At 46.1% G+C, this 142,846-nt stretch overlaps 4 protein-coding genes and 2 pseudogenes across 7 annotated transcripts; 4 read left to right on the plus strand and 2 right to left on the minus strand.

The window, feature by feature from the left end:
- The first annotated feature begins 1,972 nt into the window (after positions 1-1,972).
- LOC132479276 (peroxiredoxin-1-like) lies at positions 1,973-2,594 on the plus strand (annotated as a pseudogene).
- Positions 2,595-9,110: 6,516 nt separating this feature from the next.
- Positions 9,111-18,061, plus strand: ERMAP (erythroblast membrane associated protein (Scianna blood group)). The gene is made up of 9 exons (XM_060089645.1): positions 9,111-9,195; positions 9,939-10,055; positions 10,916-10,948; positions 11,963-11,995; positions 13,793-13,813; positions 14,615-14,635; positions 14,728-14,754; positions 14,862-14,888; positions 17,337-18,061. The coding sequence occupies exons 1-9, from the start codon at positions 9,111-9,113 to the stop codon at positions 18,059-18,061; spliced, it is 1,089 nt and encodes a 362-aa protein (XP_059945628.1).
- A 3,564-nt stretch (positions 18,062-21,625) lies between these two features.
- ZNF691 (zinc finger protein 691) lies at positions 21,626-99,453 on the plus strand. 4 transcript variants are annotated; one of them, XR_009531124.1, is made up of 7 exons: positions 21,626-21,671; positions 26,136-27,269; positions 27,867-27,944; positions 56,255-56,314; positions 72,535-72,597; positions 73,310-73,507; positions 99,271-99,453. XR_009531124.1 is itself a non-coding variant. In XM_060089646.1 (2 exons), exon 2 carries the CDS (start codon positions 26,145-26,147, stop codon positions 27,000-27,002), a length of 858 nt encoding a protein of 285 aa, XP_059945629.1. In that variant the 5' UTR covers positions 21,626-21,671; positions 26,136-26,144; the 3' UTR covers positions 27,003-27,629. The 4 variants fall into 4 exon arrangements, 1 of the variants encoding a protein (XP_059945629.1); XR_009531123.1 differs by lacking the exon at positions 99,271-99,453 and adding an exon at positions 86,041-86,257; XR_009531125.1 differs by lacking the exons at positions 27,867-27,944; positions 99,271-99,453 and adding an exon at positions 86,041-86,255.
- LOC132479281 (transcription initiation factor IIA subunit 2-like) lies at positions 69,818-70,507 on the plus strand. Its single transcript, XM_060082845.1, has 3 exons — positions 69,818-70,003; positions 70,072-70,177; positions 70,467-70,507. The coding sequence occupies exons 1-3, from the start codon at positions 69,818-69,820 to the stop codon at positions 70,505-70,507; spliced, it is 333 nt and encodes a 110-aa protein (XP_059938828.1).
- LOC132483844 (protein BEX3-like) lies at positions 71,608-73,654 on the minus strand (annotated as a pseudogene).
- Positions 78,267-106,770, minus strand: SLC2A1 (solute carrier family 2 member 1). The gene is made up of 10 exons (XM_060089644.1): positions 106,503-106,770; positions 94,712-94,807; positions 82,714-82,874; positions 82,319-82,559; positions 81,476-81,638; positions 81,202-81,389; positions 80,870-80,974; positions 80,337-80,438; positions 78,933-79,136; positions 78,267-78,566 (listed from the first exon to the last, which is right to left on the minus strand). The coding sequence occupies exons 1-10, from the start codon at positions 106,518-106,520 to the stop codon at positions 78,366-78,368; spliced, it is 1,479 nt and encodes a 492-aa protein (XP_059945627.1). The 5' UTR covers positions 106,521-106,770; the 3' UTR covers positions 78,267-78,365.
- Positions 106,771-142,846: the final 36,076 nt, after the last annotated feature.

Genomic DNA, 142,846 nt, shown 5'->3' on the forward strand with positions numbered 1-142,846 from the left:
CCTAGAGATTATCATACTAAGTAAGTCAGACGGAGAAGACAAATATCATATGATATCACTTACATGTAGAATCTAAGAAGTGATACAAATGAACTTATTTACAAAACAGAAATAGACTCACAGACACAGAAAGCAAACTTATGGTCACCAAAGGGGATAGAGAGGGGGTGGGGAGAGATAAATTAGGAGTTTGAGATTAACTTACACACACTACTGTATATAAAATAGATAACTAATAAGGGCCTGCTGTATAGCACAGGGATCTCTACTCAATACTCTGTAATGGCCTATATGGGAAAATAATCTAAAAGAGAGTGGATATATGTATAACTGATTCATTTTGCTGTACACCTGAAACTAACACAACATTTTAGATCAACTATACTCCAATAAAAAAATTTTTTTAAAAGACTAGGGGAGGTAGTGAGAAGAGAGGGCTTTTAGTTCCTTGAAGTAGGATGGATACAAGAAAAAATCAAAATCTTATATATAGCAATGAAAAAATATATATTTATATATAACAATTTTGGGACCTAGTGTCCTACAGGTGACTTACAGCAAAGGTGGCATCTAGACAGCTGATGATGGAAAACTCTCACTCACCATCTGTTCACCCTTTTATTTTTTCAGTCTTTTTCTTCTACCCTGTTTCCCTTCTACCATCTTTTAGTTTCCTCTCCTGTTTTTTGGTTTCTTCTCCCCGCCTGGCTTGGAAACTTCCATTGAATACCATGGTTCTCCTTCACTGTTGTTCTGCCCATGGAAGGCACTCTCAGAAATAGAATCTGACTAATCCTCCTCTTAACTCAGTAATTTTGTCATCTGAAACATCAAGTTTCCAAATTAGGTTATTTCTAGTGGAGAACTGAAAGTTAGACAAACACTCTTGAAATGTTATTTTTCCTTTTCATGAAGCGGAATTATAGCATATTGGAGCTGGAAAGGAATTTAAAGCTTCAACTTGTCAAAATTCTTTAATTAAATAAATTTCATTGTTGCTAAATTTAGTTTCATGTTGCACATTTGTTCATCAATATATTACACTTTATCAGTAAGTTAGGAAATAGAGATGAGAAAAAATTGCCCATATTTCCAACCACCTTAATTATTAACAACTATTCATATTTTATAGGACTTACTTTTAGTTCCTTTCCTACACACTCTGTAATGTAGTTATAATCATTGTAAATGTATTATTTTGTATTTTGCTTTTAACACATCATTAGCTTTCATTTGAAACATAGGTTTGATGAACCATAATTTACTTAGTCATTTCCTTATCAATGTACCTATAGATGGTCCAGTTTCTCACTATTATACAAATACTACTGACATCATGTAAACTTTTGTATTTCAGATTCTTTCCTTAGAGTAGATTTCCAGACTATTTCTCACTGGATCAAAAGGCAAATACATTTCCTTACTTCTTGTTGTTTCCCAATTTACAAGGAACTCAGCAAATGTAAATGAATCTCTCAATTTAAAGATGGAAAATCAGGGCCTAAGAGTTTAAGTGACTTGCTCCAAGTTACAAAGTCACACAGATAGTAGGGACCAAGCCAAGACTAAAACCAAGCCATCTGACTCCAGTCCTCAATTCACTAGAGATATAAGCCTTTCTTTACCTTTTGGTTTTATTTAGCCTTAGATTTTGGGGAATGTTGCCACTAGCTTACTCTCTGCTCTTCTTGGATGAGATTATGAGGAAGGAAATTCACACCTTTAATAAAAAAGCTACGATCTCATATCACATTAGTCACACTCTACCCAACAACAGCAAAATACACATGAAACATTTACCAAACTAGACCATATGCTAGCACACAAAGCAAGTCAATAAATTTAAAAGGATTCAAGTCATACAAAGTATGTTTTCTGGCCGCAGAAGAATTAAATTAGAAATCAATAACAGAGGCCTGTCTTCTTCCTGACTGGTCCTGGTGGTTTCTGTCTGAGAACTGCTGATAGCAATATGTTTTCAGGAAATGCCAAAATTGGGCACCTTGCCCCCCAGTTCAAAGCAACATCTATTATGCCAGATGGTCAGTTAAAAGATATCAGCTTATCTGACTACAAAGGAAAATGTGTTGGGTTATTCTTTTACCCTCTTGATTTCACCTTTGTGTGCCCCATAAAGGTGATAGGGCAGATGGATTTAAGAAACTCAACTGCCAAGTGATGTGTGCTTCTGTGGATTTTCACTTCTGTTATCTGGCATGGATCAACACACCCAAGAAACAAGGAGGACTGGGACCCATGAACATTGCCTTGATATTAGACCCCAAACGCAATATTGCTCAGAACTATGGGGTATTAAAGGCCGACAAAGACATCTCATTCAGGGGCCTTTTTACTATTGATGATAAAGGTATCCTTTGACAGCTCACCATAAATGACCTTCCTGTCTGCCACTCTGTGGATGAGACACTGAGACTAGTTCAGGCCTTCCAGTTAACTGACAAACATGGGGAAGTGTGCCCAGGTGGCTGGAAGCCTGGCTGTGATACCATTAAGCCTGATGTCCAGAAGAGCAAAGAATATTTCTCTAAGCAGAAGTGAGCACTGGGCCATTTTAGGGCCAGGCTGTAGTAGGCGGCCATAAAACAAAACCTCTTTTGTACATTGTCATGCTTAAAATACAAGACCTTACACTCAGCCCAGATGTGGTGTGGGACAGGACAGGCCTTTCCTGCAGGTGTTGGGGAGGCCAGCCTTTCTTCCTCTGGGGGGAATGGTCTGAGCTGAAAACATGCAAACAATCAAAATGAATACATAATTTAAATGTGAACGTTATGATGAGAAGAATGGGAGATGAACATAAAGTTTTAAGTAGATGTCATGGAATAGTATTGTTGTTCTCCTGACATTTTATGTACTTCAGTGATTTTGAAAAGCAAACACCTGTTCCCTTTTTTGGTATTATTACTGCAGCTTAAGTATATCTGTAGCTCTACACTGTGTAATTCTGAAAGGAGAGTGAGAAAGAAAGAATCTGTCTCTTGTTGCCAAATTGCCTCATTAGTTTTAGTGAACAAAAATATGTACTTTTCTGATGTGAAATCGTTGTGATTAAAAAGTAGTAGCAAATAATGTTTATGATATTTCAGACATTATAATTTCCTATAGTAATTATAACATTCCTATTCTTTTGAAGTTGAAACTTCTGTGTACTGAACCACAGGTTTTCTAAGCTTCTAAATGTAGCCTTTCATTGCATATTTCAGTGGTCAGAACAGATGACCTCACACACACACACACACACACACACACACACATACACAAAGTTGTATTCAGTTGACAAATTTCTTGATTAACTACACAGCTAGGATGCAATCATGTTACTAATTTGCTTGCCCAGTGAAATATGCTTATAAATGTTATGGAAGTAGGATGGCAGATAAGTTTAAAATGGCACCCTTTTGCAAAGAGCTCAGACTTTTAATGAACTATTTTAAAATGGGTTGGAACTGGGAATTCCCTGGCAGTCCAGTGGTTAGGACTCCACGCTTCCACTCCAGGGGCACAGGTTCGATCCCTGGTCAGGGAACTAAGATCTTGTGAGCCGTGTGGCATGGCCAAAAAAGAAATAGGTTGGAACTCATTTTTCCCCTTTTAAAACAACTTGTGATCACGAATGCCGTTATCTCTCAGATATTTGACCTTTTTGTTTCAGCTTAGGCGTATATTGTATGAGTACGTTAATCTTTTCTATACCTCTATTCCAGCAAATAGCAGATAAGAGGATAATAATCCTTTTATATTTAATAATAATATAATTTCAGTATAATTTAATATTATTAAATATTATTTTATTTAATAAAAATCAGATAAAAGAATCAATTTAAAAACTGTTAATTTTGAAAACTTCTAAGAAGCCAAAACATTATGGCCTAAATCACCCAGAAGACATATATATTGTATTTTAGTTCCACGTTAACTTTTTATCGATACTTTAGTTCCACAGTCCTAAAAGCAAACACCTTTTACTTTAAAGTACTTTATCATATCATTTGATGCATGCAAGTCTGTGCTCTTTGACAAAATCAACATATAATGAAGACATGGCTTTGTTTACTGAGATTCAAACTTGATGCAATCTTTAAAATAAACTCAGTTCTTTCAGAAACATTAAAAAAATCATATGTATAAAATAAATAAGCTACAAGTATATATAGTACAACAAGGCAATATAGCCAATAGTTTAGAGTAACTATAAATGGAATATAACCTTTAAAATTTTTGAATCACTATGATGTACAACTGAAACTCATATAATATTGTACATCAACTATACTTCAATAAAAAAGGGGAAAATTGTGTGATCATCTCAATACATACAGACATATCAGTTGACAAAGTTAACATCCATTCTTGATAAAAACTCTCAGAAAACTAGAAATAGAAGGGAATTTCCTGACCTTGATAAAATATATCTATGAAAACCTTATGGCTATCATTATACCTAATGGTGAAAAAAGGAATGTTTTCCCTAGGATCAGGAACAAGGCAAGGAGCCAAGGCAACAAGGCAAGATAAGGAAATAAAAGACATTCAGATTAAAAAGGAAGAAGTAAGACTGTCTTTACTCATAGGTGATGTGATCTTCTATACAGAAAATCCTATGTAATCTACAGAAATGCTAGCATTAGTAAATGAGTTTAGCAAGGTCAGGGATATAAGATGAAATATACAAAAATCAATTGTATTTTTATATGTTAGTAATGAAAAATCAGAAATTAAAATTAATAACTTAATTTAAATATAATAACATCAAAATATTAAATACTTATGAATAAAGCTGACAAAAGATGTGCAATATCTATACACTGAAAACTATAAAATACTGCTGAAAGAAATTAAAGAAGACCTAAATTAGTAGAGAGATAAACTGTTCATTGGCCAGAACACTCAATATTGTTAAGATATCAATGGTCCCCAAATTGTGTCATGTACATTGAACTTTAGGAAGTGAAATTATGCTTTATATTTATTAGGGGAGCTTTCTTCATAAAGGAATTTCATGATAACCACACTGAGAAGTAAGGAAGTGATTTGCGCATTTTGTAACTCATGATACAAGGCTGTGCATTCATTCATTCACTCATCTATTTATCCATGTTTTACATTCTACCTACTTCCAGAAAGGATCCCATCAGTTTGCTTGCGTGACACCCTGATATGTGCAAGATTGCCTTGTTCTGAGTGTAAAATGAGGACAGTAATACTTATTTTTCAGGGTTGTTGTCAATAGCAAAGAAGTATATGTAGAGTACCTACAGGTGCAATAAATTGGAGCCATTATGGATATAGAACAATATAAATAACTCAAAAATATATTTATGATTTAGTATTAATTCAATCTTACAGTAGCATAATGTTGATTGTTATAATATTGATATATTATAATATAAATTAACTGAGGACATGATGGAAGAAGGCCATCCTGGCCAACCAGATCAGAAGAATAGATCTGGAGATCAGTACGGTGACCAGATAGAGGGTTATTACATCCATGTAAGAAAATAGGAAATAAAAGATTTGGCAGCACTTAATCTTCCACTCAAAGCTCTGAGAAGAGATGCTGTAAAGCAACTGTGGCTGTGGCTTCTGATTTTGGACCTCGGGAGGCACTTCCTGTTGTGCTTCTTTGCCTCCTGGACTGTGTGTGCCTTTGCCCAAAGTGGACTCTGTTTCTTCTCCTCTTTCTCCTTCCCTTCTTGGTCATCCTCCTCCTTTTTTCAATATATTTGCTTCCTGATAATCACAGTTATACATGTTCAAGGTAGAAAATTTAGAAGATACACAGGGAAAACCATAAAGATCACCTTCATTCCCCTCTCCCACCCTCAGAAATAACCACTGCTTAATATCTACATTTTTGCCTTTTTTCCAAGCATATTCTGCCTAACTTGTATCATCCTATGCATCGTTTTAAAAATTTATTGTTTGGGATATAGTGAAATTTTCCCAGTGCTATTAAAGATTGTTCTATCATGTGATTATGAAATACTGCATAGTATTTCATTGCAAGAATGTACCATAAATAATCATTCCCATTTTCGTGGACTTTTAGGTTGTCTTCAATTTTTTCTTTTCATAAATAACTTTGTGATGAGCATCCGCACCATCAAATCCTTATGCACATCCTTATTTATTTCTGTAGTATTCTTTTCTGGAGGTGAAATTACTGGATTGAAACTTTTGCCTAGGGCTTCCCTGGTGGCACAGTGGTTGAGAGTTTCCCTGGTGGCGCAGTGGTTGAGAGTCCGCCTGCCAATGCAGGGGACAGGGGTTCGTGCTCCGGTCCGGGAAGATCCCACATGCCGTGGAGCGGCTAAAAAACTCTTGCCTACATGTAAACCTTTTGATACTTATTGCTAAATTTTCCTTGTGAAAGTTGTTTAGCAATGGACAAGGGAGTCAGTTTGCCCACATGTGTGCTGACTCTGCGTATTTTCCCCCTGATATTTGATAATTTGAAGGAAGACAAAGCATATCTAACTGTGGTCTTGATTTGCATTTCTCTAATGACTGGAGAGTGAAAATCCTGTATCTGGTGTCATCCTTTCTAGCTCTCCTCCCGAAGCTACCTCAACTGCCCTCATACTCAGAGTGACAATTGGATGGAAGGACTTCATTTGCTTTTTTTTAAAAATAGAAATATATATTACATTTATTTGTATTTTAACAACCCACATTGTCAGTTTTTAATTATTCCTCATTTATTTCCAACTTTTTTTAAAAATTTTTTGGCTGTGTTGGGTCTTTGTTGCTGCGCATGGGCTTTCTCTAGTGGTGGCGAGTAGGGCTGGGGAGGGCTACTCTTCCTGGGGCGCACGGGCTTCTCATTGCGGTGGCTTCTCTTGTCTCAGAGTACAGGCTCTAGGTGCGCGGGTTTCAGTAGTTGTGGTGTGTGGGCTCAGTAGTTGTGGCTCGCAGGCTCTAGAGTGCAGGCTCAGTAGTTGTGGTGCACGGGCTTAGTTGCTCCGTGGCATGTGGGATCTTCCCACGGCTCGAACACATGTCCCCTGCATTGGCAGGTGGATTCTTAACCACTGCGCCACTAGGGAAGCCCTGCTTTTTTATTCTTAGTAACTGGTGCAGACCATTGCACCGCATGTTTTCTATGAATGCTCACTATAGCCCTATCTACGAGGTGGGTACTATTATTAACTCCACTTCATGTGTGAATGAGAGGAGACTTGAAGTAAACTAGCCTGTCCAAGGTCACACCAGGGAGGTGATGGCAGAACCAGGGCTTGAACCCAGGCTGACTCCAGAGTCCATCCTCTTAATCACTTAATGAACTATCTGAATCTAGGAAGATGGGGCCCTGGGGGTCTCCTCTTATTAAATTTCAGGCAGCCCTGGTTCACCTTGCAGCTCCACATCATTCTGGGCGTGGCTACCCAGGTTGTGTTTCAAAAATACCTTCTCATTGAGGGTTTGAGGATTGGGGTAATTCCAGGGCATCCAGGGCCCTGCCTACTTCCACCTTCAACCTTAATTGATAAGGTAGAGAGCCTTTCTCATTTACCTAACTTGTCTTGTTCACTTTCTGAGTAGCTGTTAACCTGCAGGAAAAGTGGGTGGGATCGAGGCAAAACAAACAAACAAACAAAAACAACAACAAACCCATCCTAACCGTATTCCTAACCTTACAATGTCCTAGTGTTATGTTGTCATTTGCAACATCAGGAGATTAGAGGGGTTGTTATATGCATGCATCATGATTTTAAAACAACAAACAAAGAAAACAACCCTAAAGCAGTGTGCTGTTTGCTGTGAGAAAAACAGAACTGGAAATGTGTTCAAAGCTGGAGTCCATCTTCAGTTTCCCCATCTTGCTTTGACTGCCCCAACTCCTCCAAGCCCCACTTCGCCATCTTCCAAGACCTGCAGAGATCTGGCCTTATGATTTCCATAAAACTCTCCTCTTTTTTTTTTGTCAGTGCCACGCGGCTTGTGGGATCTTAGTTCCCTGACCAGGGATTGAACCCAGCCCCTCTGCAGTGAAAGTGCTAAGTCCTAACCACTGGACTGCCAGGGAATTCCCAAAACCCTCTTCTTTGGAAAGGATTTGAAGTCTTGGAGAGAATGTAAGAGACAGTTTCTCTCTTCCTCGAGTATTTGCATTTGAACTTCAACCCCAGGGGTGGCATGAAAGATTTGTTTCCTGCTCAAGGAATTTCAGACAGTAGCAGGTAGGAGGGGAAAGAGTCGTACAGGAGGGGATCTCTTAGGGTCTCCCTGTGCTTAGTGCACACAGTGACCCACACATCCCAGGGACGATCGTCCTCCTTTAGTTTAGTAATAAGAACAATAGGCATATGTGGCAAGTGCTGTACATGCATCATGTCCTTGAACCCTCACATTTGCCTGTGAAGAAGGTTCCCCATCTATACATTAAGAACTGAAGACCCACAGATGTCAACTTTCCCAGGGACACAGAACTAGTACACGGGTGGAGCTAAGACTTGAACCCAGGTCTTTCTAACTCCAGACCCTGAACTTGTAGGATTAGTGCCTTCATAATGAAATGGAGGAACTTCACTGCCTTGGTTTCTTGTTTCTCAAGAGTCAAACTTGAAAAGCTGTCAGGGAAGAGCTCCAGGCTACATTGTGGGTCCACGATTGGCTTGCAATAGGCACTTCCCAAACCTGACCTGGGACACTAAATGCAAAAAGAAGCCAGTCCTCCCGTGTTTACCTGGCTAGTTCTGGGTATAGGTTCTCATTCTTCTAGACTCCTCCTCCCTGTGCCTTCTAAATCACACTCAGAGTGTCACCCTGCAGTGCTCACTCATGGCATTTATAGACTTAACCATGATGCCAGCCTCTGTGTTGAGCACTTACCTCCTTCAGTCCTCACAATGATTCTGCCAGGAGGCACAGTTATTACACCCGTTTCAAAGATGGAGAAACCGAGTCCCAGAGACTCAGGCCACATGGAGGTAAGCAGCAGAGCTAGGATTCAATACCTGGCCTGTGACTCCAGAGTGTACCCAATGCAGCCCCCATCTCTGCCCTACCTCCTGGGTGGTACCCTTTCTCCCATCAAGCTCGCCAACTCTTTCTGATGTCTCCCTGTGTCTGTCCTCCTAGTCTGGATGAAGATGGCAAGTTCCTCAGGCTCCTGGCTCTCCAGATCCTTCATCACACTCGTCTTCCTCCAGCTGCCTTTGCATGTGTCAGGTGAGAGTTTCTGTACCTCTTTCCCTGCCTGGGACATCTGACAAAAGGGGTTCCAAGAATAAGGAGGCCAGGCCCAAGGCCTTATTTCTTCTTGGGTGCATGTTCCAGAGGGCGGGCCGGGCTTGGCGAGCCTCAGTCTCTCTCTGGGGGTCATGCAGTGCTGAGTGAGAACTCACATCCAGTTTAGGCTCTTTGCCACTTGTCCTAGAGCCTCTCCTGCTGTTATTTTCTTCGTTAGTTCTTCTTTCCGCCCTTCTTTCTCCCCTGTCTAGACGTTCGGCTTGCTGCTGTGACACCAAAGAAATTGTTTTGCCCCTGCTGATAGGGCTCAGGCAAAGAGTTCGCTGACTGCTGTTCTATCTCAGAGTGAAGATTTGAAGGGGGAGCAGATGGGTGCTCATGAGAAAACTATAGCGGTTCCTGAGGAAGCACCTCCAGTTCTCCAAAGTCTCAGGCAGTCTCTGACCATTGAGATTGTGGTTGAGATGCTGAGTTTGACTCATTGTCTTCAGGCAGGACCATTGAAACCAATCCTGAGAGATAAACATCTCCCTTTAAAGTCATTCCTGGGTCATCTGGGGTTTGAGTCGCTGAGAGAAGCAGAGAGCCTCACCAATTTGGCTGGAGGTCTCTCTCAAGGTGATGGAGGCAGTTGGGATGTGCCTGAGTCACCTGCCATTTGAGGTGGGGCCCTTGCCATGGAGAAGCTCTCCGAGGGTGGTCACAGGTGGTTTCTGTTTCAGCCCCATCTCCAGGGAGGTTCTCCTCATCAGCAGTGGCTCTTGCTGTGATCGTGCCTGTCCTGGGGATTTTCATCATGGTGGGCATTTACATCATCTGGAAGCAAAGAAGGTCAAAAGGTAACTCAGTGATAAGGGAGCCCAGGCTGGCAGGAATTGGTACTGAAGCCTCTCTAGGAAAAGGCTGGGAGGAAGCAGACAGAGACCTAACAGTTATCCATAGGTTGTCCGGGAGAACACTGGTAGAGCTGTGTTCTGGGGACCCACATTGAAGAGAGGATCAAAGAAAGTGCAGAAAGCTCCCGGGCAGAGCTGTGAATTAATTAGAAGACTGGCATGATGTCAGTCTTCTAATTAATTAAGAAATCCAGGGCTTCCCTGGTGGTGCAGTGGTTGAGAATCTGCCTGCTAATGCAGGGGACATGGGTTCGAGCCCTGGTCTGGGAAGATCCCGCATGCCGCGGAGCAACTAGGCCCATGAGCCACAACTACTGAGCCTGTGCGTCTGGAGCCTGTGCTCCACAACAAGAGAGGCCACAATAGTGAGAGGCCTGCGCACCGCAATGAAGAGTGGCCCCCGCTTGCCACAACTAGAGAAAGCCCTTGCACAGAAACGAAGACCCAACACAGCAAAATAATAATAATAATAATAATTAATTAATAAACTCCTACCCCCAACATCTTAAAAAACAAAAAAAGAAAGAAATCCAATCATATCCATTGGATAAAACCCTCATTAATATGGTTGCATTTCATGGCTCGCAGGGTTGCCAAGGACCTTGAAAGTCACATAACTGAACACTCCTTTCCCTGTCTGATGGTTTGAAGACCCTCTAATCCTTTCTAATGGTCACACACCCACAGCGACAAGGAGCAAAGTCCTGCTCAGGCAGCTTGTGGTCCCTTGGACAGCTCTGCCTGTTAGAAAAGGCCCTTCCTTAAGCCGAGCTGACATCTCTCTCTCTCTCTCTCCCTTCCAGAGAGGCTTCTCTATGAACACGCAATGGAGGTAGGTGAGTGTCCTGGGTTGGGCAGGTATGTTTCTCTGTTCTGTTCTTTTTTGTGTCCCCAGGGCCCACTAATCTAAATTCCGGACCTGAAGATCCCAGCATCTGCTGGGTGGTGATGGTGGTGGTGGTGTCAAAACCTGTTGTTCCCAGTTTCTGCTGACTCTTCCTTGTAATAGCTTGCCTTCCAGTATGTTTGGTGATTTTGTCTCTGAGCTCACGGCTTGATCTTATCCTGGGGGAGTCATGTAGGTCTAAGGGAGGGGACCCGTTTAGTCATTCAACAAATAATTGATAATTCTCTGCTAAGTGGTGCAGACTATACCAGATGCTGGGGACACAACAGTGAGTGAAAGCGGACACGGTCTTTGCCTTCTTGCAACCTTCTGTCTAGTCAGGGAGGTATACGTGCATTAAATAATTACACAAATAAATGTGTACAGAAGCCACAAAAGGAAGTTCTGAAGGCTGGGAAGACGGTGACTGGGTGGAAGCAACCAAACTTCAGGGATGGCAAAGGAGTTTCCAGATGAGGTTCCCAGTGATGTTTGATCTGGAAGACGGACAGGCATGGGGGAAGAGGGAATAGGACACCACCCACAGCAGAACAGCTTGAGAAAGAAATATGGTGCAAAAGTGAGGGGAAAGGTGGCAGAAGGTGCTGCTGCAGAGTTAGGCGGGGACCAGCATGTGAGGCCTTGCAGATCCCATGAAGGGTTTTCGTCTTTCTCCTCAGAGCTGTGGAGAAGCTGCGAATGGGCTATCCTGACCAGAATTGTGCTTCCAGAAAGCTCTCTCTGGCTGCTCTGTTGAGAGGAGACCAGAGGGAGCAAAACAGAATTTGAGGGCAATTTGGGCCACTATTTCTGGCATCCAAATGAGAGAGATGAGGGCCTGGATCAGGGAGGTGGAGGTGGAGATAGAGGCGGACAGGTTCAAGAGCCCATAAACTCAATAGGAAGCAGGGACCCTCAAGGTAATGTCACAGAATCTCATTTTCTTTTACTTTCCTTCCTCTAGAAAATCTTCTCTCAGACCATGCAAAAGAAAAAGGTAATTATATATAGAGAATAAGGGGTAGGGAACAAATAACATTTTTTCTCCTACATAAATGCTGATGGTTGTTATACATACAATATATATGTGGTGTATGTGTACACACACACACACACCCCACATATATTCTCTGTTAATACCATTGGAATTTATTTTCTAATATCAAGGGGTTATAGGGTTGGTAGCAGTGGCCGAAGGGATGCCTGGGGTCAAAATTCATAGGTTCCTTCATTGGCTTTCCCACCAATAACCTAAAAAGAAGATTCATATACTATTTTAACATATATTAAAATGGTATTATAAGGAGGATCCATACAATCTTTGCATTGAGAGAGGTGGTGTGATACAGTGGAAGGGGCATAGGCTCTGGAGTCAGCAGCACCTGGCTCAGATCTGCCACTTACTGGCTGGGTTAAGTTGCTTTACTGCTCTGAGCTTTGGTTTCCTCATCTGTAAATTGGGGATAATAGATCTCTTCACCAGATTATTTTCAGGATTAAAAGAGACAACTTAAAAAAAAACCCACAAAACTCCTACTACAGTGCCTGAAACCTTTCCCTTATTGCCATTTTATCTTCATTAATTGAATGTTTGCTCTGGGCCACTGAGGGTAAAAGACAGACACCCCAGGTACCAAAAAGCAGGTGGGGCTCTGCCCTTTGAAAGTCTAGCTGGGAAGACAAGTCACTGGCTCAGAAATGGCTCCACCTGCAGTGATTTCGGCATCTCCTACCTTCCCCCCTCACATCTGCTCCAGGCTAGTTAAAGCATGCAGGTGCACACCTCAGGGACACAATGACCGTCATGTCCTAGAAGGGAAGGAACAGTGTGGTGTAGTGGGGAAGGCCTCCAACTAGGAATCAGGCAGACTTGGGTTTGAATCCTGCCTCCTTGGCCACTTACCAGCTGGATAATCTGGATAAATTTCCATGTCCCCTCTGAGCCTCAGACCACCAGTCTGTAAAATGGGAATAATAATTATATGCACCTCATATTGTTGAGTGGATTCAGGGCCTACATCATAAAAACAGGACACACTAAATGGAGGCTGTTGGTAGTGGGAATGGTAAAAATAAACTGTTATCTTGTTAGGGGCCATATCATATTCAGCTTCACTGCCCCAATGCCCAACACCTAACATATGCCCAGCCCTTAGCACAGGGCCTGGCAGTGAACTCAAATGTATAATTTCAACTCTGTGGCAGGGCCAGTGCTAAGGGGAAATGTGGGCAGATGACCCTTCCAGAGAGGCTGCAAGTACTCCCCCAAAGCACAGAAGCATATGCACATGTCCCAGACCTTCTGGGGTCTCCAAATTTGTGTTTCTCCACGTTACTTCAGCGGGGTGGGGGGAGGTTAGTGTAGAGAATAACAGCCCACATCAGTAAGCCAGTGGTAGGCCTTCAGCTAGTTTTACACCATAGATATTATAAACAGTTATAAAAGGGCGGCAAGGCATACACTCATGGACACTCAGTTACAAACATATTGGAAACACTCATATGAACAGCGGAAATGAAACCAGACAGACAAAAGGAAGGGAAGAGGAACCAAAGTCAGGGTAGTCCAGGTCATCTGGAAAGTAGCACCAGCACCGGTGAATTCCCCAGTCTGCCCTTAGGGGGATGTGACTGTATTGGGGGCTGATAGGATTGTCATCTTTCTTTCTGCGGGGGGTGGGGTTTGGGGGCTGGGGGGCATGGGGGGCATGGGGGTGGAGTGATGCAACTTCCTGGGCCCTGGGGATAAAGTGGCAGGATCTGCTCAGTCATGCCTCTTTCTCTGTTTTTTTAGGACGTCTCTATAAAGCCCTCAGTAAGTTCTGCTCCTCATCCGTGCCACAAACCTCCTTCTGCTGACATCTTTGCTTTATGATAAGAGTCTCAGATTCACCTCCTGGGGCAGAAGAGAGGGGGCAAGGATACTTCAAGCATGAGGGTTGGGAATTTCCTGGCTCCCTAAGGCCTCTTATTCCTCAAATATTCTGTGCTCCTCTTTCCTGCACGATTGTTATGTAGCCACTAAATGGGAAATGTTTTAGCAAGAAGAGAGATACCTTCCATAGGTGAAGACATCTGGGAGACACTTGTATCACTCAGGCATGACGTTCCCTTCGGTGGGATCCAAGGTAGATGGATCCTCATTCAACTGAATATGTGGAACAGGGCTTCTCCACCTGTTCATGTATGAGAACCTCTTCATAACAACAAGAACCCCAAATCCTCAGACATGATATGTCTATTTGATTTTACATTGAGAAAACATGCATAAGAAAATCTAATGGAAATTAGTAATAGTTTTAAATGAACTTATATTTTATTCTTCTCCCGCAACGTCTACATACGTTTATGTTGCCATCACTTACATGTGTGAGATGTGTTGTTGATTCAATCTGCAAGCCAGGTTTGGCTCCCATAGGGACTCACTGACCCTCTGCAGTATCTCTGGGGACCCCAGGACCATGGCTGGGAGCCATTGCTGTTGGAAACACTGTCATGGGGAAAGTTCAGGGTATTACTAGTGGGAATCTGCTCTGGGAATGTGGTTGGGATGGGACTGGAGCATCATAGGCCTGTACAAGCCCTCATTCTGATTTGTCAAATTGTTATTCTTTAGAGAAACTCCGGCGTGAACTGAGTAAGTTCCCCTGTTCTTATAACTTCTATACCAACTTATGTTGATTCTATGTTTCCAGTGAAAGCTCACTCCCCTTGTTTCTTCTTTTGTAGAGTTAAAGAGAGCTGCAGCAGACTCAGGTGAGGTGCACTCTCCCTGTCCCCCCACTCTACCTGCCCCCACTCCACCTGCACCAGGAGGTCTCCATTTCTCCATCACTTTAACAATCCCTTTTTCTGTCTTTCAGGCTGGAGAAGGGCCCGGCTACACTTTGGTAAGTTGCACCAGTTTAATGGATCCACATTTCAGAGTCCATTGCCCTGTTCCTTTGGAAGGCAGACTGTAATTAAAAAAAAAAATTTAGGGGCCTCCCTGGTGGCGCAAGTGGTTGAGAGTCCGCCTGCCGATGCAGGGGATACAGGTTCGTGCCCCGGTCTGGGAGGATCCCATATGCCGCGGAGCGGCTGGGCCCGTGAGCCATGGCCGCTGAGCCTGCGCGTCCGGAGCCTGAGCGTCCGGAGCCTGTGCTCCGCAACGGGGGAGGCCACAGCGGTGAGAGGCCCGCATACCGCAAAAAAAAAAAAAAAAAAAAAATTTAGGGGCTTCCCTGGTGGCGCAGTGGTTGAGAGTCCGCCTGCCGATGCAGGGGACACGGGTTTGTGCCCCGGTCCGGGAAGATCCCACATGCCGCGGAGCGGCTGGGCCCATAAACCATGGCCGCTGAGCCTGCGCGTCCGGAGCCTGTGCTCCGCAGTGGGAGGAACCACAACGGTGAGAGGACCGCGTACCGCAAAAAAAAAAAAAAAAAAAAAAATTAAGTCAAATCTGTTTTTCTGCTTATCAAATTTTAAAAATCTTTGATTCAGAAAGTCTCCCTTCTTTTAGAACACTGATAAATATTTGGTTTACTCTTCTTATGGGTTTTCTATGATTTTTGAGATTTTTCTTAAGTTCATTGGTTGCTTGTATTTTATCTTTTTGGCTTGTCTGCACCTGTCCTATTCTGGCTACTTTTCGATTTGTGGGGACTTTTTCTATATTAACTCTTGGTCCTATTTTTCACAAAATATTTTTCTGAGTTTTTCATTTGCATGTTAATTTCCTCATTGTATTTTTTTTTTTTGGATGCATGAGTGTTTTATTTTTCTTTTCCTGTGTAGTCTTTTCTGTGCTTTCAGGTTGGGAAGTCCTTCCTTTCCCGCTGTTGGATAGATAGATAGATAGCCAGTGCTCCTATCTCTTCTTTCTATGCATCTGCCACATCCTTCTTTCTCTGAAGATCAGTTTCCTTGGTGGGTGGTGATTCTCAGAGAAGAGAGTGAGTTGGGCAGATGCCTCAACAATGTAGACTAAGAAAAGTTTTCATAGTTTTATTCAAAAAGACTTGCACATCTCTTTTCAATTGTTTCCTAGTTTGCATGTTTTGCTGCTGTTTGAACGAGACCTGTTATTTTCACTGCTTTGCAGTCCTCCATTTTGCAAGCTGCTCATCCCCCTTCTGTCCACAGGGTCTTCCTTCAGGCAGGAAAAATATAATCCATGAGTTGGCCACTTGAGAAAACACCGGGTCACCTTGGTTGGAATTCTGGGAACATAAATACTTTTCACTCTCACAGTCTGACTCATTCCCACTACTTTGACTGAGTACACATTTCATGTATTTAACTCTCCAAGAAGAGCCTGTTTTCCATACTTGGGGAAGGAGGGAGACTCATTGTGACCCTCATAATCCACAATTTTAAGGAAGAATCCATCTCTCTATTTTAACATTTTTAATTTTATTTATTTTTGGCTGCGTTGGGTCTTTGTTGCTGCATGCAGGCTTTCTCTAGTTGCAGCGAGCAGGGGTTACTCTTCATTGCGGTGTGTGGGCTTCTCATTGTGGTGGCTTCTCTTGTTGTGGAGCACGGGCTCTAGGGCACACAGGCTTCAGTAGTTGTGGCATGCAGCCTCAGTAGTTGTAGCACACAGGCTCAGTAATTGTGGCTTGTGGGTTCTAGAGCGCAGGCTCAGTAGTTGTGGCACACGGGCTTAGCTGCTCCGTGGCATGTGGGATCTTCCTGGACCAGGGATTGAACCATGCCCCCTGCATTGGCAGGCGGATTCTTAACCATTGTGCCACCAGGGAAGTCTCTCTATATTACCATGTTAAAATGATAATTATAAGCAATAATTTTAGCTAAGAAAATGAGCGTCACACACTCACTGTGTGAACAAGGCACTATCTCATGCATTAGCTCATCAAATCTGCACAACAGCTCTCCAGCATATTATTCAGTGCTGCTATTATTCCCACTTTACAGATGAAGAAACTAAGGTTTGGAGATGCATAACAAGCCCAGGGTCACATAACTAGCTTGTGCAGAGCTGGGACTCAAAACATGCTATCTAGCTACAGGGTCTAACATCAAAGCCTGTTTATTATCATGCATTAGATTCCTTTGGACCAGCAAAGACAAAGGCAGTATTTCCTAAGGATTAAGGCAGCTTCACAGATGGGTGAGAAATGTTTCCTCTTTTACTTAGTAGACCACCAGCAGATCTAGGAGACTGGAAGACAGTTTTCTTTAGTTCCAGGACATGTGAAGGTGAGGGCACCATAAACTAAAATGGGCCGATGACAGTGGTTGCAGACCTAGGGATGATTATTCCCTCCAGAGCTATTCAAAGATCCCTTGAGACCTAGCCGTCTCAAACGTCACCTCTCTGTGACTCTCTGCAGTGATGGTGACCCTGGACCCAGACACAGCACATCCCAAACTCATCCTGTCTGAGGACCGCAAGTGTGTGAAGCTTGGAGACACAAGGCAGCCTGTGCCCAACAACCCTCAGCGATTTGACTTCGTAGTCAGTGTCCTGGGCTCTGAGTACTTCACAGCTGGCTGTCACTACTGGGAGGTGTCTGTGGCAGACAAGACCAAATGGGCCCTGGGGGTGTGTAGTGAGTCAGTGAGCAGGAAGGGGAAGGTCACCGCCTCACCCGCCAATGGACACTGGCTTCTGCGACAGAATCGCGGGAATGAGTACGAGGCCCTAACATCCCCGCAGACCTCCTTCCGCCTGAAAGAGCCCCCGCGGTGTGTGGGGATTTTTCTGGACTATGAAGCAGGAATCATTTCCTTCTACAACGTGACCAACCAGTCCCACATCTTTACTTTCACCCACAGTTTCTTTGGCCCCCTTCGCCCTTTCTTTGAACCTTGCCTTCATGATGGAGGGAAGAACGTGGCACCTCTAATCATCTGTTCGAAACTCCAAAAACCGGAAGAATCAACTGTCCCCAAGCCAGAAGAAAAAGGCCTTCCTAATGGAGACGTGGCCCTGCAGGTGGACCCTCTTCTGCTCCCCGCTCAGGCACCAGAGCTCCTCCCACTCACAGATATGATCCTGTCCTGGCCCACTGACATTGGCCCAGCCCTGCAGGGGCTCAAGGTTCCTTCTTTTTAGGGATGAGCCTCATCACCTGCTCCCCGGACCCTCCAGCCCAGTGCCCGGGATTTCAGTCTCTTGGCCTAACCACCTGATTCTGGACCGTCTCTCCTCCTTTCCCCCAGGCCCCTTTGTGGTTTCTCTTGTACCAACTTTTTCCCAGGGCTCAGTTCTAAACCATGTCTTCCTTCTGGGGACTTGAAGTTTGCATTGCCCCGGAAGAATGCTTGAAAACCAAATGATGGGAATTCCCTGGCGGTCCAGTGGTGAGGACTCCGTGCTTTCACTGCTGAGGGCCCAGGTTCAATCCCTGGTTGGGGAACTAAGATCCCACAAGCTGTGTGGTGCGAGCAAAAAAAAAAAAAAAAAAAAAACGGGAGGAAAACCAAATGAACAATCAAGATTAGGTTTAGGTGGTGGTGTTGAATGTGTGTCACTGAGATACAGGGGCTCTTTACTTGAGGGGCTGTTTAAAAGCACTTCATCCTGCCTCATCCTGCACTCAGGCTTGTAGTCATGAAGTTATGATGACCAGTACTGACTTCTTACTTATCCCGTCAAGAACTGCTTTTCTCCTTTTCTCTGTTCAGGCCTCTAGCCCCCATAGCCAGCTTTTTAATAGTAAATATGTTTTGGATCACACACTCTTCCTTCTTTCTTTTGGAATATAGGGCAGAAGGCCAGAGGAATTAAAAAAAAAAAAGCCACCCTTTTCTATTTCCTTGATGCTGTTTACAGCATAGTTTGGTGACATTCAGTGCTAACGTACATGTTTTCAAAGCTAACTTGGTGATAACCAGGTATGGGGACTTTAAATGTGGTAGCCGTAATCCTGAAAAACCTCAGGAGCGCAATCAGGAAGCTGGGAGGTATGGCTTCAAACAGAGCAGATCAGCTGTGTGTGGCCTTGAAAAGGCAGCAGTGGGTTAGGCCATCTGTTGCACTGGCCTTTTTGAATCCCCTCTGGGATTCAGAGAGGCCCAGCTAGAAAAAGTGGCAGTTTTAACCACCAGTGTAGAAGCTTTTGTTCTATAAGACCATAATATTGGAAAACTTGACTATTTGTGAAGCAAACAGCCTCTTAGATCAGAGAGTATAGATCTCACATAGGAAGTTGGTAGACCAGGTGTGAGGATAAAATAATGAACTTGCTTTTTTGGTGTGGGTTTCAGAAAGGACCCTAATCACTCTCAAGCCACACCACATATGTGATCTGACCTCTTTGTGGTGATGTTGGCTATCAGTTTGCAGATGGGTACACAGTTCTGCCCAACAGAAAGTGGCTCTATGTGTCTGTCAGAAATTCTCTTAATGCCTGTATTAAGGTTCTCCAGAGAAAGAGAATATATATTTTATGTGTGTGTATACAGACACACACACACACACACACACACACACACACACACCAGGAAGAATATATAGATTTATTTATTATAAGGAATTTGCTCACACCATTATGGAGGCTGGCAAGTCCCAAGATCTGCAGGGTTAGTCAGCAAGTTGGAGGCCCAGCTGAGCCAATGGTTTAGTTCCCATCCAAGTCTGAAGGCCCAAGACCCAGGAGATCCCATGGTAAAATTCCAGTTTAAAGGCTGACAGGCTTAAGACCCAGGAAAAACCAATATTTCAGTTTGAGTCTAAAGTAGGAAAAACGTTGATAACTCAGCCTGAAGGCTGCCAGGCAGGAAGAATTCTTTCTTACTTGGGGGGTGGTCAGCTATTTGGTTCCATTAGTCCTTCAACTGATTGGATCAGGCCCACCCACATTAGGGAGAGCAATTTGCTTTATTCAATCTACCGATTTAAATGTTAATCTCATCTAAAAACCCCTAAAGAAATACTCAGAATAATGTTTGACCAAATATCTGGGCACACTATGGCCCAGTAAAATTAACTATCACAGCTCCTGAGTGGAATTTTTTGTTTGCTTTTGTACAGTCCTTAAATAAAAGTTTGTTATCCATTGTTTGGCATGCTCTTATTTTCATTGTGAATGAGAAGTTGTGGGGAAAGGCTTTGGGCTGGTAAGAGAAGAGCACATTATGGGATTGGTTTTGAACAGCCTGATTCCACCCATGCAAGCTTTAACCACAGTTAAAAATAAAGCCATGGTTTTACTTCTGCATCTGCCTTCTCAGTAGTTCATTTATATCAGTTTATAAAGTAATAGTGTGTATGGGGTATTTACATTTCACTCATCCATATTAAATTTCAAACATACCTTTGTGAATATCCCAGTCTTAAAACTAATTCACATTATTCACATTGGTTGCACCCAAGGAAACTTACCGGCAGGAAAGAGACATTTATGGAGGCAGAAGCATTACATATGTTAACTCTTTTTTCTTCTTCTTCTTCTTTTTTTGGGGGGGCTACAGTGCACTCCATACAGGCCAGACCAGGGATCGAACCCATGCCTCCTGCTGTTGAAGCATGGAGTCTTAACCACTGGACCAGCAGGGAAGTCCTCGCTCATTTAATCCTTACAATAAGGAAATAATGCTCTAAATGGCTAGGTAGTAGAACTGGGAGTATAAATCTAGCGTATCGAGCTCTGAAGACAATACCGTTTTCTCTTTGCACTGAAATACCTTGAAGATATGAGAGGCGTGTAGAATTTTGGCATACATATTTGATTAGACTTTTTTTTTTTTAAGTTAAACCTGAAAAAAAAATCCTAATCCTGGATATGCCTTAGTGGTCTTGTTGTGTCTGAACTGATGAACAACAGTCAGGTTTAATTAAACAGCACTCAGAAAACACCCTGCGCAGGGGCTTTGGGAAACCGGAGGTGGTTCCTTGGACAGAGAACGTTTAGCTTCTCTGTCAAATGTATTGGATTAGTTGATCTTTGAACTCCCTTCCAGGGGGAGGGACAAATTAGGAGTATGGGATTAACAGATACAAACTAGTATCCAAAAAATAGATAAGCAACAGGGATTTACTGTATCATACGGGGAATTATACACAATATCTTGTAATAACCTATATAATGGAATATAATCTGCAAACAACTACCCCAGATCACTATGCTGTACACCTGAAACTAACACAATATTGTAAATCAACTATACATCAGTATAAATAAATAGACTCCCTTCCAGTTCCACAATCCTTTGGCTTTAAATTACCTCCAGTGAGGCGCGGGACTCTGGCTTTGCGGGAGGTCTACAGGACCATCAAGGGTCGCCAACTCAGAGTAAAGAAGCAGCTCTGAATTCATAACTCCTTGGAGGTCATGTAGGTTAGTTAGCTCTACATATTCTACAACTTCCCAGACCGGTGACCCTGAACGCTGGGCTTTTAACGCCAGAGCGCAGAAGGAAATCCAACGGCCTTAGAGGGAATCCAGTCTCCACCACTAAATTCTAAACTCAAATTTCTTCTCTGCGGCTACTATCTTCCACAGGACTACAACTCCCAGCAGGCCACGCACGAGGCCAAAGGTTACTGGCGGCCCTGCCCGAGTTTCTTGCCTTGTGGCAGCCAGCATAGCCAATAGCAAGGAAGGGCAAACCTCAGGAACCAGTCCTGGAGAGGCAGGGCGGATCCTTTCAGGGTTCCGGTTCCGACTCCTTCCCCCGGCCCCCCGAGGCGGTGCTGTCCCTGACCGTACGGCTGGAGCTAGGTTGGTCGGCGTCGGGCCCGGGGTAGCGGTTGCGGGTGGGCGCGCATGGCGTCGCGGGGAACTCTAAACGTGGCCCCTTCCCTCTCATCGGGCAGTTGGGGCTGTGGCTTTGCTCCCCGGACCCAGTGGGGAGCAAACGGGTCCCTGTGGTCCCTCCGCCCTAACTCCTGACCCCTTCCCCCGGCCTGCACGACCGGGGTGCTGGCCCCAAACCCCTACCTTACCGCCCTTCTGTTGGCCTTTGAGTAGTCCAGCCCCTCTTCCACTGACCATACCTTTGGGGTCAGCTTCTCCTTTTCTCCCACCGCTCCGGCCCCAAGCCCGCCGGCAAGTCTGAACCCAGCTCCTGTGCTCTAGAACGCTCGTGCCCTCAGACTCAGACTCAGACTCAGACTCCGCCCCGCTGCACACGACGCAGCCTCTTGGGCCGGATCCCCTGACCAGTCTCCTCGGACCCTCTGACTCTTTTGGTCCTTCTCTATCTCTCACCCCTTATCCACCTCCCCTGTACAATTCCCAGTTCTTTAACACAGTTTCCCTGATCTTTCCAGGCTCCTCTCTCCCCTTCCTCCCCCGCCAGCTCTCGACTTGATCCTAAAGACCCCGAACTTCGGCCCTTCAGACCGCTTTCCAGCTTGGCCTCGTCCTTCTAACCCAGGCCTTTGGCCTTCAGCATCAGTAATCAACAACCCCACCTTCTTGGCGCTAACTTCTTAGACCTGGCTCCTTTTCCACTGCCTCAGTCCCTTCCACCTTTGGTCCTCCTGTACCTCTGAGCCTCCTGGGAAGACAAGCCCCATGGGCCCCTTTCTCCTCTGAAATCTCTGAAATATAAGAGCCTCTTTACTTTACCTGCCACTGTCTTCTCAGTAGATGGTGGGCTCCCCATCTCGGTAAGTCCCAGTGTTGCTCACCCATCCTGCAAGTCCTAGCTCAAAGACCGCCTTTTCCGTCAAGCTGCTCATCTCTGATCTCTTCAGGGAGATACGCCTGTGTCATCAGAACTACCGTGGCACTGTTCCTTCTTTCCTTTCTTCCTTCCCTCTTTCTCTCCTCTTCCTCCGATACTGGTGTAGTGCTTAAAAGCACTGGCTTTGGAGTGATGGGCATGGCCCCCAGTTCTGCCAGTAACTTGCTGTGTGCCCTTGGGCAAATTACAATTTCCCTGCTTCCACTGGAACTTAACCTTCTACACTGTATGAGTTTCTGGAGTTCATGGCCTATTTCACTGCACTGTACCATAAACTCTTTTAGGGTGGTGACTATAATCGTAAATCTTTTTGCTCTTTTTTGACCCAGCATTCAGCCCTGGGTAGAGACACAGCTTGGTATATTGTGGGTTCTCAGGATAGCAGGATTGGTAGTGAGTGGAGGCCATGTAGCTCATTGCATAAAGACAGATGTTGGAGCCCTAGGTGGGATGGGCAATGGTAGGAAGTAAATTAGATCATATCCATTCACTTGTACTTAAAAAAAGTTTTGAGCACCAGGCCTTGTGCTGGAGAGATTACCAGAATGACCCAGTCCCTGCCCTCAAGTTGCTTATAAACTGGTAGTGGAAATAGACATGTAAACAGATAATTGCAAATCACTGTAAAAGCAAGTACAAGATTCTGTGGGTGCATAAAGGAGGAAGTGGGCAGGAATTAGGAGATTGCTAAGGAATAGTGGGTGAGAATAGACACAAGTAGGCATGAAATGGGTTCTGGAGACAGGCCCGGCCTTCATTCAGTTCATTCAGCAAATATTTATTAAGGATCTACTAGGTATGACTGCCACTGCTGTAGGAGTTGGGGTTATATTAATGAATAAAGCAAAGAACCTGGCCGTCATGGGACTTATGTTTTGCAGGGGGAGGCCGATACTAAATAATAGACATAAAAAACAGATTGGAGTTGAGAAGTGCTGTGGGGCAGGGGGGACTGAGTGAAGGGGAAGGGGTCGTAATTTTTAAATTTATTTTTTTGGAGGGGTTGTAATTTTTAAAAGGATGGTCAGGAGACAGTGAATAAGTATCGGAATAAATTGTTTCTGATTTTTTTTTTTGCATTTTTGAAAGTGAAGCAAGCCTATTATTTTTCACATCACTTATCTAGATTCTTGAAAAAGCACTCTCTAATGGAGATTGGTAAATTATACTTCACCTCTTGTTTTTTTTTTTTAATAGATCTTTATTGGAGTATAATTGCTTCACAATGCTGTGTTAGTTTCTGCTGTACACCGAAGTGAATCAGCCATATGCATACATATGTCCTCATATCCCCTCCCTCTTGAGCCTCCCTCCCACCCATCTAGGTCATCGCAAAGCACCGAGCTGATCTCCCTGTGCTATGCAGCTGCTTCCCACTAGCTAACTATTTTCCATTTGGTAGTGTATATATATCAAAGCTACTCTCACTTCACCCCAGCTTCGCCCTCCCATCCCGTGTCCTCAAGTCCATTCTCTATGTCTACATCTTTATCCCTGCCCTGCTTTTAAATAAAGTTTTATGAAAACAGACACACCCAATCACTTACAGATTTTCTATGGCTGCTTTTATGATACAATGGCAGAGTTGAGTAGCTGCAACAGAGATCCTATGGCCCCCCAAATTTACTAAACATATACTCTGGTCCTTTACAGAAAGTTTGCTGACCCTCCCACTCCTTAAAGATTTAAGGTACTGTACGTATTTCACATTTTAGATTATATGTACTGTACCTTTTTTTTTTTTTTTTTTTTTGTGGTATGCGAGCTTCTCACTGTTGTGGCCTCTCCCGTTGCGGAGCACAGGCTCCGGACGCGCAGGCTCAGCGGCCATGGCTCATGGGCCGAGCCGCTCCGTGGCATGTGGGATCCTCCCAGACCGGGGCACGAACCCATGTCCCCTGCATCAGCAGGCGGACTGTCAACCACTGCGCCACCAGGGAAGCCCCGACTGTACCATTTTTTAATTGAGTTTTTTTCTTTCCTAACAAGATCATGTAAGGGATCTTTTTCATTCTTGCCTTCTTCACAGGGCTAGCATGTAGCATCTTCAACAACTGTAGTAGCAGCTGTCATGTACTGAATGACCAGTACTGCCACACTTTACACTGAGCATATTACAGGCACTTTCTCTAACAAAGTCCTGCTGTGTCTGTTGGTATCACAATTTTAGTGATGTGGAAGTTGAGGCTCAGAGTGGTTGAGTAATTTGCGGAGTTGTAAAGACAGTCTGTGTCACTATAGGGATCCAACCCTAACTTTAGTCAGTGTCCCTTCCATTACCGGACCCCACCTGGAGCAATTATGAAGCTTTCATTTTCTATCATCAATGCCCCATCATAGTCTGTGCTTCCCTCCCTCATCCCTTTGTTCATGTCACTCTGTACAGTATCTCCACCAGCCCACTCTGCCTTTTGAAATGCTGTTATTTCTTCAAGGTTCAGAGGAAATACCACTCTCCTCTTATCAGTACTTTCTTCCCCTCATTCCCTGTCCTTGGCTGTCAGAACTCAAAGGAGTCTGTGCAGCTTAGCAAGCATTTGCTGATGTTTGCATAAGTAGGCCCTGTGTTGGGCACTGTGTGTGGGAGGGGGGCAGGGAATGTGTGTCTGGGAGACTGTGTGTGGTGTGTGAGTATAGCTGGATGTGTGTATGGTGTGTAATTGTATGGCCTCCAATGTGGCTCTGTGTGGGAGGGGTGTGTGTGGTATGTACGTGTGTGACTGTGTATGTGTGACTGCGTGATATGTATGTGTGTTGTGAGTGTGGCTGAGTGTGTTTGGTACGTGAGTATGGCTGTGTGTGGTGTGAGTCTATGTGTGAGACTATCTGTGTATGCACTGCTGTGTGTGGTGTTTGAGTGGAAGTGGGTACTGACCAATCAGAACAGACACAGCCCAGGCCCTCAGTGGGTCTTGGAGGACCCAGATGTTGAGCCTTTATTTGCTAGACTATGGTGAGGTCTGGGGAAGGGAAGGAGTGCACACTTAAGAGGATTCAGAGCTGGGCCTTGTAAACGAGTAGGAGAGCCTCAAGAATTAGAGATTCTGTTATCTTCATTTTGAAAGCAGGCAAGTAGGTGGATACTTTTAAGGAAGGCTTTTCAAAAAAGATTTAACTTAACAGTTAGGCAGAAAAATTGAACTCATCCCCAAATGGAAGCTCCTTTACTTGTAGGTGAATTAGAGTCTAGACTGTCATTGTTTAGTGGTATTAAGAAAAGTGACCTTATGCAAATCATACAGATATCTTTTGGGGGTGGACAAAGCTGGGGCCTTCTTTTTGCTCTGGTGGGTAGCTTTAAATATCTGTGGAAGTTTGTCACTTGAAAGTAAGTAAAGGCATTCTATCCAAGTATTCCAGTTAATTGAGGTTATTTCTCACGGATGGTTCCATAGGGATGGTGTATATCCACCCCTTCCACCAGGACGAAAGATCCCCTGGGGTCTGGCCTGACCCAAGGAATAAAGGTGTTGGCCATTTGTGTTCCTTCTCAGGGTCCAGAGATGGGCAGTGAGAAGGAGCAGAGCCCAGAACAGCACCTGCCCGAGGACGGGGAACGGGGTCATAAGCCACGGAGAGTGGACGACTCGGAGGGTCCTTGGATCCCAGGTGGGGAGAAAGAGCGTGGGCAAGCAAGCCTGTCGGAGGGGCCACAAGGGCTCTATCCAGAGAAGCCACCGCAGGACGTCCCTGTCCCCGCTGGAGAGCCAGAGGACCTCTCTGCTCATCCGAGGCCCGAGGCTGATGAGAAGCCCTTTATCTGTGCCCAGTGTGGCAAAACCTTCAATAACACCTCCAACCTGAGAACACACCAGCGGATCCACACAGGCGAGAAACCCTACAAGTGTTCTGAGTGTGGCAAGAGCTTCTCGAGAAGCTCCAACCGCATCCGGCACGAGCGCATCCACCTGGAGGAGAAGCACTTTAAGTGTCCCAACTGCGAGGAGAGCTTCCGCCGGCACTCGGACCTCACCACGCACCAGCAGGATCACCTGGGCAGGCAGCCCTTCCGCTGCGACATCTGCGGCAAGAGCTTCAGCCAGAGCTCGGCGCTGGCCGTGCACTACCGGACCCACCTGGAGCCGGCGCCCTACATCTGCTGCGAGTGCGGGAAGAGCTTCAGCAACAGCTCCAGCTTCGGCGTGCACCACCGCACCCACACGGGCGAGCGGCCCTATGAGTGCGCCGAGTGCGGGCGGACCTTCAGCGACATCTCCAACTTTGGGGCGCACCAGAGGACCCACAGGGGCGAGAAGCCCTACCGGTGCACGCTGTGCGGGAAGCACTTCTCCCGCAGCTCCAATCTCATCCGCCACCAGAAAACTCACCGGGGAGAGCAGGCTGGGAAAGATTCCAGCTGAAGAGGGCGAGGAAGAGAGAGAGCAGAGCGTGGGACCCCAACCTAGTGCAGAAAGATCTTTAGGATCTCCTGCTGCCCCCTTGACCTCAAGCCCTTCCCCCCACTTTGGAGAATGGTTTTCTGTTGCCTCTGAAGCCAGGATCTCCAGGAAGTCCTGAGAAGGGACTCTGAGTAAAAATCTTCACTTCTTTTCCAGGCCGATTTCTTGTGGTAGAAAGTCAGAGGACCCCGTCTTGGCCTCACCTCCTTGGGGTGAAAGAGAAATAAGGTAGGCTTAGGACATGCTCATATCATTTGGGCAACCGTCCCCTGGCCTTTGAGGAAGTACCTGTGAGGTGGACATCACTGTCTGGAGGTCCTTTGTATAGTATGTGGACCGCTTAGGGCACACTGCAGTGGTCCACTCGTTCCCACCTGCTGTGCCTCAGGTGGGCTGGGAGGAGCAGGGGAGAAAGGGGCCCCCGCGGCCCAGAGAAGAGGTCTGAGGTCCTACTTTCGGAATGAAAGGGAAGCCCTCAAGGAGCCATGATCCAGGGACCCTCACACTCCCTCCTGTTTGTGACTTGTCACCCCCGCCCCAACGCGCATCTGTTTCCCCAGGGTTAGCAGTAAAACCCTTTAATGAAAAGGACCCGTGTACTTATTTGGGGGCATCGAAGAAGTGGGGAGGTGGTTGCACCACAGCCACTCTGGAAGGGAGTTGAATTCCAAGAAAGAATGGGTGGCTGCTCTGAAAAGCAAAAGGAAGCAGCTGACTCTGAGGTCTGTGAGGAGGAAGGGGAAAGGGAAGGAAGTAATATTAACTGAGCATCCACTCGATGCCCTGGATTCTGCAGGTCACTTTCACATTCTTTATCTCATTCAGTTGTCGCAGCAACCGCAAGGGAGTAAGATGAGACAAGTGAGAAAAGGTGAAGTCACTCGCTGTGAAGTCGCACAGCAGGTATGTGGCGGAGCCAGAGTTCAGACCTGGGCCTCCCTTGATTCTGAGCTGATGCTCTTTCACTGCATTCACCTTGCTGGCTTCTGAAGGAGGAGCCACTTAGGGGGCTGGCCTGGGACCAAGTGATTCCCTGTAAGTGGGAGTTAGCGTGGCCTCTTGATACAGCCCTGGACCCTTTGCCCTGTGGGATGTCAGTGCCAAGCATGAGAACCTTTTCAACTTTAGATTGATTATTGATTGACACTTAGTCGGTGCCTAGGAAAAATGACAGTGACAGGGAATAGGGGGTGAAGGGTGGGACCAGATGAACCTAAGGTCTGCCCTTAGTAGCAGTAGTTCAATTCCTAACTGAACTACTTGTTAGGGATATAGCTTGTTAGGGATCAGGCCTGGCTTTCTGCCCTTCTGAAGGCTCCACATGGCAGTTTTCAGTGTTTTCCGCATGGAGCTTTAGTGTTCATCCAAATTGCCTCCAACAAATACAAAAGACCCCTCTCTATCTCTCTTGCCAATCTGGAGCCCTGCTCTTCCAGAGTGAGGGGCCCTCCTCATTTGTAGCCAGTTGGCAGAATGTGACTCTAGCACTGCTGATGACCTGACCTGTCGCACGGGGTCTTGCCGCCTACCCAGGAAGGGATATGCCAGTCATCATCCTATTCTCACAACAACCCTGTGAAGAGTTACCCACATTTGACAGATGGAGAAACAGGCTTACATGGCAAGTCAGTGGCAGGGTCAGGAACCTAACCTACTTCCACCCAAACCCAAAGCCTGTATTTTTTCTAACCATAAAAGACGACTTCCCAAACAATTTCCTGACATTTTGTAGGATCCTTTTCAGTTTACGAAGCTGATCCAGTTTATTTCATATACATTTTCCTGCTCCTTGAAAATCTCCATACAAAATATTTTAAACATATAGCCACCCAACTTGCATGTAGGAATTGCTCCCTTATAATAGAAGTTGCCAGGGACTTCCCTGGAGGTCCAGTGGTTAAGACTCCATGCTTCCACTGCAGGGGGCACAGGTTCGATCCCTGGTTGAAGAACTAAGATCCCGCATGCCATGTTGCCAAAATAAATAAATAAATAAAACTTTGAAAAGAAGTTGCCATCTGACACCTACTGAATGCCAGTTATTATACACCATTATTTCTGATCTCCATGACTTGTCTGCAAAGTAGTAGTATCCCCATTGTCAAGATAAGGAAATTCTGAGGGGTTAAATGGCCTGACCTAATGGCTGAGCTGGGATTCCAATCAGGTGTGTCTGATTCCAAGGGCAGCTCTTCATTTTGCTCATTACCAAGCTAGGTCTGCTGTTCTCCTCTCAGTCTGGGGAGCTTGGTAATCCTTCCAGACCCAGAGCCTTAGTGACAACTGCTGTGATTCTTTCGGAGTCTGCTGCCAGTGAGGCCCAGGACCTGCTTTGATCTTGGGACATAACTTGCTGGCCGATCTCATTTGCCCTTTTTTGACCAAGTTCATAGGCTAGGTTTTCTGTGTTGGTCCAGGCTATTGAGTCCCGACTAGTCCATTTATTCACTCTCTGACTTCCTTTTTTGCTAGCTTCCTTTATTTTCTCCTTCATTCCCTTTTCCTCTTCCCTTTCTCCTCCCTTTCCTCTCCCCTTCTTTCTTCCCTCCCCACTTCCTTCCTCTCTGTCTTCCTCCTAGTTACTAGGAATACTGACAGTGAAGATGTGGCTCCTGTGTTCTCTGATGTGGGGTGGCTGTCAGGTTTCAACAGCAGGCAAACCTAGAAGGGTGGGGCCCTCATCAACTCCCGGCACTTGATCCTGGTGTGGTGACCACCCGCAGGCTCCCTGCCCCTGGCCTGAATTCACATGAAGCCCTTTCCCTCCCATCAACCTTATGGCCTTCATGCAATTCAGTTCCATCCACCAACATTTATCAAGCGGCTATTATGTGTCAGGAAGCAGGGGGTTCTCCCCGCCTCAACTAAGGGAGTTTTAACTGGATGCCCGACAGGGTCCAGAACAGGGAAGGGAGGTTGGGGGTAGGCAGGGAGAAGGGAAAAGCTGTGCACACTTAGCCTATGTTCAGGCCCTCTTTCTTTCCTCAGCACTGGAGGAACTTGACCCCTGAACTCTCTCCCCCGTGATAGGAAAGGTACAAGGGACATCAGTACAGCCATAGGCAGAGCCCCTGGACCCCAACTTCTGTTGGAACAGGCAGTCATGCCTGGTCTCTTTCTGCTCTGAAAGTTCTGGGTTCCTTCTGCTATGAGATCCCAGATGAAAGGAGAGACCCACGTGCACCTTTACCCACAGGCCTTGCTGCCTACCATCCACTACTCACTCCTTGGAATCAAGGCATTTCCCCAGAGTCTCTAGTCAACAGGGAGACATTAACCCATTACTGTCTGGGTAACATAACTTCTTTCCCATTCACTATCACAATACAGTAGTGCAGGCAAATTACAGGATTGCTTTTGTCAGAGCCTGGAAGAGAGGCCTGGAGCCAATCCTACACACATCTGGGTGTTGGAAAATAGTGATTATAACAGCATTTACTATTGGGCCTAATTTCTAAATCTTCACAATTCTGCAAGGTAATTATTGTTTCCATTTTGCAGATGATGAAATTGAGGTTCAGTTAGATCAAGTGACTTGCTCATTTAAGGTCACATGGCTACTAGGCGGCTCACCTGGGATTGTAACCAACCCAGGCCTCATACTGATGCCTTCTTAATGGCCGTATGGTCGTTAAGCCTTGCTCCCTGGAGCCCCGCTCCCTGTCAGTTCCCGCCACCCCTTAGAGTGGCCCCATCCCAGAAGGAGGTAGTTCTGTCACATCTCTCTCATGGTTGTTTGGCTGGGCCTAGGAGTTGATGCTCCTGGGAAAGGTGGGCTGTACAGAGCCAAGGCAAAGCTGCTGAGGGTAAGGTCTGCTGGGGAGAAGTCTGGACAAGGACAGAGGGATCAGCTGGAGCCCCGTGAAGCGCCTTCTTGTTCTCCCTCTCCATAGGGCATCTCCAGGGCAGTGCAGTGTCCTGCTCTTGTCCCCAGGGTGTTTCGGGACCTGAGGACAAGCGGGGGCTTGCTCTTCTTTCTCCTCATCTGACTGAGAAGCTGCAGGACTTTCTCTTCCCCCTGCTCTAGGACACTGTCCAGGGCCTCAGCCTACTGGCCTGAGGCTCCCACCCTGGGTTTAATTTCCACCAATAATGCTCTCAAGTCCTGGGTTGCGACACCAGACCAGGGTACAGCCCACAGAGCTCCTTCACCTGCAGTAGCGGGCTAGTGACAGGTGGAAGAAGGGGGAGCCTCTCGGTCCCAGGTAGCTGTCCCCCTTGTAGGGGGTGAAAAATAACTGTCCCTTTACCCTTCAGAGTTCTTGGCTGAGACCCCTGTAACAAGAGACAGATTAACAAGAGAAAAACAAGGTTATTCATGTGTATACCTCACGTATACCTGGGAGACACCCAGGGAAAATGAGCTAACTTGCCCAGGTGGCCTAAACCATCTTTAGCCAAATATGAAATAAAGAAAGGTGAGGGCGGGAGAGGAAGCCAGTTATGGGAAGTTACCAGGAAAAGCAGGGTAAACAAAGGTAAAGGTTTGTTATGCAGATTAAGTCTCTGCCTTCTCCATTGGTAACATTCTCTTATGATTTAGTCATCTCCTTCAAGTGCAGCGAGGTAGACACCCTTAACAAATGGAGATTTCCTTTATAAGTATAAATTTCCCTCTCAAAAAAGTAATTTCTACTCTGTTTTCCCAAGTTTCTCCCTTTGAGTGCAGGAGATTGGCACTGAAACCCAGAGTTCCAAGGCAGGATGATAGGTGTCATTACAGTTGTGCCCTGGGGGCTGTGGGAGCCCCGGAGAGGGCCCTAACCTGGCCTGTACTAGTCATTGGGCCCCAAAAGTGAGTAAGACACAGTCCTTCCTGCAAGGAACTCGGAGGAAGAGAAACTCCCTTCTGAACAAGGTGTTGGGGGAACACAGGTGGGATGGCTAACTCTGCAGGGGAGGAGAAGGCTGAGAGAGGGATTGAATTTGGTCTTGGAGAATGAGTAAGTGTTTACTAGGTAAAAAGAAGAGGAAGTCTATTTCCGATGGAAGGGAAGCCTTAGTGTTTTAGGGAACGGTGAAACATTTGAGGTAGTGAAGATTGTCCCGTGTGAGGAGGAGATGAGGCTTGTTAGGTAGTTGGAGGCCAAGTCATGAAGGGTGTTGGATGCCAGGATAAAGAATTTCAGATTGTGGACAGTAGAGAATTTTAAAGCCGAGGGATGGCATGATTGCATTCACCCTCTAGGAAGAACACCAGGCTAGTGTGGAGTATGAACCAAAGGGGGCAAGTAAGTCGGGAACGTGTATATAGAAGCCAGGTGCCAGCTGGGGCCTCCCAACCCACAGAGAGCTCTCTGATTGCCTCAGAGCCTTGCCAAAGCCACAGCACGGGAGAGTCTAAACCCGCCACAATTTCTGCAGATTCCTGGCCCTTATGCTCTCACGGTCTCTTGCCTGAGGTTCCTGTGGTCTGTGCAGTCCTCTGTGTTGACAAAAAGTTAATCAGTCGATCTAAGAAAGAAATGGAAAATTTTATTAGAGCCAAACTGGGTATTATGACCCGGGAACAGCCTCTCAGAAAGCTCTGGGAACTGTTCCACCCGTTAGAGGTCAAAGCTCAGTTATATATAAGTTTCTGGGACAGAGGACTGTGTATTAAGTGACGTATTGTTGACAGTTTACACAATCCAGATCTACGTGTACAAAGCAAGTAGTGGGTCATGGGTCTTCATGGGCCCTTACAAGATTAAGAAGGAAGGTTATCTCCCAAGGAGTTATGACCCTTGATGAGATTAAGAAGGAATGTTACCTCCTAATGAGGTCTGGTTAGTGCAGGTGCACAACACACACTAAAGGGGAGGGAGGAGGAAAAAAGAAAAATGTTATTTTAATTTTTCTTGTCTTACCATAAAATATGAATTTTATTTTATCATCTGTTTTGTCCCCATTTGCCTTATCACAGAACTAAGCACCTTCATGGGTTCCCTGAGAAGTTCTGTCATACCAAGCATTTTGTGCATTTAGAATCCCTTGAAGAAATTGGGAATCTTGGGGAGAGGTCACATCATGGTGTGTGACTAACTTGCTCTTCTTTTTTTATTTTAAAAAAATTTATTTATTTATTTTGGCTGTGCTGGGTCTTCGTTGCGGCATGCGCAGGCATGAGAACTCATAGTTGCGACATACAGACTCGTAGTTGCAGCATGCAGGATCTAGTTCCCTGACCAGGGATTGAACCCGGGTCCCATGCATTGGGAGTCCAGAGTCTTACCCACTGGACCACAAGGGAAGTCCCTGCTCTTCTTTCTTCCCATTGCTGTCCTTACCCCTTCTCCTCCAGATTGCCATGGAAATTCCAGGTTGTTTTACTCTATTATAAAAAGCTGTTTAGCTTTCCTCAGCCTCTGATACTAATTTGTATACAAAAACACATCAAGGGGCTCAGCAGAACAAGGTCTCACCACTTAACGGTGGTACACCCACCCCAAAAAAAGCAGCTGTAGAAAACCCAAACAAATAAATACCCTTGAAGATTTGCAAAGCATGTAAACATATTAAAGTTCAAGACAGTAGTGTGAGCACAAGTGATTGTTTCCCCTTCCTTTTGAGACCTTCATTAAAATGACAGAATAGGAATATAAACACATAACAGCAAAGAGAATGGCAGGGAAGAGGGGTGGCAAGTGTAGAGACTTCAACAAATTTCTAGAAGTAAATGACAGTACACTGGTTGCTCAACAGAGTGGAGGAAGCCATAGCCCGGAAGGTAGGCAATGGGAGTGAGAGCCAGTCTTCCTGGCAAGATTCCAGAGAGGCTCTGAACTCATAACCAGCAAGTGCTGAGACAGACATGAAAAGTGGACCTAAAAACAAGGGCATTTGTAGAAGGTCTGTCTATGCAGAAGCTTGTACCAGTCACCCCCTAACCCCTTTACCTTCAAAATGGAGAGTGATTGGCACTTACTTCCAGACAAGCAAAACACACATACACACACACACAGCAAAACCAAGAAGGCTCATTCTATAGAAATACAGTAAGTCCCCAGGAGAAATCTAGGGTGTTTAATGTGTTGACAGCCCAGAATAAAACTTTTGTTATTGTGACATTTATAAACCCTCCCCCCACCCTTTCCCCCAACAATCACCCACACACTCACCCTACAGTAATGCCTGCCAGAAAACCCTACTGCCAAAAGTCCTTCATGTTCTGTCTCAGGGAAACAGAGGAAATATACAGCAACAGAAGACACCAGCTCAGTTACTAAGATTGTTGGTCTGTTATTTCATAAACACGCAACCAGGAGGACCAGAATTATAAAGACAACTAAAAGCATAAGAGAGAGACAAGATAAACAGAATAAGTGACTCTGGACAACAGAAAGTTGTAGTGGCACAGTAGAATCTTTTTTTTTTAATTGAGGTATAGTTGATTATAATATTATATGAGTTTCTGGTGTACAACATAGTGATTCAGAATTTTTATAGATTATACTTCATTTAAGTTATTATAAAACATTAGTTATATTCTCTGTGCTGTACAATATATCCTTGTAGCTTATTTACTTTATACGTAGTAGTTAGTAACTTAATCCCCTATCCCTATCTTGCCCCTCCCTCTTCCCTCTCCCCACTGGTAACCGCTAGTTTGTTTTCTGTATCTGTGAGTCTGCTTCTGTTTTGTTATATTCATTCATTTGTGTTATTTTTTTAGATTTCACATATAAGGGATAACATACAGTATTTGATTTATTTCAGTAAGTATAATACCCTCTGAGTCCATCCATGTTGCTGCAAATGGCAAAATTTCATTCTTTATGGCTAATATTCCATTGTATATATATACCACATCTTCTTTATCTATTCATCTGTTGATGGACACTTAACTTGTTTCCACACCTTGGCCATTGTAAATAATGCTGCTACAAACATTGAGGTACATGTATCTTTTTGAATTAGTGGGATTTTGTTTTGGTTTTTTTGTTTTTTCAGCTATATATCCAGGAGTGCAATTGCTGAGTCATATGGTAGTTCTATTTTTAGTTTTTTTGAGAAACCTCCATATTGTTTTCCACAGTGGCTGCACGAATTTACATGCCCACCAACAGTGTACAGGGTTCCCTGTTCTCCATGTCCTTGCCAACATTTGTTATTTGTAGTCTTTTTGATGATAGCCTTTCTGACAGGTGTGAGGTGATATCTCATTGTGTTTTAATTTCTTTGATGAGTAATGATGTTGAACATCTTTTCATGTGCCTGTTGGCCATCTGTATATCTTCTTTGGAAAAATGTCTGTTTAGGTCTTCTGGCCATTTTGAAATTGGGTTGTTCTTTTGATATTGAGTTGTATGAGCTGTTTATATATTTTGTATGTTAACCCCTTATTGGTCATATCATTTGCAAATGTATTCTCCCATTCAGTAGGTTGTCTTTTAATTTTGTTGAGGTTCCCTTTGCTGTGCAAAAGCTTTTAAGTTTCATTAGGTCCCATTTGTTTATTTTTGCTTTTGTTTCCTTTGCCTTAGGAGATCCAAAAAAATATTGCTATGATTTATATCAAAGAGTGTTCTACTTATGTTTTCTTCTAGTAGTTTTATGGTTTCTAGCCTTACATATAGGTCTTTAATCCATTTTGAGTTTATTTTTGTATATGGTGTGAGAGAATGTTCTAATTTCATTCTTTTACATGTAGCTGTCCAGTTCTCCAGCACCACCTATTGAAGAGACTGTCTTTTCGCCATTGTATATTCTCATCTCCTTCATTGTAGATTAATTGACCATAAAGGTGTGGGTTTATTTCTGGGCTCTCTGGCACAGTAGAGTCTTTAAAAACTCTAATGATATCCTCAGGAAGATCTGGGAAGAAACTACCTCCATAGAACAAGAAAGGTTGCTAGTGGAAAGAGACCAACTGGAAAATTAGAAATAACTTTTGGATATTAAGTATATGATAGCTAAAATAAGATATTCAAGAAACCACTTGGGAGATAACATCAAGAAAAGCCCCTAAAATATAAGGCAAAATACAGAGATAGGGAAAGAAGAAATAAAGGACACAGAAGATCAGCTTCTTATGATGAAGACTGCTGGTTGTCCTCCAAAATCTGTTCACCTTTTTTATTGGGGGCACTTAACTAACTAACATTTCCTAGTCTCCTTTGTAGTTAGGTATAATCCTATAATTTAAGTTCTTGCCAATGGAAAATGAGCAGAAATGGTATATGACATTCCTGGGCCTAGACCCTCAAGAAAGCAGGCATGCCTTCACATCATTTTCTTTCCCCTTTTTACCAGCTGTAACCTGCAGGAGCCCAGCTTTGATGGTTGCGGACTATACAATGTCCTAGTGTAGACTTGCCAGATAAAACACAAGGCACCCGGTTAAATTTGAATTTCAGATAAACAATGAATCATTTTTAGTATAAGTATGTCCCAGATATTGTATCTTAGTGGATGGCAGAGCAACAGGATAAAAAGAAGTGGGTTTTTGAATTTAGCATGTAGCAGTCCTACCCCATTCACTTGGATACACATTTAAAAACTGTTAGTGAGAGAGAAACACACTTTTTTTGTACTCCAAGCCACTGTGTTGTTTGGTCTCTTTATTACAGCACCCTAATCTTTCATTCTAATACTTAGAGGTGAATTTCTGCCATAACAAGACTGGGGCTCATCTTACTATGTATGATGTCTTACTCTTGCCATTGGTCATTTTTCCTCCACATTTTAACATCTCCAAAATTAGATGCTGTTTTAGATAAAATAAAATACCATATTACAAGAAAGAGATAGGGCAGTGATTTCAGCAAGATAGTGGAATAGGAAGTCCCAAATGTCAGTCCTCAACAGAGACACCAGCTTAACAACAATGTATGGACCAAAATATCTTTTTGAGAACTCCAGAAACCCACAAGCAGGCACAGCTCAACTTGGGTTGTTTTTCAAGGGGTTGGGGTGAGGGTGGGAAGAAGAGTGGAATATGCATTCAACGTTCTGGCTTTTCAGAGGGTTGCCCGAGGGACTGGTTTCTGTCTCTCTTGATTTGCAGTACTGATGGGGAGCCAAAGTACTTCGGATGCCCCTAAGCACAACATAGTTTGGGATGCTGCTGAGTGAGGTGGTTTGACGCTGTAGCACCAGAGAACTTTCAGTACCACAGACAGACACCAGAGGGAGCAAGAGATTATGAAAAAGAAACCTGAAAAAGAAACCAGCAGACCTCTCTAATTGGAAAATTAGCTGCACAAGCTCAGAGAAGTCGTCTCCACCAAAAAAGTTTTCAGAGATTCCCCAGAATCTCTAGTCAGGTTAATTATTAAAGGTCTTCCCCTCACAGAAGCCCATCCAAATGAGGATATCAACAAAGAGACAGAAACTATAAAAAAGAACCAAATTCTGGAGCTGCAGAATACAATAAGTGAATTGAAAACTTATTCGAGGGGTTCAGCAGCATACTTGATCAAACAGAAGAAAGAATCAGCAAACCCAAAGAAGGTCACTTGAAATTATTTAGAGTCATAGGAACAAAAATAAAAAAGAATGAAGAAAAGTGAAGAAAGCCTAAGGGACTTATGGGACACCATAAGAGTACACCAATATATGCATTATGGGAGTTCCAGAAAGAGAAAAGAGAGAGAACAGGAAAGAAAGCATATTTGAAGAAATAATGGTCAAAAATCTCCCCAAACCGAGGAAGGAATTAGACATCGAATATGCTCAAAGGACTCCAAGTATGATGACTCCAAAGGGGCTCACACCAAGACACATTATAATCAAACTGTCAAAAGTCAAAGATAGAGAATCTTGAAAGCAGCAATAGAAAAGCAACTTGTTACATACAAGGTAGCTCCCATAAGATTACTGATGTATTTCTAGGAGAAACTGTACAAACCAGAAGTGAGTGGAATAATACATTCAAGGTGCTGAAAGAAAAAAAGAAACCTGCCAACCAATAATACTGTATCTGGAAAAACTGTCTTTCAGAATGAAAGACAAAGACTTTCTTAGATAAACAAAAGCTGTGGAAATTCATCACCACTAGACCTGCCTTATAAGAAAAGCTAAAGGGAGTCTGCAAGTTGAAACAAAAAAGCATATAAAAATATACAGCTTGTTGGTAAAGATAAAAATATAGACAAATAGAAAATACTATAATACTGTAGTGGTGTTATGAAAAGCACTTTTAATTCAGTATAGAATTTAAAAGACAAAAGCATAAAAATAACTATAAAACTATGTTAATGGATACAATTTATATACAGATATAATTTGACATCAGTATAAAGTAGGGGTGGGGAGATGCAAAGGAGTTTTTTTTTGAATTTTTATTTTTTATACAGCAGGCTCTTTTTAGTTATCTATTCTATACATATTACTGTATATATGTCAATCCCAATCTCCCAATTCATCCCACCACCACCGCCCCCCCACTTTCCCCCTAGGTGTCCATATGCATGTTCTCTACATCTGTGTCTCTATTCCTGCCTTGCAAACTGGTTCATCTGTACCATTTTTCTAGATTCCACATAATATGCGTTAATATTCCATATTTGTTTTTCTCTTTCTGACTTACTACACTCCATATGACAGTCTCTAGGTCCATCCACGTCTCTACAAATGACCCAATTTCGTTCCTTTTTATGGCTGAGTAATATTCCATTGTATATATGTACCACATCTTCTTTATCCATTTGTCTGTCAATGGGCATTTAGGTTGCTTCCATGACCTGGCTATTGTAAATAGTGCTGCAATGAACATTGGGGTGCATGTGTCTTTTTGAATTATGGTTTTCTCTGGATGTATATGCCCAGTAGTGGGATTGCTGGGTCATATGGTAATTCTATTTTTAGTTTTTTAAGGAACCTCCATACTGTTCTCCATAGTGGCTGGAATTTACATTCCCACCAACAGTGCAAGAGGGTTCCCTTTCCTCCACACCCTCTGCAGCATTTGATGTTTGTAGATTTTCTGATGATGCCCATTCTAACTGGTGTGAGGTGATACCACATTGTAGTTGGTTTTTTTTTGAAGATGTTGGGGGTAGGAGTTTATTAATTAACTTATTATTTATTTTTGCTGTGTTGGGTCTTTGTTTCTGTGTGAGGGCTTTCTCTTTTTGTGGCAAACGGGGGCCACTCTTCATCGCGGTGCATGGGCCTCTCACTATTGTGGCCTCTCTTGTTGTGGAGCACAGGCTCCAGACGTGCAGGCTCAGTAGTTGTGGCTCACGGGCCTAGTTGCTCCGCGGCATGTGGGATCCTCCCAGACTAGGGCTCGAACCTGTGTCCCCTTGCATTAGCAGGCAGATTCTCAACCACTGTGCCACCAGGGAAGCCCCACATTGTAGTTTTGATTTGCATTTCTCTAAAAATTAGTGATGTTGAGCAGCTTTTCATCTGTATGTCTTCTTTGGAGAAATGTCTATTTAGGTCTTCTGCCCATTTTTTTATTGGATTGTTTGTTTTTTTTAATATTGAGCTGCATGAGCTATTTATAAATTTTGGAGATTAATCCTTTGTCTGTTGATTCGTTTGCAAATATCTCCTCTCATTCTGAGGGTTGTCTTTTCGTCTTGTTTATAGTTTCCTTTGCTGTGCAAAAGATTTTAAGTTTCATTAGGTCTCATTTCTTTATATTTGTTTTTATTTCCATTACCCTAGTAGGTGGGTCAAAAAAGATCTTGCTGTGATTTATGTCAAAGAGTGTTCTTCCTGTGTTTTCCTCTAAGAGTTTTATTGTGTCTGGTCTTATATTTAGGTCTTTAATCCATTTTGAGTTTATTTTTGTGTATGGTGTTAGGGAGTGTTCTAATTTCATTCTTTTACATGTAGCTGTCCAGTTTTCCTAGCACCACTTACTGAAGAGACTGTCTTTTCTCCACTGTATATGCTTGCCTCCTTTGTCATAGATTAGTTGATAGGTCCGTGGGTTTATCTGTGGGCTTTCTATCCTGTTCCATTGATCTATATTTTTGTTTTTGTGCCAGTACCATATTGCCTTGATTACTGTAGCTTTGTAGTATAGTCTGAAGTTAGGGAGTCTGATTCCGCCAGCTCCGTTTTATTCCCCTCAAGATTGCTTTAGCTATTACGGGTCTTTTGTGTCTCCATACAAATTTAAGCTCTTTTGTTCTAGTTCTGTAAAAAATGCCATTCGTAATTTGATAGGGATTGCACTGAATCTGTAGATTGCTTTGGGTAGTAGAGTCATTTTCACAATATTCATTCTTCCAATCCAAGAACATGGTATATCTCTCCACCTGTTTGTGTCATCTTTGATTTCTTTCATCAGTGTCTTATAGTTTTCTGAGTACAGGTCTTTTACCTCCTTAGGAAGGCTTATTCCTAGGTATTTTATTGTTTTAGTTGCAGTGGTGAATGGGATTGTTTCCTTAATTTCTCTTTCTGATCTTTTGTTGTTAGTGTATAGGAACACAAGAGATTTCTGTGCATTAATTTTGTATCCTGCAACTTTACAATTAACTTTATTGATTAGCTCTAGTTGTTTACTGGTGGCATCTCTAGGATTGTCTATGTATAGTATGTCATCTGCAAACAGTGACAGTTTTACTTCTTTTCCTATTTGTATTCCTTTTATTTCTTTTCCTTCTCTGATTGCCATGGCTAGGACTTCCAAAAATATGTTGAATAATAGTGGTGAGAGTGGATATTCTTGTCTTGTTCCTGATCTTAGAGGAAATGCTTTCAGTTTTTCACCATTGAGAATTATGTTTGCTGTGGGTTTGTTGTATATGGCCCTTATTATGTTGAGGTAGGTTCCCTCTGCCCACTTTCTGGAGAGTTTTTATCATAAATGGGGGTTGAATTTTCTCAAAAGCTTTTGTGCATCTATTGAGATGATCATATGGTTTTTATTCTTCAATTTGTTAATATGGTGTATCACATTGATTGATTTGCATATATTGAAGAATCCTTGCATCCCTGGGATAAATCCCACTTGATGATGGTGTATGATCCTTTTAATATGTTGTTGGATTCTGTTTGCTACTATTCTGTTGAGTATTTTTGCATGCGTATTAATCAGTGATACTAGTCTGTAATTTTCTTTTTTTGTAGTATCTTTGTCTGGTTTTAGTATCAGGGTGATGGTGGCCTTGTAGAATGAGTTTGGGAGTGTTCCGTCCTCTGCAATTTTTTGAAGAGTTTGAAAAGGATGGGTGTTAGCTCTTCTCTAAATGTTGATAGGACTCACCTGTGAGGCCATCTGGTCCTGGATGTCTGTTTGTTGGAAGATTTTTAATCACAGTTTCAATTTCATTACTTGTAATTGGTCTGTTCATATTTTCTGTATTTTCCTGGTTCAGACTTGGAAAGTTATATCTTTCTAAGAATTTGTCAATTTCTTCCAGGTTGTCCATTTTAATGGCATAGAGTTGCTTGTAGTAGTCTCTTATGATGCTTTGTATTACTATGGTCCATTGCAACTTCTTCTTTTTCATTTCTAATTTTATTGATTTGAGCCCTCTCCCTCTATTTCTTGATGAGTCTGGCTAAAGTTTTATCAATTTTGACTTCTCAAAGAACCAGCTTTTAGTTTTATTGATCTTTGCTATTGTTTTCTTTGTTTCTGTTTCATTTATTTCTGCTCTGATCTTTATGATTTCTTTCCTCTACTAACTTTGGGTTTTGTTTGTTCTTCTTTCTCTCATTCCTTTAGGTGCAAGGTTAGATTGTTTATTTGAGATTTTTCTTGTTTCTTGAGGTAGGATTGTATTGCAATAAACTTCCCTCTTAGAACTGCTTTTGCTGCATCCCATTGGTTTTGGATCGTCATGTTTTTGTTTCGTCGTCATTAGTCTCTGGGTATTTTTTATTTCCTCTTTGATTTCTTCAGTGATCTCTTGGTTATTTAGTAACGTATCGTTTAGCCTCCATGTGTTTGTGTTTTTTACATTTTCTTTCCCTGTAATTGATATTTAATCTCATAGAGTTGTGGTCGGAAAAGATGCTTGACATGATTTCAATTTTCTTAAATTTATTGAGGCTTGATTTGTGACCCAAGATGTGATCTATCCTGGAGAATGTTCCATGTGCACTTGAGAAGAAAGTGTAATCCGCTGTTTTTGGATGGAATATCCTATAAGTATCAATTAAATCTCTCTGGTCTGTTGTGTCATTTAAAGCTTGTGTTTCCTTATTAATTTTCTGTCTAGATGATCTTTCCATAGATGTAAGTGAGGTGTTAAAGTCCCCCACTATTATTGTGTTACTGTCAATTTCCTCTTTTATAGCTGTTAGCATTTGCCTTATGTATAGAGGTGCTCCTACGTTGGGTGTATATATATTTATAATTGTTATATCTTCTTCTTGGATTGATCCCTTGATCACTATGTAGTATCCTTCCTTGTCTCTTGTAACATTCTTTATTTTAAAGTGTATTTTATCTGATATGAGCATTGCTACTCCAGCTTTCTTTTGATTTCCATTTGCATGGAATATCTTTTTCCATCCCCTCACTTTCAGTCTGTATGTGTCCCTAGGTCTGAAGTGGGTCTCTTGCAGACAGCATATAGATGGGTCTTGCCTTTGTATCCATTCAGGGAGATTGTGTCTTCTGGTTGGAGCATTTAATCCATTCACATTTAAGGCAATTATCGATATGTATGTTCCTATTACTATTTTCTTAATTGTTTTAGGTTTGTTTTTGTAGGTCCTTTTCTTCTCTTGTGTTTCCCACTTAGAGAAGTTCCTTTAGCATTTGTTGTAGGGCTGGTTTGGTGGTGGTGAATCCTTTAGCTTTTGCTTGTCTGTAAAGCTTTTGATTTCTCTGTTGAATCTGAATGAGATCCTTGCTGGGTAGAGTAATCTTGGTTGTAGGTTCTTCCCTTTCATCACTTTAAATATATTATGCCACTCCCTTCTGGCTTTTAGAGCTTCTGCTGAGAAATCAGCTGTTAACCTTATGGGAGTTCCCTTGTATGTTATTTGTCATTTTTCCCTTGTTTCTTTTAATAATTTTTCTTTGTCTTTAATTTTTGTCAATTTGATTACTATGTGTCTTGGCATGTTTCTCCTCATGTTTATCCTGCCTGGAACTCTGTGCTTCCTGGACTTGGGTGGCTATTTCCTTTACCATGTTAGCGAAGTTTTCGACTATAATCTCTTCAAATATTTTCTTGGGTCCTTTCTCTCTCTCTTCTCCTTCTGGGACCCCTATAATGCGAATGTTGGTGCATTTAATGTTGTCCCAGAGGTCTCTTAGGCTGTCTTCATTTCTTTTCATTCTTTTTTCTTTATTCTGTTCCATGGCAGTGATTTCCACCATCTGTCTTCCAGGTCACTTATCCATTCTTCTGCCTCAGTTATTCTCCTGTTGATCCCTTCTAGTGTATTTTTCATTTCAGTTATTGTATTGTTCATCTCTGTTTGTTTGTTCTTTAATTCTTCTAGGTCTTTGTTAAACATTTCTTTCATCTTCTTGATCTTTGCCTCCATTCTTTTTCTGAGGTCCTGGATCATCTTCAGTATCATTATTCTGAATCCTTTTTGTGGAAGGTTGCCTAACTCCACTTCATTTAGTTGTTTTTCTGCGGTTTTATCTTGTTCCTTCATCTGATACAAAGTCCTCTGCCTTTTCATTTTGTCTGTATTTCTGTGAATGTGCTTTTAGTTCCACAGGCTGCAGGACTGTAGTTCTTCTTGCTTCTGCTGTCTGCCCTCTGGTGGATGAAGTTATCTAAGCGGATTGTGCAAGCTTCCTGATGGGAGGGACTGGTGGTGGGTAGAGCTGGGTGTTGCTCTGGTGGGCAGAGCTCAGTAAAACTTTAATCCGCTTGTCTGCTGATGGGTGGGGCTGAGTTCCCTCCCTGTTGGTTGTTTGGCCTGAGGCGACCCAGCACTGGAGGCTACAGGCTCTTTGGTGGGGCTAATGGCAGACTCTGGGAGGGTTCCTGCCAAGGAGTACTTCCCAGAACTTCTGCTGCCAGTGTCCTTGTCCCCTCGGTGAGCCACAGCCACACCCTGCCTCTGCAGGAGACCCTCCAACACTAGCAGGTAGGTCTGGTTCAGTCTCCTATGGGGTCACTGCTCCTTACCCCTGGGTCTTGATGTGCACACTACTTTGCATGTGCCCTCTAAGAGTGGAGTCTCTGTTTCTCCCAGTCCTGTCGAAGTCCTGCAGTCAAATCTGTTAGCCTTCAAAGTCTGATCCTCTGGTAATTCCTCCTCTCGTTGCCAGACTCCTGGGTTGGGAAGCCTGATATGGGGCTCAGAACCTTCACTCCAGTGGGTGGACTTCCGTGGTATAATTGTTTTCCAGTTTGTGAGTCACCCACCCAGCGGTTATGGGATTTGATTTTATTGTGATTGCGCCCCTCCTACCATCCCATTGCGGCTTCTCCTTTGTCTTTGGATGTGGGGTATCTTTTTTGGTGAGTTCCAGTGTCTTCCTGTTGATGATTGTTCAGCAGTTAGTTGTGCTTCCGGTGCTCTCACAAGAGGGAGTGAGCACACGTCCTTCTACTCCACCATCTTGATCCAATCTCAAAAGAGTTTATATATACTATTAAAGTTAAATTGTTATCAGCTTAAAACAGATTATTATTAACAGATTATTATAAGATGTTTTGTGTAAGCCCAATGGTAACCACACACACACAAAATACCTATGGAAGATACACAAAAGAAAATAAGAAAGGAATCAAAGAATGTCAATGCAAAAAGTCAACAACACAAGAAAGGCAGAAAGAGAGTAAAAGAGGACAAAATAGTCACAAGACAGGCAGAAAACAATGAACAATAGTAAGTCCTTTCCTTTTAGTAATTACTTTAAATGTAAATGGAGGGACTTCTCTGGTTGTGCAGTGGTTAAGAATCCACCTGCCAATGCAGGGGACACAGGTTCAATCCCTGGTCTGGGAAGATCCCATATGCTGTGGAGCAACTCAGCCCATGTGCCACAACTACTGAGCCTGTGCTCTAGAGCCCATGAGCCACAACTACTGAGCCCTGCGCTGCAACTACTGAGCCCGCGTGCTGCGACTACTGAAGCCTGCACACCTAAAGCCCATGCTCCACAGAAGCCACCTCAATGAGAAGCCCATGCACTGCAACAAAGAGTAGACCCCCTGCTCATCGCAACTAGAGAAAGCCCACGCGCAGCAACGAAGACCCAATGCAGCCAAGTAAATAAATAAATGTAAATGGATCAACTCCCTAATCAAAAGACATGGAGTGGCTGGATGGATTAAAAAAAAAAAACCCTGTACTCATTGTATGCTGTCTACAAGAGATTCATCTTATGTGTAAAGATACACATAGGCTGAAAGTGAAAAGAAGGGAAAATATTCCATGCAAATAGAAACCCAATGAGAGTAGAAGTGGCCATATTATATCAGACAGAATAGACTTTAGTTAAAAACTGTCACAAGAGACAAAGAAGGACATTATATAATGATAAAAGGGTCCATTCACCAGGAAGATGTAACAATTATAAATATACACACAGTTAACATTAGAGCCCTGAAATATATGAACTAAACATTGGCAGATCTGAGGAGAAAAATAGTAACACAATGATAGTAGGATATTTCAGTACCCCACTTTTGATAATGGATAGAACAATCAGAAGATCAATAAGAAAATAGAAGACCTGATCAACACAATAAACCAAACAGACCTAACAGGTGTAAACAGAATATTCTATCATGTTCTATCTATTCAACATCAGCAGAATACACATTCTTCTCAAGTACACATGGAACATTCTCCAGTATAGATCATGTTAGGCCACAAAACAATCATACCAAGTATCTTTTCTGATTACAATAAAATAAAACTAGAAATCAGGAACAGAAGGAAAATTGGAAAATTCACAAATATGTGGAAATTAAACAAACCACTCTTGAGCAACAAATGGGTCAAGGAAGAAATCATAAGGGAAACCAGAAAATATCTTGAGACAAAATGAAAACACAACATACCAAAATTCATGGGATGAAGAAAAGCAGTACTAAGAGGGAAGTTTATAGCAAGACGTGTATACTAAACAAGAAGAAAGAGCTCAAATCAGCAACCTAAATTTATACTCTAAGGAACTAAAAAAAAAAAAAATTAAACCCAAACTTATCAGAAGGAAGGAACTAATAAAGATTAGAGCAGAAATAAATGAAATAGAGATTAGAAAACAATAGAAAAAAATCAACAAAACTAAGAGTTTTTTATAATATTTATTTATTTAGTTGTGCTGGGTCTTAGTTGTGGCAGGTGGGCTCCTTAGTTGCAGCACATGGGCTCCTTAGTTGTGGCTCACTGGCTTCTTAGTTGCAGCTCACGTGCTACTTAGTTGCAGCTTGCTGGCTCCTTAGTTGCAGCACGCAGGCCTTTTAGTTGTGGCATGCGAACCCTTAGTTGCGGCATGCATGTGGGATCTAGTTCCCTGACCAGGGATCGAACTCTGGTCCCCTGTATTGGGAGCGTGGAGTCTCAACCACTGTGCCACTCAGGGGAAGTCCCTAAGAGTTGATTTTTGAAAAGAGCAACAAAATTTACAAAACCTTAGCTAGACTAAGTAAGAAAAAAAGAGAGGACACAGATAATAAAAATCAGAAACGAAAGAGGAGACACTGCAACTTCTGCCACAGAAATAAGACTCATACGAGACTTTGTGAACAATTATATGCCAACAAATTGGATAACCTAAAAGAAATGGATAAATTCTTGGAAACATAAAATGTACCAAGAGTGAATCATGAAGAAACAGAAAATCTGAACAGACCAATACTACTAAGGAGATTAAATCTGTAATCAAAATGCTCCCAACAATAAAAGGTCCAAGACCAGATAGCTTCAAAGAAGAATTCTACCAAATATTTAAAGAAAAATTAACACCAGTCTTTCTCAAATTCTTCAAAAACTTGAAGAGGGAGGGACACATCCAAACTCATTTTATGAGGCCAGCATTACCCTGATACCAAAGCCAGACAGGCACTACAAGAAAACTATAGACCAATATCCCTCATGAATTTGATGCAAAAATACTCAACAAAATACTAGGAAACTGAATTCAACATCATATCAAAAGTATTATACATCATGACCAAGTGGGATTTATCCCCAGGATACATGATGGTTGAATATATGAAAATCAATAAATGTATATACCACTAATAGACAAAGGACAAGAATCACATGAGCATCTCAATGCAGAAAAAGCATGTGACAAAATTCTACATCCTATCATGATAAAAACACTCAAAAAACCAGGTATAGAAGGAATGTACCTCAACATATTAAAGGCCATATATGAAAAGCCCACAGGGAACATCACACTCAGTGATGAAAAACTAAAGCTTTTCCTCTAAGATTAGGAACAAGGCAAGGATGCCCACTCTGAACACTTTTATTCAACATATACTTGAAGTCCTAGCCAGAGAAACTGGATAGATAGATATATCAATAGATAGATAGACAGATATATATAGATAAAAGGCATCCATGGGAAAGGAAGAAGTAAATTTATCTCTGTTTACAAATGAACTGATCTTATATGTAGAAAACCCTGAAGACCATGAAAAAACTGTTAGAAGTAATAAATTCAGTACAGCTGCAGAATTTAAAAATCAGCATATAAAAACCAGTTGCATTTCTAGAATAATGAACTGAAAAGAAAATTAAGAAAACAATCCCATTTACAATAGCATCAAAAAGAATGAAATACTTAGGAATAAGTTTGACCAAGGAGGCAAAAGACTTATACACTGAAAAAAACAAAACATCACTGAAAGAAATTAGATGCAAATATTGATAAATGAAAGACATCCCATGTTCATATTGGGGAGGATAATATTTTAAAGATGTCTATACTACCCAAAGTTATACACAGATTCAGTGCTTTCCCCATCAAAGTCCTGATATTTTAAATAGAAATGAAAAAAAAATCCTAAAATTCACATGGAACCACAAAAGATCCCCAAAAGCCAAAGCAATCTTGAGAAAGAAAAACAGAGCTGGAAGCATCACACTTTCTGATTTCAAAATATATTATAAAGCTACACTAATCAAATAGTAAGGTGTTGGTATAAAGACAGACACATGGAACAATGGAACATAATAAAGAGCCTAGAAATAAACCCACACACATACAGTCACCTGATCTTTGACAAGAGAGCCAATAATACCCACAGCCAACATCATACTCAATGGTGAGAAGCCAAAAGCATTCCCTCTAAGATCAGAAACAAGACAAGGATGCCCACTCTCACCAATTTTATTTGACAGTTTTGGAAGTCTTAGCCACAGCAATTAGAGGTGAAAATAAAAGGAATCCAAATTGGAAAAGAAGTAAAACTATCGCTCTTTGCAGATGACATGATACTATACATAGAAAATCCTAAATGCAACTAGAGATTATCATACTAAGTGAAGTAAGTCAGAAAGAGAAAGTCAAATACCATATGATACCACTTACATGTGGAATCTAAAATATGGCACAAATGAACCTACTTGCAAAACAGAAATAGACATAGAGAACAGACTTGTGGTTTCCAAGGGGGAGGGAGGGAGGGAGAGGGATGGACTGGGAGTTTAGGGTTGGTACATGCAAACTATTACATTTAGAATGGATAAACAGCAAGGTCCTAATGTATATATAGCACAGGGAACTATATTCAATATCCTGTGATAAACCATAATGGAAAAGAATATATAAAAAGCACGTCTCTATGTGTATAACTGAGTCACTTTGCTGTGCAGCAGAGATTTGCACAACATTGTAACTCAACTGTACTTCAATTAAAAAAAAAGGAAAGAAAAGAAAATCCTAAAGATGCCATCAGAAAACTGCTAGAACTCATCAGTGAATTTGGTAAAGTTGTCAGATACAAAATTAACATACAGAAATCTGTTGCATTTCTATACACTAACAATGAAATATCAGAAAGAGAAATTAAGCAAACAAATCCAGTTACCACTGTGTCAGAAAGAAATACCCAGGAATAAACCTACCTAAGTGGGCAAAAGACCTGTACTCCAAAAACTATAAGACACTGATGAAAGAAATTGAAGACAACACAAACAGATGGAAAGACATACTGGGTTCTTGGATTGGAAGAAACAATATTGTTAAAATGACCATACTACCCAGGGCAATCTAAGGTTCAATGCAATCCTATCAAATTACCAATGGCATTTTCACATAACTAGAACAAATAATTTAAAATTTGTATGGAAACATGAAAGACTCCAAATAGCCAAAACAATCTTGAGAAAGAAGAACAGAGCTGGAGGAATCACTCTCCCTGACTTCTCCCCTATTACAAAACTACAGAAATCAAAACAGTATGGTACTGGCACAAAAACAGACATATAGATCAACAGAACAGGATAGAAAGCCCAGAAATAAACCCACACACTTATGGTCAATTAACCTATGACAAAGGAAGCAAGAATATCCATTTGAGAAAAGACAGTCTCTTCAGTAAGTGGTGCTGGGAAAACTGGACAGCTACATTAAAAGAATGAAATTAGAACATGCTCTAACACTATATACAAAAATAAACTAAAAATGGATGAAAGACATAAATATGACTGGATACTATAAAACTCCTAGAGGAAAACATAAGCAGAACACTCTTTGACGTAAACCACAGCAGTACTTTTTTGAATCTGTCTCCTAGAGTAATGGAAATAAAAGCAAAAATAAACAAATGGGACCTTATTAAACTGAATAGGTTTTGCATAGCAAAGGAAACTATAAACAAAACGAAAAGACAACCCTCAGAATGGGAGAAAGTATTTGCAAATGATGCAGTCGACAAGGAATTAATTTCTAAAATATATAGACAGCTTATATAGCTCAATATCAAAAAACCAAACAATTCAATCAAAAAGTGGGCAGAAGGGACTTCCCTGGTGGTGCAGTGGTTAAGAATCCACATGCCACAGTGGTTAAGAATCTGCCTGCCAGTGCAGGGGACGTGGGTTCGAGCCCAGGTCTGGGAAGATCCCACATGCCGTGAAGCAACTAAGCCTGTGCACCACAACTACTGAGCCTGCGCTCTAGAGCCCACGAGCCACAACTGCTGAGCCTGCGTGCCACAACTACTGAAGCCTACGTGCCTAGAGCCTGTGCTCCGCAACAAGAGAAGCCACCACAATGAGAAGCCTGCACACTGCAACGAAGAGTAGCCCCCGTGCAGTGCAACTAGAGAAAGCCTGCGTGCAGCAACGAAGACCCAACACAGCCAAAACTAAATACATAAATAAAAATTTAAAAAATAAATTGGGGGCTTCCCTGGTGGCACAGTGGTTGAGAGTCCGCCTGCCGATGCAGGGGACACGGGTTCGTGCCCCGGTCCGGGAAGATCCCACATGCCGCGGAGTGGCTGGGCCCATGAGCCATGGCCGCTGAGCTTGCGCGTCCAGAGCCTGTGCTCTGCAACGGGAGAGGCCACGACAGTGAGAGGCCCGCATACTGCAAAAATAAATAAATAAATAAATAAATAAATAAATGGGCAGAAGACCTAAATAGACGTTTCTCCAAAGAAGACATACAGATGGCCAATGGGCACATGAAAAGATGCTCAACGTTGCTAATTACTAGAGAAATGCAAATCAAAGCTACAATGAGGTATCACCTCACACAAGTCAGAATGGCCATCATCAAAAAGGCTACAAATAATAACTGCTGGAGAGGGTGTGGAGAAAAGGGAACCCTTCTACACTGTTGGTGGGAATGTAAATTGGTGCAGCCACTATGGAAAATAGTATGGAGGTTCCTCAAAAAACTAAAAGTAAAGATATCATATGATCTGGCAATCCCACTCCTGGGCATATATCTGGAAAAGACAAAAACTCCAGTTCAAAAAGATACATGCACCCCAGTGCTCATAGCAGTACTATTTATAATAGCCAAGACATGGGAGCAACCTAAATGGCCATCAACAGATGAATGGACAGAGAAGATGTGGTATATATACATTGGAATATTACTCAGCCATAAAAAGAATGAAATAAGGCCATTGCAGCAATATAGGTGGACCTAGAGATTATCATACCAAGTGAAGTCAGACAAAGACAAATATCATGTGATATCACTTATATCTGGAATCTAAAAGAATGATACAAATGAACTTATTTACAAAACAGAAATAGACTCACAGACATAGAAAACAAATTTATGGTTACCAAAGGGGGCAGAGCGGAGGAGGGAGGGATGAATTGGGAGTTTGAGATTAACAGTTATATACTACTATATATAAAATAGATAAACAACAAGGACTTACTGTATAGCACAGGAAACTATGTACAATATCTTGTAATATCCTATAATGGGAAAAATCTGAAAAAATATATATGATATGACTCAATGCAGTCAAAAATAAATAAATAAAATAATTTATTTTAAAAAAAGTGAGAATGTGGAGAAATTGGAACCCCTGTACACTGTTGGAATATAAAAATGGTGCAGCCACTATGGAAAATAGTACAAAGATTCCTCAAAAAATTAAAAATTGAACTATCATATGATCTAGCACTCCCATTTCTGGGCATAAAGCTAAAATAATAGAAAGATCTCAAAGAGATATCTACACTCCTATGTTCACTACAGCATTTTTCACAATAGCCAAGATGCAGAAACCACTTAAATTAATTAATGTAGCCTAGATAAAGAAAATGCAGTATATAATACAGTGAAATATTGATCAGCCTTAAAAAAGAAGAAAATTCTGCCATGTGCAATAATATGGATGAACCTTGAGGACATTATGCTTGGTGAAATAAGCCAGTCACAGTAGGACAAATACTGCATGATTCCATTTATCTAAAAGTCAGGCTCATAGAAACAGAGTAGAATGGTGGTTACTAGGTGCAAAGGAAATAGGAGGTATTGTTCAATGGGTATAAAGTTTCAATCATGCAAGATGAACAAGTTCTAAAGACAAATATAGTGCCTTACCTTAGTAACAGCAGTACAACATAGTACCTGTACAACACAGTGCCTATGGTAACAATACTATTTGTAAGCTTAAAATTTAAGAGGGTAAATCTCATGTTAAATGGTCTTACCACAATAAAAAATAAATAAATAAGATGTATGGATACAGAAAGATCGAAAGTAAAGGAATTTAAAAAGATATCCCAGGCAATTACTTACCAAAAGTAAGCCAGTGAGTGTGTAGCTACATTAATATGAGAAATCACAGACTATAAGGGAAAAAGTATTATTAGGGTTAAAAAGGACCACATAATGATGAATTATAATTCATCAGAAACATATAATGATCCTGATGCTATGAGAACCTAGTAAAGCCTCAAAAGTTAGGTGTGGCCTTGTTACTTCTGGGTGGAAGCTCTAAGAATTAGTAGGTACTTTGCCGCATGCCCTTGTTTTCCTCCACCATGGCAATCAGGACTGTCCAGATGGTACCTTCTCCATCAGCCTGGGTCCTAGAGTGAGGATAATGAAAATACTACTAGCAATCATGATGCACATGGAGCATGAGTAAGAAATAAATCTTTAATGGGCTGCTTGTTTTTGACAGCTTTATTGAGGTAAAATCAGCACGCAATGAACTACACATATTTAAAGTCTTCAGTTTGTTAAGTTTTGGCACACATATGCACCTGTAAGGCCATCACCACAATCAAGATAATAAACACATCCAATATCCCCCAAATTTCTTCATGTCCTTTGTGATCCTCCCTCTCATCTTCACCCTCTGCTTGGTTCCACGTGACCACTGGATCTGCTGTGGTCATTGTAGATCACTTGCATTTTCTGTAATTTTATATACATGGAATCATACAGTATGTACTCTTGTTTGTCTTTCAATCAGCGCAATTATTTTGAGATTCATGCATGCTGTAGGGTTCATAAATAGTTCATCCATACTTATTGAGTTGTATTCTGTCATATAGCTGTACATTTATGTATTTATCCATTCACCCAGTGATGGACATTTTGATTGTTTCCAGTTTTTGGCTATTACAAATAAAGCTACTATGAATATTCCTGTAGAACATTCCTGTAGAAGTCTTTGTGTGTACATATGCTTTCATTTCTCTTGGGAAAATACCTAGGAATGGCTGGATCAGATAGTAGGTGTGTATTTACCTTTTAAAGAAACTGCCAAACTGTTTTACAGAAGTGTACAATGGTGGTTTTAATTTTCATTTCCACAATGACTAATAACATTGAAAACCTTTTTATGAGCTTATTTGTCCATCACCCATATATCATCTTTGGTGAAGTGTCTGTTTGAATATTTGCCCATTTTTAATTGGGTTGTTTGTTTTCTTTTTCAACTCAAAACTTCTGACCTTTGGAAGACACTGTTAAGAGAATAAAAACACCATTGAGGACAGGTTGTGTGTGTAACTATAAACAGTAGAACAAGGGAGATCTTTGTGGTAGGTTTGTATCTTGATTGTGGTGGTGGTTACACAAATATGTACATGTGATAACTAAAACATACATAGTATCAATGTTAATATTCCTGGTTTTGATATTATATCATAATTATGTAAGATATAACTGTGAGATAATAGGAAATATATATATTGGTCTCTGCCCGTGGTTCCTGGCCCAGAACTCCTAAAACCCTTGTGATTTCCTAAGTGATAAGAGCATTAGGAACATCTTTTGTTCCAATATTTGGTCTTTGGCCCCATCCCTGATATAGGGTGCTAAATCCCTTGGAATTTCCTGCATGATAGGAGGGTCTTTTGTTCTAATGAAATGATTCTGGGTGGACTCCCGGATGGCTCTTAGATGGGGGCTGGTCACCAGAAAGACCAAGCCATGATTAGAAGCTTGGGATCCGGCCCCCCACCCCTGCACCCCCCCTCCCCTGCCACAGAGGCTGAAAATGGAGTTAATAATTGATCATGCCTGCATGAGGAGGCCTCCATAAAAATCTCAACAGAAGGGGTTCGTGGAGCTTCCAGGTTGGTGAACACATCCACATTCTGGGAGGGTGATGCAACCCAACTCCACAGGGTCAGAAGCTCCTGTGCTTGGGACCCTCCCAGACCTCGCCCTATGTATCTGTCTGTTCATCTGGCTATTCATTTGTGTCCTTTATCATATCTTTTAATAAACTGGTAAACATTAAGTCAGTGTTTCCCTGAATTCTGTGAGCTGTTCTAGCAAATAACTGAATCCAAGGGGGAGGAAGTCATGGGAACCTCCGATTTGTAGCTAAGGTGGACAGAGTTGTGGCTAATCTGGGGTCCTACTATTTGCCATTGGCCTCTAAAGCATGTGTGTGTGTGGGGAAGACTCATGGGAATGAGCCCTTAACCTGTGGGATTTGATGCATCTCCACGTTGATTGTGTCATAATGGAGTTAAGCTGTAGGACAACCAGCTGGTGTTGCAGAGAATTGCTTGTGAAGAACCTATCCCCCCGCCACATGCACACATCTGGTGTCAGAAGTGTTGTGAGTGTGGTAGTGGTGTGAAAGTAAAGGAGAAACACAGGAGGAAGACTGGGTTTTTCTAACTCAATAACCACTGAGGGAAATTGGGTGAAGGGTATACAGGGCCTCTACCATTTTTGCAACTAGCCGTGAATCTAAAATTATTTCAAAAAAAAATTAAAAAGAAAATAAACAACCCCCAGACTTTCTAAAATAAATGGTGTTTGGACAACTGATTATATATTAGGGAGAAAATAAAATTGGATCCCTATCTTACAATATACATAAAAGTCAATCCCTAGAGTATTAAAGACTTTAACATGAATAGAAAATTATTAGAGAAGACAGTATGGAAATTGTCTTTGTGACTGCAAGATAGGAAAATATTTCTTAATGTTCAAAAAAGAACACACCAAAAGGAAGAAAATCAATAAACTTGACTACATTTATATTAAGCATTTTGATTCACATAAAGAGAGTGAAAAGATAAGCTACAAACTGAGAGAATAATTGCAACACATAAAACTGAGTAAGATTTAATATGTAGGCTATATAAGTTACTTCTATACATCCATAAGAAAAGACAATTCAATTAGCAAACTGGACAAAGAAATGAGTGGTATTTTCACTTAGGAGAAAGCATAAATAATCCATAAACATTTGAAAAAATTTTCTAGTTCATCTGAAATCAGGGAAATGAAAGTTGAAATCATAATAAAACCCAATTACACAGCCACCAAATGCAAAAGTTAGATAATAGTGAATGTTAGCTAGAATATGGACTAAAGGGAACTTTCACGTGTTGCTGATATTGGTGTAAACTGGAAAAGTTCCCTAGGAAAATAGTATGTCGTTACCTTAATAAGTTGAACAATGCATACACTCTACAAGCTAGGAATTCTACTATGAGGTATATTTCCTAGAGAAACTCTTGCACTTGGGCAGCAAGAGACATGTAGAAGAATGTTTATAGCTGAATTGCCTATAATAGCAAAACATACAAACAAAAAAAATAACAAAAATGATGGCTTCATCATTTTGAGATTTATCTATGTTATTGCATGAAGCTGCATTTGATTTTCACCACTCTATTGTATGAATACTGTTGTACTGGGGGAATGCCACAACTTATTTACCTATTCTTTTCATTAAAAGCACTAAAGCCAGACTGTTTTACTGGTGAATCTTTACTAAACTTTCAAAGGAACAGATAATTCTTGTCTTATACATGTTATTCCAAAGGGGAGAAATTATCCAACTCATTTTTCAGAGGTTAATATAATACTGATACCAAGACCACTTAAGGGCAGTAGAATGGACAACCTCATTTGTGAACATGGAGCGAAAATTCTGAATACAATATTAAAATTTAAACCCGGTAGTAAATTTAAAAATAATGTATTACATACAACCAGAGTACAGCTTATTCTAGGAATGTAAGGATTTTTGAAAATTAAAAACTATTGGTGCTTTTGGCTTCCTAACCTAGCCCCACTACTTCTTTGTAGGCAATAAATAGCACAGGCAAGGAGAACAATCCAAGCAGTAAGCCACTACAATTACTGTGATCCAGGCCAAATTATATGGAGGACCAGGGAATGAATGTTTGGGGTTCATTCATATAGCAAGGCTAATGATTTCAACATACAGATAAAACAGATGTGCAACTGCATGATTTATTAACTTTAACTAGGTTGAAGCTGACAGGAAAAACACCTGTCTTATTTATGGATCCAGAACCCAGAAGCTCTCCTGGGTGTAAAGGCTCAAGATAATGTTTTTCTTTCAGGACATCATGTCTTTGTCTTCTGCATAAATCCCTTGTAGGTGCCTCCCCAGATCTTCCCCCAAGGTAGAGTTAACATCTCTAACTTCCACTTATTTCATTTGCAGGTGGTGTTTTTGCCTTAGAAGATCACAATTTTACAACCATCATGTAATGAATAGATTCAGGTAAGGATCATCAATGTATACTAAAACTGTTGGGTGAAAGATTGTTGCAGAACAGGAAATTTACATGGTTTCAAAGTATCATTCCATAGGTTAATTGATTAACTATAAAGAGGAAGAGGTAACTTTAAAGTAGAATTCTGATGGATACCACCTGAAACAAATGATCAAATTTACCATCACCAATAACAAGGCAAACTGACATTATGTGCCTCTTGATGTGATGTGATGGGAAGTACACATCATCACACATATAGTATTTTTGCCAAAAATGATTAACCTAAATCTAATTGTTGGGGGGAAGGTGACCAAATCCAGACTGTGGGACATTCTAAAAGACAACTTCCCTGGACTCTTCAAAAACAGTAGAGTCATGAAAGACCACCTATGTGTGTGTGCATTGCATACATGCACGTGTATGTGTACTGTTCTAGATTAAAGATAAAGATGAAAGGATACGAAAAAGGCTTGACAACCAAATGCACTGAGGGATCCTTAATTGGATCGTAGATCAAATAAGAAAAAAGTTATAAAGGAAATTGGTGATAATTGATGAAATTTTACTGTTATTGTATATTAAATATATTAATGTTAAATTCCTTGGATGTAATAATGGTATTGCAGATATTTAGGAGGATGTTCTTGTTAAAGAGTTACATGCTGAGGTGTTCAGGCATAAAGTATCGTCATGTCTGGAACTTTCAAATGGTTCAGCAAAAAGAGAAAAAAGTACATAGATGGATACCCAGGTAAATAAAATGTGGCCAAACATTAACAACTGGTGAATCTAGGTAATGGATAAACTATTAATTCATTATACCATAAGTTCACCTTTTCTGGGGATTATTTTTCAAAATAATAAGTTGGGGGAAAAAGAAAAAACTAAAAAAAAAATGCACCTACTACAGTTGGCAAAAGGCAAGGGCAGCAAGGGAGAAAGGATATGCAGTGCAAAATTACAGAAACTTTAATCTTACTTGGCTAATCACCCACTGTGTTCTTGAAACCCTCACTTTTGTGGTCACAAAAATGGAAACATTCCATACTTTTTGTTTTTCTCCTCTCTCTTCATAAGGTCTGACTCATCTGAATAGCTTCTCCTGAATTTACTTAGTGAATTTATTTCTTGGTAGTTAACCTTGATGCTTTTCCCACCTGCTGTATAATAAACTCCCCTTCTCAATTCCCCCCCATTGATCAATGCTGTCCGTTCAACAAGTGAAATTCACCTTAATAGCTTAAAGGAGGAAAACTATATGATTGTTGTCCTCAGTGCAAGGAAAGCACACAATAAAATTCAGTGCCTCTTAAAAAGTGAGAAAATAATTTCCTTAATATGAAAAGGAGCATCTGTAGCAAAACCTCCATCAAACCTCATACATTAAAGTACAAGTATGCTTATGAGCCTTAGAAGTATTTCCTTTAATAGTGGTAATGAAGTAGGCCAATAGGATGCAGGGTACTTCTATCACCACTAATGTTCAGTGTGATATTGGAGATCCTGACCAATACAATAAGACCAGAAAATGAAAGAGTAATTCTAAGGATTGGAAAGGAAGAGATTTATTTGCAGATTATATGATCATTTGCATAAAAATAATCATAATAAGAATAGCTAATGTGTATTGAGTACTTAATATATGCAGGAGCTGTTCAGTAAGCATTACATGTATAAATGCCACTTAATTCTACTTTAAAACAACCCTAGGAGATAGGTATAACTATTATCCCCATCTTACAGATAGTGACACTAAGGCACAGAGAAGGTAAGAAACTTGCTCAAGATCAACCAAAGCAGTCTAATTCTAGGCCCTTAAGTTTTAATCACTCTTCTATAACTTTACTGTCATCAACACAACTTGCGACAAAGAGAGGCATGAGAGGTAGTCAAGAGCCAATGCAATAAAATTAGTATGTCTTTAGAGCTAGAGGAGAAGGCGTAACAGTGGTTCTCAATATTGGCTGCATACTGGAATCACTTGGAGAGCTTTGAAAAATCCTGATGCCCAGCCTGCACCCAGACCAATTACATCTGAATCTTGGAAGAAGGGTGGAAAGGCCTCAGTAGTTTTTAAAGAACAATTGCATTAAAATGTCTTAAGAGAACTCAAGAATCCATTCAAATTGTGGTGTAAGTTTCCTTTCTTGCAAGGTGGGTGAGGTTGCACACTCTGAGCAGATGAATTACAGAAGGGTGTTATTTGAAGGGTGTTATCCTCCTGGGAGAAGGATAGGGACTAGAAGTCCCACATTGTGGTGGAGACTGTAATAAGGTCTCAGTGTATCCACATTTGGCTCAGATAGAGTCATCCTGAAGCCTGCAAAGCTCAGGTGTCAAATCTCTGACTGATAATGACTTATTGTGCTAATAAATTGTCAACGCAATAGCCTCGACTTGTTTAAGGTGTCAATCTCAGCCTTCCTAAGAAGGTAACTATATCACAGCCAGGAACTGTTAAGCTGGTTACCTCAATGTGGCCCCTCCCTAGATGGTAACTCTATCATGACTGCGAATTGTTGACCCAGTAATCTGAAATCCCTGGAGATGGTAGAACTTCTTTCTCAGTGCATAAGTGGATTTTCAAGTCTGAAAAGGCTTAGAATTAAATATAGAAATGGGGACTTCCCTGGTGGTCCAATGGCTAAGACTCCGTGCTCCCAATGCAGGGGGCCCAGGTTTAATCCCTGGTCAGGGAACTAGATCCCACATACTGCAAGTAAGAGTTCGCATGCTGCAACTAAAGATCCCACATGCCACAAGTAAGACCCAGCGCAGCCAAATAAAGAAAGAAAGAAAGAAAGAAAGAAAGAAATGATAAATAAATCAAACCTATCACATAAATACTTTTGTGTTTAAAATAATTGTGTGTATGTGTTTGGTACTTAAAATGTAATTTTGAAATAATATGGCATATTGAAGAATCTAAGAGATTAGCCTAGTTTGGTAGATTAGACCTATGAAATGTAAGGAAATATAATTGTTTGTAAATAATAATATTATTTAAAAAAATTTTTTTTTTGGCCATGACGTGCAGCTTGTGGGATCTTAGCTCCCCAACCAGGGATTGAACCCAGGCCCTTGGTGATGAGATTGCAGAATCCTAACCACTGGACCGCCAGGGAGTTCCCATGTAAATAATATTAGAATACTAGATCTACTAGATCTATATGTTATTTATTTATTTATTTATTTACTTGTGGCTGCTTTGGGTCTTCGTTCCTGCGTGCAGGCTTTCTCTAGCTGCAGTGAGTGGGGGTTACTCCTCGTTGCGATGTGCGGGCTTCTCATTGCCGTGGCTTCTCTTGTTGTGGAGCATGGGCTCTAGGCGCACGGGCTTCAGTAGTTGCAGCACATGGGCTCAGTAGTTGTGGCTCACGGGCTCTAGAGTGCAGGCTCAGTAGTTGTGGCACATGGGCTTAGTTGCTCTGTAGCATGTGGGATCTTCCCGGACCAGGGCTTGAACCTGTGTTTCCTGCATTGGCAGGAGGATTCTTAACCACTGCGCCACCAGAGAAATCCTGATCTATATGTTATTTATATATATGTAACAAATTTTTGTTAAGTACTTGGGAAGAATTTGCTTACTAGAGATGAAACTTGATTGAGCAGGCATATGATGGGTGTAAAATGAAAAGAGAATACGTGAAGTTTATATTCAGTTTACAATGTTTAATGAAATTACATTTTATAAATTTAAAAATGGGATTGTTTAACAGAGTTTAATTGTTCTGCCTGAGTTACCCGAACAATAATAAAAGATCTCCTTAAGCCTAATCATTATTTTTCTATAAATATAATCAATTTATAAATAGAATAATATATTTGTAAGTTGAACTTTTAAATAAAGCCAAGGTTTTGAGTTTGTAGATGAAAAAATTTAATATTAATTTAGAACTTAAAATTCTGTAGTCTTTTGTGCTCACAAAATCTGCCCTCAGACATGAAAAAAAATCACATCAACACTATTATTATCTGCATTTAACTGATGAAGAAATGGAAGCTCAGAAAGGTTAAGAAAACAGGAATCAACTCCATGCGTGTGTGGCTTTAAAGCCTGTGCTCTTAACCAGTGTGCATGTGGTTTCCCTGATGGATCAACCTCCTGAAAAGTCAAATGACTTTGGAATAATTAAGTAAACTATTTTGAAGTGACTTAATCAGTGTCTGCTCATATGCATTATAGGTTGACTTCACAGCTAAGTGGTCAATTTCAGCTCAAGGAAAGAGACTTTACTGGCTCATATGACAGAAAATTCTGGCTTCAGGCAGGGTTGCTACAGACTCAAACTCTGCTTCTCTCTGTCCATCTGTCTGTGTTGACTCCATTCAGACACAGGCTTTCTTGTGGTGCAAGATGACTGGTGCTATCCCTCTGGGCTCAAGGACAGCTAGAAAATGTGGCTGCCTCTCTCCCAGTGTTCCCACAAAGGAATCACTGCATCTCACTGACTCTCATTAGCTCATGGGTCTATTCTGGAACTAATTACTGTGACCGAGAAAATGTGATGTTTTAAATGGCCATGCCTGGGGTCTCAGGTTGACCCCTAGAGTTGGAGGTGGAGTCAAATCCACCACAAACACGTGGGCTGAGAGTAGGGAGGGAGCAGTCCTAGAGAAGGGTGATTGGATGACAGGCAGCAAAAACAGATGTCCATTACAGTGGGCAAACTTCTCTCTTACTTAAGTACCTCACTATATCATTCACATGTACTGCTGACATAGTCTCTTCCTTTTGGCCAGGAATCACGATACAACACTATAACTTAACTGTGTATCCTTTATTTTTCCCATTATTGCATTTTGAGAGCAGGGATATCTGTCTTTCCTTTCATCAGTGACCAAAATAAAAGCTGTTCAGGCATTTATCTAAATGAATGAAACCCAGATTACAGGAGCCTGGGTTTGTTACCTCAGAAGAGAAGTAAGGAAGATGGGAAAGTGTTTTTATGGTATAGTGGGTGGTAGCTATGTAGTATAAGGAAGGTAAGTCAAATTCACGAGACACTTATTGATAACTTCTTTGTGTTAGGCTGATTCCTGTTGGGGACAGTGTTCCAGTGCCCTTCAAGGAGCAACCAGCCTAGAGGAAGAGACAGATGGAAGGTGTTGGTTACTGTGATTTGGTTTCGGCCCAGATCCATGTTAGAATGGGCCACCATATAGGCCTTGGTAATGGGTTGAGTCCTGGAGAGGGTTGGGGTTATCAAGTGTAATGTTGATTGGGTTTAAGGTTTTCAGTTTCCATTTATTGAGCACCCCCATCAAGTTACTTATACCCAAGGCCTGGGGCTTGGGGAGTAGGCAGGTCAAAAGGCTCCCAGAGTATGCCCAGGTCCTGGCTCAGGGTTAAAACCACCACTTCAGAGTGTGAAGAACCTAGTCACAAATAGCCCCAGATACCCACAAAACCACACACATATGGGGCAAATTGGGACAAAGCAGAGACCATGCTTCCAGACGCCCAAAGGAATGGAGCATTGTCCCAGAGACAGCCTGTCTACAGACATGGAAAGGGTACTGCTTAGTTCCAGAGGGAGGGTGTGCAGGGTGCCTGAGCTTGAGACTTTGTGAAATAGAGTTGATCACACTTTTTACTTTGGCTGTTCAGAGGAAGGACATCTTTATCAAACTGCACCCATTCTGAAAACCTGACTGTGGTCATTCAGAAGCCAAGGTTTGCGTAGGAAGTGTGGGAAAACAGGAGTAGAACTGGAGAAGGAGTCATTCAGGCTCTATGAGAGAACAGCTCATTCCTTTTCCCTCCTGTCTTCCTGGAGGGAGAGGCTAGTGATAGAAGGCAGCCCACCATGATACTCGTTTCTCAGTGTATGTGGGTCTGAGATAAACATGGAGAACTTCTTGAGGGTGAAGAGGGAATAGCCTGCCCTCCTGGTCAAATGGTAACCCTGCTGCTGTTACATATGGGCCTAGGACGGCTGCCCATCATTCATCACTCAAGGCCTGCCAGAGAGTTCCCTTGACCCAGATGCCCCAGGTAGGGGATGGAAGAGAACCTGAATAGGGAGCTGGCACCCTGTCAGCACAACAGGGGCAGAGTTAGAAAACACAACCCCAAAGGAAGCCAGAGGCATACTAATCTGGACCCTCCAGAAAAGTTGTCTTCAAACTGGGTATGCATACCCCTGGGGGTTCACAAAAACTTTCCAAGAGGTATGTGAGCATATTTAGCTTAAAGGGAATCAATGTAAAGATCCTCAGCTTCCAGGTGTACTCTTTCCAAAAATTAATCTGACTAAGAGGAGTGATGACAGCAAGATGGTAAAATAAGAAGCTCAGATTCCCTTCCGCAACAGAGACATTGACATAACAATAATATACAGTCCCAAAAGCCTTTATGAGAATTCCAGAAACCAGTTAAGAAACTCACAGTACCCAGGCAAACTAAAAGCCAAGAACAGCTACATTGAAACAGATAAGAGGAACCATTTCATTTCACTCACAATAGCCCTTCTCCCAAGCTGGCATGGCTTGGAGCACTCAGGAGTAGAATAGAAATCATAGAGTGAGTGCTCTCAGACCACAGTGGAATTCAACTAGAAATCAACAACAGAAAAATGGCTAGATAATCCCAAAATACATGGAATTTAAGGTATTAAATAAACTTTAAATAACACAAAACTTCTAAACAACACACGGGCCAAAGAAGAAATATCAAGAGAAATTTTAAAATGTTTGAACTAAATGAAAAACACAACTTATCAAAATTTGTGGGATGTAGCAAAAGAAGTGCTTTGATGGCACTGAATAGCATATATTAGAAAAGAGCTAAACTCTAAACTCAATAATCTAAGCTCTACCTTTGGAAGTTTAGAAAAAGAAGAGAAAACTAAATCAAAAGTAAGCAGAAGAAAAGAAATAATAAAAATTAGAGCAGAAATCAATGAAATTGAAAACAGGATATCAATAGAGAAAACGATCAAAACCGAAAGCTGGTTCTTTGAAAAGATGAATAAAGTTGATAAGCCTCTAGCTAGGCTAACTGAGAAAAAAGAGGACACAAATTTCTAATATCAGAAGTGAGAAAGGGGGCATCTGATCCCATGGACATTAAAAGGATAATAAAGGAATATGAGCAACTATATACCCACAAATTTAATAATCTAGATGAAATGGGCCAATTCCCTGAAAGATATAAACTATCAAAACTCACATAAGGGGCTTCCCTGGTGGCGCAGTGGTTGAGAGTCCGCCTGCCGATGCAGGGGACGCAGGTTCGTGCCCCGGTCCGGGAAGATCCCACATGCCGCAGAGCGGCTGGGCCTGTGAGCCATGGCCGCTGAGCCTGCATGTCTGGAGCCTGTGCTCCGCAACAGGAGAGGCCACAACAGTGAGAGGCCCGTGTACCGAAAAAAAAAAAAAAAAAAAAAAACAACTCACATAAGAAGAAACAGGCAATCTGAGGAGGCTTATATTTATTAAAGAAATTGATCAATATTTAATAACTTCCCCAAACAGAAAGCACCAGGCCCAGATGGCTTCATTGGTGAATTCTACCAAATATTTAAGGAAGAAATTATATCTATTTTCTACAATTCCTCCAGAAGACAGAATCAAGAAGGACTACTTCCTAACTCATTCTATGATATCAGCATTATGCGAATACCAAAACTAGACAAAGACCTTACAAATACAGAAAACTACAGAAAAATATCTCTCATGAACATAGATGCAAAAATTCTCAACAAAACATTAGTGAATGGAATCCAGCGATGTATTCAATATAAAAAGAATTACAGAGGGAGGATTCTGGGAAGATGGCAGAGTAGGAAGCACCTGGAATCTGTTTCCCCACCAAGACAACAATTAACTGGCAGAATCTGTCTGATGTAACTACTTTGGAGATCTGGCTGGAGTCTACTGAAAGCCTGCAACTTCCAGGGGAAGGCTTGGATGATAAATAGCAGTTAATTTTGGTCAATTTCAGCTCTTAGCACAGTAGCAAGTACTCATCCTCCACTCCAGCCTCATGGCAGGCAACACACACATTTCTTGGAGTAACCTACACAGAGCTAGTGGGAGCCATGGTGAATAAAAAGGACACTGTCCTCCAAATATTGGGGATCTGTGCTCTGATTGCTGCTGCTTCTTTCTTTTTTTAAAATAATTTTTATTGGAGTATAGTTGATTTATAATGTTATATTAGTTTCAGGTGAACAGCAAAGTGAATCAGTTATACATATACATATATCCACTCTTTTTTAGATTCTTTTCCCATATAGGTCATTACAGAGCATTGAGTAGAGTTCCCTGTGCTATACAGTAGGTCCTTATTAGTTATCTATTTTATATATAATAATGTATATAGGGGCTTCCCTGCTGGCGCAGTGGTTAAGAATTCGCCTGCCAATGCAGGGGACACAGGTTCGAGCCCTGGTCTAGGAAGATCCCACATGCCACAGAGCAGCTAGTGAGCCTGTGCTCTAGAGCCTGCGAGCCACAACTCCTGAGCCCACGTGCCACAACTAGTGAAGCCACGCGCCTAGAGCCTGTGCTCTGCAATAAGAGAACCACTGCAATGAGAAGGCTGTGCACCACGACACAGAGTAGCCTCCGCTTGCTGCAACTAGAGAAAGCCTGTGCACAGCAACGAAGACCCAATGCAGCCAAAAATAAATAATAATAAATAAAATAAATATTTTAAAAATCTTTAAAAAAAAATACTGTGTATATGTCAATCCCAATCTCCCAGTTTATCCATTCTCCCCTTTCCCCCCTGGTAACCATACATTTATTTTCTATGTCTGTGACTCTATTTCTGTTTTGTAAATAAGTTTATTTGTACCATATTTTTAGATTCCACATATAAGCAATATCATAAGATATTTGTCTTTCTCTGTCTGACTTCACTCAGTATGACAGCCTCTAGGTCCATCCATGTTGCTGTAAATGGCATTTGATTGCTGCTTCTGATCACAGAGGTGCAAACAAAGAGAAGGGCAGCTATTGTTGTTGTATCTTCCCCCACTGTCACAAGCCACTCCCCCTCTGGTTCAAGTGACTTCCAGGTGATTTACAGGACCAGTACCCTTTTCCTGCCCTTCATTTTTCTTTTTCTCCTCTTGGAGCCCAGACATTAAAGACTAGGAGATTCAAAAACAACTGCATATTGGGGAAAATTAGAATGTGACTGTACATACCCAGGGAAAGATGCAGGTCCAGGAAAGACCTGAGGAGACCTTAAGTTTACATCTCAGGCTGATCCGTGGCACAGAGACAGCCTACAACAATAAAACAAAAACAAACAAATCCATCAAGTCCTGGGGATGGGAGAGAATATGATTTCCAAAGTTACCACATTATTAGATTCAAATGTCCAGTTTTCAACAACAATAAAAAATCACAAGGCATACAAAGAAACAAGAAATCATGGCCCATTCAAAAAATAAAAAAAATTTAAAAACCAACAAAAACTGTCTCTGAAAAAAGCCTGATGACGAATCTACTAGAAAAGACTTAAAACACGTGTCTTAAAGATGCTTAAATAACTAAAGGGAGATGTAGAGAAAGTCAAGAAAGTAATCTATGAGCAAAATGGAAATATCAATAAAGAGATAGAAAACCTAATAAGAAGCCAAAAAGAAATTCTGGAGCCAGAAGTTATAATAGCTGAAATGAAAAATTCACTAGAGAGATTCAAAGGCACATTTGAGCAGGCAGAAGAAAGAATCAGTGAACTTGAAGATAGGACAATAGAAATTGTTGAGTCTGAGGAACAGAAAGAAAAAAGATTAAAGAAAAGTGAACAGAGGGCTTCCCTGGTGGTGCAGTGGTTGAGAGTCCACCTGCCGATGCAGGGGACACGGGTTCGTGCCCCAGTCTGGGAAGATCCCACATGCCGCGGAGTGGCTGGGCCCGTGAGCCATGGCCGCTGTGCCCGCGCGTCCAGAGCCTGTGCTCTGCAACGGGAGAGGCCACAACAGTGAGAGGCCCGCGTACCGCAAAAAAAAAAAAGAAAAGTGAACAGAGCTTAAGGGAACTGTGGGACAACATCAAGCAGATTGATTATATGCATTGCAGGAGACCCAGCATGATGAGAGAGAGAAAGGGACAGAGAGAATATTTGAAGAAACAATGTTTGAAAACTTCCCAAATTTGATGAAAAATATGAATATAAACATCTAACAAGCTCAATGAACTCCAGGTAAGATGAACTCAAAGACTCATACTGAGATATAAAAGCAGCGGGACAGAAGCAAATCATCACACAAAAGTGAGCCTCAATAAGATTTCTGGCAGGTTTCTCATGACAAACTTTGGAGGCCAGAAGGCAGTGGGCTAACATATTCGAAGTGTTCAAGGGAAAAAACTGTGAACCAGAATCCTGTATCTGGCTAAACTGGCCTTCAAAAGTGAGGGAGAAATTAAGACATTCCCCAATAAACAAAAGCTGAAGAAATCAATCTCTATACTTAATCTGCAAGAAATGCTCAAGGGAGTCCTGCAATGTGAAATGCAAGGACATTAAACAGTAACTTGGAGCCATATAGAGAAATAGAAATCTCAAAAGAAGTAAATACATGGGCAATTACAAAAGCTAGTATTATTGTAACAATGGTTTGTAACTGCATATTTCGCTTTCAACATGATTTAAGAGACTAATACATTTAAAGAAAAAAATCCAATTAGTCTAAAAGCTAGTATTCTTGTAACTGGTTTGAAACTCCAAATTTCATTTTTGATGTAATTTAAGAGACTAATGAATTTAAAAGAATTATTAGTTTATGTTTTGGGGCACACAGTGTATAAAGATGTAATTCTGTGGCATCAGCAACCAAAAGGGGTGGGGATGGAGATGGAAAGGAGCAGAGTTTTTGCATCTTGTTGAAGTTAGGTTGTTATAAATTAAAATTAGAATGTTATAAGTTAAGGATGTTAAATGTAGTTCCCATGATAATCACAAAGAAAAGAACTATAGAATATAAACAAAAGAAAATGAGAAAGGAATGCAAATGTTTTGCTACAAATAAATCAACTAAACATAAAAGAAAACAGTAACACAGAAAATGAGGGACAAAAAGCTATGGGGCATATAGAAAACAAGTAGCAAAATGACAGAAGTAAGTCCTTCCTTATCAGGAATTACTTTAAATGTAAATGGATTAAGTTCTCTAATCAAAAGACAGAGACTGGCAGAATGGATAGAAAACACATAATCCAACTCTATGCTGTCTATAAAAGACTCACTTTATTTTATTTATTTATTTATTTAAACTTTTAATTTTATATTGGCGTATACATATACATGTATCCATTCTCCCCCAAACTCCCCTCCCATCCAGGCTGCCACATAACATTGAGCAGAGTTCCCTGTGCTATACAGTAAGGTCCTTGTTGGTTATCCATTTTAAATATAGCAGTGTGTACATGTTGATCCCAGACTCCCTAACTATCCCTCCCCCCACTTTCCCCTTCGGTAACCATAAGTTTGTTTTCTATGTCTGTGAGTTTGTTTCTATTTTGTAAGTAAGTTCATTTCTTTTTAGATTCTGCATATAAGGGATGTCATACAATACTTCTCTTTCTCTGTTTGACTTACTTCACTCAGTATGACAATCTCTAGGTCCATCCATGTTGTTGCAAATGGCATTATTTCATTCTTTTTAATGGCTGAGTAATATTCTGTTATACATATGTATCACATTTTCTTTATCCATTCCTCTGAAAAGACTCACTTTAGATCCAAAGACACAAATACAGTAGATTGAAAGTGAAAGGATGGAAAAAGATATTCCATGGAAATAGTAAGCAAAAGAGAGCAAAAAGACAAAATAGACTTTATATCAAAAAAGGTTACAGATTCCTAGGGGTATTAGCAGAGGTAAGGGTGTAAGAAAAAGCAGGCCAGAGAGTACAGAGTTTTAAATGGCAGGCTAGGTATTCTTTCTGCAGTGTGCAGTCATCAAGGCCATCCAGCAGGGAGGAGCCATAATCCCAGACCTGAGTGTGAAAGATGAAATGAGAAGAGTGTGGAGGAAGTCAACTTGGTTGAGGAGTTATTTCAGTTTACTCAGAGAACAATATACCTTTTTCCATAAATGTCCTGATATAAAATACCCCTAATAGGGCCTGCCTCTGAAAATATGTCTCAAAGAGTTAGACATGATTTTTGAAAGTATGAAATGAAAGGCTAAAGCTTGCCCAAGCTCCAGCACCTATTGCCCCAAAATAAAAGAACAAACAAATGTACAGATTTTGACCAAGTTGCTTTTGTTCTAATTGGTTTTTAAGAGAGCCAGCATAGGTTGGCTGTATAATAATACAATAATAATAAAACACAACATTGTAAATCAACTATACTTCAATTAAAAAAGAATTAAAAACAAATAAACAAACAAAATGATTATAGTAACCATTGAATGAGCACTTGCTGTGAGCCAGGTACTATAAGTCTTTCCTCATTCAATACTCACAAACCTGTGATGTAGATTCACTTATTATCATCATTTCATAGATAAAGAAACTGAGTCTAAGAGAGGTCAGAGTCAATATGCAGCATTACTTAGATTAAAATGCTGTGCTTTCTATTTCAAAATCAATGTCTTTACCCATTGCACTTCATGTGCTTAAGCAGTTGTGCTTGGCAGACGGCATATAGCATTGCCCCTGGGGATGATGATGTGACAAGAAAAGAACTGCTTGACTTCTTTGTGTCTTGATTTGTTCAGCAATAAGTGGAAATAATAACTGCCTTTTTATCAGGCAGAGTAACGGGAGATAAGACTGTTTTTCTCTCTTGGTTTGATTGCAAAAGAGGCCATGTCCACCCATAGGTGTGAATGGAAATAAGAGGCCACTTACAGAGTGTGGTTTATGTTGGTGGCCCAAGTGCAGTTGCCTCATCTATACAGTGGGTATAATAATAATAGTGTCCACCTCCTATGATGTTTGTAAGGATCCAATGTATTCATACATGTCACAGATTTAGGACAGTGCTTGACAAACAGCACTCGCTATCTAAATACTAGCCATTACTGGTATTAAAGATAGAAACTTGGCTACCAGGGATCACTGTGGCCATAAATATATGTAACCTCCAAGCAGAGATAGGGGAGAAGCCTCACTCACCCTGGCTTTTTCTCAGTAGGCATTTAGTTAGGAAGATTAGCTAGCTATAATCTTGGCCAGTAGTAAGCAGAGCTCAAAGAATATGACAGGGATGGAGAAATAACGTCATCAGAAAATAAAAATAGCTCCTAATTTTTACCATTTCTACAATCAAGCACCACATTAAGAGTACACCAACTTGGTCTTGCCTAATCCTCACAGTTCTGTGGGGTAGGTGTTATTAACTGTGTCCTCTGTCAGCCTCCACTCCCACCTCTGTAAAAAGACAATAGAAGGTGATGGGAGAGGAAGGGGGAGGGTGGTCCTGCCGCGCTCCTGGCCGTGCAGCTTCTCTTGGCTCTCTCCGAGGCAGGAAGCGCCTCTTCCACAGGACATCAGTGTAAGCCTGAATAAGAAAAAGAATTTCTCCCTCCTAAGCCATGGCACATCAGTTGCACAGAGATACCACTTTGGGAAACAGTCTTCAGGAGAGCCTCAATGAGCTCATACAATCTCAACAGATCACCCCCCAACTTGCCCTTCAAGTTTTACTTCAGTTTGATAAGGCTATATATTCAGTGTTGGTACAGAAGGTCGGGAACAGAGTCAATTCCAGGCCTATGTATGTTTGGCTACCTTCCCTAAAGAGTTACTGAGATTTCAAACGTCTGAAACGTTATCTGCAGGATTGAAGGGCTCTCTAAATACGTACAGATTCTGTGATAATGTATGGACTTTTGTATTGAATGATGTTGAATTCAGAGAGGTGACAGAACTTGATAAGGTGAAAATTGTAGCCTGTGAGTGGGACCTCTCTGGTGGACAAGTGGCTAAGACTCTGTGCTCCCAATGCAGGGGGTCCAGGTTCGATCCCTGGTCAGGGAACTAGATCCCACATGCCACAACTAAGAGTTGCACATGCCGCAACTAAAGTTTCCGCACGCAGCAACCAAAATAGATCCCGCAGGCTGCAACTAAGGATCCTGCACGCCGCAACGAAGATCCTGCATGCGGCAATGAAGATCCCATGTGCTGCAACTAAGACCCGGCGCAGCCAAATAAATAAATAAATAATTTAAAAAAGTGTAGCCTGTGATGGTAAAAACACTGGCTCCAATACTACGGAATGAATAGGAAAAAAATTGGCTTTTTAATGCCATCCTGTTATTGTTCATCTCTTTTCGAAGAGAAGCATAGGAGACTTTTTAAAAAATTTATTCTAGCATTGCAGAAATGACTACACTATGCTGTACTATCAGAGAATTCCAGTAGAAAGAAGCTTATAACTCTGTACCCTCTTACATTTATTATACATCATGAAGAAACAGAACTTTTTTTAAAATATTTATTTATTTATTTATGGCTGTGTTGGGTCTTCGTTTCTGTGCGAGGGCTTTCTCTAGTTGTGGCAAGCAGGGGCCACTCTTCATCGTGGTGCGCAGGCCTCTCACTATCGCGGCCTCTCTTGTTGCGGAGCACAGGCTCCAGACGCGCAGGCTCAGTAGTTGTGGCTCACGGGCCTAGCTGCTCCGCGGCATGTGGGATCTTCCCAGACCAGGGCTCGAACCCGTGTCCCCTGCATTGGGAGGCAGTTTCTCAACCTGTGCACCACCAGGGAAGCCCCCAGAACTTTCTTTTTAATGACAAATCAAACACTGTTGCCTTCCTAAGACTATTCTTTAATAAATTCATTCTAAAACAAACAAACAAAAAGTGATGGGAATTCTTGCCTGGGCAATATGACCCCAGAGCCCACACTTCTAACCTCTACCCTCAGCTTCTTTGAGGGTTTACCCCTGGGAACCAGACGTCAAGGTGGGGGGTCAACAGGCTGGGGTGGAGGTGGGGGAAATAAGACACGCCATAGTTACAACCACAGTCTGCAGTAGGGTTTAAGGAAATAAATTATAGGCCCCGAGTACTTTGAGTTTCCTCGTTTAAAATTAGATTTTAAACCCTAGGCCACGAGTATCAATGGTACTTTCTGGGAAACTCTGAGTGAAGCCTGTTGACACAAGTGCTTTTGAAAGTTCAAAACACCAATAGATCTTGTACCCTCTGCTTAGAAAGAAAGGAGGGAGGAGAGAGAATATCTACTTCCCAATTTTTATAAAGTTTAGGTTAAATTTATACTTATTCTTATTTTTTGGGGTTTTTTTTTTTTTGCTTTTTTTTTTTTTTTTTTAAATTTTTATTTATTTATTTATTTATTTATTCATTTATTTATAGCTGTTTTGGCTCTTCGTTTCTGTGTGAGGGCTTCCTCCAGTTGCGGCAAGTGGGGGCCACTCCTCATCGCGGTGCGCGGGCCTCTCACTATCGCGGCCTCTCGTTGCGGAGCACAGGCTCCAGACGCGCAGGCTCAGTATTTGTGGCTCACGGGGCTAGTTGCTCCGCGGCATGTGGGATCTTCCCAGACCAGGGCTTGAACCCGTGTCCCCTGCATTGGCAGGCAGACTCCCAACCACTGCGCCACCAGGGAAGCCCTTTTTTTGCTTTTTAATTGCTTTATTAACTTCACATTTTCCATGCAAATGGGTGAAACTCTACTGTTGACAGAAACTTAGATTGGGTGCCAAGGCAATTTCCAATTAGAAGCTGGTAACACAGAACCCACCTGACATGGAAATTACATAAGGTTCACAGCAAATGGATCAGAAAAGGCGTATCAGGAAAATGCAAGAAAAAAGAGAACAGTGGGAATCACAGTATTAATCTCATGGAAAATGGCAGGAGTCAATGCATAAGGCAAAATTCATCATGATGGTCATGGTGATTAGCGAGCTCCCCCATAAGGATATGTAGACAATTCCTCAACTGCATCTCCCTAAGTTTTCTCCTAATTTCGCTCATCTCTTCATGAACATTTCCATATGATCTCCATCTCCACCCATCCCAACTGTGACCTGCCTATTGGGTATGGCCCATCAGAAATTAGGGGCAAGTTGGCGAGCCTGTCCCCGTCCATTATTTCCTGCCGGCTGGTGGCCTTCGCCCCCTCCCAAAGGGCGGTTTTCCTTTCCTTTTTGCACAGGCTGCTCCATTTCTTCGTTTCCCCGGGCCTGTCCTTGCTGTCTCCTGCTCCTCCCGATTCCCGCCACAAGTGTGCCGCCGTGAAACTTAGTACTTATTCTTTATACTTATTTCTATCTTGCAGAGCAGTAGAAATTTCCAAGACTCGTTACTGGGAAAGGCAATGAAATTTCTTTAAGAGTCAGAGGTTTGTTTTCATAATTATCTTCCATGGGTTGTTTTCACCTTACAACTATATTTTCATTATAGAAAACTATATGTGTTGCAATATAGGTCCCCTCCAAGTTGTAAAGTATGTCATAGGAGGGTGGATTTGCTCACTAACTATGAAAACTAACCTGCTGAGCATAACTGCATATTATAATGAACACAAACAAAGTATCAAAACTGGGAAGTTTCTTCTTATATTAAAAAAAAAAAACCCAAAGCAACACCCAAAGTCCTCATGTGATATATGAGGCCCTACATGATCTAGCATCCTGCCACCTCTCTGCCCTTATCTCCCTGTCGCCCTGGTCCAGCCATCCTTGCCTCCTTGCTTGTCCTTCAACACACTAGACATGGTCCTGCCTTTGTACCTTTGGACTTGCTGTTCTCTTGGCTTAGAAAAGCCTTTCCCCCAGATTATGTGTATGATTTGCTCCCTTACTTCATTCACATTTGTTCAAATATCACTCCCTCAGGGAAACCTTCAAATTATCTCATCTAAAATCAAGCCACCCACCCCACCCTCACATCCATCATCTTCTATTCTTTGGTTTGCCTTTTCTTCCCCATAACACAAATCACCATCTGATACTTTATTATACATTTGTTGATTGTTGATTACTGGGTTTTCCCCACCAGAGTGTAAGCTCCATGAAGGCAAATCTTTGTTTTGTTTGCTGCTGTATCCCCAGCCCTAGAACAATGCCTGGCGCCCAGCAGGTGCTCAATAAATGAATGAAGTGAAACGAATGAAAAGATATGGGTTCCATGACAGGAAAGAGCTTGCACTGGGAACCCTGCACCAGGTGGTTTAGGAGATGCCGACCATCAGAGCCAGAGATGACCTTCAGAAGGGAAGAGATCCCTGGGAATTCACAGAAACCTGGGGGGTGAGTACCAGACTTTATGAAGGGGGTGAAAGGGGGAATATAGAGTAACTCTAACTGACACCTGCATCACACACACATTATCTTATTTCATCTTAATATCACAACAGATGAGGAAATTGAAGATCAGAAAGGTGAAGTGACTTACCCATGGTTATTCAGCTAAGTAGCAGAGCCTCGATCTGAAGTCAACTCTGTCTGACTCTAGAAACCATGTTCTTTTCAAGACACCACACAGCTGAGGAGAAAGTTTGGCAAAGAGTGTGTGTTCAGTTAAGTAACAGTTGAAGGAATGAACAAATGCTTCACAGAGAAAGTGACTGTTAATTTGGTCTTTTTTGAGATCAAACAGCCTTATGAAGAGACCAAAGGCAGACCTGGAGAAAGAAGGAGATTGAACAAAAAGTTTTAAGATTAGATAGTTAGGTGAGGAGCTGTCCAAGGAACACTGAGTACATCAGCTTAGCTGGATCTTAGGGTGTTAAAGGAGCATTTGGGAGATAAGGTCTCCAAGGACCCAAATGTGAAAGATCTTGACTGCTTGGTTATGGAATTTGGACTTTACCATGAGACGGTGGGGAGCATTAAGCTGTAGAGTAATGTGCTCAGACACTGCTTTAGGAAGTCATTCTGGGGTGCTGGGGATGGGATTACCAAATGGATTTATTGTAATAGTCCCAGTGAAGGGTTATCGCCAAAGCAGTCAATTCTCTCTGAACCCATGAAAGGTTGAGGTTAAAACCAGCCCTGACCTAAACATTCACACAACAGCCACTAGTTGGCAGCAATGTCCCAAGAAACAGGTGAGCCAGCCCCCAAGTAGGAGCTTCCTCAGCCAACTCCTTGGGCTGTGATGGGGTATGGTCACCTGGTGGAACACAAGAGTAGTTGGGAGAACAGCCTGTGCGGAGGGAACCCCAAAGACCCACAGGGGAAGGAGTATGTGGAGGTCAGAGGACAGGGTGATCAATGCCTGGAGGATGGTTGCGGTGGGGTGGGGGGCAGGGGTGAGAGGGGAGGCTGCATCTGAGAGCTAGAAACTGATTGCAAATGGCCTTGAATTTCCAGGCTAAGAACGCTGGACATTATCCTGAGGGAAATGGGGACCCAGGAAACCCATGTTTAAGTAGAAGAGAAACATGACTAGACTTGCCTTTTAGAAAGATCACCAAGATTGCAGTGTGGAGAATGAGGGGAAAGAGACAGGAAGCAGAGAGAACAGTGAGGAGGTGCTGCAGTGATCCCCAGAGAGATGATGAGTGGTCTGAACTAGGGTCAGCAATTGCAGTGGACAGAAGGGGTCAGATTTGTAGGCGACTTAAGAAATAAAAATCATAGAATGAGAAAGAGGGCATTAAAATGTAGTTTTCACAGAAGAGAATGAATATTCTCTCCCCATTATTAAGAACACTTCCTGAATTGTTGGATTTTCTCCCTAAAACTGCAGTGGAAGAGCTCAGGTCGTGGAACTTCTTTAGGTCTAAATTCACTCAACAATCCTGATCAGTCTGTGGTGGGAACTGGCGACAAAGGAATGAGTTAGCAGTTGCCTCCCCACTGGTGGAATAACAGTCAACTGTACAGTGTGGAGAGGGCTTTGATGGAGGAAATACAGGACAGTGTGGGGTCCAGCGGGGGAACCTGATGCAGGTTTCCAGGGAGAGGAGACTTTTGAGCCCAAGATATGCAAAGGATCTCACAAAACTGTCAGTGAGCTAAGCACTGGAAAAGAAGGGAGTCTGGGAGCAGCCCAGTTACCTGTTTACCCCTTTTCGTCACAAACCGTAGACGTCACCTTATGCGCGATAAGGTGTCCCAGGTGAGCTACATTCCCTAGGATGAAAGCGCTAACCCAGCCACGGTCGCCAGCTCCTGGAGCAAACGCACTTCCCACAAGACAGACATGCTTAGTGTCCCTCAGAGGCTCCTGGACCGCCGCCCAGGGCAGACAGGCTGTGATTGGTGGGAGCCTGGGGCCCGCCCCTCACCAGCCCAACACTGCGGTTCTGATTGGTGGAGAAACCGCGTAGCCCCGCCTCTCCCGCCAGTCGGCAAAGGAGGCTAACCAGGTGGGTGCGCGACTCCTGAGGGGGCCCTGGAGCACCGCTGTTACGGTCTGGGGGAGCTGGAAGATCGCCCCAGCCCCAAATCTACACCCGCGATGGACTGCAGTCCCTAGAGAAAAGGCGTCAAGGGACCGGAAGCTGTGCCTCCCGGAGCATTATGGGCCCAGGCTGGGGTGGGCCGGGTCTTCCGGCGCCTGCGTGCACCTAGCAGTTTGGGAAATGGTGGCCCCCGGCACGTTGGTGCAAGCCCTGTGAGGGGCGGGAACCCGGGAGTGGGTTCTCGGGCATTTTCAGACCAGGGTGTGGAGCCCTGGGCTGGGGTGGGGCCGGGCTACTTCCGGGCTCCGCCCCGCTTTGGGGCCTCGGGCGCCATCTGCTTTGCATCCTTAAGCTCTGGCCTCTAGCGTGCCCCTTCCGCCCCAACCCCACCCCTAGTCCGTTTCCTTCCATCCGGTGGGAGCAGCAGCCAGAGTGCCACCACAGGATTTTAAGAGCCCTGAGTGCGCACCTGGCACCCTGGGCCCCTGACTCCTCTTTGCATTACCCCTCTCGGGGCCCCTGTGAAGCTTAAAGAGCTAACTCCTTTCAACAGAAGCCTGCTGGGGCCATGTGATAAGGCCTCCTCCATCGCACCTGGTCCCAGCCCTTCATCGGTTAACCACCCTGCCCCCAGGCTCAGGCAAGGCACTACCCTTCTCCGAGCCTCACTCCTGATATGTGAGATGGGGATGGCTAACTCCTCAGATTCTCTGTACCTAATGATAATACACAGGGGCTGCCAATTACGATGTACCCGTTTTCCCTTCTCACCCTCTCCGTATAACTCCGCTTCATGGCAAGCAGATTTTATAGTTTAACCTGTGTGCAGTTATGAAGGCTTCGACAGGCATATCCACCCCACCCCACCCCCGATTTTGTCAGCTGAACCTCTAGGGACAAATATTCTTGGTGCTTTTATTTCAACTGTTTTCTGAGTGCCTGCTCTGTGCCAAGCACTGTATTTAGTACTGAAGACCCAGATGACCCAAACTGACTGCTTTCCATGAAATTGAGACTAGTGGGGGAAATAGGAACTTGTGATAAAGGTGGTGATAAAAGACATGTGATAAAGATACAGTGCCACAGGAAAGGAACAAATGAAGTGCTCTTGAAATTCAGGGATTGGGAGAAGGGGGTTAGAAGTCTTTAGAGGGTGTGCAGTAGCCTATAAGCTGGATCAGAGGGGGCATTCTGAATTAAACAGATGGGAGAAGGCAGCTTGACAGCTCGCTCTGCCCATGCAGTGAACGTGGTTCATTTTGCTTTGGAGGGGCTGGGGGTTTGGGGGGAGGAGTGGGGTATAGGGTGGGGGGTGTGCAGTATAATTTTTTTTTTTTTTTTTTTTTTTTTTTTGGCCACGTGGCTTGTGGGATCTTAGTTCCCTGACCAGAGACTGAACCTGGGCCACCACAGTGAAAGCGCCGAGTCCTAACCACTGGACCGCCAGGGAATTCCTGCGGTATAATTGTTAAAAGCAGGGGTTTTAGCATATTTGCTGTGAGACTTCAGGCACATTAACCTCTTTGAGCCGGTCAAATGTACAGAGATAGTACCTACCTCACATTCAAGATAATGCATATCAAGGCCTGAGCATCAAGGTCAGCACATAGCTATCATTTTTTTCAATACCAGCTATCATACGTGAAGGAAAATGGGAATGCCTCGAATGCCAAGATTTTTAGATTTTCTCTAGGTAATAGAGATCAAACAGATTTTTAAGCAGTAGAGGGTGTTGATCAAAGGTGCTTGGAAGTGACTGAATCTTGGAGTCAAAAAGTCTGAAGCCGCTCTAATAGTTGCTTCTTTCCCATTCCCATCCAAATCTGCCTACCCTCAACCCATGTGCATTTCAGAACCATGTTTCTAAAAACCAGCCATTTATATCTGCTTAGGTAAGATACAGAGGGAGTAAGGTGGTGTATTTACAAGTTGGTTTGTCCAGATATACTATAACTTAGTGTCTGTATTTAATATTGACAACCAAAAAATATATATAAATATCTTCCAACTATACACAGCAGGGCAGGAGTGTTCACGTCTTCTTGAATAGTGAGTTCTCAGTTTCCCATGGCCCTCCTCTCTTGGTGATCGTCTGGCCCTCAGTGCAAAGGAGACTAGCACCTGGCAGCCCAATCTGGCCCTTCCCCTCTCCTCCCTGTACTCCAGTGCTCCCAACTGGTCTCAGGCAAGGGAAGATTAATTTGAGTGGTTGGGTAGGAAGAGACAGGAATGGGCGAATCCTAATGGAGCCTGATCCTGGAGCCTGATCCCTAGGTGGGGAGACCTAGGCCCACAGGAGTGGCCAGAGCCACCTCTTGGGGTAGAAGACTCATGGTTCATAGTTCAATTAGTGTGTCCTTGGGTCATAGGTCCGGCCCTACAGATTAGCTTGGCAAAGAAGGCAAGTGTCTAGGCAGGGCTTGGTCCCCACCCTTAGGCATTGAGCCATTCAGGTTGAAGCCAGGGATGTGGATAAAGGAGACTCTGGCTGATAAAAAAATAATAACAAAATCAGTAATAAAAAAATTATAAAACCTGTTGCTTGTCTGAATAGATCTGAGCAACAGTCTTTTGTTAAAATCCTGGAGCCATTAAAAGTCCTGAATATTCTTCTGGACATCACTACTGGCTGAAGGAGGGAGCCCCAGGCCCAGCTCTGCTGAGATCTTGTCAGTTTGAAAGTCTCATCCAGCTGCCTGTGCTCCGAGAGATCCTTGGGCTGCTGGGAGCAGACCGGGCTGGTGGTGTGGGGCACCTCACACTTGTGAATCAGCTCCCAGGGGGTGGAACAGCTCCTCGGGTGTCTTGTCACTTTGGCTCGCTCCCCCCTGCCGGAAGCCAGAAGCAATCTCATCGAAGGTCCTGCCTTTCGTCTCGGGAACTTTGAAGTAGGTGAAGATGAAGAACAGAACCAGGAGCACGGTGAAGATGATGAAGACATAGGGACCACACAGTTGCTGAAAGATACACAGAAACACTCGGTTGGAGACCTGACCCTACATCGGGCCGTAGGACCTTGGATAAGTCACTTTACCTCTGGGCCTTTGATCTGGAAAAGGGAACACCCACCTACAACCCAGGAGCACTGGGATGTTAATATTAGACTCTGCGGCACCTGGCATGTGATAGGAGCAGGTTCCCACAGCAGAGCAGAACAGAAAATTCAAAGGTAAGGAAAGAACCCTGTGTGACTTGGGCTTCTGAGCCTGTTTCCTCCCCAGCATGATTCCCGTAAGAACGGCAGGGACAGCATTTTGCACAGTACTATGGGGTCCTGCATGCAGGAGAGAAATGCTGAGTGTGGGGACTCTGGGAGTTCTCACCTCCACATACTGGAAGCACATGCCCACAATGAAATTTGAGGTCCAGTTGGAGAAGCCAGCGACAGCAATGGCAGCTGGGCGAGGGCCCTGGCTGAAGAGTTCAGCCACAATGAACCATGGGATGGGGCCGGGGCCCACTTCGAAGAAGGCCACGAAGCCAAAGATGGCCACGATGCTCAGGTAGGACATCCAGGGCAGCTGCTCCTGTTGAGGATGAGAGAGGGGAGAAAAGTTAGATTGGGCTGTGCTGGATCCTCAGAAGAAACAAACTGCAAAGGCAGCCCAGGGCAGGCCTAAGAGCTCTAGGCTGGAAGGCAGGAGGCCAGGGTTGATCCTGGATTTGCCGTGTGACTTAGGTACCCCGTGCCGGGTCTCGGATTCCTCATCTGAACAAAACAGTTTAAGTCCTGCATGGTCTGCCCTCCCAGAATGGTCATGTAGTTGCATGTGGAAGGTCCTAAGAAGAGGTCCCTGACGACCCACAGCTCTGGCTGTGGAGCAGTCTGCTTACAGTAGGAGGATGTGGAGGAACACTCCTGGGGCTGGGTGTTAGAAGGCTTGTAAGGTGCCCTACTCAGGACTGGCACAGAGCAGGCATGTGGTTTTACGTATCATCATTCTCGAGGACGCTGCAGTAGAAGAGTTACATGGGCTTTGTTCCAGATCCCAGATCCGCTGCTCATTGCCTACGGTATTGCCAGGCCTCTCGGCCATCACCGCACTCTGTAAGCCTTGGTTCGGCTGTAAAATGAGTGTACTGGTGCTTTCCTTGCCCAGATGTTGGACAATCAAGTGTTGTGTGTGAAGTGCCTGGGACAGGATTATCACAGAGATTACAGTCACAGGCTTGGGGCCAGCTGACCCGAGGTTGATTCCTGGCTTCGTCCTTTATCTGCTACATTACTAACCTCACTGGGGGAGGTCTCCTCACCTGAGAAATGGGAATAGTGACTGAACTACACCTGTACGTCGTGAGGACTGAGTGAGATGAGGCATGTTTCCATGCCTCTGTGGTGAGGAGGGCATTACTTTCCAGGGCTGTTCTGAAGATGAATTGAAGATGCAGAGGAAGACTTTGAAAAATTTAGTATCGGGCAAAGTAGCTCCTGGAGAGAGGGAACTTGAAGTCTGGGGCTGGAGGTGCGGTGGTGAGAAAGCACCAAGCAGCGAGGAGCCGGTTGAAGACAGGATGGGAGGGGGATGGAAGGAGCCAGCCTAAAGAGGCAGAAGGTCAGGCCCAAGCCTGGGACTGTGAGGGGTGCAGAACCAGGGCGAGGGCAGCACCCCCCCAACCTGGCCTCCAGTGCTGCTCGCCAGCCTGGGGCTGAGACAGGCACTTTAGGGTCTGATGCCCACGTGAGCTCCCCCGACCTGCCGCCTTGCCCCCAGAGCGAGGCAACTCACCAGCAGCGCCAGCGCGATGGTCATGAGCACCGCACAGCCTGCCATACCGGCCAGGCCTATGAGGTGCAGGGTCCGCCGGCCAGCTCGTTCCACCACGAACAGCTGTGGGCAGAGAGGATGTCAGTGCAGCCTGCCTGGTGCCCCTCTGAACATACCCCTTCCTCCAGGAGGGTGGCCCCCAGTGCTGGGAAAGCCACGTGGCACTGCAGAGATGGATGCCTCCTCCCTGGGGCTCAGCTCGGGGACTACATAGGATCTGAGGGAATGAGAGCTGGCCCCCGAGAGCCAGACAGCTGAGCATTCTGGCTGTGGCCTTGGGCCAGCCATTGCACTTCTCTGAGCGTCAGTGTCATCAGCTGTTTGATAGAGTAATGAACTTGACAAGTTGTCAAAGATGAAATGAGAGAGCACTTAGGGAGCCCGTGATGCGTGCCTGGCTCGCAGTAAAGGCTGCTGTCTGGTCATGAGGCCCTGAGGCCCCAAGCTGGACCCCAGCTGCCGACTGGCTGTGGGCAACGATGCAAAAGACTCACCGACACGACAGTGAAGGCTGTGTTGACGATGCCGGAGCCGATGGTGGCATACACAGGCTGCTGCACCCCCGCCTTCTCAAAGATGCTTGTGGAGTAATAGAAAACCTACGGGACACAGAAGTGGCGGGGCTCAGCCAGTGGGGGCAGGGCACACGGTCAGTAAAGAATGAAGGGGACACTGCACCAGTGCCCTCACGGGTTCTGGTCCTAAAGGACAGCTGCTCCTCTGGCAGGGGCTCGTCTGTTGTTTTAAGTGTGGGACCTGTCCACAGCACACACTTGACCGCAGGGTTTGGCTGGGGCCACAGGAAAGCGTGGGTGAGGGCACTCACAGCATTGATGCCAGACAGCTGCTGGGACAGCTGCAGCACCACGGCAATGAGGATGGGCTGACGGTAGGCGGCCGAGCGGAACAGCTCCAGGATGGTGACCTTCTTCTCCCGCATCATCTGCCGGCTCTCCTCCTTCATCTCCTGCAGGTCGCGGGTCACATCCGAGGTCCCGCGCAGCTTCTTCAGCACTGGGGGGGCCGGAGGGAAGGCGGGGGTGGCTCAGAGCAGGGAGGAGGCCGGGGCCGGGGGCGGGGAGGGGCAGGGCCCGCCGTACCGCTCTTGGCCCGGTTCTCCTCGTTGCGGTTGATGAGCAGGAAGCGGGGGCTCTCAGGGCAGAAGGGCAGCAGGATGCACTGCAGCAGGGCTGGGATGAAGATGACGCTCAGCAGCAGGGGCCACAGCTCCTGGTTGCCCATGATGGAGTCCAGGCCAAACACCTGGGGGAGGCAGGGCCCGAGCAGCGGCTGTGAGCACCTTGCCCTGGGCCCACTCGCGGCCCCAATCCACCCGGGGGCCTTCTTCGCCTGCTTTGTGGCAGCTGCTGCTTTAGAGAGAGGGCTGCAGTTCTCAGTCTCGTTCTGCCACTAACGTGAGGCTTAACTTCTCTGAACCTCAGTTTCCTCATCTGTGACAAGGGGGAAGTAGGACCTACCTCACGGCATTAGTGGGGGATAAGATGGCCGGGCCACAGACGTGTGTGGCAGGGGGATGGGGGCTGCTACTTTGCCACAGGACGATTTAGGGATGGGGCAGGGAGAGCCTTGAGAGAGGGGAGTGCATATATATATATATATATATATATATATATACAGGCGTCAAGGCATGGAGGTAGGTGTGAGGGAGCCGGCGTGTTGAGGAACCAGTGGGCTGCCCTGTGGTTGGATCCCCACGGTGAGAAGAAAGGACGCAAGGCTGAGTGGGCTGGGATGAGAAGGGTCAAGGCATCTGGACTTGCTCTCCCACCGGGGCCCCCGGGAGAATGGTGAGCAGTGTTGTGCTCGGGGCCTGCGCCTAGGATGTGTCTACGAGGCTGCCCTTTGCAGGGCTGTGGAAGGCCAGGTGAGGAGTTGAATCTGGACACACACCTGAGGCACTGGAGCCATGGGTGGGGGCTTACCTGGGCGATGAGGATGCCGACGACGATGCCCAGCTGGTGCAGGGTACCCAGGGCCCCGCGAAGGTCTGTGGGGGACACCTCCCCCACGTACATGGGCACAAAGCCAGTGGTCAGGCCGCAGTATACACCAATGACGAAGCGACCCAGGATCAGCATCTCAAAGGACTTGCCCAGTTTTGAGAAGCCCATGAGCACAGCGGACACGAAGGTCAGCAGGTTCACCATCAGCATTGAATTCCGCCTGGGGGGCAGGACGGGGAGGAGGTCACAGGTCAGGCAGGTCCCTGGACACCCCTGGAGGCCCTAGGGGCTGGGTCATAGGTAGACCCTAGGACAGCCAGGGAAGGCCTCCCACCTCCCACTCCCTGGGCAGGGCCAGGACCCCTTCTGCTCACCGGCCAAAACGGTTAACGAAAAGGCCCACAGAGAAGGAGCCAATCATGCCCCCCACGGAGAAGATGGCCACAGAGAGGGACCAGAGCGTGGTCAGTGTGGCGGCCGAGATGCGCTCCCCATAGCGGTGGATCCACGTCTGGTTGTAGAACTCCTCAATCACCTGCAGGAGCAGAAGCAGCCTGGTGGGCGAGGCCAGGACCCAGTCATCCTTCTCCCTTGCACTCCCCGCCTCAAAGAGGACCATTTTGTCACGGGATGCTAGAGGGGGCCCAGGGGCCCAGCACCAGGCCCAGCCCCAAACTCGCTGCTTTCTTACGCCGGGTGCCGCCCCTCTTGTGGGCCTCAGCCACCCACACCACCGAGGGAGAGTGGTGCCGGCTCTCATACCTCCCCCAGGGGTGGTTTCCAGTGCCCTGTAGTTTCACGCGCTCAACAGGACTTTCTGGGGATGATGGCAAGTGAACAGTGGCGGAAGTTCAGGCAGAGCAGAGAGAGGCTCAGAGACAGAGTGCTTCTTCCCGCATGCCCCTCCCCAATCCCCCTTGCTGGGGAGGAAATACAGCTGGACAGAGGCCCTTCGAGGAAGGGAAGGGCAGGCTCACTTTGCACGCAGGCCTGGTGTGAGCAACTTGCACACAAATGCTTGTGAGACCCACGCTGCCACTTTCTATCCCCAGGCCCAGCCCCTCCTGGCTGGCCTGGGAGTTCCCCTCTGAAGGACCCATGGCCTCGTCCCCTCTCCCAGGTGCCCAGTTGGGCGGTACAGGGAAAGCTACAGACAAGGAAGCAGTTCCAGGAACTGGAGACACCTGTCCTAGAACAGGCCTCCCGCTAGCCCCGCCCCCACCGAAGGGAGGGCCTGGCTGGCCCAGGCCCAGGAATGTGGCAGGCGGGCGGCACTGGTTCTGCTTGCTCACACTCACCCCTCCTCTCAGGCGACGCAGATACATGCCCAGTGACCCACCCAGCCACAAGCGCAGCCACAGGCCCACCGTACCCAGAAACAGCCTCCTGTGTACACGTGCCATCACACACACACACACACACACACACACACACACACGTACTCGCGCTCACGTAATCTGAATAGTCCCGACCTCAGCCAGTCACAGACCTGCATGCCCCTCTTCCCCTCCCCACTTGCAGCTCAAACTCAACTCCATGCGAGCCCAACCCATCTGGCACCCCTCCCCACTGCACGTTTGTGTGCACCAGGCAATATGCAGCCTCTCATACAGTACGATCTCCACTGGCACAGCTCTTGGCCCTCCGTAACCCTCCCAAGCTCCAGGGGTCTGGCAGAAGAGGAGGCTGTGGGTAGCCACAACTGCCAAAGGGGGAGCCAAGGCCCGCAGTCCCAGGAATGCCCACTGAGTTATCTACGTGTCTGTCCCAGGGAAGCTGGACAGCTCAGGGGTGAGGAACCTGGACGCAACCAAGTTCAGACCCAGCTCTACCACTCATCTCCAGTGTGACCGAGGGCAAATGATTTCATCTCGAATGACATTAGCAAGATCCACTTCATAGTGTTGCGGGGAGTTAATGAAACACCCTTGGCAGTGCTCACACGGTGCTTGGTACCACCACTGAGCTGAGGGACCCCACCACGTTCCGGTACTGACCCAAGGGCAGTGCAGGTCACTGACAAAGGCTAACAGAGCCTGCGTGCCATAATTCAAAGTCAAGGCTCCTGCCAGACGTCAGTCCCACCTCCCCACCTCCCAGCATCTCTACCTTTGCCCTATGCACCCTTTCCCCCACTTCCACGGTTACTCCTCCTGGAGGGCCCACCTGCCTTCCCACGCAGAAACCTTCTGAGATCCGGCTCAGAGGGTCCCAAGAGTCTGTCCTCCCTGAGGGCAGGGACCCCAGTGGATTCACCCCAGGGCCTGTCCCAGAGCTGGTGCAGGGGCGCCTAGCAAGTGGATGGAGGAGCAATGAAAGGGCCTTAGGCTTCCCTCCTAGCAGCCCTTGCTTCTGCCAGGGGCAGAGAAGGCAGGTTTCAACAAAACAAACACAAAGTGCTTGTGTTCTTCAAGGGACAAAACCAACCCCAGAGGAGGACTGGTTGGGAACAGTGATGCTCCACTTATCAGGCTCTGCAGAGAGCAAGCTGTCCTGGATAAGGGACCTGCCCAGATAGATGGCCCTCACCCCTTGGAGGGCCCATCATCTGGCTGGAAATCTTTCTCCCTCCCGTCCCTCACACTCTGCCGCCCTGAGCAACCAGACCTACAAGCAGGCTCCGGGGCACTGATGTCCTTGGGGCTCTCTACAGGGGCAAGGAGAGGTGTTTGCCCCAGATGACACTTAATTTTTGCATGCTGTAGTTCTCAGGCTCACCCCCTGACCCCTGTGTTTCAGATGCTTGTCTCACGGAACTCTCCACATCTCGTTTTAAAATTTGCCAAGTCGGCTAATGGAACTTGTCTGAATTGTATGCAGAGCCAATACGTGTAGTATTTAGGCAGTAAGTGCTTACTACCTAAATGGGTTTAAGGGTGTGAAGCTGAGGTCTTTAACCCTCTCCTTGGGATCTGGCTGGAGATGCTGAGGAACCCTGTGTAAGTGAGGTGTTACCAGAGCCTCCCCAGTTAAGTCCCCTGCATGTGGTAACAAGTCAGAGGGGCCAAACCCTGGCCACGGCTAGCTCCTTGATGGCTCCTGAGCCCCTTGCTGCTTAGACCACTTTATGGGGTTGAGGGACGGTGAGCAGCCAGCAGTGTCCACCTTGGCCCCAGGCTCATCCTCTTCACCCCCCAGCAGCACTTCCTGGCCAAGCCAAGGTTGCCCACTGGGTTCCTGCCTCTTGATCTGGTGCTTGAGATTTGTGGGCAGAAGCTAAGTGTGGTTTTCCTTTCCTGCGGGCGGTGTGTGGGCTCTTTGTCCTCTCCCCTCGGGTCCATGCCCTGTGTGGGGGGTGAAGCTGGCCCTTGGCCCAGGAAAGACGGTGGGTCCCCGGAGAACAGGAGAACCCTCCGTGGGGAGAAGTTCTGGGGTCACCTCTTGCACCCAGCCGCTGCCTTGAGCATCATCCAGCAGTGGCTGGGCGCCCGTCATGGAAGAAGAGCCTCCCTACTGCTCTCCTCCCTTAACAGGGTCCCACAGGCCCGGTCTCCGCAGCGAGCTTCCCGGCGGCCTCCTCAGCCCCGGCTCACGTCTGAGGCGAGGCCTCACACATGCTGCTTCTGAATGCTCTGTCCTCACACTCTGGTTACAAGCCTGGGAGCTACCCTTGATCCTGCCCCTGCCCCACATGCAGTCACTCACCAGGTCCTGTCCATAAAGTTCTACCTCCTAATCGGTCCTCCTCTCTACTCACGCAGCACCTGCCCTGGCTCTCACCTGGATTCTGCTCCTGACTCCTCCCGTCCACCGAAGCCAGATTCCGATTCCCACCATTATTCCCTGACTTGGCAGTCGAGCCCTGGACATTAAGTGGACCAGGCTCAGCCCTCCGTTTGTCTCTGTTCCCTTCCCTTCCCAGCCCACTCCCAACCCCTCTCCCTGCCAAGGGTCGGTGTGAGTGCACGCGTGCTGGGGAGAAAGGGCAGGCCCTGGTCAGCCATGGCATCAGCCTGTTGGAGGTCGAGGGGCTATTAGAGCTCTTTGTCCAAGCATCCCCTCATTGAACCTAGAGGGCAGAGGCTCACTTGGCGACCCAGTAGGGGCCAGCATGGAGAAGCAGGATGGCCCTGGGCAGCTGCCATCCCTTGGACTGAATGGTTTCCAGTGAAGACCTATTCCTCATCCCAGCAGTCCTCCTGGGGGTGAGGGTGGGGAGCGGCTTGTGTCGTGTGTCACCCCCCTCCCTTCCCTGCCTGGGTAACCGGGGCTGAAGGACCACACGTCTGCCTGTCTAGAGCGGAAGTTCTGACTTCCTCTGTGTCAGGGGCAGCGTCTGTAGTGAGGCTGTGGGTGTGAGGCGGAGCCCACTGCCTGGCACATGGAGTAAGCTGTTCCTTGTGTCACTGTTCTCTCAAGGAGAGAAGCCATCTTCTTGAGAGGAACATTAAAGACAGAGTTCCATTTTTAAATTACTGCAAGACAAAGCATTAACCTAGGAATTTATAGTACAAGAAAGAACCTGAAGGAACTAGAGGCTTGCCTTGGGCAGTAAAGCTCCATCTTCAGACCTTGCTGGCTGCCCCAGGCCGAGGGACCCAGCAGGTCTGCAGAGCCCCAGGGCACAGACTTCAGCTCAAGGGAAAGAAGAGCTTTCTAGGCTTCAGAGGATGAGATTACCCATGTTACAGATAGTGAGTCCCCTGTCAGCAGGGAGCATACAAGTCAAAGTTTGGATCAGGGATTGATATGAACAATTTATTTAAAAGGCTAGATAGAAAATATTAGAGTCTGCTGACGACATATGGCCTCTGTTGCTTATTTTTCTTCCCTTCCCTCCCTCCCCCCCCCCCAACCTTTTAAACACGTAAAACCCATTCTTGGCTCATAGGCCATACAAAAACAGGCTGCTAGCTGGATTTGGTCCCCCTGCCAAGCCGTGTTCTAGAATTCCAGACCACTGCCAAGAGAAGGGGTATATGTTTTGGAATTTCTGGCTGCTCTCCACGTCTTCCCTGGAGAGGCCTGGTCTCCTTGATCAGCGGTCCCCAACCTTTTTGGCACCAGGGGCAGGTTTCATGGAAGACGGTTTTTCCACGGACCGGGGGTGGCGGTGGGCGTGATTCAGGCGGTAACGCGTGCGGTGCGGAGCAGCTGACCCGCCCGCCCGCCGCTCACCTCCTGCTGTGCGGCCCGGTACCGGTCCCTGGCCCGGGGGTTGGGGCCCCCTGTTCTAGATCCTGAGAGGGAATCAGCTCTCTCTCAACCCTTTCTTCTCTCTCTTAGATATACTGTGGGGATGAAGGGGTTAAACAGCCGCCCAAGCTTTGAGATCCAGTCGGGAGGAAGAAAGGGCCAGCTTGTCCAGTTCAGCCCCTCAGCCTGGCTTTGACCCCTATTTCCTGTTCCCTACATACCCCTCCCCCACAGCTGGGGCTGCCCCCGCCCCTCAGCCCAGGTGGTATGTCTCCATAGCAACTCAGCCACGCCCCAGGGTCAGCTGGGAGTTCCGGAGACAGATGCTACAGGTGGGGCTGGACAGATAACTTCTGGGTTCCTCAGGGCCTCTCCCTGGGGCCTGGTGAAGAGGCCCAGGCAGCCAGATGGAGCTAGAAGCTGGGCCCCAACCCCAGAGCAGATGATCGGACCACCCTGGCTGCTTTGGCTGCTTTTCTGGAAGAGCCTTGATAGGGCTTCTCTCCAAGCCTTTGCTCTGACCTCCTCGCTAGTCCCTGGCCTCTGGGGTCTCCCCTGCAAACAGAAGGATCTTCATTTCCCCTGCTCACAGCTTTTCTTGTCTCCCCACCACCCTCAGGATGAAGTGTCTCTTCCCACCCCACATGGCAACGCCCCCACGCTGCCTGGGCACCCCCCACCTCTGCACCTTTGCTTTGCTGCTGCTTCGCCTTCTGCCTGGTGAGCTGTTGGTCACTTTCCAGAGAACGCGCCATTCCTCCTCTGGAGAGCCTTCATAACCTCCTCTTCATTACTGCAGTGGTTCCCAAACGGGCAATTTGCTCCCCCCGCAATGTCTGGAGACATTTTTGGTTGTTACACTGGCAGTGGTAGAGGCCAGGGATGCTGCTAAACATCCTACAATGCATGGGACAGCCTCCGTAATGCCAAAGAACTATCTGGCCACAAATGTCTATGGTGTTGGAAAAAAACCCTCCTCTATGGGCCAGGTACCCTCTCCCTCCCCCTTGTCTGCTTACACCAGCCTGTCCGTATTTCCATCACTGCCCCAGACAGCTAACTGTGAGGCACTGTGTGCTCCCTCTAGACTAAACTCCAACAGAGGGACAGTCTGGTTCATCTGGGTCCCAGCACAGGGCTGGAGGCAGAAAGCATTGTCACTAATTGATAAGCAGGCCATGAACCGGAGGGGCTTAAGAGATGACAGAGCTGTGGCAGGGGGTCGTGGTGTAAGAGGCTGTGCAACTGTGTGTGGGAAACTGGGATGTCTGTGCGTGACTCAGCTTGAAGTAAGAGCAGGAGAGAGCAGCAGGGTAGCAGTTGTTGGCATGTAAAAGGGGGTTTCGGTGCCTGTAAGTATAACTGCCATTTCTTCTGTGGTGGTCAAGGACACAGACTGGAGCCAGACTCCCTGGATTTAAATCCCAGCTCTGCCACTTACTAGCTGTGTGTCCTTGGTTTAATTGCTTAACATCTCTGTGCCCTAGTTTCTTATAAAACAGGGATTATAGTGTCTCCCTAGTGGGGTTATATTATATGGGACAATTGAATTATTGTTTCTAATGCATTTGGAACAATGCCTGGCGCGTGACAAGTGAGCTGTAAGCTGTGAGAGTCCGTATAAGCGGAGATGGGCGAAGGGGAGAGGGGGCCCAGAGCTCTTTGGATTTAGGCAGAGATAAGGAGAGGCTGCCTGGAGCCTGGGCTGGGAAGCCCGTCTTGCCTCCAGTACTTTCACTCACCAAGCAGGTCGTCCTGGGCAGACCTTGCCTGCTCTCTAGACCAAGTTCTTCCTTTGGCAAACAAGGAACGTTGAGCCTGCGGACTGTCAGGCCCCTTCCAGCCCAAGTGGTCTGGTTTCTGAGGGTGCCTCAGACATGCCTGACACTGTCCCTTGGCCAGGAACTCATGGTTCCTCAATGGCCTTTAGTCACCTCTGTTGGCAGCTCAGCCATTTGGGGAGGGGAGAGGTAGTTCTCTCCACTCAGTATGATGGTCAGGATGCCCTTGCTCATTTATCTGCTCTCTGTGTGGCTGGGCTCCCCTCCTCCCCTGCAGAGGCCGGAGGCCTGGCAGGGATGTCGTCATCAGGCATGAGGCCTGGCATCCATCTGTAACTCAGCCTCTCACTCTCCAGGTGACCTCTCTCAGCCTCGGTGCCTCCTTTATGAGGGGAAGATAACCCCGGCCCCACCCACCTTGTGGGGCTGCTGTGAGGAGGTTACTTATTAGGAAGTGCTTTGTAAACATTTAAGATAATGTTATGATTAATTAACCACTTCCAAGAGGAAGCCCTTTGGGGCCTGTTTTATGGAGGAGACCAAGGTTCTGGTAATTAACAGCAGTACTGGCACCCTCACCTCTAGTGGGGCAAGGTCTCCATTAGCAAGTAGGCCAACCTGGCCAGCACAGTGCAGTTTCCTAAGGGAAGTGCCTCTAGACAGACAAGGGGGGGTCGGCCTGCTCAGCGTGGGCCGTTAGCAATTCCCCATCAGTGGAACACTTCATGCCACCGCATCTCTGCACAAGCCGTTCCTATTGCCTGGGATACCCGCCCCTCCTTCCCTCTGGGGCCAGATTTGCCCTCAAGGTCTAGCACAGCTGCTAACTCCTTCACGAAGCCCTTTCTGTCTCTCCCATCAGCCCTACCCCCAGCATTAGTCATTCCTTTCTCTTCGTTCCCATAGCACCAAGAAGCCCTCCGTTAGTCATGTACCAAAATGTTCATTGCAGCTCTATTTACAATAGCCAGGAGATGAAAACAACCTAAGTGTCCATCATCGGATGAATAGATAAAGAAGATATGGCACGTATATACAATGGAATATTACTCAGCCATAAAAGGAAACGAAATTGAGTTATTTTTAGTGAGGTGGATGGACCTAAAGTCTGTCATACAGAGTGAAGTAAGTCAGAAAGAGAAAGACAAATACAGTATGCTAACACATATATACGGAATCTAAGAAAAAAAATGTCATGAAGAAACTAGGGGTAAGACAGGAATAAAGACACAGACCTACTAGAGAATTGACTTGAGGATATGGGGAGGGGGAAGGGTAAGCTGGGACAAAGTGAGAGTGGCATGGACATATATACACTACCAAATGTAAAACAGATAGCTAGTGGGAAGCAGCCGCATAACACAGGGAGATCAGCTCGGTGCTTTGTGACCACCTAGAGGGGTGGGATAGGGAGGGTGGGAGGGAGACGCAAGAGGGAAGAGATATGGGGATATATGTATATGTATAGCTGATTCACTTTGTTATAAAGCAGAAACTAACACACCATTGTAAAGCAATTATCCTCCAATAAAGATGTAAAAAAATAATAATAATACTGCGGCTTTTCCCAAGGGGTCTCCCCTCCCCACCCCGCCCCTGCACTCTGGATGGTTGAATCTTTGGAGGGCAGGGACAGGGCCCGCCTCTGACCATGTGTCAGGCAGCTCCCTGAGTGCCAGGGTGAGCCTGCTGTGTTCTCGGCTCTCTCTCTCCCCCCCATCTAGGGCAGTGCCTGGCATAGTCCACGTTGAGTGACGGTGTTGGCACAATCACTGGGCTGTCCCAGGACAATGGCTTTGGTGTTTCCCGAGGCACGGCCGTCGGCTCTGAGCCCCGCTTTCATCTCTTCCTCTAGTGTTGTCCTCTCCCCTCTTCACATGTTAAGTTTATCACGTTTGCTCCCGGTTGGGAAAACTACGGCCAGGCTTATGAGAAGTGTCTGTAAAGTGCAAGAGTAAACAGGCGGAGGAGTGCCTGAGGACACACCCCGGAAACACCACGTAGGTCTCTCGCCTAGGTCCTCAGAGGCCGGGTGCCCAAGTGACCTTTGGACAGGTGCTCGGAAATGCTCCTATAAATGTTTACCGCTGGGCCCTCTGTGCTGCCCGGACCCCCTGCCCACTGCCCCGCCCATCTTCCGCTGTAATTCTCACCTTTCGCCTGTTTCTGATTAGATGGGAAGTCCCAAGAATTCGAGACCATCACTCTGGGTTTGTCCACGTCTGCACCCTTGGAAGTGTCTTAGTCCCTTCCGGCCAAATGCAACCCCTTTGCCTCTGCTCCACCACCACTGGCCTCCTGAAGGACCACCCCCCTCCTTATCTTCACCCTCTCCTCCTCTGCTGATTCCTTACAAGCCGTTTAAAAATGAAGTCTTTGGGCTTCCCTGGTGGCGCAGTGGTTGAGAGTCTGCCTGCCGATGCAGGGGACACGGGTTCGTGCCCCGGTCCGGGAAGATCCCACGTGCCATGAAGTGGCTGGGCCCGTGAGCCATGGCTGCTGAGCCTGTGCTCCGCAACGGGAGAGGCCACAACAGTGAGAGGCCCGCGTACCGCAAAAAAAAAAAAAAAAAAAAAAAAAAAAATGAAGTCTTCGTATTAAAAAAAACCTGAGCCAGACAACCCCTCTGGCGACCACCCTTCTTTCTTCCTTTTCTACTGAGTCCCTTGGAAGGGCTGTCTCTGCTCTCCCCCATCTCCCTTCTCCCTGTTCAACCCACTGCAGGGAGGTCTCTACCCACAGGACTCCACTTGGACAGCCTTTGCCACGGCAGGGTCACTGGAGGGTCTTTTGCCTTCGGCAATATGGAGCTGATCTGCCCAGGTCAGCCTCCGGAGCACCGGATAGCATCCCTTCACTCCGTCCACATCCGAGTGCCTGTTCCTATGGACGGGCACTGCTCTAGGGACGAAGGACATGGCCATGGACGCTCATCCTCAGGTGCTTCCATCCTTCCTCTGGCTCAGAAGGGTCTCGTCTCCTGGCGTAGAGGTGCCAGCTCTCCTCCTCCTTCCCAGGATCTTCCGTCAGTGGGTGTGCTCTCCAGGGCTTGACCCTTACTTCTCTTTTTACTCTGCAGTCCCTCTGGGAGATCCTTCTCTATCACTATGGATACTGGTGACCAACCTATCGGTCTTCTCCCACTGACTACCCTCCAAAGAAACAGACCCCCGTGTCCAAGTGCTTATCCGCTGTGTCACCAAACCTCAGTTCCTACATATCCCACGGCACCTCCCTGCTCTGCCCCCAGACCCACATCGCCCAAGCCAGAAACCTAGAAGCCAGTTTTAAACCCCACTCTTTCATCCTCAGGCTGAACTGATGACCAGCTCCTGCCCATTCTTCCTACTCGGTGTTGGTTTTTCTACCCCCGTTACAACAACAGCCTTCTCACGATTTCCCTGTCTCTAGTTTCACATTCTGAGACCCATCCCACTGCACCAGACGCCTGAATCATTTTCCTAAAATGCAAATCTGATCCTGTCTATCCTCTTCAGTGGACTTCTGAAGTCCACACTCCCCAGCTCGGCCTACGCATTGGTGCCCACGTGCCCATTCTCGCTGTGCCAGTGGCTGAAGATTCTGCAGATGAAACTACCGACCACAAGAGCCCTTTGTGGGCAGCTTCTGGCTTACCTTGTCGCCCTCCCATCCTTCTCCCTCCTCCCATTTACCCTAGTGACACACAGACTTTCTTTCCTCTGGGCATTTTATCCCCACCTGTGGGCCCCTGCTTACCACAACCCTGTTCTGTTTCTGGAAAACACCTCTATCCTGTTCTTAGAGTCCTAGTTCTGTCACTGTGCATAACTCACTATGTGATCACAGTCAAGTGATCACCCCTGACTGTGATCACATAATCCAGTGCTTCTCATCTTTTGACTGCACATTAGAATCAATTGGGGAGCTTTAAAAATTTGATGCCCAGACAGCATCCCAGACCAATGATGTCAGATTCTGTAAGTGTCAGGGGACACTTACTGATGTGCAATCAAGTGGAGAACTCAACTTCTCTCTAAGACTGTACACACTTTGCATCTGTAAGGATTCCCAAAGGGAGCCAGCTCCGAGGCACACAGCTTGGCAAGATCTGCTCAGAGCACTTAGCAAAAGCAGGGCTGGGAACTGTTTCAAGCATGGGCCCACCGTTGCCATTTCCCGCAAGCTTGGAAAAACCCCGTCACGTCCGCTGCAGCTGAGCATGACTCAGCAGGCCTGGCCGCTCTGGGGACCTGCTCCCCAGCATCGGGCGTGGCCCCCATGGCCACCCTCCGCCTATTTGGAGGAGGCCCAGCTCCCCCAAACAGGCCCCAATCCTCGGGAAGCAGCCACACTCACTTCCTGGCCTCACCTGTCTGGACCATGAATGTGGCCTTGACAGGATGGTCCACTCTCATTTTGTCCTGCCCGGGAAGGTACAGACTTTTAAGCTGACCAGGTGGCTGGTCCAGAAGACAGCCTGAGGTTGTGTAAACAACAGAGTTTGGCTTCTGACTCCACCATCCCCTAGCTATGTGACCTTGAGCCCATTGGTCATTTCACCTGCCCTGGGCCTCGGTTTTCCGGTGTATAAAATGGAAATCACCGCCCGACCTTATGAATGTACACAACAGGCCTGGCGCAGAGAAGGGACTCGTTACAGTCTCCTTTCCCGCCCCCGTCCTCTGCTCTCCTCCCCAGAGCAGTGGGCTGGCTACGCTGGAGGCCCTCACTGGGGCGCCTCCCAGTCCTGACACTCCGGTGAGCACGTGAGGACAGATCTGGGTTGTGCTGTGGGGAGAAGGGAATAAGCGCACACTTGCACCCCTCCAGTTCCCTAGGGCAAGACGCCGTTTTTGCTTTGCCTGGCCCGGGTCCTCCAGGGAGATAGACAGTTTCAGCCTAGAACGGGCTCCCTTACAAGGGAGTGTGCTGCGTGTGGATGGGTGAGAGCACGGGCTCGGGGACCACCTGGCAGGGAGGGCGCCAAGGCAGACTGGTGTCGTATACCAGCTCCATCCCTGACTAGCTGGTCATGCTGGGCAGGTTCTGGCCATTGCCCGCACCTACAGGGTAGGAGTGGGCACGGCTGCCTGCCTGCCTGCCTTAGGGCTCGGTGTGAGCAGGTGAGAAAAGCACCATGGAAGCCCTCTGTAGCCCCAGAGGGCCGCACGAATGCAGCACCACTACACCGAACACAGCTTCAATTTTTACAAATGTCTGTGTCGGGTGGGAGGTTGGTCAAGATGACTTATAAAGATCCCGTGGATCTGTGGGCCCCAAGATTCCAAGGCCAAAGCTAAGAGTCTCTAACCCGTTCAGGGCCAGAATATTGGCTGGTAAGGCAGATGGTGAGTTGATGTAAATGACTCCAACGTCCAAGAGGCAGGGTGAGCGTGCGTGTGTGTGTGATGGGGGCAGGGGTGCACAGCAGAGCCCTCTGGTCTCGAGAAGCCTAGGATGGCACAGCACTCACCTTCTGGGGGGCATTGATGACTCCAGTGTTGTAGCCAAACTGCAGGGAGCCGAGCACTGCCCCTCCCACAGCCAGCATGAGGCGGCCTGTCAGCTTCTGCGGAGAGAAAACCCCACACTGTTAGAGGCACGTCAGGCCCAGGTTACTAGAGGGCAGGGCCTGGGCTGGCAGGTTCCCTCGTTCAGATAGCTTGCCTGACTCCTGGCACCACACCAGCCCTTCTCTGAAGAAACCTGGCCACTTCCCAACCTCAGGTGCCCAAACCAGCCCTGCCAGCTTCTAGACACTGGGCTGGCCAGACTCGTTCCTGGGGAGAGAGGGTAATTAGGGTCTTCCCCCTCTCTGTAGCCAGGGCTTGGCATTCTCCGGGGTCTCATTCCCCTGTTGAAGCCATGCCTGGGCTTGAGGTGGCTGGCTCCAGACTCTCTGGCTGGGAGGCCCAGGAACCAAGGCAAGGGGGGCCCAGTTACGTGGCAGGAGTGGCATGGATGGGCGAAGTGCCCTGGATTTGGAGCCCAAGATGCTGGCTTCTAATTCCAGCCCACCTGCCTCCTTGCTCTGTGAATTCCAGCAGGTGAGTCCCCTTCCCCACTCCTCCCGGACCGTCTGTTTGCTTGTCTGCAAACCCTCGCCTCCATTCACAGGGCAGATACTGAGGCAGAGACAAGTTCCAGCTTACTCAGGGGTCTGCAGAGAGCCAGGCTGAAGCTCGGGGCAACCATCCCCAGACCACGAGCTTCCCAGGGTTGTGGGGACACAGATGACATACCAGCCAGGAATGTGCTTTGGAAAAGTACATGACACAAGGCGAGTAAGAGTGCTGGGTCAAGGTGTTTCCAATGGGCAGAGGGCTGGGGGAGAAAAAGGGCACTGGGATTCTGTCACCTGGAAGCCAAGGGCCGGAGGCGGCAGGCAGGGAGGAGGCCAGCAGGCAGGAGGGCCCGGGGAGAGCAAGGTGCCCTGCTAGGGAGAGGACTTTCGTTTGCTTTTAAAATGAAGAAGCCAAGATGTATGACAGTTAAGGCAGGCCCTTAAGTGACGGAAAGAACGGGGCCCGCGGGGAGGGATGCCAAAGAAATGACGGGCGGGCATTCACCAGGTGCACCACACGGGGCTGGGCACTGGAGGGGAGGGGTGGAGGCACAGATCCTGAGCCGCACCTACCTGTGGAGGGGAGAACCTCAGCTTGGCGATGGCCTTGGTCTCCCCCGACCCCAGAACCCAGAAGCAGCCCTGACTTCAAGATCCTCACAGATAGCGCTGGGCTTAGCTGTTAATCAGACACATTCCTAGTATGGTCTTTTCATTCTCTAGAAGCCGTCAGGCCAACGATTGCGAAAGCTAAGGTTCTTACGTCAGAGGCTAAGAGGAAGGTTTCAGCCAGCAGGAGTTCAGAGCCCATTCCTTGTCAAGGGAGAGCTGGATCCTTCCTTCCCACAGGCTCCTTCCTGGCCAAACTCTGGACATTCAGCCTAGACGCTGGGGCTTTCCTCCCAGCGGGCTGCACTCCCTGTAAATCCTGTCTGTCACGGCCCACCCTGCCCAGCACCCCTCAGAGCCTCCCTCTCAACTCCTTAGGGAGCCTTCAGACCCAAGGCTGTTGGTTCCGAGTGGGTGGTGAGCACCTGACAGGCCTCCTCTGGTGGGCCCCGGCAAAGCCCAACTCCTTGGGTGACCACTGGGATTAAGTAAGAGGATGTCACAAGGACGGCATGACAGCGGCTGTTGAACCCCCATGTGGGGACTTTCTGCCTGGTCAGTGACATGTGTCACGGCTCAGGACTGGCCTTGAGGTTGGCCATTGTCTGATACTAATGGTATACAAGGTATATATTTTTCTAGTACACACTCAAATAAATATAAAACTAGCAATGCAAACCTATGATTTGAAAAAATGTGGCATAGCTATATAATGGAGTACCTAACAAAGAAAGCTCTTTAGGTACTGATTTGGCATACTCCCCAAGTTATATTAAGTAAAAAGCAAATCTTCAGAACAGTGTGTTGTATGCTACCTTTTGTGTGGGAAGAAAAAAAAAAAAAAAAAAGCTAGGATGGGGGAGAATATACACATCTACTTCCTTAAAAGAATGCACAAGAAAGGTAACAGTGTACCTTGGGGATCTGGGTGGCAGAGGCAGGGTAGAAGGGAGAATTTCCATTTTATATCCCTTTGTACGTTTTTGAATTTTGAACCACATGAATGTATCACCTATTCAAAATATTTTTTACAAATAATAATTCATATTATTTAGAACACAGCCATTTAAATAAAAATAGAAGTGAAAAATGATACCTATGATATGCAGATCTGGTAAAAATCGTGCCCGTGCATGAATGCCCTCGCAGAAGGGGCTCTGCTGGGAGACAGTACTATTACTACAGCCCCGTCTCCAGTCTGGCTCTGGTGTGCCAGGGGTCTCTGGGCCTCTGAAGTCAGTCTTGGGGCCCTGCTGAGCAGCTGTGCCTCTGAGAGTGGGGGCTGCTGGGAGCCAAGGACAAAGCCCTCGGCTGGACTTTGCCACTTGGCAGGTCAAGGTCAAACTCTGCTTTAGAAAACCTGCCTACCCACCGGCTGGGTTATATCCACATCCACCCAGGCAGGCTGCTGCATCAAGAACTACTAAAAGGCTCAGTGACTCGTGCCCCGGGCCCCGGTCCTGACATCAGGGAAGAGGCATCAGGTCCATTGGGAAGGGGAGGCTAGTGTGGTCTGAGCTTCAACCGGGGCACTGCGGGAGCCCTGCAGGGACAGACTTGTAATTTTGCCTGGGACAATCAATCAAAGGTGGGTTCCTGGGAGGTGACACTGGAGTTGGGCCGTGAAGGACATGCAGGGAGTCTGCCAAGTGGAGAAGCGGTGGCAAGACTGCATTCCAGGTAGACAGAACAGTACGTGCAGGGGGAAGAAGGGGGGGCTCTGCAAGGCCGGATCTAACGGGGTGCTCAGTGTAGCTGGATGCTAGATCCAGGGGAGGAGCATGGCCCCCGCTCCTGGGTAGGCAAGCAGCACCCACCACCTCTCGCCCCCACCGCCCCCGCCGCACCCAGCGTGCTCACGACAGGACTTGGAATCAGGAGACCCAGGCTGAAAGGCATCGAGCTGCTTCCCTCACCTTGGAGTTGGGATAAGAGGTAGCCCTGACTCTGGGTCTCAGTTTCTTCACATAAGAAATGGGGATAAGAGTGCCTTCCCTTAAGGCTTGCTGTCAAGCTCTGCATCATGGAGCCGGCAGGGTTCACTCGACAGGTGTTCGCTGAATCAAGGAGGAATGGGAAGTCCCCATGGCACCATCTGCCCCTACCAGTCCCGTGGCTGGAACTGAAAGGCGGTGATGAAGTCCATTGATTCAACATGTATATATTTAGGTGCCAAGCTGATGGACTCGTTGGTGATGCCTTAAAGAAGGGGTATGAGCCCCACAGCTCACGGCTTTCTGTGGAAGCCTTTTATAGGGGTGGAGGAGCAAGGGAGAGTCCAGAATCTGTGACCAGGGCCCCCTATCACCACCCCTGGGGATGGGGCTACCTCCTAGAACATCCCGTGCTGTTCCAGGCCTTTGCCCTTGCTGTGTGCTCTACAGTCTCCAGCTTCTGCTCCAGGCAGTTGGGAATACCCATCTGCTGTCCACCCACCACACTGGGAACTCCTTAAGAATGGTACCTAGGGTGCCCAGAGTAGGGTGCAGCGCTGAATATGTATACAAAGCAAACCTATCACTTCTGAAATTAGCTTTTTGGGCAAAGCTGGCTCTGCATGTATCTGTTCTCTGAGAACAGTGTTCATCCTAACAGATTTGAACTCGACCATGTAGCAAACCCCTGATGAGTACTGGAACATCAGCCCTGAGAGCTGGAAACAGCCTAAAAGTAACTCTCCAGTCCCCCACCCCAACCCACAGGGCTGTGGAGGAAAGACCTCTGACCCGAGTTCAAATCCTGATTTTCCTAGGGGTGCCCCAGGCCTCTCAGTTCAGCAAGTGCTTGGGCTCAGGGTCCTGCACGAGGAGGCTCTCATGCCCTCACCCCTCACCACCCCATCCCAATTCTGGGGGTCCTGAGGCCCACTTAGAGCTCTCCTTCTCCCAGGAAGCCACTGATGAAGTGTTGGCTTCAGAACCTCTCCTCCCACACACGGGGATGCCGGGTGGCCTAGCCAGGTCATGTAACTTGCCAAGCACCGTGCATGGCCTTTCGACCTGCGTCCGTGGGCCAGGCCTTTCCCTGGCACGCACTCCAGCTCCTGGCTCTCCCAGTCAGTACTGGCTGAGGGAGGGCATGTGGCCACGCCATTCAGGGGTAGGTTACTCCCAATGGGAGGAGGGTCCTGGAGCAGGGATGAGCCAGATGTCACTCACATCCTTTCCTCCTCCCACAGCTCCTGAGTAGCCCTGGGTGCACTGGAGCATGGGACAAGGACCTTGTAACTGCATGGTCCCCAGTTCTAAGCAGGGTGGAGCAGGGGTTTACGGTATCCGTGACAGCTCCCTTTTTATTATTTATTAATTTATTTATTTTTTACTTTAATTTTCTAAGATTTCATTTGAACAAAATTCTAGGAGATGAAAAAAGAAGCCCAAGAAACTGCAGAATTGCTGTAATACCCTCATGAGATTGATGGGGAGCCTAAGGTCAGAGGGTAGGGGCCCAGGATACTCAGCAAACAAAAGCCAATTCTGGGACTTGAGTTCTTTGGATTCCTGGACAAGGCGTTTTACCCTCTGAACTCTTCCAGCCTGTCAGGTCTTTTCAAGAAGAAGAGTAATAACCATGTGAAGGCTGACCTTCAGGTGACCTCAGGCGTTTACTCCTCTCAGCCATCTTCTTCAAGTCCTCCAGTGATGTCAGGACTTCTGCATGGCTGAGCCTCCCCTGCACCCCGCAGAGGCCCTGGAGGCAGAAGGTGCTCATCAGTCTTTAAAAGCAGAGAGGAGAGGGAGCTGCCGCTTTTATCAGCACCAGCAGCACCGGGCAGGCCCTAGGCAACGTGCCAGGGGCTGCATCCACATCCTGATTTAACCACCATCACCAGGCTCTGGGGGAAAGATGGCTCCCACTTCACGGATGAGAAAATGTGAGACTCAGAGTGGAAAAGGCGGATGATCAGGAGGCCTTCGGCTGCTGGAAGCTGCAAACTGAGGGGTCTCTGCTGCCAAACCCTTCCTGCTCACGTCCTCCCCTGCTTCGTCCCCAAAGGAAGCAAGGTTTCTATCTGCTCCTTCCTTCCTATATAGGTCAAATTCCATTCCAGCAACTCGCTGGGCCTTGCCCAGTTTGAGCCAGGACAGCCCAGGCCCAAGGCTCAGAAACCTCTTGGTTGCTTGGGTAGATTTTGCTCTAAGCCCAGGTTGGTCAACTATGGTCTGTGGCCAAATCCAGCCTGCCAGCTAAGAATGGGTTTTACATTTTTAAGTGGCTGGGAAAAAAAAAAAAAGAAGACTAATATATTGTGATACATGAAAACTGTATTAAATTCAAATTTCAGGGGAGTTCCCTGGCAGTCCAGTGGTTAGGACTTAGTGCTTTCACTGCCGTGGGCCTGAGGTTCAATGCCTGGTTGGGGAACTAAGACCCCACAAGCCGTGTGGCTTGGCAAAAAAAAAAAAAAAAAATTCAAATTTGTTACCATTAATAACATTTGATTGGAACACAGCCATACTTGTTTGTGAAGACTATATTGTTTATGGGTGCCTTTGTGCTACAACAGCAGACCATATGGCCCACAGAGCTGATATTTACTTACAATTTAGCCCATTACATTAAAAATTTGCCCATCTCTGCTTTAAGCCCCAGGTGCTCTGAATTGCCAAGTGCATACCCAACACACGAGCTGCACAGGACTTTTCAAAGCCTTCCAGGCAAAACCAAATCATCTTCCAAAAAGGTGTTAAATGCAAACAAATGACACCCTGAGTCAGCACCCGGGCACCTGGAGAAGCTGACACCCCAGAGAGGTACCCATTCAGTGGAGAGGTGGGTACCAATTTGACTATGATAAGATTAATTTGATAAGACCATGGGAATATGTAAAGGTCCCCAACACTCTCAGCAGACAAGTTTAAGTACCCCACTTGCGTGACCTTGAAAAATCCTCTTCCCCTAAGACCTCCTGTTCTCCATAAGAGAGGTTTCCTAAGAATAAGAAATTATATTACTAAGGAAAGACAATACCTGAGTGCATGTTCCCAACGCTATTCTAGTCAATGGGGATTCAGCAATAAACTCAACCGAATCCCTGCTTCATATGGAATTTGATATTTTAGTTGGGGGCTGGCAGCAGGGGGTAGGGTGGAAAGGTAGAAAATAAATACCTAAAATACATCAGGTGGTGAGTGGTATGAAGAAAGAAAGTGATGAGGACAATCACTTAATTCTTAATCACGGTGGGACATTTTGTAATGGAATATTATGCACCTATTGGAAAGAATGCAACACATCTGTATGTACTTGATATGAAAAGAGTGCCAGGTAAAAAAGCAAAGTACTAAACAATGTATACAATGTACATTTTGTGTAAGGAAGGAAGAGATAATGAACTTGTATAATGGCACTTCCTTATATTTGCAGAGAGAAACACTGCAAGTATTGGTAGGTGAACAGGATGGGCTGCACTGGACTGCACAGAACTATGTGGAAAGCGTGATCCAATTACACTAAATTCCATTTATCGGCACACATATACACATGCACAAAAAGAGGTCTGTGAGGGTAAACACCAAACCATTACAACTGGGAGAAGATGTTTACTCTCTTACTTTGCATGCTTCTCTATAGTTGGCTCCATTACAGTACTTCTGTAATTTAAAAAAAAAACCCTGCAACCTGACCTAGAGAGGTAGGTATAATCCCTGATACAGTTGAGGGAATTAGCTCCAACAGGAGCTGTGGCTGGTCTGAGGTCAAATGGTAGAGCTGTTTCTGGCGGAGCCCTTTCCTCCTCACTCCCCAGTGCCAAAATAGTGGGGGTGAACTCTGGGCTAGGCGCTCTGGGCAGATGTCCTGTCCAGCAGAGGCCTCAGTAGCCCAAGGCTCGTTAAGTTGGGGTCTGGCGATAGCTCTCTCCCCTTCCAGGGTACCAAGGTCCTGGGGAAGCAAAAGCCAGCAAGGTGGTGGTGCTGAAGTCTTAGAAAGGGTGAACACTGCCCTCATTCTGCACGAGTTCAAGGTCTGGGAGCCCTGCTCCGTTACTGCAAAACCCCAATGTTTATGCATTAGCTATTGAGCTACTCCCTCCCTGGCCTGGAGGCTGGATGGCAGAGCCTTAGGCTCCACTCCATGCCTCCCACAGAGGAGGCTGGTAACAACAGGAGGTTTGTTTTAGTGACCAGGCCTAGACTCAGCCTCTCTGAGCCCATAGGTCCAACCAGGAGCCTTCTCAACCTCTACCATTCTGGGATGCAGGTTACCAAACTGAGTGGCTTTGTCACCTCTCTGCCCAGGAGTGAGGTGGGGGAGGGGGGAGGTTGCAGGTCCCAAGCCAACGCTGCACGGTCCCCCTTTGTCCCAGGCCTCCCCAGCTCTGCCAGCCAGGGTGGCAGGGGGAGAGAACTGGATGCCGGTACCCTTGCAGCTGGAGCAGAGCTCTAGGCCCTGACATCCTGTGACCAGGAGGCACTGGGGAAAGCTGAGCTCCTCGAAGTCACAAGCTGATTACAGGGGGATTGGGGGTTGACCCAGCTCCAGGCCAGGTAGGGTTGGTCCCGGAATGGCTCAGCATGGGACAGGGATCATCACGGAGATGTTTACGATGTCCGTACACCCAAACTGGACGTGCAAAGGGTCATTCCACTGAAAATAGCCACCACCCTGCTTGAGGGCACTGGGCAGTCTCGCCACAACTACCATGAGGAGTGAACCTCCATTTTACACGGAAGAAAACCGAGGCTCTGAGGATGGCCACTTCCCCAAAGTCATAGTTTTATGAGGATGTGTTTTGTTTCCATTCACAGAAGGCTTTCAGTTGTCAAATTATATCTAATCCAGCTATTAGACTGCACCCAGAAAGAGGCTGGAAAGTGTGGGAACTCCTGCTCATTTGGAGTGAGTGGAAGGTGGCACATAGGACAGGGATGTGCAGAAAAAAACATGTTTTTTAAAAAAAATACTGAAGAACATCTCAAATTTTTTGTGACAGCCTTATCTTGGCTAAGCCTCTTTCCTTCTCTGGCCTCAGTTTCCTATTTGTCAAACAGAGGGCTGGGCCATGCACTGGAAGGTCCCTTCCTGCTGGGGACTTTCTTTTATCCTCTTATGCCATCCTAGAAAGGCTGGCAGGTGTTTTGTGGTGGGAGGCTAGTATGTGACCTTGGAAAAGTCATTTTCCATTGGGCTGTGATGTCATCATGACTTGTTATCACGCTCACAGGGGAGGCAGGGCAGCCACATCAGTTGACCCATCTCTGGGCCTGGCATTCTCACCCATGGGCTACTCTGCAAACCAGCTTCCTGACAAAACCCTTACTGGAGAACTAGCCAGCGGGAACTTTAATGATTTACCCGACCAAGCGATACAGCCCGGGCATCCTGGGACTCCCCAAAAGCTCATGTTGCCCAAATGCCAGACTCCTGGACAGAGGCTGCAACCCAGGTAGCAGGTCACCTGGGGCCCAGGTAGGTGCAGTGCATCACGGGAATCCAGAGAAGCAAGGGATATTTATGGAGCACCCATGGGGACAGACAGACACATTTATTTCCGAATTCTTATACAGACACTCTAATGATGAAAATGACATCATTCTGCAGACGTGGCAACTGAGCTAAGCTGGAATTCAAAACCACAAATGCAGGACTTCAAAAGCCTATGCTCTTCCGTACCACTGAGGGGCTGAGGAACCCCACGGATTTCTCATTTCTCCTTTGTCTGGAGGGCGGAGTGGCAGAGTCCTGGGGCACGACTGGGGTGCCAGGAGGGACTCGTTGGGAGTTCTTCACAAAGGGCTGGGTGAGACATCTGGGGGCAGGGCTCACCCTCATCTGCTGCCCAGGACGGAGCATGAGCAGCGCTGGCTGGGACAGGAGGGTCTTCAACCTGTCTCCTCCCTACTTCCTACTCAGTTAAACGCCGCACGATGAGCCGCAGAGGAGCACGACAGAACGCAGGAAAGTCAGCTGAGTCAACTGAGGAGATGAGGAGGAACATAGCCGAAGGAACTTCAGAACTAGACACACCTGGTTTCAAGGCCTTGGGCAAGTGATATAACTTCTCCAGGCCTCAGTTTAACCTCTTGCACATAAGGGCTGGGCTTGCTGATCGAATCAGCAGCTCCAAAGGGGAAGGGCTTTTTTTCTAGAATGTATACAGGATGATCCATAGAAAGTTTAGCAAAAAAATAAAATAAAATAAAAAATAAATTTTTACTATAACTGTTATCTGTATTTGTCTTTTGAAATTTCTACTTTATGTAGGCATATAATCTATTATTATAACAGTGCACATACACGAATTTATAAATACAGATAAGCCACTGGGAAGGAGGTGCTCCAAAATTATTTATTGATGGAGCGGGCAATCAAAAGTTTGGAGGGGGCTTCCCTGGTGGCGCAGTGGTTGAGAGTGCACCTGCCGATGCGGGGGACACGGGTTCATGTCCCGGTCCGGGAAGATCCCACATGCCGCGGAGCGGCTGGGCCCGTGAGCCATGGCCGCTGAGCCTGCGCGTCCGGAGCCTGTGCTCCGCAACGGGAGAAGCCACAACAGTGAGAGGCCCGCGTACCACAAAACAAACAAACAAAAACAAAACAAAACAAAAAAAGTTTGGAGGGTACTGCATGAAAAACACCTACCTGCTACAGAACTGGCTGGCACATGGGCACCCTTGAAGTTAGGCAAACCCTCTCCCCTCAGCTCAAAATTCAAGAAAGTCTATGGTGAAAAGGGATAGTGTAGACAGAAAGCCCTTTCTGATTGGCCTGGGTTCAAATCCAGTTCAGCCACTTACTAGTTGTGTGACTTCAGGTAAGTTACTTCCCTTCTCCGAGCTCTAGGCCCCTGAACCAGCAGAGCTATATATGGAGGGTCAGTGACACTGAAAAGCATTTGAGCCCAGAGCCTAGTGAACTACAAGTGACTGTTGACTTTCTCCTCCACTTTTCTGTCTTCTCTCAGAATATTCACTTATCCACTCAACAGATGAACACCCAGGTCCTGCATCACATGCTGAACAGACATTTCTTACCCTTGAAGGAGCGAAAAAAGTTTTCCCTCTCTTACAGACAGTGAAGCTGAGGCCCAGAGAGGTTAAGTGACCTGCCAGAGCCCTGAGGTAACACAGCAAATATTTAAGCTTTGCAGTGGCAACGTTCTTACCACTAGCTAAAATAGCTTCTCATTTTATTTTTATTTTGTTATATCCCAGCATAATGGCTCACCTATGACTGTCAGGAAATGTGTTCTGGGCTCAGGGTCTCCCTTCAGGCCAGGGCGGGGTGGTGAAGCAAGTTGTTTGAATTCATCAGGCATAAAGGAGCCTTTTCCCGCTGAGGGTACAGCCTGGCGTCACCGTCACGCACATCTCCGCCCAGCCAAGACCTTGCTCAGTTCCACCGGACACCTCCACAGCCCATAGGAAGGGCAGTACAGAGTTCAGTGCTAACCCCCCATGCCAGGTGGAAAAACGGACATCCTCGTGCCTTCCCTGCCGAATTTCAAAGAAAAAAGTCACTCGAAAATATTCTATAGAAAGGAGAGGAAGGGAGGGAGGAAAGAAACAATGCCCTACAATACACAAGGTGGGGACCAATAAATATTTGTCGGAAAGGAACCGTTCTGGGAAAGTCACAAAGATCCCCTGTAGGACAAGCCCGTTTACAGATGAAAAAAAGAGATCGTATCTAGGCAGTTGTTTGCTCCCGGGGGAAGGAAGAGTCCTCATCTATTCAGTCCCGCGTCCCTCAGCTCCCTGGAGCGCGCTACTCCCACTCCACTCCAGCCAGGGGCCCCTTCTCGACCCTCGGCCCCCCCGGGATCGCGGCGGAGGCCCCTGGGGTACTCTCTCCGTCCTGCCATCAGCTCCGCCCGAGCAGGGAAACGTGCCACCTCAGAGCACATCTCCCCGGGTCCTGGCAAAAGCTCTGGGGCCTGCACTACGCGGAAAGAAGGGCCTCGGAAGTCAGGCTTTTCGCCTCAACCCTGTAGCCAGGCAACCTGGGGTTGGAGCCCGGGCCTTAAGAGAGTGCCCTCCGCCTTGGAACCCCGGAGGACCGGCGCGGGGACTGCGCGAGGCCGCGGAAAACGCCCAACACCAGGCCGCGAGCCCAGTGTGGCGCCCAGGAAAAGGGAGCATCTGTTCCGAGCCGGCCGAGCGGGGGCGGGTCCCTCCTCCTCCGAGCGCCCGGGCCGGGGCCCGGCCGGGGGCTCGGCCGGCTCAGCCAATGGGCGCCGCGCTCGGGCCCCCTCCCCCGCCCCGGGAGAAGTCGGAGCAGGGCCGCTGAGAAGGAGATCGTGAGCGACGTGCCGCGCCCGGGCCCTGGGTCCCCCGGCCCTGCCGGGCCGCGTGGACGGCGCGGCGCCCCCGGAAGGAAGCTAGCTGCTCACTGCGGGGCGCCAACAACGCACGCGGCGCCCACGCGCCCGCCAGATCCCGACCCCATCCCCGCCCGCGTCCCCGGCAGCGGCAGGGCGCTGCGCTCAAGGCCCGCGCCGAGCATGGCTCTGAGAGGCGCGCCGCCGGCCCCGGGCGCACAGAGCGTCCGGGCCGCCGGGGAGGCACTGGGAGGCCTAGGCCGGCGGAGGGGTGACCGGGGGTCCCCGCCTTTGTTCCAGGCGGGGAGGGCCCGCGGGCGCGCGACTCACCTTGCTGCTGGGATCCATGGCCGCGCTGCGCCGGAGGCTCTGGCAGCGCCGGGTGCGCGGGCGGCGACGGGCGGGCGGGCTGCACTCTGCGGATCAGGCTCCGGCTCCGGTCCCGAGACTCCGACTACGACTCTGACTCCGACTCTGGTCGCTTGGCCTCCCGCTCCCTAGCGAGCTAGCTCCTGGGACCTGCGGCCCACGATCTGAACGCTCGCTGGGGTTACCTCTGAGCGCTGGGACGTTCGCGTTTATAGGACCCCAGCTATTGGCTGGGGCGGCTGGGGTGCGCGGGGGAGGAGGGGTGGGCAGAGCCTTGGGGGCGGGGACTGGGGCACGTCCGGGGCGGGGCTCCGCTGGGAGGGGGCCAGGGCCGGGGTAGTGGGGCGGGAGGGCGCCCTGCGGGCACCTCGCTGTGGCTGAGGGTCTCCCCTGCTCTCTGGGTCCCGGGAGTTCCCTCGCTGTGTGACCCTCAGCAAGTGTGCGCACCTCTCTGAGCCTCGGCGGCCTGTAGCAAAATGGAGGAGCTCGTACCGGCTGTGAGACAAAATAGGAGCGGCATAGGGTAGCGCTTAAGAGCAAGGACTGGAGTCCTCACTCCGCCACCGGATAACTTCGGGAAACTAGCTGTAATGATAGAACCACCTCATAGGTTTGTTATGAAGATTAAGTGAGTTAATATTTGTAAAGTGTTTAGAACAGCTTCTGTTACGTGGTAAGTGGTATTTAAGTATTTGTTAGACTACGGGAGGTCTCGCTCCGCGATTTTCTCCCTTCCCCTCTCCATCCCCGCATTCCTGTTCGTAAGCCAAGCCTTGCTTTAGCACAGGCTGGGCCCTCTGCCTGGAAATCTATGCCCACCTCTTCTTTGCACTGTAATATCACCCCCTTTGTGAAGCCTTTCTCCACTCCTGACAGTACATGTGACTCTATGGTGACAGGTAAGTGTGAAAAATATGAATGGTAGGAACACAGGAGAACTTGGGTTTGAACCAGCTCCACTGTAGACCAGCCCTCGAGTGATCCTAGGCAAGGTGCTGGCCTATGAGGCTCAGCTTTCTTCTGGGTTAAACGGAATGAACATGACTACCAACTTCATGTGCTATCATGAGAGATACAATGTCCAGATAAGCTCATGAAATACTCAGCACATGCTTAACTCGCGGTAAGTCCCCCTTTAGTGGTAGTGGTATTATTTCACCTTATTTCATCTGATTTCACCTCGTTTCTTCTTCTAGACCCGTGTCTTACTTGAGACACAGTGAAAGGAAAGACCCCCCAGTCCAAAGGTCTGGACAAAATCCTGAGGTTAGTTTGAGGGTCCCTTTCCCTATGGAGGGGCCCAGGGAGGGGCTACTTTCTGTTGGGAAGGAGGAGCCTGAGCTGACCCCATGACCCCTGGAGTCCTCTGTCTGGGCTGTGGGTCCAGTGCTGGCCTTGGGAGGGGGCACCCTGGCTGACCCAGAAGCCCTGGAAGGGAAGGCCTGCTCCTTCTGGGCACACCCCTGCCCATGGCTCCTAGTTCTCTGGTCTCCCAGCTGCTCAGCCTGGAAAGCTTAGGGCCACCTCCCTCCTCCTCTGGTGCCAAGGGCCCCGAAGTCCTATTGATTTCACCATCTGTGCCATCCCATCCTCCTTCCCTTCCTTCTGTCTGCAGGGCCTCCAGTGCCTCTGGCCTCACGTCCTCTAGTGCTGACCCTCTCCTGTTTGTATGTCCCACGTTGCCATAGAGGCAGCAAGGTCCAGCCTGTCTAGCAAGGCCCTCAGGGCAGCAGTTTACAGGCTCAGCCTCACCCCTCACACCAGCACTTTCCACATCTGTACCTTTGCTCAGATCGTTTCTTCTGCCTGACTCCCTCCACCTCCACCTCACCAAGCCAAAATGCTTCTGATGACACAAAGCACCCCTAGAATGGGGCACCTTCCGGGAAGTGTCCCTGAGTCCTCCAAGAGCTTGTTCTCTCCTTTACCCTTCGATGCTTCTTAGTGTGCTGCTGTCTTTTCTGTCTCCCTCCAGACTGAGCATCTTGAGGATGGCTTCTGTAGCTGAGACACAGGGGTGAAGGAGTGAAGGAAGAAGGCAGGAATGAATGAACATATGAGCAGCTAGTCTGCCTGTTTCCTGCCAACACCAGTGTTCCCTTAAGTACCTTTTGGGTTTTGCCACGTCCCTGCTCAAAGTCTCTCCATCGCTCCCTGTTTCCGAGCACATCCAGTCTACTGCGTATGCCTCCTCCCAGCTCTGGGTACACCCCACCCAACTCATGGGGCACACTCACCATCAGGCTCCCTTTCCTTCTCCAGGCCAGCCCTGTGCTGGCCACTTCCCCAGGGACAGAGGCAGGCAAGCCTGTTGCTAGCCTTACGGAGCCCCCAAACTGGAGAGGATGAAGCAGCGAGATGCACAGCAACAGTACCAAGTTGGGTGTGCATGGTTAAGAATGTGTATGGGAGAGAACTTGTACCACAGAGGAAGGAGAGGGAGTGGAGAGAGCTTCAGGAAAGGGAGAGGGCAGGCTGAGCAGGGTTTAGAAGGCTGAATATGAGTTCACCAGGTGGGTCAGAGGGAAGGCCATCCTTGGCAAGGGGAAGAACATGTGCGAAGACAGTAGACAGGCAGGGAGTGACTGCTGAAGGGGAGAAAGAATCTCTAGACCACACTGAGAGACTGATGATGGAGCCCTGGATTTGGACTCCTGAGTCCCAGCTCTGCTATTTACTTGTCAAACATCACCAAGCAAATCCTTTCTCTTTTCTGAGCCTCAAGACTCACATCTGTAAAATGGGTGTAACGGTCCCCTCCTGACTTGGCCAGAGGAAAACGGATTGTGTATAAAAGTTTATCTAAATAAACAGTACTAATTCATGATGTCAGAAGTCCAATCAAACCCCCTTCCTATGGTCAGGGTGGGACTTGAAGACAGAGCAGAGTGGCTAGAAAAACAGTTTTACCTTCGCCCTACCCCATCATACCTGCCCCAACAGACTCCCATTATCTGCTTGAAATTGCATTTCTAGATGTTCTTTGTGTAAAAGCTTTGTGATCCCTGGAGGGTACAGTATAGAGGTAAATTCATCAGAAGCTATTGACACTGATCAGATATTAGATTCACAGGTGGGCTAGTTTAGTTTTTGGATGGCTGAGTCCTGGGCAACCGGATTTAACTGCAACCAGAGAGGGAGCACCAGAGAAAGCCTAAGGAAGTGAGCCTGGAAGTTTGGGATGCCTGGGAAGAGAAAGCAAATGCCCAGAGCGGGCTCATGGAGGTGCAGCTTAAGCCAGAGAGCCAGGCTAAGTAGCCCCTGCGGCGGGAGTGCAGGGGATTGGGAGCAAGAAGAGATGAAGTTAGGGGGAATTTGATTGGAGAAGAAGCTGAGGAGGGGTCAAATACCAGGTATAGGAGTTAGGGCTTTATTCAGTGGGCAGTGGGGAGCCATGGAGGGTTTTTGAGCCGGGAACGACCTGAGGAAGTCTCAGACTACTCTCAAGCCTTCCCTACCCCGAGGCTTTAAAGGGGAGGGTGAGGAGGCTGGGGTGGAGCCCTTGGGTTCCGCTTGGAAGGACCAAGTGCCCACCTCCCCAAGCTGCTCTCACACTGGCAGCTTTGTTCGCTGGAGGCTGCCTTTAGCCCAGGAAGGAACTCGGACTTTTGGATTCCAAGCAGTTCTAGCCCTAGCCAGTCGGAGGAAAAGAGCTCCCTGGGACTGGCGGGGCGGTGCCAGGTGGCCAGGCGGATGCCGGCGGCCTGGTGCGTGCCTGCGCGCACGCTCGCACGCTCCAGGTCCCCAGCCGCGCTGGGCTCGCTGTGCGCGCTGGGGGCGGGGCGGGGCGGGGTGAGGGGGTAGGGGGTGGTAGCAGCAGCTCCCGAGTCTGGAGTGAGTAAGGGCTGCCCGGGGAAAGGCGCTTTTTTTTTTTTTTTTTTTTTTTTTTGCCTTTAAAGGCAAGTGTCTCTGGCAGCCAGGAGAAAAGGCTTTGCTGAGTCAGCTGCAGCTGATGCAAGTGGGGCTGGCAGGGACTGGGACCGGAGAGCCCCTGATCCGCAGGATATTCTGCAACCCCGATCGTTACAGGCTGCAGGTACACACTGTGTTGGACTCCTGGAAGTCCTGATGGGCCAGGGAGGACAGTTTTGTATGTTTAATATTTTTATTCTGATTTGCGCACCAGTTCATACCACCTGCTCTCAGAGAACTTTTCAGCTTCCCTCCTTTATCCTTTCACAAGCCCCTCCCCGTCCCTCTGCACACACTCTCATCAGGGCCACCACCTGCTCGCCGGATGCTGGGGGATATTGAGGGAACACTTCCTTCCCCCCATTCTCTCCTGCACCAGGCTTGTCTGTCCAGCTGCCTCCAGGACAGCCCTCTGAATGCCCCACAGGTACCTGGCCTTCACCATGTTTAAGTCTAAACTCATTATCGTCTCCCATCCCTCCTGGTCCCCACTGCAGAGACGGTTCCTCTATCCACCAAATAGCCCAAGCCAGAGTCCTGGCATCTTCCTTGACTCCTCTCTCTCCCTCATCCCCAATATCCAGCCAATCCTGTGGACTCTGCCCTTCCAAAATAGCACTGGACTCCATCCCCTTCTCTCCGTTCCACTGGTCCTGTGCTAGCTCTGCTCATCCGTCCTCCCACCTGCCACCTCCGTGGTCTCTCTCAAACATCCAGCCAGCACATGGTCATTTCCTTGTTTAAGCATCTTTCCCTGGCACACAACAACGTGGCTACAGCTCACAGACACAATGTTGCGTGAAAGAAGCCATATGCAAAGGAGTGTGATTTCATGTATGCAAAGTTCAAAAACAGGCAAAACTTATTTATAGGATTAGAAGTCTGGGTATTAGTTACCCTTGGAGGGATGAATGACCCTCAGGAGGTCTGGTAATCGGGGCTGGGACTAGGGTGAGGCAGGTGAGGCAGGATCAATATTACTGATATTTCCCTTTTGCCCTGAGTTTTAATGTGACTCAACACAACATTGTTACTAATCCTGTCTTTATCTAAAAGTTTAATATTTTGTCATCATGGATTTTCTTGCATTAGTTTTGATTTTTTAAAAATATTGCATTGGGGCTTCCCTGGCGGCACAGTGGTTGAGAGTCCGCCTGCTGATGCGGGGGACACGGGTTCGTGCCCCGGTCTGGGAAGATCCCACGTGCCGCGGAGCGGCTGGGCCCGTGAGCCATGGCCGCTGAGCCTGCGCGTCCGGAGCCTGTGCTCCGCAACGGGAGAGGCCACAACAGTGAGAGGCCCGCGTACCGCAAAAAAAAAAAAAAAAAAAAATTGCATTAAAACATTATTTATCTTGATGGCTGAGCTTTTCGGTACCCCCTTAAATTTTACTCAGGAGGTGAGTGTCTCACTTGCCATGTCCTAGTCCTGCCCCTGCTGGTGATGTTTTGTAATCAGAGTGCTGGTTACATGTGTGTGTTCAGTTTGTGAAAACTCATTGGGCTGGACAATTACAGTTTTTACACTTCCCTGTGTGCATGTTATGCTTCAATTAAAAAATTTTTTTTACTTAAAAAAAATTCTTTCTGTGGTTCCAAGGGAATGACTGCTGTCTGCTTCTTCCAGCATCCCCAGCACCCAAAATTGTACCTGGCTTCTTCCAGTTAATTTAATCCCCACAAGACCTCAGTGAGATGAGTCTTTTTCTCTCCATTTTCTAAAAGAGAAAACTGAGATTTAGGGAAGTGAAGTGATTTGCCCAAGATCAGAGAGGTAGTAGGTATGAGTTCTAGCACCTTGATTAAAAAAAATAAACAAACAGAAACTCTAACCTGTAGCACCTGCTCAGTCACCTGGCCCAGCACCAGCACCAGCAGTGCACCAGGGCCTGGCTCTTTACCGCTGAGATTAGTTATTTGAGCCGTATCTTTCTCCCGATAATGACCTCCTTGGGGTAGGGGCTCAGGCATCCCTGTCTTCCCTCTGTCCAGCTAGTTACTTATAGCACAGAGAAGAGGCTCTAAATGTTTAATAAATGAATGAAGCAAAGAACGAACGAGTGAGGAGGCCGGCAGTGATATACAGTGGGTGGAATACAGGCTGGGGAGGCAGATCTGCTAGCTGTGTGCCTTTGGGCTTATTGCTCAGCCTTTCTGAGTCTCAATTTCCCCAACTGTAAAATGGGAATAATATCAGTACTTACCTCAAAGATTTGGTGAGAATATGAAGTGAGAAGATGACTGTCAGGTGACTGGCATATAATAAATTCTTGAAAAATGGTAACTATTGTTATTCTTTCCAGTGTTTCACATTCTCAAAGCCTGATTTACTTTAGGGTGGCAGGGATCTACCTCTTTCGATTTCCGTGTATTGTTGGAAGCAGGGGACCTGATGCAGACCCCAGGAGCTTTCCTCCTTGAACCCACAGAGAGGACCAGTGCTGGAATAGTCCGCAAGTCTGGCTTTAGGGCCCGGCTCTACCCTTCCGGTGGTGCCATCTTTGATGAGTTGCTTCTTCTTTGTGAGCCTCACTTTTCTCTCTGTAAAATGGGGCTCAGAATAATCTTGACCTTGTGGGGCTCTGAGGAGGGTTCAGTGGCTTGTCCCTGGGCCTAGTCCACAGTACGCCCTCCATTAAGGTTGGCGCCCTGGGGAAGAGCAAGGAGACCAGAGACTCTCAGACCCCAAGAAGTCCAAGGACTGATGGGAAAAGCAAATAAATAGCCTGGCTGAGCTCTGTATTGTTCTTAGAACTTTATTTCTCCCGAGAAGTGAAATAACAATGCCGTTTATGCTGGTTCAACTTTTTAACCATGCAAAACACCTTCTCAGTGTCATTCCTTGGGTCCTCCCCACACCTTGTGCGGAGGTCAAGATCAGATTTATTCATGTGCCCATTGGACAGGTGAGGAGACCGAGGCACACCAAGGTTAAAGCCATTTGCTTGAGGTCACACCAAAGGAGGAATTGGGTAGCAAATGGAAGGTGTGAGACGTGGACCTCTTAACCTCCAGATACCACCATGCAGCAATTTGGAGCCAAAAGAAAGCACAGACCTCACCTCCTGAGTGAGCGGCCATGGCCAGCCGGCATCCGGCTGTGCCCACTTCCCCCACTCCCAGCCCCACCTGGTTGCCACCTGGCAGTCACATGTACATTCATCACGGAGGAGCCGGCTGACTCACCACATTATACCGGAGCTGACTCACCCTTTAGAAGATGGAAAGTGAGACACTGAAAGCCTGGAGAAGCCCTCCCTTCCTCACTGAGGCTTGAAATTAATGCCCCAAACCCACGGCAGTTTAGCTCTTAAGAAAGGGAAAGCACTGGAGGCGGACATCCCTGGACTCAGAAGGCAGTGGTTCTACTCCACTCTGGGCGGTTACCGGTTTGCTGGGTGACTTCAGGCAAGTCACTGTCCCTTTCTAAGCCTCAGTCTCTTCAGTTTCGTAATGAGGGGGTTGCAACAGGTGACTTCCAAGACCTTTCTAGCTTTGGGTTGAGAAGCCTTGTCATAATAAGTGCTAGACCTTTAGCCTGCTAGACCTCAGTGTCCTCATTTTAAAAAATTGTGATAAAATACACATAACATGAAATTTACCATTTTAACCATTTTTAAGTGTATAGTAGTTCAGTGGCATTACATATATTCACACTGTTGTGCAACCATCACCCCCATCCATTTCTGGAACTTTTTCATATTTCCAAACCGAGAGTCCTTACCCATTAAGCAATAACTCTCCACTCCCCCTGTCCCCAGCCCCTGGCAGCCACCATTCCACTTTCTGTCTCTTTGAATTTGACTACTCTAGGTGCCTCATTTAAACAGTCCTTGTCTTTATTTATTTATTATTTTTTTTTGCGGTACGCGGGCCTCTCACTGTTGTGGCCTCTCCCGTTGCGGAGCACAGGCTCCGGACGCGCAGGCTCAGCGGCCATGGGCCGCGGGACCAGCCGCTCCGCGGCATGTGGGATCATCCCGGACCGGGGCACGAACCCTCATCGCCTGCATTGGCAGGCGGACTCTCAACCACTGCGCCACCAGGGAAGCCCTGTCCTTGTCTTTAAACTGTGATAACAACAACAACAAAACTGTGATAACCAATGTCAAGGGTAATTTGATCCTTCTCCCAGTGGGCAGTTGGCTCAGACTTGGATTGAAGTTTCAGTTCTTCCATTCAACAGCTGTGTACCCTCAGGCAGGTTGCTTAACCTCTCTGCCTCTCCCATTTCCACATCCCTAAGATTGGCCTAATGAGTCCAGCCTTGCAGAGCTGTTGGCAGGCTCACAGGAGACAGTGGATAGGGAGGTGTTTGGAAAGTCCAATGCCCCTGCTAGAGCTTTTTATATATGCCCTCTTCCTGGCATTCTGGGGCTGGGACCCTAGCTTAGACTTGTAGGTGTGAGAGCTGGAAAGACATTAGAATTGTGCTTTTCAACACATTTACAGATGAGAAGGCTGAGGCCTAGAGAGGCAGATATGACTTGCCTAAAGTCACACATGGAAATTTATACGTCGTGTGCACCTATGCCTCTCGCACAGTGCCCTGCATGTGGCAGGAGCCCAACAGATGTTTGCTGCTGAGGCTGGAAGGCGGGGGCCATGTCATCGAGGGAGGGCCCTGACTGCTTGGCTCTAGAGCCCTCCCCTCAAACAGCTGGCATTCCAGCTTGTGTACCCAGTATTGGAAAGTGGCTTATAGAAGGTGCTGGGGCACTGTGTCTTCTAGTCTTCTATCCTGGGTGTTCTTTTTATTGGTTCCCAGAGGCCTGGCCTTGTGGCTGAGAGTCCCATCTTGACTCTGAACCTCTCCACTCTGACCCACTCTAGAGGGCCTGACGCTGAGGCCTGGAACCTGGCCAGCTATGACTAATGATGGTTGTAAGGTGAGGCATATAAAGCAGGACCCTGAGATCGGCCCTTGGCCTTGAGCATCCAGAGCCATACCTCCTGGCCTCACAAATTCATGAACTGGGGGACATCTTCCTGTGTGGAAGCAGGTGTCCTGGACTCAGAGTCAGCCCTGCTTCTCACTAGCTGTGGAACAAACAATAGAGCTTTTCTGAGCCTCAACTGCTTCATCTAGAACATGGGAGTAATAGAGCTATAAGGATTATTATGTATTTCCTCTGTGACTGATCCTTGTAACTCTCACAGCACCCTCAAAGGTTGGGAGTATTGTGCCCACTTTGCAGATGAGGCAGAGTGAGGCTCAGAGAAGAGAAATAACTTTCCCAAGATCATGCAGCAAATAAGTGGCAGAGCTGGAAATGAGCTCAGGTCAGCCTGGAACCAAAGCCCACGCCAGCTCCTTTTACAGGCTTTGTAAAGGATTGGAGGAGAAAAGGGCATGTGAAAGAGTTGTGCAACGTGTGTCCAAAACAGCTGCAGTTACAACCTGCCGTCACCCTCTGGATGGTTAGAGTCATGCTTAGTGGGTGGGATGGCTGTGCTGGGGACCGACCTTGGAGAGCTAAGTTTCCCATCGAGTTCTCCAGAAAGGTGCCTGACTGCACAGCCATACTTCGGCTTTAGTCTGCTCTCTCCACAGAGGGAGGCAAGGTCCTTCATTTAATAACTGCTGCTATTTACTTATGGAGCTATTACTCTGTGAAGCACCCTGTATATGCTTTGGTTGTGATCCTGTTCTTTAGCAGGGGCGCGGGGATGTTAGGAGGGCAGGTAACCGCCAAGGCGGCGGAGGTGGATTCCAGGTCGACAGGGGATGCCACCCTCCTAACCAGGACTCGGGAGTGAGGCAGTCAGGGCTGGACCACCAATGTTTACGAAGCCTTTTACCCCAAGATCACCAGAGCCTCCTTTCAACCCTGCTATTGTCTGCCTAACAGATGGAGAAACTGAGGCCCAGGGAGAGGAGGGGGCTTGCTCCCCCTACTGCCTCAGCCTGCTCCGTCTGGAATGCGGATGGGGAAGTTGCAGGGAAAAGCTTGCCAGCTGGGCTGGACCTTTGCCTGCCAGCTGAGTTGTGACCTCTGCAAGGGCTGGGTGTTCCAGGGAACTCAAGGTGGGGCAGGCTGGGTAGAAGTGAGATCAGAGGGCAGGCCAGTCTGGGAAGAGGAGAGGGCAGGTCTCTGGGAGGTTGTGGGAAGAGGAAGGGAGCCTGGAACAGGCCAGGAATGGGGCATGGTCTGGGGATTGCTTCGCAGAAGTTTTAAACTGGGGCCATGTGGGAATATGGAGCTCTGGGTCAAAGGCTCCTGGGTGCAAATTATAATTGTGCTGCTTATGAGAATGGTGTGTTTGAGCAAATATTCCCCTGAGCGTCAGTGTCCTTATCTGTAAAAGGACTGGAACATTCCCTGAGTTAGATCCTGGCTCTACCACTTATCAGGGCAAGTGAATTCACCTCTCTGGGCCTCAGTTTCCTCGTGTGTAAGATGGGCCTGATAATAATGGTACCTACCTCACCCAGTTATTGTGAAGATTTATGGGTCTAGCAGCATTTGTAGGCTTCCAAGCTTTTCACCTAATCAGTGTTTGCTATCATCATCATCATCATCATCATCATCTACCTCAAAGGCTTCCTGGGAGGCTTAAACAAGGCTGCTGATGCAAACTGTCTGGCAGAGGCATTATTAGATACATCGCCCCTTGGTATCCACAGGGGATTGGTTCCCGGACCCCTGTGGATACCAAAATCGGAGGATGCTCAAGTCCCTTATATAAAATGGCATAGTATTTGCATATGACTTACACACATCTTACCACATGTTGTAAATCATCTCTAGATTACTTATAATACCTAACAATATAAATGCTATGTAAATAGTTGCTAACATGTGGCAAATTCAAATTTTGCTTTTTGGAACTTTCTGCCATTTTTTTTCCAGAATATTTTTGATCTGCTATTGGTTGAGCCATGGATCTGGAGCCCGTGGATTGGAGGGCCGACTGTAATTATGGGGCAGAGTGACAGGTGCTACGATGTAGATGGTAGGAGGTGCTGTGAGACTCAGGAAGAAGATGAAAGTTCTGCCTGGCTGGACGATAGGTGTGGAAGGCTTCCTGGGAGAAGTGGCATTTTCTGGGCCTCGAAGAAAGGACGTGTAGAAGTTCTCAGGTGGAGGAGGGGAAAGGCAGAGAGATGAACTTGAGTGAAAGCTTGGTGGTGAGAGAGCCTGAGCATGTCTGGGAATGTGGAGCCTTTTCATTAGGCTTCGTGTCTGGGGTGAGGGGCAAGGCATGAGGCTGCCTGGGGGAGGGTGTAGGTGCTGGGTGCAGAACGCCTTGCCTGGGGGTTTAAACTCACTCCAGTAGGTGGGGAGTTCCTATGCCTGTCTACATGGCAGAATCACCTGAGACATTTAAAAAGCACAGAGTCCGGGAATTCCCTGGCAGTCCAGTGGTTAGGACTCCCCGCTTTCACTGCTGAGGGCCCCGGGGTTCTATTCCTGGTCGGGGAACTAAGATCCCGCAAGCCAGGTGGCGTGGCCAAACAAAACGAAACAAAAAACAAACACAGAATCCATGGTCCCACCTGGCGATATTCTAAGTAGCAGGCCTCAGCTGGGACCTAGGACTCTATACTGTTTAAAGCGCCCCAGGAGATTCTGATGCCCACCCACGTATGGGGACAGGGTGTCTTTATGCAGGGAGGGGCCCTATTGGAATACCAGATTTGAGCAGAGAGCTTGAGAAGATGGGAAGGGGGTGTAAGAGACCCCTGACTCTGACCCCCAGCCTCCCACCCCTCCCCAAGCAAGTCCACACTCTGATGGTCACATTTGCCACCAGGGATGGACCCTAGAGATGCTACTGCCCTATAGCCCTCTAGCTCCAGGAAGGACAACCTTCTTTCTCTCTGCCCATCTGTCCATCTGTCCATCCATCCATCTGTCCATCCATTCAATACAGTTTTTTAGTTCCCCACCCTGCCATTTGCCAGGCATGGTGCTGGATCATGGAGGTACAGGGTGAACGAAGTGGACACTCCGTGCCCCCCTAGAGAACCTTCCACCAGTCCTGACTCCCTCAGCTGGCTAGCCTGGAGTGCACTGGGAATGTGGCTGAGCACAAGAGAGCTGGGACAGGAAACCCACCCGGGGGCTCAAACAGCAGCAGCAGTGGTCCATCCTCCAGGCCCCTTGGCTTCCTGGTTCCCCTCGTCTCACAGGCCCAGTCTCCTGTCCCAGGTGGCTCAGGCCTTGCCTGCCCAACTCCCAGAAAATCCCTGGGATACCCCCGGCCAGGAGGGTCCTGGTGCTCAGGAGAGGGGGTGATCTGTGCAGCCCTCACCTCAACCCCGCCCACAGAGAAGGCAACAGCCTTGGGTAAGGCCTGAGCAACTCACGGAGCATTTCCTCACAGGGGCAACAGAAATAACAAACAGGAGGAAATGACAGGGATTCCCAGGATTTCAGAGCACACAGCTCCGGTACAGGATGGACCCATGCAGAGAGATGGAGTTAGAACCGTGTTGCAGCAACTTCCTTGCCTCTGTCTTGGAGCCGTCTCCTTGTGGCTTCATGCTTTTGTTCTGTTCTTCTGTTTCATCATCATCCCTTGCCAACCTCAGCCCCACCCTCACCGTCACCAGTGTGGGTGCTGCGGATGTCACTGTCACTGTCACTCACTGCCATCCGTTCATTTCTTCCCTCATTCGTTCAGCACGTAGGTACCATGTGCCAGACAGTGAGGATGAAGCTGCAGGCACAATCGGGCCTCACATGGAACTCCCACCGGGTAGAGAAACAAACACAGTCAAAGAGCTCTCAATGGGAGAGGCCACAACAGTGAGAGGCCCGAGTACCGCAAAAAAGAAAAACAAACAAACAAACAAAGAGCTCTAATACTGATACAAGGTGATTATGGCCACCGTGGAGCTGTGCGCAGGCTGCTATAAACCCAGGGAGGAACGAAGGCAAGACTGATCCTTGACGAATGAGCAGGAACTTAAGGAGAGCATGCCAAGCAGTGAGAACGGCACGTGTAAAGGAGTGATGTTTGCAATGACTCCGGCACCGGGAAGGGCCAAGGGACAGAGGAAGTGGAGGCTGGAGAGCTCAGAGGGGCCATCCATGAAGGGCCTTGAACGCAGGGCTCTAAGGGACTAGAACTTTCTGCCATAGGCAATGGGGAGCCATTGGAAGATTGTGAGCGGGGGAGGGACACGGTCAGATTTGCATCTCAGAACGTGGTGTGGAAGCTGATTTGGGTGAATGGGCCGGAGAAGGAGAGGCCGGGCGGAGCAGCCAGTGAAGAGGACCGGACATAGTCCAGGGAGGAGCAGCCAAGGCAAGGGCAGGTGGCTCAGCAGGCGGGAGCACCTCTGGGTGGAAGAACTGAGGTGGGCACGGGGCAGATGGGCTGCAGAGCTGGCCCCGCTCAGGGCAGCTGGGCATTTCCAGGGCTCGAGGTCAAAGAGAGGCTGAGGCAGGCAGGAACTCCAAGAGCTCCTGGGCTTTGGGCTTGAGCAGGCTGAAGGTCAGCAGATGCAGCTAGGTTGTGTCTAGAGACTTAAGAGTGTCCACAGCAGGACCCCAGTCCACACATAGGAGTCAGGGCCAGGTCCAGCCCTAGAGAAGAGTTCCCATGAGCCAGGCTGGCTGTCAGATGGTGCCCTGGTCCTGAAGGGAGAAGAAGCTACAAGTCAAAGCAGCATAGGATGCTCCAGCACCTTTATTTCCTGGACCACCTCCCTTCTCTGGCTACCTGTGAAGATGGACTATGGGGGCACCTGGGGCTGTCTTCCTGCCCATGCCTGGCCCCCTCACATAAGGCTCCCCTCAGACTCTTCATCTTGATTCCAGTTACCATCTACTCCTGGCCTAGGGACCCGAAGTCTTCACGGATCTGGCGTACTCCTGGTTCCAAGGTTCTTTGAGGATGAATTCTGGCTTGGCTTCACCTGCTCAGGTGCCTTTGGGAGTGTGCCCACCTCGCCAGCCCCTCCCCTCAGGATACAATTACAGGGTGATGATCTCAGGGTGTATGGCTGGAAGAGCTCACTACTTAGAGCCCGCTTGGCCAATTAGTCACTTGTATTATAGGCATTTATCTAAGCACCCACAGTGTGCCAGTCCCTGGACTGAATCAGATCCAGTCTTTGCCCTGTCAAAGTACAATGGAGGCAGACAAACACACTAAACACAACACAACCTATTGTAACATAACAACACAACTCAACAGGACCCAGCTCAACTCAACACATCTCAGATCTCAGGTCTGTTTTCCAGATCTCTGGGGCCTAAGCTGGAAAAACGCTCAGATCATAGGCAAAAGGGTTGTGAGGGACAAAGATGCTTGAAGGAATGCCAGCAGTAGAGGGCACAGGTAAGGAGCCTCCATGGTCAGAATACCTGGCTTCAGTCCTGCCTTTGTGATCTGGGACTGATGACTTAACTCTCCGTGCCTCAGTTTCCACATCTGCAAAATGGAGAGAATAATGTGTATCTCATAGATTTTGAGGATTAATTGAGATAATACAGGTAAAGTGCCTGGCACAGTGCCTGGCATGTGGTAACACAGTAGCATTGGCTGTGGTGGTAGTGGTTGTTGCCTTAGAATTATAAAACTGTTATACTCTTAGATTCTTGGAGTCATAGAACCCTAGGATCTTACAATCTTAAGAATAGAACCTAAAGAAAACGTAGAGCCTGAATATTAGCTGGGTGGGTCTCCTTGTTCCTTCAGATGGAGGTGAAATTTCCTCTAATGCCTCAGGCCAGGGCTGTCACATTCAGTTGCTCAGGTCGTGCACTATATGCCTCTAGAGAGAGCCATCCACATAGACTTTGATAGGAATGGAGTCCCCTAGATGCCGTTTGACCCCTAGATGCCTGCCCCACCACACAGGGAGGCCCCACTTTCTCCAGAGAAGCCTGCTAAATGTCAGGGGGTTCACACTAATCCCTGTACTCTCTTCTCCCAGCAAACCATGCTGGCTTTGTCCTGAACCACACTGACTTGAATGGGATAAAACTCACACTTTTATTTGGATTTCATATAAAAAACAAAATCACTCCTCCCAAGCAATACTGAGAGTAGACTTTACAGAGGTTTTGGAATGCTCCAGAGAAGGAACACATCTTACGGAGCTCAGCCTGCTGGCATCTAGAGAGTATGATGGGTCATGTGCTCCCTTTCCCCACCTTACATCTCCCCCCCCACCCCACTCCCTCTCTCCCTTCCAGTTCATTCCTCAGGAGTCCAGGCTCTCTATGGGGTCTCTACCCTTATCAAATCATTTCCTCCACAAAGATAATTCCTTCTCTTCCCAAAAGGACTTCTGGGCCATGTGTTAGGTAATAATTTTTGTATACCTCATCACATTTAGTACCACTTATGAAACCCCAGACTCAGAGAACTTTAAAATCAAATAATCTTAGAGGAAGAATCTTGGCATAATCTAGCCTAAGGATTGTAGATTCTGAGACTCATGGAGAATTTTAGAATCCGCCACATCTTGCAGTTGGAAGGAACCATAGAGGGTCCTGGAGTCCACACCTTATTCGGTGCAGGCATCTCCTCTATAACAGCATGGCTGGCAGCTGTTCTGACTGCTAGGACGTCTCTACTGAAACACAGCTCTCACTCTCTGACCAGGTGGCCCATTCCATTGTTAGATTACGACATCAGCTGCCTGTAGAAATGCTTGCAATAAGGAAGTCCCTAATTAACTTTCTTCTGTACCTGTGATAACACAGGTGGACTCCAGCTCAAGATGTACCGAGTTTTTAGAGCAATGACAATTGGCAAGACCAAGATGCAGTAAACTAGCTAGACCCCAGAGGTGGGACCTGAGTGATCCAGTGCGTGATAATCATGGTGAGCTCAGCTATGATTGGGGCAGGGCTGCAGCCAGAGAATGAGGATAATGGTGATGGCTACCATGTATTGATAAGTTGTATTTTCATTTATTTCAAAATATTTTTAAATTTCTCTTAAGATTTCTTGTTTGACCCATGTGTTATTTAGAAGTGTGTTGTTTAATCCCCAAGTAATTTGGGACTTCCTGCCCAGCTTCCTGTTACTGATTGCTAGTGTAATCCCACTGTGGTCTGAGAGCAGATCTTGTATGACTTCTATTGTTTTAAATTTGTGAAGGTATGTTTTATGGGGTAGGATGTGGTCTATCTTGGTGAATTTTCCATGTGAGTTTGGGAAGAATGTGTATTCTGTGTATTCTTCTCTTGTTGGATGAAGTAGTTGATAGATGTCAATTATATCCAGCTGATTGATGGTGCTATTGAGTTCAACTGTGTCCTTACTGGTTCTCTGCCTGCTGGATCCATCCATTTCTGATGGAGGGATATTAAATCTCCAGCTGTAATAGTGGATTCATCTATTCCTCTTTGCAGTGCTATCAGTTTTTGCCTCATGTATTTTGATGCTCTTTTGTTAGGTGCATACACATTAAAGATTGTTATGTTTTCTTGGAGAGTTGACTCCTTTATCACAATGTAATGCCCCTCTTTATCCCTGATAACTTTCCTTGCTCTAAAGTTAGCTCTGTCTGAAATCAATATAGCTGCTCGAGCTTACTTTTGATTAGGGTGAGCATAGAATATCTTCCTCTATCCATTTACTTTTTTTTTTTTAATGTATTTATTTTTTATTTTTGGGTGCGTTGGGTCTTCGTTGCTGCACATGGGCTTTCTCTAGCTGTGGCGATCGGGGGGCTACTCTTCGTTGTGGTGCGCGGACTTCTCATTGCTGTGGCCTCTCATTGCGGAGCACAGGCTCTAGGCGCACAGGCTTCAGTAGCTGTGGCTCGCGGGCTCTAGAGCACAGGCTTAGTAGTTGTGGCGCACGGGCTTAGTTGCTCTGCAGCATGTGGGATCTTCCCGGACCAGGGCTCGAACCTGTGTCCCCTGCATTGGCAGGCGAATTCTTAACCACTGTGCCACCAGGGAAGCATATCCATTTACTTTTAATCTACACATATCTTTATATTTAAAGTGGGTTTCTTGAAGGCAACATATAGTTAGGTCTTGTTTTTTGATCTACTCTCACAATCTCTGTCTCTTAATTGGTATATTTAGACCATTGATGTTAAAGTGACTATTGATATAGTTGGATTAATATCTACCATATTTGTTAGTTTTTTATTCATTGCCCTGTTCTTTGTTCCTATTTTTGTCTTCCACTCTTTTTCTGCCTTTTATTGTTTCAGTTGAACATTTTATATGATTCCATTTTTTCTACTTTCTTAGCATATCAATTATAATTTTAAAAAATATTCTTAGTGGTTGCCCTAGAGTTTGCAATGTACATTTACAACTAATCCAGGTCTACTTTCAAATAACACTATTCTGCTTTACAGTAGTGCAAGTACCTTATAATAACAAATATTTCTAATTCTTCCTTCCCATCCCTTATATCATTGCCCTCATTCATTTCATATACACATGTTATCATCATCAGACACATTGTTGCTGTTATTATTTTGAAACTTTCATCTGTTAAGATCAATTTAAAAAAATTAAATTTATTATTATTTTACTATTACTTATTCCTTTTCTGATACTCTTCCTTTTTTAATGCAGACCCAAATTTCTGACCTGTCATCATTTTCCTTTTCTCTGAAGTTCTTTTAATATTTCTTGCAAGGCAGGTCTACGGGTAACAAAGTCTCTCAATTTTTGTTTGTCTAAGGAAGACTTTATTTCTCCTTCACTTTGAAGGAAATTTCACAGGATACAGATTCTAGTTTGTGGTTTTTCTCTCTCAGCACTCAGTTTCACTTCATTCTCTTCTTGCCTGCCTGGTTTCTGATGAGAATTTGGATGTAATTCTTATCTTTGCTCCCCTACAGATGAGGTGTTGTTTTCCTCTGGCTTCTTTCAAGGTTTTTTCTTTATCTCTGATTTTCTGTGGTTTGAACATAATAGGTGCAGGGTTGTTGTTTTTTGGGTGGGTGGGGGGTGTTATTCTGCTTGGTGTTCTCTGAGCTTCCTGGATCTGTGGTTCCGTGTCTGACCTTAATTTGGGAAAATTCTCGGTCATTATTCTTTCACATATTGCTTCTGCTTCTTTCTCTTCTTCTCCTTCAGGTATTCCCAGTACATGTATGTTACACCTTTTGTAGTTGTCTCATAGTTCTTGGCTATTCTGTCCCATTTTTTCCCCAGTCTTTTCTTTTTGCTTTTCAGTTTTGAAAGTTTCTATTGAAATATCCTCAAGCTCAGAGATTCTTTCCTCAGCTGTGCCTGGTCTACTAATGAGCCCATCAAAGACATTCTTCATTTTTGTTATAGTGTTTTTGATTTCTAGCATTGCTTTTTGTTCTTAGGAATTCCAACTCTGTGTACACTGCCCATCTGGTTGGTTTTTTTTTTGGCCATGCTGTTGGGAGCTTAGTTTCCCAACCAGTGGTTGAACCTGGGCCCTGGAGAGTGAGAGTGTGGAGTCCTAACCACTGGACCGCCAGGGAATTCCCTGCCCATCTGTTCTTGTATGCTGTCTATGTTTTCCATTAGAGCTCTTAATCTATTGGCCATAGTTGTTTTAAATTCCCAGTCTGATAATTCCAACATCCCTGTCATGTCTGAGTCTGGTTTTGATGCTTGCTCTTTCTCTTCAAACTGTGTTTGCCTTTTAGTATCCCTTGTAATTATTTACTGAAAGCCGGATATGATGTACTGGGTAGAGGGCACTCCAGTAAATAGACCTTTAGTGATATGGTGGTAAAGGTATGGGGGATGAGAGGCATTCTGTAGCCCTATGGTTAGATCTCTGTCTTTTAGAGAACCTGCACCCCTGGACTATGAACTTCATAAGTGCTTCTCAGTTTTGCCCCCTTAGGTGGGACAGGATAGGATGGCTGGAGGGGGCTGGAGTTGGGTATTGCCCTTCCATGTAGATTAGGCTCTGATAAAACTCCAATAGGTTAGGCATTGGTAAAATAGTTTCTCCTGAGGGCAGGTCTTGTTAAAGAGAGCAGAATGTTCCTTTTCCCTTGCCCTTGCCAGAAGCAGAGGGGCAGAGCTCCGGAGGTAAAATTCACAAACATGTGGGGTCCCCCTGTGTTTGGGCCCCCACCTGGGCTTTTAAACTCTCCATGTCTGCACGGAGTCTTCAGCAGTTCTTCAATGACAGCTTAGCTTTTCCCATCCAGTGCTAGTTTTGTGGAAGTGTCTACACATAGGTTTCTACTGTGGCAGATTGTGAATCCCTGCATTCACCTGTCTGTCTCTCCAATTTTCAGTGCAGTGGTTTGCCCTGTGACCTCACTTCTCTGACAAGTCTAAGAAGAGTTGTTGATTTTTCAAAGTTTATCCAGCTTTTTAACTTGTTTTTAGTACGGAGCGATGACTTCCAAGCTCTTTGCACGCTGGACTGGAAACTTTTTTGGGGGGCCACGCCCCCTGGCTTGCAGGGTCTCAGTTCCCTGACCAGGGATTGAACCCGGGCCACAGCAGTGAAAGCACTGAATCCTAACCACTAGACTACCAGGGAACTCCAGTAAGTACTTTTAAGAAATATCTCATTTAATCCTCACCTCAATACTGTGAAGTAATACCATTATTTGATTTTGTAGTAGCGATCCCTGTGGCTTAGCAAGAGTACGTGACTCCCTCAAGTTCACACCATTAGAAAGTAGGATTTGAAGTTGGGTCTGTTTGATGACAAAGCCAGTGTGTGTCCCACCCATCTCCCCCCATGTCACCTCCCATAACTAAGCAGGTTCCAGATAGGGCTTCAGGCCCAGAGGCAGACACAAGTCAGAACTAGACACAGGAGCCTGGGCCAAATTGGAGGCTCTTTCCTGGCAGGCAAGACACCAGGTCTCTGGAGGTAAGTGCTAAACCGCGATTCTGCCCCTTCTAGCTATGTGACCTTAGGGGAGTCTCTTTATATCCTCCAGCCTCAGGTTCTTACTAAGTAGCCCACGGTCAGGAAAATGGCAGTTGCTTACTGTTGTTGCTAAGTAGTAGGTAATGTTGCCAGCTGGGAGGCTGCAGGTGCCAACCCCTTCCAGCCCTAGCCAGTAACCAGAGAAGAGGTCAGAGTTGTCAGAGACTCCAGCTGGGATGGCAGAAGGAGGGGAAGGCATTGGAACCTCAGTGCGGAATCATTTTGTTGACAAAGTTATAATGAAATACCCCAGCTCGACTTCCCATGGGGCATACTGGTTACCTCCTCTTCCTGGCTACTGCTCTGGTTGGCACCCAGTGCCCGAGAGCTTGAGAGCACACTAGGATCAGCCCTTCCCTGGGGCCAGCTGTGCCACATGGTGTAAGAGAGGAAAAACCTCCTAGATGCAGCTCAGAGCCAACCATGACCAATTCCGGTACCAACTCTGATGACAGGAATTTCTGCTTCTGATTAAGATGGAGTAACAGAGACTAGATTTACCTTCCCATCTGAAATAACAACAACAAAAGAGCCCCCTCACACACACACACAAAATGGCACTCAAGACATTGCACATCAGGCAATGACAAACAGTGATCATACTGCTTGAAGAAAGTTGCCAGGCCATGGCACAGGGGTAGGGGAATTCAGGCAGAGCCTGACAGTCTCCTGAATTAAGGAGACATAACTGGGAACCTGGGGAATGCCAGAGAGGCTAGAATTTGTAGGGAGAGAGCCTGCAAGAGTGAGGGCCCTGGAGATCTGCAACAGGTACCCCTCCACCCTTCAGCGGAGTATTAATCAACTAGAAATTATCTGAGGCTGCAGAGAGACCCACCCAAAAGGATAAGAGGGAATAGTGCTCAGGGCTCACACAAGCCTGAGAAATAGAGCCTGTTCCTCATAGCCTGATAGCTAGAGTGGAAAGTCTCATAATTCAAGGGACATCAATTAGAGTACTAAGAAGGGTCTTGGCTGAGTACTGGGGAAAAAGTAACCCTAACAAAACACATTTCTGGTCCCACCTATCAAAAAGATGAAATTGTTTCCAAGTAACTTAATTACTTCCAAGAACAAAACTCAAGATTATTTATAGAAATACAAAACTATATAGAACCCAAAAAGGTAAGATTCTGGCATCCAATCGATAATTACTAGGCATGCAAAGAAGCAGGAAAACACCATCCATAATGAACAGATAATCAATCAATTGATACTGACCCAGAAGCAACACTGATGGTAGAATTAATAGATAATAACATTAAAATAGTTATTACAGATGTATTTCATATGTTTAACCAGAAGAAAGGTTGCCTATGTAGAGACATAATCAATTTAAAAACAAAAACAAGGGCTTCACTGGTGGCGCAGTGGTTGAGAGTCCGCCTGCCGATGTAGGGTACACGGGTTCATGCCCCGGTTCAGGAAGATTCCACGTGCCGCGGAGCAGCTGGGCCCGTGAGCCATGGCCGCTGAGCCTGCGCGTCCGGAGCCTGTGCTCTGCCATAGGAGGGGCCACGGCAGTGAGAGGCCCAGTACCGCAAAAAAAAAGAAAAAAAAAAAAAAAAGCGGCACTTCTAATTTTAAATTAAAAACTTTTTTTTTAATTTTAAAAAAGATCCAAATAAAACTTCTAGAGATGGAAACTACAATGTCTGAGATAAATAATACAGTGGATGGAAATAATGGCAGATCAGTCGTTGCAGAAGAAAAGATCAGTAAACTCGAAGACATAGTTATACAAACTATGCAAAATGAGACACAGAGAGAAAAAATACTTTTAAAAAATCCCCAAGATTTTAGTGAACTGTGGGACAACTTTGAACAGACAAATAGCTAGTACAATAATTTTTTTTTTTAAAAAAGGCAACTAAGATTGGAAAGGAAGAAGTGAAACTATCTTTACAGACAATATGATTACGTTTGTAGAAAATCGTATGGAATCTACCAAAAAAAAGGCACCAGAACTAATAAGTGAGTTTAGCAAGAATGTAGGCTATAAGATCAATATATGAAACAATTACATTTCTACACATTAGCAATGAACAGTCTGAAATCAAAATTTAAAAAATTTCAGTGGCATCAAAAATATGAAATATTTAGGGAGAAATTTGACAAAATATATGTAAGATCTATACACTAAAAATGATAAACTATCGCTGAGATAAATTAGCACCATCCATAAAAAAATTGATAAATTTGACTTTATCAAAATTAAAACTTACCACTTGAAAGACATTGTTAAGAAAATGAAAAGGTAAGCCACAACTGGGAGAACAAAGACTACATATCTGGCAAGAGACTTGTTTGCAGAATACATAAAGAACTCTCACAAATCAGCACTAAGAAAACAAAAATTTAAATATGGGCAAAGATTTGAACAGACACTTCACCAAAGAAAATATATGGTTGCTAATAAATACGTGGAAAGAAACTCAATATCATAGTCATTAGGAAAACGCAAATTAAAGTACAATATGATACCACTACAGATCTTTTAGAGTGGCTAGAATCAAAAAGACTGACCATACCAGGTGTTGGTGAAGATGTGGAGCAACTGGAACTCTCAGATGTTGTTGGTGGGAGTGTGAAATGGTTTGACCACTTTGGGAAAACAGTTTCTTAAAAAGTTAAGTGTATACCTACCATGTGATTCAGCCATTCCTCTTCCAATTATTTACCCAAGAGAAATGAAAGCATTATAAAAACTTGTGCATGAATATTCATAACAACCCTATTTGTAATAGTCCCAAACTGGAAACAATCCTTGTCCCAGGACCAGGAAAAAAGAAGGGCTTGGCCTGTGGATTACTAAGTAGAAGGTTTAAACAGGGGCCTTGTGGGATCAGCGGCTCCTGGGTGCAAATTGTGACTGTGCTACTTAGAAAATGTTGAATTTGGGCAAATTTTTTCCCTGAGTGTCAGTGTCCTTATCTGTAAAAGGGCTGGAGCATTTCCTGAGTTATATCCTGGCTCTACCACTTAACTCTCTGGGCCTCAGTTTCCTCATTTGTAACATGGGCCTGATAATAACAGTACCTACCTCATCTGTCTGTTGTGAGGTCTAGCAGAATATGCAGAAGGACTGTAGCAGACTTTTCACCTAATCAGTCTTTGCATCATCGTCACCATGACCTACCTCAAAGGTTTCTTAGAAAGCTTAAGCAAGGCTGCTGATGCAAACTGTCTGGCAGAGGTATTATTAGATACAGTCATCCCTTGGTATCCGCAGGGGATTGGTTGCAGGACCCCTGTGGATACCAAAATCAGAGGATGCTCAAGTGCCTTATACAAAATGGCATAGTATTTGCACATAACTTATTGGCAATTCTCCCGTATACTTTAAATCATCTCTAGGTTATTTATAATACCTAATACAATGTAAATGCTATGTAAGTAGTTGCCAGCATATGACAAATTCAAGTTTTGCCTTTTGGAGTTTTCTGGAATTTTTATGTTCTAATATTTTCGATCCGCTGTAGGTTGAGCTGTGGATGCAGAGTCCGTGGACTGGAGGGCTGACAGTAATTACAGGGCAGAGTGAGTGACAGATGCTATGATATAGGTGGGGGTGGTGCTGTGAGACTCAGGAGGAAGACAAAATTTCTGCCTGGCTGGGGGATGGGTGTAGAAGGCTTGGGGTAGGGGGAGGTGGCCTTTTCTGGGTCTCAAAGGACTTGTAGAAGTTCCCTGGGTAGAGAAGGGGGAAGGTAGGGAGATGAGTGAAAGCTTGGTGGTGAGAGAGCCTGAGCATATCTGGGAATATGGAGCCTTTTCATTAGGCTGCATGTCTGGGGTGAGGGGCAAGGCATGAGGCTTCTGGGGTGGGGGGGGGCATTGGGTGCAGAATGCTTTGCCTGGGGGTTTAAACTCATTCCAGTAGGTGGGGAGTTCCTTTGCCGTTTTACATGGCAGAATCACCTGAGACATTTTTAAAAAACACAGATACCTGGCCTCACCAGGCAATATTTTCAGTAGTAGGTTTCAGGTGGGACCATGTTTAAAGCTCCCCAGGAGATTCTGATGCCCACCCACATATGGGGACAGGGTGTCATTATGCAGGGAGAGGCCCTTTTGGAATACCAGATTTGAACAGAGAGCTTGAGACGGTGGGGAGGGGGTGTGAGAGACCCCTGACTCTTACCCCTAGCCTCCCAACCCTCTCCAAGGGAACTCCACACTTGGAACACCACATTTACTGCCAGGAAGTTTCTTGTAAAGATATATACTAACATTACACCTCAGCAATCCCACTCGTCGGTATTTCCCCAAGACACATGAAAGCAAATGTCCAGCCAAAGACTGGTAGATGAAAGCTCTATTTGTAATAACCAAAACTTGGAAACGATCCTTATGTCCACCAACAGGTGACTGGATAAACACATTGTGATATATCTATATAATGGGGGTACTTCTCAGCAGTGAAAAAGAAGGAACTGTTCATACATGCAACAACATAGATGGATCTCAAAATAAGGTGAATGAAAGAAGTCAGACCAAAAAAAACAAGCCAAAAAGAGGGAGTACATAATGTGTGTGACTCCATTCATATGAAATTCTAGGAAATGCAAACTAATCTCCAGTGACAGAAAGCAGACGAAGGGTTCCCTGGGATGGAGGGTGGTAGAGGGATGAGAGGGCACTTTTGGGGGTGACAGATATGTTTGTTATCTTGGTGGCGGCGGCAATGGTTTCAAGAGTGTATACGTGTGATAAAACTTGTCAGATTGTATAATTTAAACATGTGCTCTTTACTGAATGTTAATTATACCTCAGTGAAACTGTTTAAAACATCTGATGCCAGTTCTGAGCAGTCACGGCCAGTCTGGTCTTTACACAGTATCCCTGACCCTGTATCTTCATCCTGACTGCCAGTGTGCATTAAGTGGGTTATTATGCACAAGGTACTGTGTGCTAAACACTATATGGAATTTAAAATTTTACCCTTACAATAGTCTTGTGAGGTGATGCTATATTATTAACTCTGTTTTACATATGAGGAAACTGAAGCTCAGAGCAGTTAAATTACTTCTCCAAGGAAATGTCATCTGACTGAGTCCTCACCCCAGCATTTACCCCTAATCTAATTCAAACTCTGTTCTGATTGGTTCTTATGATTATACAAACATTGTGATATTTGTGGAAGACAAAATTAAAAAATTTAAATTGCTTTCAATCAACCCCTGTACATTATTGACTATCCTCACACATCTAAGGATTTTTATTTTTCCATGTTTTTTATCCTTATGAAAAAGTATTATTACCACCATAATTCAATAATGTACATAAAAAATGTTTTCCCTTTCCCCGATCCCAACCTTAAATCTTTACATGTGGTCTTATATTCTTCTACATAAGAAACACCACTAAGAACAGCTCTTAGGTGATGTTTTGTTTTTAGGCAAAGTCTGAAGAGTAGGCTGCAGGGTGCAAAGTGTGACATGTTTTTTTCCTACTTATCTTGATCTAAAAAAACACAACCTTTTTACTGTTTTAGTGTAAGCCGGAGCCTTCCTGGAACTCCAGTCCAGACCCTGAAATTTCTTGTGACTTTTATCATTTTTGACCACCAAGCACCCATTCTCCCTACGTCTCTAGGAAGCAGTTCACTCCCCAGCACCAAGGATAATAGGTTCTGATTGGTTTTAGCCAATCCGTATATCCACAGCTGTTGTCGAGGGTTGGCCCCAACCAAGGCAGAGACAATGAAAAACAAGGAGACTTTTTCTGATTCCTGAGAAAGGGCTACCAGGGAGACTCCCTTTTATAGAACAGTACAGGGAGGGACAAGGGGGCTTTTAGTAGAATGATGGTGGGTGGTAGGAAGGCTTTGACTGACACTGCAGAAGTCAGAGCAGAGAGAGGGAGAGACCCCTTCCTCATTCTTGATGATATTATTTGAGCCACCTGAAGCCAACTAACATTCCTTTTGTTTAAACCAGTTTTCATTCATTTATTTATGTGACCAACTTATACTGGCACTGTGTGTTAGACACAGTTTTAGGAGCAATATCTATTAGGTTTTCCATGAGCACAGTCCTCAATTTAATCTTAACCTAATCCTCAGTCATAAACTAGAACTCTGGCCCTTTTCTTTTTTTTTGCGGTATGTGGGCCCCTCACTGTTGCGGCCTCTTCCGTTGCAGAGCACAGGCTCCGGACGCGCAGGCTCAGCAGCCATGGCTCACGGGCCCAGCCGCTCCGCGGCATGTGGGATCTTCCCGGACCGGGGCACGAACCCGTGTCCCCTGCATCGGCAGGCGGACTCTCAACCACTGCGCCACCAGAGAAGCCCTGGCCCTTTTCTAGTGAAAAGCTTTTAGTGTCAAGAAACAAAGGACAAAGGGGGCATTTGTATAAGAGTATGTACGGTGCAGTGAGTGAAATCCCCTGACGATTACAAAGATTCTATAGCATAGGCTTCAGGAACTCTACGTGGAGGTGGGCCCCTATAAATGAGGAATGCAGCCCCTCTCTCATCAGCAGAACTCCATGTCAGGTGCTAAACGTCAGAAATCTCAATGAACGAAGAGATTCTTAAATGACTTATTCCCTGGACAAGCTGTGTGACCCCCTTTATAGATCTTTGATGGGTAATCTTCACTGGACAAACACTATAACCCATATATATTTTACCTGAAAAAAACAGTAAACTCTTTCAAATGTACAGTATATTAGAACTCCTTTCAGATTTAAAATTTTTGATAATTAGAGTGCTAAGTGCCCTTTCCTCTTCTTGGCTAAATTCCCCAAGTTGTCATTTTTCCTACCTGGTGTTATAAGGCTCCTCCTCCACTGCTGACCCCAAGGTGAATCTTGGAGGTGGTATAAAGAGAAGTTATAAAAAGAAGCCTGTAGTTTTTTTTTTGTTTGTTTTTTTTTTTTTGCGGTATGCGGGCCTCTCACTGTTGTGGCCTCCCCCGTTGCGGAGCACAGGCTCCGGACGCGCAGGCTCCGGACGCGCAGGCTCAGCGGCCATGGCTCACGGGCCCAGCCGCTCCGCGGCATATGGGATCCTCCCAGACCGGGGCACGAACCCGTATCCCCTGCATCGGCAGGCGGACTCTCAACCACTTGCGCCACCAGGGAGGCCCAGCCTGTAGTTTTTTTGTTGTTGCTCTTTTTTTTTTTTTTTTCTGTACGCGGGCCTCTCACTGTTGTGGCCTCTCCCGTTGCAGAGCACAGTCTCCGGACGTGCAGGCTCAGCGGCCATGGCTCACGGGCCCAGCCGCTCCGCGGTATGTGGGATCTTCCCGGACCGGGGCACAAACCCGTGTCCCCTGCATCGGCAGGCGGACTCTCAACTAGTTTAACTACTAGCCTGTAGTTTTTAAAAAATAGTCTTTGTTTAGGTACAACTTATAGAAATAAAAATTCCTCACTTTCAAGTATAAAATATCATGAGTCTTGACAAATGTATGCAGTTGTGTAAACCCTTCCTCAATTGAGATACAGAACATTTCTGTCACCCCAAAATATTCCTGTGCCCCTTTGAAGTCAGTCCCCTCTTTCTCCTCCCAGCCCCTGGCAACTACTAATCTATCATTGTAATTTTGAATTTCCTGGAATTTCTTATAAATGGAATCATACCATATGCATTCTTCTGTGTCTGGCTCCCTTCACCCCGCATAATGATTTTGAGATTCATCCATATTCTTTTTTTTTCCCATTTTATTTATTTATTTATTTATTTATTTATTTATTTATTTATTTATTTATTTATTTATTTATTTATTTATGGCTGCGTTGGGTCTTCGTTGCTGCACGCGGGCTTTCTCTAGTTGTGGAGAGTAGGGGCTACTCTTCGTTGCGGTGCGTGGGCTTCTCACTGCAGTGGCTTCTCTTGTTGTGGAGCACAGGCTCTAGCCACATGGACTTCAGTAGTTGTGGCATGTGGGCTCAGTAGTTGTGGCTTGCGGGCTCTAGAGCACAGGCTCAGTAGTGGCGCACGGGCTTAGTTGCTCCGCGGCATGTGGGCTCTTCCCGGACCGGGGATTGAACCCGGGTCCTCTGCATTGGCAGGCGGATTCTTAACCACTGCGCCACCAGGAAGTCCCTCATCCATATTCTTGAGCAGTTTGTTTCTTTTCATTGCTGAGTAAATTCCATTGTATGGATGTACCACAGATTGTTAACCCATTTATCTCTTAATTGGCATTTAGGTTACTTTCAGTTTTTGGCTATTCTGAATAAAGTTGCTATGAACATTCACTTGTAAGTCTCTAGGTAAATACCTCTCTTGGTAAGTATGTCTTGGGTAGATACCTAGGAATGGGATTACTGGGTTGTAAGTGTATAGTGATCTTTACAAGCAACTATTTTCCAAAGTTGTTCCATTTTACATCTCCACCAACAGCTTATGAGACTTCCAGTTTCTCCACATCCTTGCCAACATTGGTATGGTCAGTTTTTAAAATTTTTTAGTCATTCTAATGGATGTGCAATGGCATTTCATTGTGATCTAAGTTTGCGTTTCTCTAATGACTTGTTTCTTTCTGTGTGCTTACTGGCCATTCATATATCTTCTTTGGTGAAGTATCTGTTCAAATCTTTCTCCTATTAAAAAAAACTGGTCATCTTCTTACTTTGAGTTGTAAGAGTTCTTTATATATTCTGGATAAAAGTCCTTTATCAGAAATATGTTTTGCAAATGCTTTCACCCATCTGTGACTTGCCTTTTGCTTTTTTAATGGTGTCTTTCAAAGAGCAGAAATTATTTTTTTGGGTAAAGTTTAATTTTTGCGTTTTTCAAATTCTATGGCTTCTGACTTTTGTGTCTTATCTAAGAAATCTTTGCTTAGCCCAGGGTTTCTCAATTTCAGTACTGTTGTTATTTTATGCTAGAAAATGGTTTGTTGTAGGAGGCTGTCCTGTGTATTGTAGAATGTTTAGCAGCATTTCTGGCCTTTACCCACTAACTCAGTGGCATCACCCCTCCAGTTGTGACAATTAAAAATGTCTCCAGACATTGCCAAATGTTCCCTGGGGAAAATTGCCCCAAGTTAAGAAACAGTGGCCTAAACTAAGATAAAACTAATTTTCTCCTACATTTCTTCTAGAAACTTTATAGTTAACTCCTATAATTTTTTTGACATATTTTGAGTTAATTTTTGTATTTGACATGATGTTTGAGATTTGTTTTGTTGAATATGGATACCTAATTGTTTCAGCCCCATTTATTAAAAAGACTATCCTTTCCCAGTTGAATTCTCTTGGTCCCTTTATAAAAAATGAATTGACTACATATGTGTGGGTTTGTTTCTGGAATCTGTTCTAGCCCATTGATTTATATATCTATCCCTACATCACATCCATATCCATCCCTATATCAAAGTGATTACTGTGGCTTTATATTGTCTTGAAATCAGGTAGCATAATCCTCAAACTTTGTTCTTCCTTTACAAAATTGTTTTGGTTATGTTAGGACCTTCACATTTTCATATAAATTTGGCAATTAGCTTGTTAATATCTGTAAAAGTATTCTGCTGGTGTTTTATTGAGATTGTAGTGAATCTATAGATCAATCTGAGAAGTGATTTCTCAACAATATTGAGTCATCCCATCCATGAACATGCCTTATCTTTCTTTTTTGTTTGTCATCAGCTTTTGTTTTTTCATTTATTTATTTTTTATTTATTTTATTTTTGGCTGTGTTGGGTCTTCGTTGCTGTGCACAGGCTTTCTCTAGTTGCAGCGAGTGGGGGCTACTCTTCGTTGCGGTGCACGGGCTTCTCACTGCGGTGGCTTCTCTTGTTGTGGAGCGTGGGCTCTAGGCATGTGGGCTTCAGTAGTTACAGCATGTGGGCTAAGTAGTTGTGGCTCACGGGCTCTAGAGCTCAGGCTCAGTAGTTGTGGTGCATGGGCTTAGTTGCTCTGCGGCATGTGGGATCTTCCTGGGCCAGGGCTCGGACCCGTGTCCCCTGCATTGGCAGACGGACTCTTAACCACTGCACCACCAGGGAAGCCCAACATGCCTTATCTTTCCATTTAAAAATTTATCTCAGCAATGTTTTATTGTTTCCAGTGTACTGGTTATGGTGATTTTAAAAATAAGTTCACAGGGGCTTTCCTGGTGGCGCAGTGGTTGAGAGTCCGCCTGCCGATGCAGGGAACACGGGTTCGTGCCCCCGGTCCGGGAAGATCCCACATGACGCGGAGCAGCTGGGCCCGTGAGCCATGGCTGCTGAGCCTGCGCGTCCGGAGCCTGTGCTCCGCAACAGGAGAGGCCACAGCAGTGAGAGGCCCGCGTACAGCAAAAAAAAAAAAAAAAAAAAAAAAAAAAAAAGTTCACAGATTATTTGATACACCTCCCTACCAGAGGTGGAGATGAATTTCCCTCTCTTGGAGTATGGGCTGGACTTAGTGATTTGACTTGCTCTAACAGAATAAAGCAGAAGGGACAGTGTGGGACTTCAGTGACTAGGTCATGAAAAGCACTGTGGCTTTCTAATTGGGTTGCCCTTTCTCTCCTGGATCATTCATTCTGGGAGAAGCCAGCTGTCATGTTGTGAGCAGTCCTATGGAACATTTCATGTGATGCAAAACTGAGGCCTCCTGCTAAAAGCCACATCAAGCCTTCAGATGACTGCAGCTCTGGCCAACATCTGGGTTGCAACCTCATGAGAGACCCTGAGCCAGACCATCTGGCAGTTAAGCTGCTCCTAAATTCCTGATCCCTGGAAACTGAGATAGGAAATGTATGTTGTTTTAAACCACTAAGTTTGGGATAATTTGTTATGTAGCAATAGATAACTAATATATATATCTTGCATCTATCTTGATAAATGTATCACCTAGTCTTTGACGGTTTTTTGATACTATTTAAAAAGTTATTTTAAAAATTTCAGTTTCCAATTGCTTATTGGCAGTAGATAGAAATATAACTGAATTTAGAATATTGATGTTGTATCCTGTGACCCTGCTGAACTCAGTCCCAGTAGCTTAGAAGTCTGTAGATTTGATATGTTAAGAAACTAGCGTGGTTGGGAATTCCCTGGTGGTCCAATGGTTAGAACTCTGAGCTTTCGCCCCGTTCAATCCCTAGTCGTGAAACTAAGATCCCACAAAAGAAAAAAAAAGAAAAGAAAAGAAACTAGCGTGGTAGTCCTCAATTCTGGTTGGTGAGCATTTCTTCCTTCTTCCCTGCAGTGCACTTTGAATAAATAGAGTTCTCACTAATTCTAAGTCTGAGGCCTTTCCCCTCCAGTGCTAGAACCCTTTAGGACAGCCAGCTGCAGGAGTGCATGGACTTTTACTTTCACAGCTCAACATTAACACATCCCAGTGTGTTAATGGGACTTAACATTAACTTGACTTGACTACCATCCCAGTTTGCTTCACTTCGTTCTGCTGGCTACTAACTCACTTCTTTTAATTTCTCTTTTCAGTCACTGGCTTGACCAGGCTCGGATCTCTGCACTTCTCTATAGTGTGACTTCTTTGTCTCCATTTTCCTATCACATTTTCCTATGTTTCCCAGTTCAAGTTCCCAAGTACGACAATGTGGTGGCCCATCTCATCTTTTCCCTCCGTGTCATTGGTTGCCAGGCAGCCCTCTCCTCAGGTCCCCCCTTCTTCCAGTTGGTTCTGTCCACAGGAGACAAAGTTCCACGGTCTGAATGTACCCACTTGGGCTGTGGGGGTTGGAGACCGAGCAACCTCCCTGGAAAGGGGTGTGACAGGGTGGGCCTTTGATGGACACCTCTCATGCAGACCTCTAACCCCAAGTGCTCTTTCCTTCCAAGCCTTGAATCCCTGTGTGACACTGCTTCTCATCCAATCCACGAGAGAAACCCAAACCCCACTTATAGAATTGAACACGTTTACACTCGGCACTGATTATCTTCCTCCTCCCTCCCAAACCCTCCCATCCCTTTCTCTGCTTATTCACAGTCAGAACTGCACGTGCCCAGGAAAATCACGCACTTCAATCCAGGCATCAACAGATGAGAAAACTGTGGCCCGGAGAGCTCAAGTGACTTGCTCAAGTTCATAGAGAGGCAGAATTTAAATACAGACCCCCTGACTTTCCCAAGTTAGTGTTTTTTCCCCACTAACCCATACTTGGCCCCAGGAGGCACACCACCTCCCACTCCTACTGGGGTCTGATGGCGCAGAGAACTGGTGCTGAGTCCAGTGGATTCAGATGGTAGCTGTGACTCAGCCTACGCTGTGGGTGGCAGGTGTCCCATCCCACTTAGGTTTGGGCTTTAGGGCTTAGTGGGCGAGTGCCTGGGAGGTCCAGGTCCAGATGTGGCTAGGAGATGAAAGGTACAGAGGCAGGGGGCTGGCTGAGTTGAAGGCAGGACCAATAACCCTATCTTAGTTACCTGTGGCTGCTGTATCATAAGCTGGTTAGCTTACAGCAATAGACATGTATTCTCACGGTTTTGGAGACCAGAAGTCCGAAAGCAAGGTGTTGGCAGGGCCCCGCTACCTCCCGAGACGCTGGGGAAGAATCTGCTCCTGGCCTCTTCCAGCCTCTGGTGGTCGCAGGCGTTCATTGACTTGTGGCCACATGGCTCCAATCTCCCACTGTCCTCGTGCTCCCTTCTCTGTGTATGTATGTCTTCTCCTCTCTCTGGCCCTCTGCCTCTGCCTTATAAGAACAGTTGGGATGGCACTGAGGGCCCACCTGGACAGTTCAGGATAAGCTCCTCTTCCCAAGATCCTTACCTTAATCACATCTTTTGCCCTATAAGAGAACACTCACAGGTTCCAGGGATTTGATGTGGATATCTTTGGGGTACCAATTTCACCACCCGACACCACTACCTTCCTTCCAGTGGCCTCTGAACTGTGTGGGAAGGAGCAGCAGGCTCTTTCCTTATTCCATCCTGAGAGTAGAGGGGAAACTGGAGATGTCAAGAGGGAGAACAATTATGGCCTCCTACTTCTTTAGTCATTGTATTACATTGGGCTGCCATAACAAAATACCGCAGACTCTTTGGCTTAAACCACAGAAATTAATTTTCTCACTGTTCTGAAGGCTGCAACTCTGAGGTCAGGGTGCCAGTGTAGTTGGTTTCTGGTGAGAGCTCTCTGCCTGGGTTGTAGACAGCAGCCTTGTTGCCATGTCACCCACCACATAGTCTTTCTTCTGTTTGTACTTGGGGCGGGGGTGGCGGGGAGGCTCTCTAGTGTCTTTTCTTTTGGCCGCACGGGCACGGCTTGTGGGATCTTAGTTCCCTGACCAGGGATTGAACCCGGGCCCTCGGCAGTGAGAGCGTGGAGTCCTAACCACAGTACTTACTGCCAGGGAATTCCCTAATGTCTTTTCTTTTAAGGACACTAATCTTTATCAGATCAGGGCCCCCTTATGATCTCATTTAACCTTAATTATTATACTTCCTTAGAGTCCCATCTCCAAATACAGCCCCACTAGGGGTTAGGGTTTCAACATAGGAATTTTAGGGAGACACATCCAGTCCATAACAGACACTTCTGCTTATGTTCTTATTGAATCATCTCAACTATATTGTCAGGTAGAGATTAGTATTCCTATATGACAGGTGAGGGGAACTGAGGCTCGTGGATGAAGTAATTTGCCAAGTGACCCCCCCCCCCCGCAAGCTGAGCGTCAGAGTCAGGATTCAAAACCAGGTTGGCCTGGCTCTGGAGTCCATGCTGATTCCACTGCCCCGGGCTCCACTGGGAACTTCGGAGCTAAGCCTCCAGTTTTCCCCTCCACACGCTGCTTTCACTGCCGCTGCCTTCCACTGAAGTGCAAACTCAGACTTCACAGCTTCTTTACAGCAGCACCTCGTCTTCAGCCCTCAAGAACCCCAGATACACTCATGACTCTCAGGTGTCTGGAAGAAGGCAGTCACGGGAGGAAGGAAGACTGGGCCCTTTCTTCAGGGCTTCCCTGTGTCTGTGCTGGCTTGAGCCCAGCAGGGGAGGGAGCGTGGTCTGAGGAGAATGGCCTGGGGGAGGGGCCATGGAGGAATCCCTTCTCCCCTGGGAGTTAAGAGATTATTATTATTATTATTATTATTATTATTATTATTTTTATTTTTATTTTTATTTTTTTTAGTTGAGGTTCAAGCAGGACATCCTCCATGAGTGATCTCTGGCAGTCTTTTCTGGACCTCAGTTTCCTCATCTTTCTAACGGGAGGATTCAGTTAACCTGTAAGATATGTTCATGTCCTGAACCTCTATGATTTAAATTACTGTCATAATGACCAAAGACCTCATATTCGCACAGCCCTGTCTTGTTAACAAAATGCTTTCACTCACCACTTACCATTCAAGGACCCTTTTCGTCCACTCACTGTCACGTGTTTCACCATGTGTTGGGCATTGCTGGGCAATAGAGGGCCCAGAGAGACAGAGGGAGCCCCAATTCCTGTCTTTGGGGAACTGCTAGTGCAGGTACAAAGGCAGATATAAAGGGAGCGGTGGGTAAGAGGTGTGTAGGTGAACAAAGAACGCTGGGCGCTGAGTGAGGGCGCTCAGAGAGGGGTGGTGCTGCAGGTAACCCCACATCCTGTAAAGCAAAGCAAAGAAGGCCTTTTTTATTTTCCAAAGAAGGCATCTTGTCTCCATTCTTCAGACAGGGAAATTAAGGCTCGCAGAGAGAAATGACTACCTAAGGCCACCCAGCCAGGAAGTGGCCAGGCCCGCCTTCATTCTAGGTCCTTCTCTTTTGGCACAGTTGGCCCTTCACTGGAGGGGACACTGGGGTGGAGGATGGGAAGGAATTTGAGCCGGATACTGAAGACTCCTGTGAAGAGTTCTCAGTCTGGTGGGGAGGTGGACACATCAACACCCACTGCGAGCACCGCTTGGCAACCTTGTGAATGTCAGGCCTTAGGCTGGGGCTCAAGCAAAGGGTTTTCTGGCCCCTGGGGGAGCTGTAGCCTGCTGGGGTGATGACACATACTAGGGCAAGACCAGTGACGATCCACAAAAAGTCCCAGCCTGGGCATGCCGAGGGGTTTCCACCCAAATAAATTAATGGCCTCGGACATTCATTCATTTATCCACTGAATTCACCCACTCATTTGTTCTTTCATTCAGTCACCAGATAGTATTGAGGGTACCTGTGTACCCAGCCCTGTGCCTGTTTGGATAGGGGGGCGGTCTTCCCTCCCTCTCTGAACACTGGTCCTGAGCCCTCAGCACCTGGGCTGCAGCCAGGCGCCTGCATGTGTGTACGTGCCTGTTACTCATGGTCTAGACACCCGCAGGGCAGGGGCCTGGTCTCACTCCTCTCTAGCTGACAAAGGGGAGACTATACCAGGCTATTTGGCGCCTTGCCTCAGAGCTTCTGTCTGCTGCTCCCAGGGTTCCTCCTCCAGGAATGGGGGCTCTAGGCCAGGTTGCAAGGGTGGGGGGAGTGTGTGTGTATGTGAGCACAAGGGCCCCACTCCCTCGGTCTGCTGATCAGCTCCAAAGCAGAAGGGCAGAACTGGAGGGGCCCCAATCACAGGGAACAGCCCTCTTCCCCACTGTAATGATTAGAAAAGTGAGGCAGCCACTCCCTCCCCTCCCCTACAACTGGAAGGGGGCCTAGTCTCTTAGCTCCCAGTTCTTCTGTGGCTTTCACACCTATCCTGGGTGGTCCTCTGGCCTGCTTTGATGGGGGATGGGAGGTCCCTCTGCACTGGGCTGGTGTGGTGGGAGAGGGCAGCCGCTCCCATCCAGAGGACATTCCCTCCCAAAGTGCTTTTGATCTCCAACTAGCCTGGCCGAATTCTCCTCTCCCACCTGCCCCAGGATTGCCTTGCATGGAGGACAAAGTGAGGGTCTGGGGAGTGAATAGGAGCGATAATCCCAAAGGATCATTCTAGGGTTCATTCTCCAGCCCTCCTTGACTTTCAGAATCTGGGTGGCTCCCCGCACGAACGTACGTGTGCATGTGTGAAATCAGATGGGAACACGGGTCTGTGGGGACAACACACAGGCGCATGCGCGGGCGGGGCTACCTGTGTGTTTGCGGGATTGTGAGCGCCCACGAGGGCATCCTCTGGGCATGGGTAGGTGCAGAGGTGGAGCCACGGATGGCTTGAGAAGGCTTTGGTCTCCCTCTAACCTATATCGGCGCCTCTCCCTTCCTTTGATGTGGACTGGACGATCTTGCGTAAAGAGCTGCTTGGAGACAGATCCATCTGGGTTGACTCCTAGATAAGACATTCCGGAGCGCAGACTTGTGTACTTGAGTTCTCTTGTACATCAAATTCCGCTTAGAGGGCCTGGGGCACAAGTCCCCGTCCTCACACTGGGGGTGGGGGTGAGGTCGGGGCAAGTACAAAGGGGGCCCTGGCCTCGCTTCTCTCCTGCAAAAGACAGGATCGTGCCTTTCACTAGTCGCCTCGCCCCCACCCCTGTGGGACCGGGGCGGTCCCTTTGTCTGGGCCTCAGACATCCAGTCGGCCACACAAGGACCCCGCCTCCTTCCCGGGCCGTAGGGGCCCTGGGGAGGCCGCGGGAGGGAAAGCTGCGGGTGGAGGAGACCAACCTGGCCCGGACGGTGTGCTCTTGGGCTCCTGCCCACCCCGCCCCCCGCTTCGTTCCATGGGGCACCCCCCAACCCTGGCGGGGATGGGGGTGGGTGTGGGGCGGCGCG

Source organism: Mesoplodon densirostris, chromosome 2 (genome assembly GCF_025265405.1).
Source record: "Mesoplodon densirostris isolate mMesDen1 chromosome 2, mMesDen1 primary haplotype, whole genome shotgun sequence".
Lineage (NCBI taxonomy): Eukaryota > Metazoa > Chordata > Mammalia > Artiodactyla > Ziphiidae > Mesoplodon > Mesoplodon densirostris.

What these genes read in the sequence shown, in the direction of transcription:
- ERMAP (XM_060089645.1), top strand. Translation starts at nt 9,111, where the DNA reads ATGAAGATGGCAAGTTCCTCAGGCTCCTGGCTCTCCAGATCCTTCATC. An exon ending in GCTGCCTTTGCATGTGTCAG is followed by an intron (nt 9,196 to 9,938) that starts GTGAGAGTTTCT and finishes TTTCTGTTTCAG; the next exon opens with CCCCATCTCCAGGGAGGTTC. An exon ending in GAAGCAAAGAAGGTCAAAAG is followed by an intron (nt 10,056 to 10,915) that starts GTAACTCAGTGA and finishes TCTCCCTTCCAG; the next exon opens with AGAGGCTTCTCTATGAACAC.
- LOC132479281 (XM_060082845.1), top strand. Translation starts at nt 69,818, where the DNA reads ATGGCACATCAGTTGCACAGAGATACCACTTTGGGAAACAGTCTTCAG. An exon ending in TCAATTCCAGGCCTATGTAT is followed by an intron (nt 70,004 to 70,071) that starts GTTTGGCTACCT and finishes GCAGGATTGAAG; the next exon opens with GGCTCTCTAAATACGTACAG. An exon ending in TAAGGTGAAAATTGTAGCCT is followed by an intron (nt 70,178 to 70,466) that starts GTGAGTGGGACC and finishes AAAAAAGTGTAG; the next exon opens with CCTGTGATGGTAAAAACACT.
- SLC2A1 (XM_060089644.1), bottom strand. An exon ending in TTCGTTAACCGTTTTGGCCG is followed by an intron (nt 82,560 to 82,713) that starts GTGAGCAGAAGG and finishes CCTGCCCCCCAG; the next exon opens with GCGGAATTCAATGCTGATGG. An exon ending in AGCTGTCTGGCATCAATGCT is followed by an intron (nt 80,975 to 81,201) that starts GTGAGTGCCCTC and finishes TGTGTCCCGTAG; the next exon opens with GTTTTCTATTACTCCACAAG.
- ZNF691 (XM_060089646.1), top strand. Translation starts at nt 26,145, where the DNA reads ATGGGCAGTGAGAAGGAGCAGAGCCCAGAACAGCACCTGCCCGAGGAC.